We start from the raw sequence: 144179 nt of genomic DNA on the forward strand, positions 1-144179 counted from the left end.
GCTACTTTAGCCCTCTGCTCTATTTACTTTTTACCTGTGGCTGTGAGGCTAAACATAGTTACAATGGCATATCTAAGTTTCCTAATGATACCCTTTTGTTGCCCAAAGCAATGGTGGTGATCAATCAGCATATAGAACAGAGACTGAAGATCTGGCTGAGCAGTGCCACAACAACCTTTCACTCCATATCAGCGAGAACGAGGATCTGATTATTGACTTCAGGAGGAGGAAATTGGAGGTCCAAGAGTCAGTTCTCATTGGACAATCAGTGATGGAGAGGATCAGCAACTTTAAATACCTTGGTGTTATAATTTCAAATAATGTATCCTGGGTCCAGCACATTAAGTGGCATTCCAAAAATATAACATTCCCTCTACTTTCATAAAAGTTTACTAAGATTCAGCCTGTCATCTAAAACTTAGAGAAAATGCCATAGATGTGTGATAGAGATTATATTGACTGATTGCATCACGGCTGCCATGGAAGTACCAATGCCACTGAATGGGCAAAACCTACAAAAAGTAATGGATATAGCTAATGTGTTACGGGTAGAGCCCTTCCCACGATTGAGCTCATCTACGTGGAACACTGTTGCAGGAAAGCAGCATTCATTATTAAGGATCTTCGCCACACAAGCTCTTGAACTAGAAGGGTAAAATTCATTCGTCATCACTCACCCTACCACTGAACTATTCCTGCAACCTTTAGATTCACTTTCAAAGAAGTTTCATATCATGTTCTCTATAAATTGTTCACTTTTTCCCCCTTTTCTATTTGCATAGTTTTTTGGCTTTGGTACACTGTTTGTTTATCCATCTTGTTGTGTATGGCGTTTCATTGTGATTCTTTGTATTTACTGTGAATACCCAAAAGGAAATGAATCTCGGGGTTGTATAGGGTGACATATGTACTGTGATAATAAATTCACTTTGAACTTTGGAATTTGAATTGTCCTATAAAAAACAGACCAGAGCAATGTGTTACAGAGTCTAGGAGACATTTGGTCTGGAGATGAGAGGGTGTGCTGAATCTGCCAAAGTTTGTTTCTCTACACTTCAAAGATATTTGAGACATCAAATAAGTTTTGCTTCAGTTTAAATCACCAAGTGTACAAGTAGTCACTTGTTTTATTTTCTCATAAATAATTCTTGACTGTTTTCTATATTCCCACTAATTCCATTGGTTTTATTCCTCTTGCATAATCTTCAACTTTTTTTGATATTCTAATGCATTTTGGATTAGATCTTGCATTTTTGTTGGCAACCTATCTATCTTCAATTACCATTACCGTAACATTCAGCTGCCAACAACATCAGACTTCTGCGCATACGTAGTTTAGCACAGAAATCTCAGTAATAGCTATTTGGTAAGCCTCCTACAGGAAGCTTTGTTGCCCTCTTAATAGCTGGGAAAAATGTATCAGAGTGAAAATTTTGGAATTTAAGATAATATGCTATAAATCATGATGAAATACGTTATGCACAGTTGCATGAGATTTATGTACATTTCTTATAAACTGTAATCATGGTTAACTGACTGCAGTACTCACTCCTTTATTTGAAAAAAATGGGGACATCAGTTTTGTCCTTTAAAACATTAAATTATTTTTTTTTAAAGTTATGATCTCTATTTTTCGGTTAATCTTGTGTTTGGGATAGAATTTTTATTCAACTCCTAAAAATGTTTAAAATATCAGCTAGAAATATTGCTGAGTCTGCTTTGCAGATTGACAATCCTGTGATGTGTTTGAATGCTCAGCCAGTTTGAAATATTACAGCTTTTGGCTTCGAAAATAATTTCAAAATGAGTCCTACTGGCAACTGGATCAGAAAAGGGAAACGCATAGCACAGGCATCACCTGATTTTTAACAAAAATATATATGATCAATAATAACATGTTGATACAGAATCACAAATTTTCAAAACATTTCATCTACAGACTGTGATATCCTGAATATTGATTTCATCTAAAATCTTCAAAGGCCACTCCACCAGGTGAAATTTTAATAATAATGATTTGCAATCTGTGTGTATGAATCAGACATTATCTATGGGAACCATATTCTATGATGGTCATTGATTAGAGTCAGTACATTTTTTGACATTGCTGTAGTTCTTCTGTTGAAAGAAAATATTGCTCAAGTACATTGCTTGTCTTTTTATGTTCATAGATCAGGCATTGGCACATGTAACAATAAGGACATTTAAGGAAAACAATAATTGATCTAATGGTAAATCTAGTTGAGGTTGGCCATTGCCCTTTATGATTTTGTTAATTGAAAGATGTTTCTCTCCACTACATATAATTAGCTCTTAAAATTAATTCAATTTTTAACTTGCAATTCTGCATTCTAATGCATTCAGTGCATTTTCCTTTGTTTGCACAAATGTATCCTACTATCATCACTCTGTCACTGGTTTGACTTAATTCCTCTTGACTTTTTCAGAGTCTAGTTTTCCCGATGTTTATTTTGAGGCTGGGAGTTCAGTGGGAAAAGTATAGTGCTTTTTGGTGTCTATGGTTCAACACTGCTTGGAAGGTTATCTGCTCTTGATCTCAAATAAAAATGTTTTCATAGGGCCTGGTTCATGTAGGGGAAAAGAGACATATTGTTCCAAACTTCCACCTACTTCCTGTCTAGCATTTAATAAATATTTCAATTCTCGGCCGTATGAAAGTTCTGCTTTACTCTTCAGGATCTGAAGATTCATGTTTTGAAGTCATGTACAGTTTTAAACAACAATGTACGTCCTTATTTTAGATAATTGCTTATAAATTTCAACCTCAACACTGGATCAGTAAGGATTCTTTTATTTTAACCTAACGAAGAGATGAACCAAAAAGCTCACCACATCTGGTTAATCATTTGCTATTTAAAGAATGTCTGTGAAGTTAAATGCTTGTTTTTTCCTCATTATAATCAGTGAAACAAGGTGATATTGGCAGTGTTGCTGACAAGGTCCCGTATTCGCGGCGGCTCGGAGTGGCGACAATCGGCCGGCAAATCTCAGCCGAACATGGAAAACGACAGAAATCTCATCCCAGCTCGGTGTAGCGGCAAAGCGGCCGGCAACACAGCTGGACAAGAAAATGACTGAATTCACTGGGTAGCCACAGGCACCGAAGCAACTTACAATCCACCATTCTTGGTTGCCCCGGGACGAGCATAGCCGCAGAGGCTACGGTGACTAACCAACCACTTGACTCGAAGTAGGAACAGCGGACGACAGCGATTCGACTCGACTCGACTCGACTCATGCTCGGCAGCCCGGAAAGAGCATAGAGCTGAGGTGACGAACCAACAGCCAGTAGATGGAAGCCGGCTCTTATATGCTGAAAAGTTCAAATCAGGATCCGGTTGCCTAATCAAGGAGCCCTGTGGAACACAGGGAAAAGGTATTAAGTGAAACAAGGAGACGACGGACCGGACCGTGACATTTTCTAAAATAAGGAGCCCAAAACCGCATACAATACTCCAAGTGTGGTATCACGAGTGCCTTAGAGTGCCTCAGCATCGCATCACTGCTCTTGTATTCCATAACCCTAGAAATGAATGTTAACATTGCATTTGCCTTCTTCACAACCGACTCAGCCTGGAGGTTAAACTTTAGGCAACACACACAAAATGCTGGTGGAACACAGCTGGCCAGGCAGCATCTATAAGGAGAAGCACTGTCAATGTTTCGGGCCGAGACCCTTCGTCGGGACTGCTTCGTAGATGCTGCCTGGCGTGCTGTGTTCCACCAGTATTTTGTGTGTGTTGCTTGAATTTCCAGCATCTGCAGATGTCCTCGGGTTAACCTTTAGGATAGCTTGCACAATAACTCCCAAGTCCCTTTGAAACTCTGCGTTTTGAATTCTCTACCCGCCTAAATAATAGTCTGCCTGTTTATTTCTTCTACCGAAGTGCATGACCACACACATTTCAACATTGTTGTATTTCGTTTGCCAATTTTTTGCCTATTCCCTTAAACTATCTAAGTCTCTCTATAGGTTCTCTTCCTCAACACTACACGCGCCTCCACCTATATTTGTATCCTCGACATATTTAGCCACAAATCCATTAATATCGTAATTCAAATCGCTGATATACATCGTAAAAGGCAATAGTCCGAAAACCGATCCCTGTGGAACTCCACTGGTAATCGGCAGCCAGCCAGAATAGGATCCCTTTATTTTCACTCTCTGTTTTTGCCGACCAGTCAATGCTCCACCCGTTCTACTTCCCTGTAATTACATGGACTCTTATCTTACTAAGCAACCTCATATGCGGCAGCTTGTCAAAAGCCTTCTGAAAATCCAAGTACGTCACGTCTACTGCATCTCCTTTGCCTACCAATTAGTTAAATATTATACTTTAAGCCAGTACATAATTTTCAAGGCTTTTAGGAGTTTCCAGCTTAAGCCATTTAATTGATCCATTCAACTGAATTGATTTAATGTATATTAACATTGTACTAAAGGTAGCCATATTGTATTCACAATGCTATTACAGTCTGTACTGGTGAACAGTTTAAAAAGAAGGCAGCCATATCCAGCGGGCAGATAAGTGTGAGGCAGTAGAGTGAAAGGGTTTTGGCTCAACGGGCTTCGGCGGTAACGTGACGAGGCGAGGCAGTTGTTGATTGCTAAAGGAAGTAGTATGTGTTTGAGGCCGGTTTTCTGTGGTCGGTGTCAGATGTGGGAGGTCCTGGAGCCTACCGGCGTCACGGACGACCACATCTGCACTCGGTGCATCAAAATGCAACTCCTAACGGACCATGTTAGTGAACTGGAGATGCAGCTCGATGACCTTCGTCTGGTCAGGGAGAGTGAGGAGGTAATAGAGAAGAGTTACAGGCAGGTGGTCACTCCGGAGCCACGGGGGACAGAGAAATGGGTCACAGTTAGGAGAGGGAAGAGGAACCGTCAGGTACTGGAGAGTATCCATGTGGCTGTCTCCCTTGACAATAAGTACTCCTGTTTGAGTACTTTTGGAGGGGACAGCCTACCTGGGGAAAGCAACAGTGGCCGTGCGTTTGGCACAGAGTATAGCCCTGTGGCTCAGAAGGGTAGGGAAATGAAGAGGAACGTAGCAGTGATAGGATACTCTATAGTCAGGGGGTCAGACAGGAGATTCTGTAGATGCAGGAAAGAAACACGGATGGTAGTTTGCCTCCCAGGTGCCAGGGTCCGGGATGTTTCTGATTCGTGTCCAAGATATCCAGCGGTGGGAGGGAGAACAGCCAGAGGTCGTGGTACATATTGGTAATAATGTCATAGGTACGAAAAGGGAAGAGGTCCTGAAAGACTTACAGGGAGTTAGGAAGGAATTGAAAATCATGACATCAAAGGTAGTAATTTTGGGATTACAGCCTATGCCACGTGACAGTGAGAATACGAATAGAATGAGGTGGAGGATAAATGCGTGGATGGGGGAATGGAGCAGGGGGCAGGGATTCGGATTTCAGGATCATCTGGCCCTGTTTTGGAACGGGTGTGACCATAACAAAAAGGACGGGTTGCACTTGAATCCCCGGGGAACCAGTATCCTGGCGGGCAGGTTTGATAGAGCTTTTGGGGAGGGTTTAAACAAGTTTGGCAGGGGGATGGGAATCAGAACATGAGTGCAGGGATTAAGGTAGAAGGACAAGGGCATTATGCTAAGATTTCTGAGTTGATGAGGAAGGACAAGCAGGGGACGAAACATAATTGTAGCCAGTTAAAGGGGTTGAAATGTGTCTATTTCAATGCTAGGAATATCAGGAACAAGGAGGATGAACAGAGCATGGATTAGTACATGCAACTACGATGTTCTGGCTGCTACTGACACTTGGTTAGAGGAAGGGCAGGATTGGATGATGCAGGTCCCGGGGTTCAGGTGTTTTAAAAGGAATTGGGTGGGTGGTAGAACGTGGGGGGGGCATTTCTGGATAAGGATAGCATCACTTCTATATAAAGGGAGAATGCTGCAGAGGGAGTGTCCACTGAGTCGGTCTGGGGGGATGTCAGAAACAGGAAGGGATCACTGTGCTGGGAGTAGTTTATAGGCCCTCAAATAGCCTTCGGGACACCAAGGAGCAGATAAGTAGGCAGATTTTAGAATGGTGCACAAAATACAGGGTAGTTGTCATGGGTGATTTCAACTTCCCTCATATTGATTGGCACCTCCTGAGTGCAAGGTGGATAGATATGGCTGAATTTGTCAGGTGTGTTCAAGAAGGATTCCTGACACAGTATGTGGACCGGTCAACGAGAGGAGAAGCTATACTGGATGTAGTTCTGTATAATGAACCTGGTGAGGTGACAGACCTCTTGGTGGGGGAGCATTTTTGGTGAGAGTGACCCCAGCTCCCTTAGCTTCGGCATAGCTATGGAAAGGGATAAAATCAGACGAAATGGTAAAGTGCTTAACTGGAGAAGGGCTAACTTTGAAGGGATGAGGCAGGAACTAGCGAGAGTAAATTGGAAACAGACGTTCAAAGGGAAAAGCACAGAAGTAATGTGGGATAAGTTTAGGGACCACTTAAGCTGGGTACAGGATAGGTTTGCCAAACTGAGACAAGGAAAAATGGTAGGAAAGTGGAACCGTGACTGACGAAACACGTGACGCAACTCGTCAAGATGAAAAAGGAAGCATATGCTAGATACAAGAAGCAGGAAGTAGGAAGGGCTCATGAGAAATATAGGGTAGCCAGGAAGGAGCTAAAGAAATGACTTAGGAGAGCTGGAAGGGGGCATGAGAAGGACTTGGCATGTAGGATTAAGGAGAACCTCAAGGCGTTCTATGCGTATGTGAAGAACAGGAGGATGATGAGAATAAAGGAGGGACCGCTAAAGGATAAAGAGGGGAACAAGTGCCTGGTGGCGGAGAAGGTTGTGAAGGTCCTAAATTAATACTTTGCTTCAGTATTCACAGGTGAAAATGATCTTGATCAGGGTGAGGTCGAACTAGAGCAGGACTGTGTGCTGGACAATGTGAAGATTATGTTACCAGAAAAGTTGGATCTTCTTTAAAACATAAAGATTCATATATCCCCAGGGCCTGATACGATACACCCCAGGTTATTGTGGGAATTGAGAAAAGTGATCGCTGGAGCATTAGCTATGATCTCTGAATCCTCTTTTGCTACAGGGAAAGTGCTGGAGGACTGGAGAATGGCAAATGTAGTTCCCTTGTTTAAAAAAGGTAATAGGGAGAAACCGGGGAACTATATACCAGTGAGTCTTACGTCGGTGGTCTGGAAACTACTGGAAAGGATTTTTAAGGATAGGTTCTATGAGCATTTGGAGAAGTGAAGTCTACGCATGGATAGCAACATGGCTCTGTGAAGGGAAGATCGAGCCTCACGAGACCTATTGAGTTTTTTGAAGAGGTAACAAAATAAATTGATGATGGTAGGGCGGTGGATGTGGTCTGCATGGACTTTAGCAAGGCATTTGACAAGGTCCCTCACGAAAGACTCATCCAGAAAGTCATGAGGCATGGGATAAATGGAACCTTGGCTGTTTGCATAAAGAATTGGCTTAAAGGAAGAAAGCAGGGGGTAGTTGTGGAAGTAAAGTATTCTACTTGGAGGTCGGTAACTATTGGAGTGCTGCAGGGATCTGTCCTGGGACCCCTTCTATTTGTGATTTATATGAATGTCCTGGATGTAGAGGCGAAAGGATGGATGAGTAAGTTTGCGCATGACACACAGATTGGAGGAGTTGTGGATGGAGCTGCAGTTTGTCGAAGGTTAAAAGAGGATATAGACAGGCTGCAGAGTTGGGCAGAAACATGGCAGATGAAGTTCAATCCGGATATGTGTGAGGTGATGCATTTTGGAAGGACAAACCAGAAGACTGAGTACAGGATTAATCGTCATTTACTTAAGAGTGTGGATGAACAAAAGACCTTGGGGTTCAAATCCATACATCCCCCAAGGTCGCCACACAGGTTGATAGGATAGTTAAGAAGGCCTATGGGATGCTATGCTTTATTAACAGGGGGATTGACTTAGCAGAGATGGGACTTTTCTCTTTGGAGTGTAGAAGAATGAGAGGGGACTTAATAGAGGTCTACAAGATTAAGGGAGGCATAGATAGGGTGGATAGTCAGTACCTGTTTCCCAGAGCACCAGTAGCAAAGACCAGAGGACATATGTAAAATATTAAGGGAGGGAAGTTTAGGGGAGACATCAGGAGTACGTTTTTTTATACACAGAAGGTTGTGAGTACCTAGAATGAATTGCCAGGGATGGTGGTGGAGGCTAAAAGATTAGGGGCATTTAAGAGCCTCTTGGACAGGCACATGGATTTAAAAAAATAGAGGGTTATGTGGTAGTGTGGGTTTAGTACTTTTTTAAAAGTTTATATGGGTGGGCACAACATGGAGAGCTGAAGGGCCTGTACTGTGTTGTAATGTTCTATGGTTCTATGGTGTCGTGTTTATTTAACTCATAACTAGGACTGTAAATTACTGTCAGTTGGACTGGTGGTGCATGCATAAAGTGCTGCCTGATACTTGCCTTTTTCGATGTGTGTAATGTGACACTTGACTTTTGTGCTGAATGTCTTGTTCCATGACATTTAACCCATTTGGACTCAGTTACATGATACTTTACAATTTGGGCCGTTGTAGCATTCCCAAGCAACTGCATGAGTGAATGGGAATAAAATCTCTATGTGAAAAGAAAGGGGTAGCAAAAGTAAACTAAGTTCAACGATAAGCTGACGGAATGTTAAATAAAGCAGAAGGAAATAACATACAACGTATAAATAACAGAAGGGAACATTTCTCTCAGATATTCTTAACAGAGCTGTTTAACTATATGGATGTTAGTGTCACCATAATGAGCAGGATAGAACTGATGAACTAACCCACCAGAAACTTCATAGGGCAATATCATCAGTTTAAAGATTAAGCAAAGTTCAATGATGCTCAGTGGATTTTGGAACAATGAGAGATAATTTATCATTGAAATATGTAAGAACTTAGCTCCTTTGATACCGTAGATGCTGTAAGAATAATTCCATTCAGAGGGGAGTTTAAAACGAGAAGACATTGTCTTAGGATGGGGGAAGAGTGTTTTTCTTTTACATACTTGTTCTTTGAAACTCTCAATCACCAAACTGTGGATACAAAGTGAGTGATTATATCTAATGTCAAGAGAGATTTCTGGTCCATCCTGCAACTGAAAATTATTGGCATCAAATAGAAATATGAAGGTAAAAGATAGAATCATCAACACCTCATTAACATAGCAGATTTGTTGAACTGTTTAGCAGATTTATATTGTAAAATATTTTATTTTTTCTTTTGACCATGGAAAGCTTTGAACGATACAAGATGTATTGCAAGATCTGTAGAAACCTCATAAATACAAATTGCCCTATTGTTCTAATCTTACTTGTAGTTTTTGTAGTGACCTGTATGCCTTCTACCATTGCTTGCTCACTGATAAAAATATTTTTCTTAATTTCTTCATCAAGATCCATCATAACTTTGAAGATCCTCATCACATGGTTGAATATCTATCTCAGCAAAGTAATCCTTTTTTTCTCACCACAACTGAAGCCATTGACACGATATATTTTTTACTTTCATCCTGCTGCTCTTGATTCTCTGAAATAAGGTGCTCAAACCTCAGCAGTGTGATAACTGCAGTTCTAACAAGTTTTACCGACAAAGTAAGATGTTGTTTAAACTTGGAGAAATACGGAATCTTTACAGAGTTAAGTTTTAAAGAGAAACAGTGTAGAACAAACAGGTGAAATGCTTATGGCTGGAGCAGAAAGGCTTTGTGCTTCCTCAAATGTCAACCATATACTGGCAAGCATTTGCAATCGAAAATTTGTTGCTATAAACTTCCCATTGCACTGCACAATCTTACAGTAGAATCTCGGTGATATCTGACTCGACTGTTCATTCATTTGCCACATTCCTGCATTTGGTGAACAGGCTGTTTAGCTTATCACATATTGCATGTGCTGCAGATCTAGGGAACCAAACCTCAAGCATTCTGCTGGTCTCGTGAGATCATCACACAAATGAATAACGTTGGGCTTATTTCTAAAATTTAAAAAATAAGAGTTGAAAGTTTGAATGTCTGAGTTTAATAGTTGTGTGTGAAATTTTTGCAGAAGTTTTCACAATATGTGCTGTTAGCTTAACCACACCAAAATTTTCTGTACTGTGCAGTCAAATTGAAAGGGATATCATACGAGATGAACATTTCCTGAATACCAAAAAAAAAGCAGTGGTTTAACATTCTCATGAAATCTGTTTCTCTGGAACATCATGTTCCCCCCAGAGGATATTAATTTTTGATGTGAGAAGTAATGCACTGGAAATAATGAACTTGTATTTCTGCACAAAAGTCTAGGAGTTCCCATGCGCTTTTTGTAGAAAATACTGTTTGAAGTGTAGTCCCCAGTATAAATTAGGATATATACAAGTCAAGATTTCCCTCCTCCAGTTTCTGGATGATTCAAGGTGTTAGAACATAGATAAGAAAATTCCTGGCTTGCTATATGGACCAGGTCCAATCAATAGTAAAAAAAAAATACTGTGGCCATGCACGTCCTCCTTATTCAACAAATGGTCCAACAGCACTCTTCAAAAATGTTGAGAATATATTCTGATATTGTTGCCATCATTGATTTCAACATAATTAACGCAGATAATGTGAGCATTATCACTTTAGCTTTTGTGGGTACTTGTTGCAAAGTAGTCGTGGTCTGATCTGGATTTCTACAATGCCTACAGTTCAAGAAGATTGAGAGGTTCCTTTGGCTGACCCTTAGATGATGAACTGCACCAGAACCAGAATCTGGGTTGTTATCTGGTCCCAGATTTTACTGCCATGTATTGAATCATGTGGTGCAATTGCCATGGATGGAAATTTCTGTAAATTTTCTTCTGCAGATTCTGAGATTGTGTGCATAGTAAAGCTGACCTTTCCTGCAAAAGAAAAGCTTACAAGCATGAAAATGAATAGAGGGATATAATTTTCATAAAGCCTTTGGAAGCTAAACTTTCACTTCTTCAAGCTTTGATAGCGTGGATGGGGAAAAAATATTCCCTATGGTGGAGCGTCTAAGACCAGAGGACACAGCCTCAGAATAGAGGATCGTCCTTTTAGAATGATGAGGATGAGGTTCTTTAGCCAGAGAGAGCTGAATTTATGGACTGTTTTGTCACAGGCAGCCGTCGAGGCCAATTCTGTATGTATACTTGAAGCAAAGTTGATATATTCTTGTTTCATCAGGGTATGAAGAGATGGGGGTGGTGTGGAGAGTTTGGAGATCGAGACTGACAGGAAGAATGGATCAACCACGATTAAATGGCTGTGCATACTCGATGGGCAAAAAGACCTAATTCTGTTCCTATGTCTTATAGAACACAGTCTATAGAATTGAATATTTCAATTAACAAAATAGAGTGCATAATCAGTATAAGCGAATGTACTGTCCAGGGAATCCTTTGAAGAATATCATTTTACATTCGTATTAGCCTCATGGTATAAACTGGCCATGTTCAGGTCAAAAGGCTTCCTTTTCAACAATGCGTGGCAGTTTACCTCTTCTTTCATAACACTTTATCACCATAGCTGTCATGGTTGATAACTAGCAATGCATTTTTAAATGTTCATTCAGTAGATTTCTTTACTTCCAACTGGATGAAATGAGTTTGATCTTTAACCATACTTATAATTCACTACTTCTTAGCTTATTATCTCCTTTCACAAACCAAGTCTCATTGCTTGCCTTTGAAGCTCATCAACGGCGCATTCGTTTGTAATCAGCTCAACAGGCAAGAACGTCATGTTTTATTGTGTAGCAGCCGGAGTCTCACCATGTTCCCAAAGCAACTTTCAATCCACGCTACGAATTGACTTGTCTCCTCTAGTCTGTTGTGATAGTTGACATTATCTGGCTGAAACACACAAGTGAGCAGATTGGGAAATGCACCCAATGAATGAGTGTACACTGTCGACACAATACAGAAAGTATTCCTGAAATGAAATTAAGAAATAGTCAATTTAGTCAATTTGTACAATAGAATGGGAATGCGCATTCAATGTTATCAAGTACCCGACCACTGGAGTGCAACTCATTAAAGGGGTGGAACGGATTATACGTTTTTTACAAAGAAGCTTGTGGTTAAAGCATTAGGATAATGCATCAAATGGAATTAGATGAATAATCATTGGAGCTGAACTGCAAAGTTGATGTTTGCAGCACCAAGTGAAGTTTCGAGTTTGGTGGTGTTTGCGACTGAATACAAGTGAGCATTCTATAGACTAGAGTATCCACACAGAATAGTAAATGCAATCAAAGAGTAAATGTACACAATCAATGTTATAGAATGCACCATCAATGTATACATATGTATGTATGAATACAGATGTATGTCCAAAATAATATATATTGCTCATTGCAACTTATGGTATTTCTATGTATTGTATGCTGATGCCACAAAAGAGCAACGCTACAACATATACTAGTGATACAAAACTTGATTTTGATTCAGATTGCGATGTAAGTTTCATGAAATTCATGAAAGTAGAGAAGACTATTGATGAAATTTTACGATTTATTCATTGTAAGGAAGTTTCTACATGATGGAATCCCGAACAATGATGTGGAGTGCATACCAGATACATTACATCACAGGTTCAGTTATAATGCTAGTAGGCATGATGCATGTAGAGCTGATCAGAATGTTGTTCATAGCAAATTGAAAAAGGTTCATTGAAGTTAGAGAGCCGGTGGATTGGGTATATTATTGATGCAATTGGTGAGAAATATTAGAATTAATGTTGCACACAAGATACATTGAATGCATACTAAATAGAATGTAACCATGATCTAGGGAGTATGACCACAGAACTGTTGTATTGCGAATCAAATTCAGTTGAATTCTGAACACCAACCAGGAATGACACGATAGAAATTAAGCAGTAAAGCACACAAATGTAGGAATAACATTATATGATAAAAGTGAGACTGTCCGAAGGCCAGAGTATTCAAATCCACATTGTATGTAAGGCGACTGTACACACCGAGTAATAGAAAACTTAGGGAGACAGTAGAATATGGGGAAATTGTCCTCTACTTCTAAAGGGTTAATGTTTCTCACTATCATGGTAAATGGTAGGGCATTGAAGAATGCAGTAGAACAGAGTGATCTTGGAATAATGGTGTATAGTCCCCTGAGGTGGAATATCATGTGGATAGGGTGGTGAAGAAAGCTTTTAATATGTTGGCCTTTATAAATCAGAGCATTGAGTATAGGAGTTGGGATGTAATGTTAAAATTGTACAAGGCATTGGTAAGGCCAAATTTGGAGTATTGTGTATAGTTCTGATCACCAAATTATAGGGAAAATGTCAACAAAATAGAGAGGGTACAGAGGAGATTTACTAGAATGTTAACTGGATTTCAGCACCTAAGTTACAGAGAAAGGTTGAACAAGTTTGGTCTTTGTTCTTTGGAGTGTAGAAGGTTGAAGTACTTAAAATTATGAGGGGGTATATAGAGTTGACGTTGATAAACTTTTTCCATTGAGAGTAGCGGAGATTCAAACGAGAGAACATGAGTTGAGAGTTAGGGGGCAAAATTTTAGGGGTAACAAGAGGGGGAATTTCTTTACTCAGAGAGTGGTAGCTGTGTGGAACGAGCTTCCAGTTGAAGTAGTAGAGGCAAGTTTGATATTGTCATTTAAAGTAAAAGTGGATAGGTATATGGACAGAAAAGGAATGGAGGGTTATGGGTCGAGTGCAGGTCGGTGGGACTAGGTGAGAGTAAGCGTTCGGCACGGACTAGAAGGGCCAAGATGGCCTGTTTCCATGCTGTAGTTGCTACATAGTTATATGGTTATATGGTTACCAGTTTATAGGGGCTACTGATAAGGGTCTAGAAAATATATTATCATATCAGATACAACCAAAGTTTGACTTACCATGAGGGAGTAAAGAGCTGCATGCCTTGTCACTTTTTGTAACTGAAACATTCCATCCCCAGACATCGTACCGTTGAATTGTCTGATCACGTGCTATATTCAGAATATCAAATTTCAGTAGAGAGGAGGGAGAACTTGGTCATTCACTCTGCCACTCCCGGTGCACGTGCCTTAAAATTCCCCAGTCTTTTATAGAGTTAGAGTCATAGAAAAGTACAGCATGGAAGCAGGCAATTTGGCCCATCTACTCTGCACCAAACCATTTAAACCGCCTGCCCTCATCGACCTACACTGTGACTATAGCCCTCCATGCTCTGATTATCCATATACCTCTCCATACTTCACACTTCAGCATTGAGATCGAGCTTGAATGCACCACGTGCTGGAAACTTGTTGAACGCTTTCATGATCTTGTGAATGTAGACATGTTCCCTTGAAAATTTTCACATTTCACACTTACCCCATGACCTCTTTTTGCAGTCCCATTGAACCGCAGTTGAAATAGCCTGCTTGCGTTTACCCTGCCTATGCACTCATAATTTTGCATACATCTGTCAAAATTGTTCCCAATTTTCTATGTTTCAAGGAATAAATTCATAACCGATTCAATCTTTCCATAGAACTCAGATCCTCAGACCCAGCACAAACCATGTAAATTTTCTCTGTCCACCTTCAAACCTATTTACATATATCCTGTGGTAGGTGATCAAAAGCGCACGAAGTATTCCAAATTAGGTATCACCAAGGGGTTATGCAACTTCAACATAACAACCCATCTCCAGTACACCATTACATTAGTTTATGAAGGTCAATGTGCCAATCTCTTTTTAATGACCCTACCTAACTGTGGTGCCGCTTTCAATGGATTATGGATTTGTATACACGGAGTCCTTTGTTCTACCACACTTCTCAAAGCCCTACCATTCACAGAGTAAGTCCTATGCTGATTGGTCCTATCAAAATGCAACAACTCACATTTTTATGCAGTAAATTCCATCTTCCATTTTCCTCCCCATTTTTCCAGTTGATTATCCCTTGTCAGTCCATGTCTGTCCAAATACTCATATATCCTCTCCCTCAGAATACCTTCTAATAATGTTTGCACTACTGATGTCAGGCTCACAAACTCATCGTTTTCTGGTTTATTTTTCGAGCATTTCGTGAACAGTAAAATGGCGACATTACCTATCCTCCAATCCTCTGGCACCTTATCTGTCACGAAGGGTGATGTAAATACGGCTGCGGGGCCTGGTCAATTTCGGCATGTTCCTACCACAATGATGGAAGGAACATCTTGTCAGGCCCTGGGGATTGATTCACCCTAATTTGCCTCAGGACAGCAAATTCCTTCTCCACTGTAATCAGTATAGTATCCTGAAGTTGATGCCACTTTGCAGACTTCTATAGACCCTGTGTTCTTTTTCTAATTAAATACAGATGCAAAGATATTTAATATCGTCCACACTTCTTTTAACTCCACAGATGGATTACCATTCTGATCTTTCAAAGGATCAGTTGCGTCCTTGACAATCATTTAGATATTACCATATCTGTAGAATCTTTAGGATTCCCCTTCACCTCATGCCTTTGTTTATTCTTCCTGATTTCTCTACTCTTACATTTGTTATGTTCCATAAGCATCCCATTTGTTCCTACCTCCCTATACTTGATATGCACCTTTTCAAACACGTGTTCAATATCTCGTGCAAACCAAAGTTCCTTAACCTGTTACTTTCATTTTTATTCTGACATGTTCTTATAAGCTCTGTACTCTCAACCTTTCACTTGTGAACTCCTTCCACTTATGAAGATTTTTCTTTTTGCCAGAAACAGCCTGACCCATTCCACAGTTGCCAGATCCTTTTGATAACATCAAAATTTGCCTTTCTCAAAAGCAAAATCTCACCCAGCGATCCAGACTTATCTTTCTGCATATTTTTTTTGTGATCACTAGGTTCATATTGTTCCTCCGCAGAAACTTTTGCCATTAGTCTTGTCTCATTCCTTGTTAGCTGATGAAGTATTGCACACACCCTCATTGGGAATTCTACATAATTTTGTGTCAATTAATTGCTTACGATTTTGATGCAATATATTTCTCCACTTCACCATCATCACCCACTGTAGTATGTGTCCAGTGTTAGGTGTTTTCATTTGATCGGTTCCTCTGCTGTATCACAAAACAGTTATTTAGCAAATGCGTACTCCTGTACTGCATTTTTATTAGAATTCCATTACACATTTCTTTACAGCTGCTTCTGCCTACGGCCCGCATTTCTGTTCTATGTAAAACAATGGTTAATCTTCTTCAATTTAAAAAAAAGGAATGTGTCTGAGAAAATCAGTAGGTGTTCTGTAAAGAGTGGATCTATGAGCTGACAGCAAAGACACTACTAACAGAATCGCCATCATTTCTTATTGTATGTCACAGACAATATCAATCTGATGGAGCTGTTGGTAGATGTGTAGAAGAGCAAATCAAATCTCTTTCAATGTGAGACTGCCAGAGGTCTGTTGCTATTTCAGTGAAACAGTTGTTAAGAGATATCAGCATGTCAGAACTCCGGTTTCTGGATCAAATATTTCCAGTATAATAATGGGGATGTGGTAAAAATCAACACAACAGGCTTGTTTGGCTCCAGGTGAGAGAGATTTTGCATTGCTTTAGATTTCTGGTCATTATCCTAAACCTCGTTACTGTAGCCAGTTCTTAAACAAAACCATGTGCGTTCTTCTGTCCAGGCTGCAATGAGGCAGACTTTCCTCGTTTTGGGAAATGTTGCAGTAATAACATTTCTATATTCGTCTCAGTGTTTATTCTGTCCTTAAAGATAAAATCCATCAGTCATGCACCCATTCTACATCGAAGTGTTTATTGTTTTTTTTTGGGGTATCCGCTGGGATAAACATAAAATCACATCATGGAAAATAAATCTCCTGAAACCTTCTTCAGCAGCCCTTGATGCTGTGCCTCAGTTCATGACATCAATTCTCTTGCGTTGTGCCATCAATTAGCTCTTTCTGTCAAATCACCACCAGTTCTAATGTCATACATTTTGTGATAACTCCCTTCCTGACCTGTAACATTACCCATCTCTGTAAATTCATCCCCAGTTTTATTGAATTATCATCAGCTTTATGACTTCATTTCTATCTAGTGTGAAACATCAATCATTTACATTTCATTTAATTCTGAGAATGGGTTATATCTACACTCTTTCTTGAAAAAGTAACAACATTTGCAAACTTTCAGACCTCTAGTACTTCTCCCATCCATATTGATAATGCAAAGATCATCGCCAGAGGCTCAGAAATCTCGTCCCTCACTTCGCACAGTATCCTGGTCCGTTCCCGGTCCGGTTGGGTCCGATCCTCTGTCCTGTCTAAATACTCAAGCATTTCAGTCCACTGTAAATCATCCCCACAATTTCCAAGTTGATTTTCCTTGTTAAATGCTGAAGCAAAGTATTCATGAAAAGCCTCAAAAAATGAGGCTAAATGTATCTTTTCTCCATCATCTGGGTATCTTTCCTCTCAAACTCCATGCAAAGTTATCTCTGCTTGTGCATCAACCACCCCATCCTGTTTATTTCGATTCCCACCCGCTTGCAAATCTGGTTTAACCCTCCCCAATAGCATTAGGAAATCTCCTCGCCAGGATATTGGTCCCCCTCAGATTCAAGAGCAACCTATCTTTTTTGTACTGGTCACACCTGCCCCTGAAGAAGTCACAGCGATCATGAAATCAGAATCACTGCCTCCTGCTCCAATGCATCAGCCACACATTTACTGTTCCCCTCATTCTATTCCTACACTTACTTGTGTTGGCGTAGTGTTTCTTTTTAAACTTTGCTCGGTACTGTTCTCACTAAAACTCAGCTATGTTTACTGAGTCTGTCTCTTTCCCTCCGTATTTGGACCATCACTGAACTCCTATCAGAAATATCTGTTTATATTTCAGGGACTGCTTCTCAGAACTGAGAGAAGATTGGAGGAGACAATTTTCAAAATAATGTTGCTGGAAGGAATAGGTTTTCAGACAAATAACAATAAACATCAAGAAAAACCAGTAGAAGATGAGTATGTTAAGTCATATGCCTCATCCTCAGTGCTTACCAAAAAGCTTACCTTATGTTCTGCTCTTCGTTTCCGACATGGGCCTTGTAATTTTCATCTGCTGAATTTTGTAATCAACAAAATCCGTCCCTCCCTCCCTGAACACTCACAACTAATTGGAATGATAAAGTATATCTGACTATCTCCACACATTTTCACTTAGTTTAAGGTTGGTACACCAGATATCCTCTGTCTCTGGTCAAGAAATGTGCAATAAACCAACGTCGAGCACAAGGAGTCAACTGTGCAGGACGTGCCTTCTGATTCAACAACAAAGTCTACGAGCAACCATTCTTAGAGCGATCATTCTTCTGAGTATGCCTGTCAATAGAGTGGCTTTGGCTGATCAAGGTGAGGTGACATCAAGCTTAGGTAAGGTAGATTGTCTCGTAAATTTCTCTTTTTTTTCGTATTTGTTCTTTCCTCATCTGTTAGTGCATAGGATAGTGGACATGGGTCCAGGCACAATGTTTTATACTGTGTGTGGTTTGTGGGAAAACCGGGGGAGGTTTAGTCGACCAGATAAACACAGCAGCACCAGATGCACCGAGCTGCAGCTCCTGCGAGATTGTATTAAGGAAATAGATTACTTTCGACCCATACGGGAAAATGACACAGAAGCTATAGGGAGTTAGTCACCCTAAGCAGGAGACAGGTAACTGAGTGACTGTCAGAAGAAGGAGGGGAAATGCAAAGCCAGTGCATAGTACCCTCAAGCCACAGTGACCGGGTCCCTGTCAGGAGGTCTGGTGCTGTGGCACAGAACAGCAGAGAGGTGAAGAGCACTGCAGTTTGGACAGTTGATTCCCCAGTCATAGGAGCAGAGTTTAAGTACTGTGAACGCAATAGAGACACCAGAATGTGTTGTTGCCCCCCCCCCCGGTGCCTTGTTAAGGGATGTCTCACATCGTACCAATGTCATTCTCAAGGGCAAGGTTGAGCAGCCAGTAGTCATGGTACAAATTGGCAACAATGTCATAGGTACATAAGGCAAAGAGGTCCTGAAGTGAGTTTTCTGTGAGCTAGTTAGAAAGATGAGTCAAAGGACCACCATTGTAGTAATTTCTGGAATGTTGCCTCTGTCACGCACCAGTGAGGGTAGGAATAGAATGAAGGTGTGGCTGAGGAACTGTTGCAGTAGGCATGGTTTCAGAATTATGGATCATTTGGGATCTCTTTTGGGGAAGGTTTGACCGTAAAAGAGGAACGAGGTATACCTCAATCTGAGGGCTTCATTATCCATGTAGGAATGTTAGCAACATTTGTTCGTGAAGATTCAGAGTAATTCGGCAGGGAGATTGGATTTGTAGTGCTGAAGATGAGGTAACTGGTTTACAAACAGAGGTAAAATGTCGTGAGGGTCCTAGCAAGGAGAGGTTGACGATAGGGCAAAATTGCAGTCAGCAGGATGAGTCACAACACAAAAGGTGGACAATAGAGAAAAGTCTGAAAACTAGTACTGAAGGTGTGTATGGATGTCCACGGTATTCGGAACAAGGTCAATGATGTTTAAGACATTTGCAGAGTGGCAAGTATCATGTCATAGACATCACTGAATCATGGCTGAAGGAAGATTACAGCTCGGAGCTTATTGTCCAAGAATACAGATTGGATCGAAGAGACGGACAGGAAGGCGAGAGGAAGGTGGGGTGGTGGTAGTGTGGCTCTGTTGGTAAAAAAAAAATTAGAAACACGTGATATAGGTTTGGAAGGTATTTAATCTTTGTCAACAGTGCTCAGGAACTACAAAGTCCAGAGGACAGAGCCTCAATATAACGGGTCGTCCTTTTCGAAAAGAGATGAGGAGGAATTTCTTTAGCCAGAGAGTGCCGAATCTGTGCAATTCATTGCCGCAGGCAGCTGTAAAAGCTACGCCTTTATGTATATTTAATTCAGGGGGTAATAGATTCTTCAATGGTCAGGGCATGAAGGGATCCGGGGGGCGTGCGGAAACCAAGATATTGGGGGCTGTGAAAAATCGATCAGTCAAGGGTGTAATGGGAGGGGGGACTTGGGAATTCGGCGTTGAAAACATCGTTACCGAGAGACAAGGTAACGAAAAGGGTGATTAATATAGTGGTCTTTATCAGTCAGGGCATTAAGTACAGCATTTACGAGATAATGTTGCAGCTGCATAAGTGGTTTTTGAAACCACACGTGGAGTGTTATGCACAGGAAAGACGTGGTTAAACAGGAAAGAGTTTAGAAGAGTTACAACGATGCTGTTAGTACTAGATAACCTGCGGTTTACTGAGAGATGGCAAGGGTATGTTTATATACCTTACAACATATGAGAATTAGGGTGTATCATAGGAACACGTATACAATTATGAAAGGGGTATATAAAGCACCTTGAGAAGTAAAAACATAGAAACATAGAAGCAGAGAAAATAGGTGCAGGAGTAGGCCATTCGGCCCTTCAAGCCTGCACCGCCATTCGGTATGATCATGGCTGATCATCCAACTCAGAACCCAGTACCTGCTTTCTCTCCATACCCCCTGATCCCTTTAGCCACAAGGGCCATATCTAACTTCCTCTTAAATATAGCCAATGAATCAGCCTCAACTGTTTCTTGTGGCAGAGAATTTCACAAATTAATCACTCTCTGCGTGAAGAAGTTTTTCTTTATCTCGGTCCTAAAAGGCTTCCCCTTTATCCTTAAACTGTGGCCCCTCGTTCTGGACTTCTCCAACATCGGAAACAATCTTCCTGCATCTAGCCTGTCCAATCCCTTTAGAATTGTATATGTTTCAATAAGATCCCCCTCAATCTTCTAAATTCCAGTGAGTATAAGCCTAGTCGATCCAGTCTTTCTTCATATGAAAGTCCTGCCATCCCAGAAATCAAGCTGGTATACCTTCCCTGTACTCCCTCTATGGCAAGAATGTATTTCCTCAGATTAGGGGACCAAAACTGCACACAATATTCTAGGTGCAGTCTCGCCCAGCTTCGTGTCATCTGCAAACTTGGAGATGCTGCATTTAATACTCTCGTCTAAATCATTAATATATATTATAAACAACTGGGGTCCCAGAACCGAGCCTTGTGCTACCCCACTAATCACAGCCTGCCATTCTGAAAAGGTCCCGTTTACGCCCACTCTTTGCTTCCTGTCTGCCAACCAATTCTCTATCCACATCAATACCATTCCGCCAATACCGTGTGCTTTACGTTTGCACACTAATCTCCTGTGTGGGACCTTGTCAAAAACCTTTTGAAAATCTAAATATACCACATCCACTGGCTCTCCCCTATCCAGTCTACTGGTTACATCTTCAAAAAATTCCATAAGATTCGTCAGACATGATTTTCCTTTCACAAATCCATGCTGACTTTGTCTGATGATTTCACCTCTTTCCAAATGTGCTGTTAACACATCTTTGATAACCGACTCTAGCATTTTCCCCACCACCGATGTCAGACTAACAGGTCTATAATTCCCAGGTTTCTCTCTCTCTCTCCTTTTTTAAAAAGTGGGGTTACATTAGCCACCCTCCAATCCTCAGGAACTAATCCAGAACCTACGGAATTTTGAAAAATTATCACTATTGCATACACTATTTCTTGGGCTACTTCCTTAAGCACTCTGGGATGCAGACCATCTGGCCCTGTGGATTTATCTGCCTTTAATCCCATCAATTTATCTAACACCACTTCCCTAATAACATGTATTTCCCTCAGTTCCTCCATCTCACTAGACCCTCGGTCCCTTACTATTTCCGGAAGATTATTTCTGTCCTCCATAGTGAAGACAGAACAAAAATAGTTATTCAATTGATCTGCCATGTCTTTGTTCACTATGATCAATTCACCTGTTTCTGACTGTAAAGGACCTACATTTGTCTTGACCAATCTTTTTCTTTTCACGTATCTATAAAAGCTTTTACAGTCAGTTTTTATGTTCCCTGCCTGCTTTCTCTCATAATCTTTTTCCCTTACCTAATAAAGCCCTTGGTCCTCCTCTGCTGGTCTCTGAATTTCTCCCAGTCCTCAGGTGTGCCGCTTTTTTTTTTGCTAATTTATATGTTTCTTCTTTGGACTTGATACTATCCCTAATTTCCCTTGTCAGCCACGGGTGCACTACCTTCCCTGGTTTATTCTTTTGCCAAACTGGGATGAACAATTGTTGTAGTTCATCCATGCGACCTTTAAATGCTTGCTATTGCATATCCACTGTCAACCCTTTAAGTATCATTTGCCAGTCTATCTTAGCTAATTCACGTCTCATACCTTCAACGGTACCCTTCTTTAAGTTCAGAACCTTTGTTTAGACTTAACTATGTCATTCTCCATCTTAATGAAGAATTCCACCATATTATGGTCACTCTTTCCCAAGGGGCCTCGCACAACAAGATTGCTAACTAACTCCTCCTCATTGTCAATACCCAAACTAGAATGGCCTGCTCTCTGGTTGGTTCCTCGACATGTTGGTTCAGAAAACCAACCCGCATACATTCCAAGAAATCCTCTTCCTCAGCAACCTTACCAATTTTGTTCACCCAATTTTGGCAATTTCACCAATCTGGCAATTTTGTTCACTTCAAAGTAGATTGAAGTTACCCATTATAACTACTGTTCCATTATTGCACACATTTCTAATTTCCTGTTTAATGCCATCCCGTACCTCACTACTACTGTTAGGTGGCCTGTACAGAACTCCCAACAGCGTTTTCTGCCCCTTAGTGTTATGCAGTTCTACCCATATCGATTCCACATCCTCCAGGCTAATGCCCTTCCTTTCTATTTCGTTAATTTCCTCTCTAACCAGCAATGCTACCCCATCTCCTTTTCTTTCCTGTCTATCCCTCCTGAATATTGAATATCCCTGGATGTTGAGCTCCCATCCTTGGTCACCCTGGAGCCATGTCTCTGTGATCCCAACTATATCATTTTCATTAATAACTATCTGCACATTCAGTTCATCCACCCTGTTACGAATGCTCCTCGCATTGACACACAAAGCCTTCAGGCTTGTTTTTACAACTTGCTTAGCTCTTATACAATTATGTTGAAAAGTGGCTCTTTTTGTTTTTTGCCCTGGATTTGCCTGCCTGCCACTTTTCCTTTTCACCTTACTACTTTTTGCTTCTACCCTCATTTTACATCCCTCGTCTCTGCACTTGTTCCCGTCCCCCTGCCACATTAGTTTAAAGCCTTCTGAACAGCAGTAGCAAACGCTGCCCCTAGGACATTGGCTTCAGTCCAGCCCAGGTGCAGACCGTCCTGTTTATACCAGTCCTACATCCCCCAGAACTGGTTCCAATGCCCCAGATTTTTGAATCCCTCCCCCTTGCACCATTTTTCAATCCACGTATTCATCCGAAATATCCTCCTATTTCTATTCTGACTAGCACGTGGCACTGGTAGTAATCCAGAGATTATTACCTTTGTAGTCCTACTTTTTAGTTTATCTCCTAACTCCCTAAATTCACCTTGTAGGACCTCATCCCGTTTTTTACCTATATCGTTGGTACCTATGTGCAGCAGGACCACTGGCTGTTCACCCTCCCATTCCAGAATGTCCTGCAGCCGCTCAGAGACATCCTTGACCCTTGCACCAGGGAGGCAACATACCATCCTGGAGTCTCGTTTGCGGCCGTAGAAACGCCTATCTATTCCCCTTACAATCGAATCCCCTATCACTATAGCTCTCCCACACCTTTTCCTTCCCTCCTGTGCCGCAGAGCTACCCATGGTGCAATGAACTCACCTGCTGCTGCCTTCCCCTAATGAGACATCTCCCCCAACAGTATCCAAAACAGGATATCTATTTAGGAGGGAGATGACCTCAGGGGACTCCTGCACTACCTGCCTACTGCTACGCTGTCTAGTGGCCACCCCTTCTCTTTCTGCCTGTAATTTCACGAAAAATGCAGGAAGCATATTGAATAAACTGCCAGACGAAGTGGAAAGCACAGATACAATAGTATAATTTCTGAAGTAGCTGGATAGGTACATGGAGTGTTCTGGCTGACAGAGTTGTGGGCCGAACGCTGGAAAATAGAAAGAGCTAAATGGACACCCTTGCCGGCTCTGTACCTGCTGTATTTCACCATCACTCTGGCCGTTAGGGATTTTATTCAGGAGCTTGCACCTTCTTATAAGTACTCGCAGTTTTGAGCAACATTGTTCCCCCTTCCCTAGCACAGCAGTTTTTTTCTCGTTATGGGAATAGGAAGTCGAATTAAAGTGGGTGGCCGCTGGGAGGTCCCGTTTATTTTTCGTCAACGGAGAGTAGGCGCTCGGCAAAGCAGTGTGTGAATCTGCGCCGGATCTCACCGATATACATTACGGGAGACCACACAGAAAGTTTCCTTAACTTTACAAGCGAACAAGTGCTACACCTTGCCCGACACCTCCACCCTCACTACCATTCCGGGCCTCAAATAGTCCTTCCAGGTGAGGGGTCGTTTCACCTATCAACTAGCTGGGGTCATATACTGTGTTTGGTGCTCCCAACGTGGCCTCACGTATATTGATGAGACTGGACAGTGAGTGGGAGACCGCCTCACCGAGCAGTACACCAGAAAAAATACCGGGATCTCACAGTGGCAGCCCATTTTAATTCAATTTCCCATTATCATTACGACATGTCAGTCCATGGCCTCCTTTTCTGTCGCGATGAGTCCACACTGAGTTTGGAGGAGCAATACCTTATACAGGAGCGTATCTACGGAAAGTAGTGCCTATGGCAAGCACTGAAATTGCGCCCCTGTCGAAATATCTGACAGCCATCTTTTAGATAACTATCATAATATCAGCTCAAAAATACAAGTCAAGCTCGTTAATCTTTCAATTAACAAATTATGGCACTACATGAAAATTATAACTGCACCTTCCTTGCTTTCACTGATGCAAGTTGTTCTATGAAGTGATCGAAGTCAGGTTTTTTTTCAGTTTCTTCTTTTTCTACACTCAGTAGAAAAAGATCATAGTGTCTCCCTTGACCCATGGAGACTCTCAAATACGGAAATATTAGTTTTAACTCGCTGAATGATCTCTAACAGCTGGCGATGGAAACTGTGATGGTTAGCATTATCTGAATAGCATTGCGAAGATTGGGGAAGACGCTCCATACTGAACAATAAATTCAAGAAGCTCTTCAGGTCTTGATATTTTCATGCTGACCCGCCTTGATAGCAGCATTCTGCAATCCAAAATGTCTTCATATAGCTGCTGTCCATCAACATCAGACCTGTACAATTCGCCCAAATTTTCTCACTTCTTCTTTAGGTCGTTACTGTCGGCGCCGTAACACAATCCCTTAACATCGAGAAGGAACCCAAACTTGGTGACAGTGTCGTGCAAACGAGCGAACCTTCTGTCTATTTCTCTGCGAAGACGGACAAGTATTCCCTTCATGACTCTTCGCTTCTTCCTTAGCTATTAACCGAGCATCTGTCGCGTTCTCACCAGCCATTCGTCTTTTTCGTCTCTGACGTCTTTCAACTTCAATATTCCATTCTTGACAGAGACCGACTCCTTCTTCGAGTGACTCACTGAGCAACACCTCTCTTTCATCATAAACATGATTTTGGAGGGCTTTCAAATCCAAGGCAGCATCGTGGAAGTTCATGCCAGGATCCTGCATCCTCTTTGGAATACGGTCAATGCGAAAGTGTACTTTGTTCCAAAATCCTACCAAATTCAGAAATTCATAACTCAACATGCAGTTGTACAGCTGCCTTGCGCCGCTTCTTGTTTCACTGGTCTCGCTTTCATTGTCTATCATGTCGTGGCGAATTTGACGTATCTCCTCAAGGTACTTCTTGCTGGGCTTCACTGCTTCTGTCTTTGCGCTCTACCTGGTTTCGGAATTCGACATAAAAACCACAAACACGGCGTTTTTTTTGAATTTTTCCCAGCGCTGTGTTGAACGAGAGAAAAACACGTAGAGAGCTTCGATGGTTCCAAAAAAAACGTGACTATCATTGTATCCTACTTGACTGCATGTACACCCACCAAATAGAGTGAGTGATTGTCGCAATTCACAAACACTGCCAGGTTGTTTTTCTCACTTATTCTGTGATGAACGCCACTTCTGTGTCCAGCCATCACTGCAGCGTTGGCACAGCACTGTGACCGATAATCTTGAAGCTCCATTTCGTCCTTCTCTAGCTGTTTCAAGATGTCTTCAACAAAGCTCTGAGCATCCTTCCAGCTTATCTGGATAAAAATAAGGAAGGACTCTCTAACACGGACTGTTTTCTTCTCAAAATCAACATCCACATACCTCATTACTTCTGACATCTACTCACCGTGTGCCTGGGCATGGGTCGAGTCGAACCTGAGGCCATAGTACTTGGATTTACGAATGCTTCTCAGTAAACTCTGGCGAACAATGGATGGCATCATGTGGATGGATTCGTTCTGTACACCCTTACAGATAAGAGCTGGATCTAGGATGACTTTCCAAATGAGTGATGTGTTCTTTTATGACAGAGTCAAAGATGGACAGTAGTTTCAGTAAGCCAAGGAAATTTCCCACATTGGAGATATCATCTAACTGAAGTGACACCATGTGTCCTCGCAAAGCCAGGTTCTGAATCATAAGGAATTTTACGAAGTGAAGGATTCTCGCCAAGATACCACGCCACTTCTGCTTTTCCTTCTCAATCTGTGACTGAAATACCGCGTCAATAACTTCTCTGTTTCCAGTTAAAATTCTTTCCATTACTTTCTACTGTGTGAAGCATTCCCGATGATTCTTGGCCTTTTTATGAACACTAATCCTTTCAGGTACTTTCCACAGGTTGAATCCACTTTCCTGCTCCAATGAGGATTGATCCTCTGACCGGGAATAAAGAAGACAACAGATACAAAATGCAGAATTTTTAGAAGGGGAATAGACAATCATGAGCGAGTCACTTACTCACCATGACTATTTCCCAATTTCTTCTTCAACCCGGTTTTGTTCATTGAGCGGTTATTTGTTGGTAGGAAAGGCTCCTCACTGTTCTGAAAATGCTTCGAACCCAGCTTTATTGTTTCATTCTCAACGCGTCAGGCAGATCCACTTTTCCAACATCCTTGTCGAACTTCAGAAGTTCAATGTCATGCTTTTCAAACTCTTCTGGTATGACAGTTTGAGGGTCTTTGACACCATCCAGTTCACTAGGTTCAGTGTCGTCAGGTTCAATCTCGTCAGGTAAAATCTCGTCAATAAACTCAGCACCAACACCACCATCATCGTCTTCCCTCCAGTTATGTCCACGTTCTCTGTGGCAGCCTCACTCATGATCTCGTTATACTCAAATTTATCTGACTGTAGTTTCTCCTCGGTTTTTGACACTTTCTTACTTGATCCACCTTCAGATTCTCACAAACTTGTAGCAGGTGCAGGTGACTCCATGGAACATGTCGAATTACTCGTTCCAGGCTTTTCAAAGAAGTGGAATGGAGAACCTGCTCAACATCTTGGCTTCCTCGGCCTCCAACTTTCGTTTCTTCCGTCCTGCAGCTCCACTTTTCTTCTTCTTCGTGAAGAAACGTTTCATGGTCTTCTTACACAATGCCTATCACCTCTCTTTAGTGCCATTCCTTCTTTACTTTTTTCCAAGGCATTCTGTCCACTCCTATTAGATTCCACTCTTCACCAATCCAATTCCATGTTCTTTGCTTCAACCCTCCCACACCTGCCGTTTCACCTATCACCTTGTGGTTCTCAACCACCACAATCCACCCCCACCCCCGCCCTTACTCTGACCCTTCATATTTTTTTCTATTCCAGATGAAAGGTTTTGTCCTGATACGTCGACTGTTCTTTCTTTTCCCCCCATGATGCTGCCTGGCCTGCTGAGTTCCTCCAGCATTTTGTGTGTGTTGCATTAATTGTATTTTCTCGACTTCCTGTAAGATAGCGATTAAACCTTCTGCTCCGTTACATTTCTTACCTCCACACTCCTGATCTTTTTTTTTTACTCCAGTTTGCGTTTGTTTGTTTCTTTGTTTGTTTGTTTTGCTTTCTTGCCTGCTTGCAAATTCGCCTATCCTACAATGGCCACAAAGTTGCCGAAATCTGGGAATAAAAAAATAATTCTCTACGTCTGCGACAGTCGAGATTGTCTCCGTTTTGGAACAGCATCGAATAGTATCTGAACACAAGTCTGAAGATAGGTCTTCTTTCTGTACTTTGGAGTCAAAATTGGATCAAATGAACATTAGAGTGGACGACCATGCCGCAAGTCTTTGTCCTGTCGAGTTAACTTCCAAAGATTCAAAACGCCGCGTTCAGAAGCTAGAAGCCGTCTGTTCCAATTTGACTGAGCAAAACACCAAGTTAACTTTCAAGGCAACTGATCTTGAAAGCCGAAGTAGGCGTTAAATTCTACGAATTCTCGGTTTGGCAGAGGCTATCGAAGGGGGATCTCCTGTTGATATTTTTTTCTTCTTTACTCTGTGAGATTTTTGGGAAGGATATTCTTCCGACCCCAACTGAATTAGACAGAGTGCGCCGTGCGTGTTTCGTGAAGCCTGAGTTGGGCAGTAGGCCACGTCCCGTTATTCTCTGCTTTCATCGATATCAGGTGAAAAAAACTTTTGATCATGGAAGCACGCCGGAGGGGAAAACTGGATTTCTGGGGTCATTCCGTACCTATCGTTGAAGATTATGCTCCTCAAGTTTTGAAGATGTACGCCGAGTATAAAGACGTTATAAAAGTGTTTTGCAACCGTGGACTCTGACCCTCGCTGCTTAACCCAGCCCATTTCGAAATATCTCTTAATACTGGGGAGCACAAATTGTTTAAGTCGGTTACAGAGACTCAGAAATTTATTGAAGGTCTCCTAGCCATTTTGATTAAATCACACTCGGTCTGATTCTATTAAAATGGCCGGTAAGTACGTTTTAATTTTTTTTTACTTTATCTGTTTTTTTTAATCTCTGTTTTCTCTTTAAATTACTGAATTTTTTTCATAGTTTCTTGCGAGTAGACTATTCTGGATTAATATTTTGAATTAAGGTAAATTAAGGAAGCACTCGAACGGGGATCTCCCAATGGCAGAGCACCCCAGTGCGTTGTGGGCGTACTCAACCCGCGGGAGATAGTTCCAGGTTGACGGGTGGTTTGCCGTTACACAATGTAACGTCGCCTCCAAGTCTTAGTTGACCCGTTCCATCTGCCCGTTCGTCTGGGGGTGGAAGCCGGACGACAAGCTAACCGTTGCACCTAAGGCTTGACAGAAGGCCTTCCATACCTGTGAGACGAACTGGGGACCTCGATCTGAGATGATGTCCACGGGGTTTCTGTGGAGGCGGAAGACGTGGCGAACGAGAAGATCTGCGGTCTCCTGAGCGGAAGGTAGTTTAGGGAGGGCCACAAGATGCACTGACTTGGAGAAACGACCCACCACAGTGAGCTCGGCAGTGTTTCTATGTGAAGAGGGTATACCGGTGATATGATTTAGGCCTCGGTAATCGATGCAGGGACGGAGAGAGCCATCCTTCTTCCCCACAAAGTAGAATCCAGCGCCCACCGGGGAGGATGAGGGTCGAATAATGCCCGCCGCGGGAGACTCACTGATATATTTCTCTATGGCTTCTTTCTCAGACCGGGACCAGTTATGCAGGCGACTGGTAGGTAACGAGGCCCCGAGGAGAAGGACGATAGCGCAGTCATACGGCGGTGTGGAGGCAGGGAAAAGACACGTTATTTGCTAAATACCTGTCCCAGGTCGTGGTATTCTGTGGGAACTCTGGACAAGTCGAGGGTTTCAAAGACAGGCGAGGTCGCGGTCTCCTCCCTAAAAGATTGGGCCGACTGCAGACAGGTGGCGTGGCAAAGCGGGCTCCAGCTGGCTCTCCTCCCGGTAGACCAATCAATGCAAGGATTATGGCGGCGTAACCAGGGGTATCCAAGTACTGTCGGGGCCTGAGAAGAGGAGATTAGGTTAAATTGTGCCTGATCCCGATGATTCCCAGAAAGGATCAAAGACAGTGGTGGAGTATGGTGAGTGACTCGAGCCAGAAGTCTTCCGTCAAGTGCCCCGGCTTCCAGAGGGGTAGACAACGGCTCCTGAGGAATTCTGGCCTGGGCAGCTATGTCTTCATCCATCAGATACCCCTCAGCACCGGAGTCTATCAACGTAGACAAGGATAGGGACTGTTGGTTGTAGGTTACAGTAGCTTCGATCTGCATCCGGGTTTGGGGAACTGAAGGGAGTGTCGTCTGATTCACCAGAACAGTTGGAGCGGGGGGCTATACTATGAGCGGACGGGGAAGAGAGGTTGGCCGAAGATGGTAAGGTGGGCCGTAGGATGACCCGAGGAGCGGGGTGACCGGTATTTTCTCTCAGACATTCTCGAAGTTGATTATCTACCCTGGTGGCTAGAGAGACCAAACAGTCCAGGCTGTTCACGTCTTCCCTGGCCGCTAATTCATCTTTTATCTTGTCAGTGAGACCCCGTCGAAACACTTCCTGTAGTGCTTCGTCATTCCACCCAGAGACGGCCGCTAATGTTCGGAACTCTACGGAGTACTTTGCTACGCTTCGCGAGCCCTGACAGAGAGTCAGAAGGCGCCTAGCGGGCTCTTTCCCGTGAATGAGCTGTTTAAAAATCTTCCTCATTTCGGAGACGAAGGTGGAGAAGGAGTAACAGTCCTCTGGCCGGTTGTCCCAGGTCGCGGTGGCACATGATAAGGCATCCCTTCATAACAGCCCCATGATGTACGCAATTCTTGATCTGTCCGAGCTGTACGTACGTGGCTGTTGCTCAAAAAACCAGAGAGCACTGCAGTAAGAAAGCCCGGCACTTCCCTAGGTCTATAGCGTAGGGTTCTGGTTCGGATACGTCAGTCTCTCGAGGCGATTGTGTTGCCAAGCCAAGGGGCGTAGCCATCCCAGGCTGTGCAGTTTGGTCAGACTGGGTTCTTGGAAGGAACGGAGTAAGGGGAGCGGATACCCGCTCAACCTGATCACTGACCTTTACATCCTCGGATAGGGCACGAAGATCTTTCATGACTTCTCTGAGTACTTGCTCATGTATGCCCAGTAGGGAGCCCTGGCTAACGAGGGCCTGTTGCACCCGGTCCGTGTCCGCTGGGTTCATTCTTGCCAGTTCGTTCTGTTACACGGGGGCGACGGAGGAGAACCCAAGTGCAGGACACAGACACGTCGACTCTGTTGGGAAGGCTGGCGTAGACCTGAACGTAGAGCAGGAAACCAGAGGAATCTTGACAAGGAGACGGCATTAAAAGGGACTCTTTAGAAACTAACTAGAGCGGAACTTAGAACTACCAGTTCTAATCAGAACCAGGAACAAAGTATCACACGAGAATTGACCAACGAACTGGCAACCTGTGATAGAGTCGCCATCGTATTTATTTCCCAGTCTCTGATGAAGTCCAGATGTACGGTAATTGGTTAACTATGAGCAATTGACCGAAATTGGGGCATGATCACGGAGAAAGAAGTGTTAAAGGGGAACGGCCAACCGGAACCATGACAGTTTTGGGATTCGAAGGAGGGATGGGTTCTCTTGTGCCAACATTATTCATTGATTTTTTTTTTGTTATTCAGGGCATTTTCCTGTCCTGATTTTTTTAAATACTTTTGCTCCAGAACTGTTATTTGAATGTTTGATCCTGTTTATGCCTACTACTCTCTATGTTCTCCTAAATCACAATGGTTTGTTCGTTGAATTTTATAAGCTGGGTGTAAAGGTATTGAATCATCTTGTTAAAAGAATAAAGGTGTTTTCGCATCTTAAGCAACTCAAAGCTAACATTGCTTTTTTTCAAGAAACTCATATTCAAAGTTTTGACAATTCTCGCCTTGTGTCAAGGTGGGTGGGTCAGCACTTCCATTCTTCCTTCCCCAAATGTGTTTCTATCCTTATTAATCAAAATGTTCCTTTCGAGCTCCACAATAAGGTATCTGAGTCAATTGGTCGCTTTATTATAGTCTCTGAGAAATTGCATAATACAAGGGTAGTATTGGCTAACCTGTCTTCTCCTTATTCAGATGATGTGGACGTTTTTGAAAGTTTTTTCTCTTTATTGCTGATTTGAATTTATATTCTCTTATACTGGGCGGTGACTTCAGTTACTGATTAGATCCAGTTTTGGATCGATTGTCCACTGTTCCTAGATTACTCAGTAAATCTGTTTATTCATTTTTTCCTTTCTAACTATGGTATCTCCGATATGTGCCTTTTTCCCCATCCTACTGACAGAAATTAATCTTTTTATCATATGTTCACTATACTTCTACCAGAATTGATTATTTTTAATGAATAACCAGCTGATTCCATCTTTTCATTCTTGTGATTATCAGAGTATATTGATTTCGGATCATGCTCCAATTACCTTGTCTATAAATTTCCATAGTCTTCCTCAAAATGAAGAAACATTGCCGTTTTAATCCGGCTTTGTTATCGGCTAATGACTTTGCAAAGTTTATGAAGGACCAGAAAAACTTTTTTTTAAACACTAACACATCGTCTGAAATCTCATCCCAGATTGTCTGGGATGCTATGAAAGCATGTTTGAGGGGTCAAATAATTTCATATACAGTGAATCTCTAAACAAAGACCCATTTAGAGCGATTAGACTTGATCAGTGAAATTAAAGTAATGGACCAACTATATGTCCAGACTAAAAATCCTGAACTGTACAAGAAGCGAGTAGAACTTCAAACTAAGTTTGACCTTATCTCTACTCAACCAGTTGAACGTCAACTTCTTGAAAGCAAGATAAATCTGGTAAGTTTGTAGTTAACCAATTGAGATGCGCTAAAGCTAAACAACATATTACAAAAACTCGAATGGGAAATGGGAATATTACTTCGAATCATTCTGAAATTAATGATACTTTTAAGAATTATTATTCTCGATTTTATACCTCCGAATCTTTACATGTTAATATTTCTGTTGACCATTTTTAAATAGTTTGAATATTCCTTCGATCTCCTCTGACTATAAAGCAAAACTTAATGAACCATTATCACTAGAAGAAATATCCTCTGCTATTTCTGCACTGCAGTTGGGTAAATCTCCTGGACCTGATGGGTTTTCTGCAGGATTTTATAAATAATTTTCGTCACAACTTTCAGTTAATTTTAGTTCTATCTGATTCGTTCAAACATGGTAAATTGCCACCATCATTTAATGAGGCATGTATTATTCTTTTTAGCTTAAAAAAGGTAAAGATCTAACAGAGTGTTCGTCGTAGAGCCCAATTTCTTTGTTAAACGTTGATGTTAAAATTGTGGCTAAAGTTTTGGCTCATAGATTGGAGAACTTTGACCGTTACTGTTTCTGAAGATCAAAGCGGTTTTATTAAAAATCGTCTTCCTTTTTTAAAAAAAATATACGGCGTTTATTTAATATCTTACATTCACCCTCAACTTGTACTCCTGAATGTGTTATTTCTCTTGATGCAGGGAAAGTGTTTGATTGCGTGGAGTGGAATTACCTTTTTGCGGTTTTAGAAAAATGTAATCTCGACATTTTTTTTAATTTCATGGATTAAATTGTTATACTTATGACCCACCACTTCTGTTTTGACTAACCTTCAGCAATCCCAGTCATTTAGCCTTAAACAAGGAACCCTTTAAGTTCTGTACTTTTTGATATGGCTATAGAGCTACTGTCGATTGGGTTTTGAAGTTGTTCTGAATTGACGGGGATTTGGAGGGGAGATGTTGAGCATAAAATCTCTCTTTATGCTGACAATATTTTGCATTTTGTATCAAATCTATCCACTCTCTTACCCCCAATGTTTTTACTTCCTGATCAATTCAGCCAGCTTTCTGGTTATAAACTTAATTTACATAAGAGTGAACTCTTCCCATTTAATAGAGAAGCACAAGCATTAGTATTTCATGACCTCCCTTTTAAAGCAATCAATTTACTTACCTTGGTATTACAAGAATTTCAAGAATCTTTTTGGTGAAAATTTAGCTAAACTTTTAAATTCTACGAAACAGAGTTTGACAAAATGGTCATCGTTATCTATGTCTCTGGTAGGTCAAATTAATGTTATTAATGTGTATATCATTCCTAAATTTTTATACTTATTTCTGTCTATACCAATTTTCATTTCTAAAGCTTTTTTGACTCGTTAGATTCTATCATTTTGTCCTATCCATAGAAGGTCAAACGTTCTAGACTTAATGAAGCTTACCTTCAAAAATCTAAAAAAAAGGTGGTATGACTTTACCTAACTTAGTTTATGTTCTCGGGCAGCTAATATTTGCTGTCTTACTTTTTGGTCCTTTTTTATGATTTTGATTGTCCAAAATGGGTGGCAATGGAGATGAACTCTACTAAGGATATCTCTATTTCTGCACTTTTTGGATCAACACTTCCTTGTTGCTTGCCTAGACTAATTGTTAACCATCTTATTAGATATACTCTGAGAATATGGGCTCAGGTTAGAAAATGTAATGGCCTTAATGGTGTCTCTCTCTCACTCTCTCTCTCTCAGGTCCTACTTACATAATCATCTTATCCTACCTCCTAGGCAAGACTCAACATTTCATGATTGGTATAGCAAGGGCATTAGGCTCTTTGAGGATCTTTTCATAAATAATCGTTTTGCAACTTTTCAGCAACTGTCAGCAAAGTTTAATCTACCTATACCCATTTCTTTAGATACCTTCAAATTAGATATTTCATTAACACTTTATTATCTAATTTTCCTGATATGCCCGGGAAAAAAGATGTGGACCTGTTTCTTTGTATTAATTCATTGGGTACAGCCTTAATATCTCTTATTCGTGATAAATTAGTGACCTTGAGACGTGCCCCCCTTGATAAAATTAGAACTGCTACGGAACATTATTTAAATATTTCTTTATCTGATGCGGTCTGGGATTCGATTCTTAAGTCAGTTACTTTAACCTCTTTATGTGCTCGCCACTGTTTTTACAGTTTAAGGTTGTACGTAGAGCTCACATATCTAAAACTAAATTGTCGCGGTTTTATCCTGACATTAGTCCTGTTTGTAACAAGTTTAAAGATGGCGAGGCTTCTCTTATCCATATGTACTGGTCTTGTATTAGTCTAGAGAAATTCTGGAGAGAATTTTATTTTTTGTCTTTATCCCATATTGTTAATAGTTATTTAGAACCTAATCCTGTGATTGTCCTTTATGGTACCCTGGGTGAGGCAGGCATGCATTTGAATCCGATTAAATGTCGAACATTATCTTTTGCCTCTCTTTTGGCTAGACCTTTAGTTCTCCTTAGGTGGAGAGATGTTGCCCACCCACTCATGCTCAATAGCCTAATGTCCTGTTTAGAACTTGAAAAAAATTCTTACTCACTTCGCAATTCGGAAATGTACTTTCAAAAGGTGTGGGGACTTTTTCTTCACTACTTTCATAACTCCTCTATAGATTAAGTATATTCTTTTTAATCCCTTACTTTCAGCTTTTTTTTCTCTCTGTAAGTTTTATGGTTTCTTTTTGATGGAAATTACATTATAGTTTTGGTACTGGCCATTATTTTTCTTTATTTTAATTATATGAACAGTTTTGTGTGGTCGAAAGCTTCGATTATTTTTTTACATATTTTAATGGTTGGCCTCGAGGTTCATAGCGAGATGGAGGGGAGGATAGTAACTTTATATGATTTTATTCTGGGTTCTGTTTCCATATTGGTATGGATTATATAATTGATATGTATATTTTGCATTGTATTAATCTTCACTTTGTTGTTTTTTTTTGTTTGTAGTTGGTTTGTAGAAATGCAAAAAAATAATTTTTAAAAATTGTATTTCCTCATTGGTTTTAGGAAAGAGAAGAGGACCTGTTCCGGACAGTGAAGGGAATGCCGCCGACTTATGCCAACGTTAAGATGTTTTTCATGGTAGAGATGGCTGTGCCCATAATAGAGTTCGCTGACTCTACAATGCTCTGCTGCGTCTTCCAATCTTCTGCATGGGGCCACAATAGATTGTTCCTCGTTTTTTGATGTATCGTTATTTCTTCAGCGGTTTGATCGGGGCACGACTGCGCAATCGCATGGACCTCAGCCATGTAGAAGAGGGAGAAGAGTTATAAAGGGAGAAAAGTTTAAAAAGAGACGGTTATTCTTCAGCAGTTTAATCCCGGCATGACAGTGCAAACGCGTGGACGTCAGCCAGGCAGAACAGAGAGAAGAGTTTAAAAGGGACAAAAGTTTGAAAGGAGACAATTATTCATCAGTGGTTTGACCGAGGCACTATTGATCAGAGTTAGTGCCACGGCTGCAGAAAAGGAGGAAATCTTGGAAGGATTGTCTACGGGGTCTCTGTGGGTGGAAGTTAGGAACAGGAAGGGATTAATAACTCTACTGGGCGTTTTTTTATAGACCACTCAATAGCAACAGGACATCGAGGATCAGATAGGAGACAGATTTTGGAAAGGTGAGAAAATAAAGGGTTGTCATGGTGTGAGTTTTCCAAATATCGATTGGTATGTCCCTAGAGCGAGGGGTTTAGACACAAAATCTAGATAAGCCTACAAGAGCCTCCAAGCCTGTTCTTGATCTGATATTGGGAAACGAACCTGGTCAGGTATCAGATCTTTCAGTTAGACAGCATTTTCGACATCGTGATCACAATTCTATTTCCTTTACCATAGCATTGGAGAGGAATAGGGACAGACAAGTTAGGAAAGCGTTTTTTGGGTGTAAGGGGGAGCATGAGTCTATCAGGCAGGAACTTGGAAGTATTAAATGGAAACAGATGTTCTCAGGGAATTGTAAGGAGGAAATATGGCAATTGTTCAGAGGATATTGCGTGGAGTTCTGCATAGATACGTTCCAGTGAAACAGGGAAAGGATGGTAGGGTACAGGAACGGTGGTGTACAAAGGCTGTTGTAAATATAGATAAGAAAATGACGTTCCAGTAGCAATAGATCACACATTGAATCAGATCTTGATATTAAAACCACTATCTTTATTAGTATCTCTTCAAAATATATAAAATTAAACGGAAATAAACAGAAGTTACCGGTGTTAAGCGTGTGTGTGTGTCCCACACAGTCAAGCTTAGGGACAGCTCTTAAAGTCTTCAGATTAAGATGGCAAAGTAGAAAAGATCCAGTAATTCACAGAATAAATAAAGGGAGAGATTTGTAAATTCACGTTAAAATGTAGAGAGGAGGCAATAACAAAGAACTCCTCAGATTCCACGCTGGGCTAAACGAAGTAACAGTCGCCAAAGATCTTATCCATCGAGTCATTCAGAAATCTATGTAAAAATATCACAAGTCTCAGAGTATCCCTTTGCACAAGTGATTACCACATAGCACACCCGAATTCAGGTAAGGTTTAACAAAAGTGGTTGCCGCGGGATGCTCCAAGAAAATTCACATATGGATCGTACAAAATGACAGTCAGATATCCAATGTGCACTGTGTTCCATTATTCGACCCAATCTTGTGCATGGGAAAGTATCAGACCTCACCCATTGTTACAGAAACCTACTGCCAGCAGTTTATAGTCCAAACTCCCCCCAACTCTCTCTCTCTCTCTCTCTCTCTCTCTCTCTCTCTCTCTCTCTCTCTCTCTCTCTCTCTCTCTCTCTCTCTCTCTCTCTCTCTCTCTCTCTCTCTCTCTCTCTCTCTCTCCCTCTCTCTCTCTCTCTCTCTCTCGTCTGTCGCAACTTGTTCTACTGACGTCATAGTCCCGCCTCATCCAAACGTTTTAAAGTGACACCAACAGTAAACGAAACAGTGGTCGCATAACAAAGAAAAGAAGAGCTCATGAAAGGTTCGAAAAACTAGGTGATGATAGAGATCTAGAAGATTTTAAGGCTAGCAGTACGGGCCTTAAGAATGAAATTTTGAGAGCCAGAAGGGGCAATGCGAAGGCCTTGACCATCAGGATTAAGGAAAACCACAAGGTATTCTACGAATATGTGAAGGGCAAGAGGATAAGATGTGAGAGAATAGGACCAATCAAGTGTGACAGTGGAAAAGTGTGTATGGAACCGGAGGAGATAGCGGATGTACTGAATGAATACTTTGCTTCACTATTCACTACGGAAAAGAATCTTGGCGATTGTAGGAATGACTTACAGCGGACTGAAAAGCTTGAGCATGTAGATATTAAGGAAGGGGATGTGCTGGAGTTTTTGTAAATCATTGTTGGATAAGTCACCGGGACCAGACGGGGTGTACCCCAGGCAACTGTGGGAAGCGAGGGAGGAGATTACTGAGACCGTAGCGATGACTATTGCATCAGCAATAAGGACGGCAGAGGTTCCAGAACATTGGAGGGTTGCTGATGTTGTTCTCTTATTCAAAAAAGGGAGTAGAGATAGCCCAGGGAGTTATAGACCATTAAGTCTTACCTCTGTGGTTGGTAAGTTGATATAGAAGATCCTGAGAGGCAGGATTTATGAACATTTGGAGAGGCAAAATATGATTATGAATAGTCAGCATGGCAGGTCGTGCCTTATGAGCCTGATTGAATGTTTTGAAAATGTGACTAAACACATGGATGAAGATAGAGCAGAAGATGTAGTGTATATGGCAGGGTTCTCCAGTTAGTTTTCCACAAGGGCCAAGGCCTGTTTATTTTTCATTGCACTAGTAAGTTGTTTTCTGGCCGGATGTTGTTGTTGCTGCTATTGCTATTATTATTATTATTATTATTATTATTATTATTATTATTATTATTATTATTATTAGTAGTAGTAGTAGTAGTAGTAGTAGTAGTAGTAGTAGTAGTAGTAGTAGTAGTCGTAGTAGTAGTAGTAGTAGTAGTAGTAGTAGTAGTAGTAGTGGTAGTAACAATTTAGACCTGGAATTCTCGAAACCTGTGTTGTGGGTCACACAAGAAAACATGCACTCTTGAAACAAAATAACTCATAAACCAACCATTTAATTCCGACTCTAGCTATCACAACAGTTAGCTGTCACATTGAGAACTCATCTGGGACTTAAAATACACACACACACACACACACACACACACACACACACACACACACACACACACACACACACACACACACACACACACACACACACACACACACACACACACACACACACACACACACACAAAGTCTTCACCACTTCTCCCCACACAAAGAGTTTTAGTAGTACTGCCTTTCCTACTGTTTCTGTTCTCGTATTTAATCTATTTGTTTTTTAATTAAGTTATGTAGCATTCGAAGTGTGAAGTGTAGCTATAAATGACATTATCAGTATTATTGTTGTGGTAATATTATTATACCACAATAAGATTGACGACTGGACAAACATAATTGATTTACTCACCAGTCAGTGAGAGAAGTGTTAGCCGACAATGGCGCCGTCTTTAATAGCTCCACAAGCGTTTTTTGGGGTTTCCCATCATGACTTAAAACTTGGCCAACCATATCAATTGCACACGTTTTAATCAACTCGACAGCAGGCGAATGGCTTCTTAGCATTGGCAAGATTCCAGGACACATGGAATGATACAGCAATTGTGCTTTCTTATGCAGTTGTTGACGTACAGAGTGTAGAAACGGAGTGCTTATATGTTGTTATCATATTTACAATTTTTTGTTTGCGTTGATCTTATTTAGCAGGGTAGTTGGCATTAATACTGACAGCATGCAGAGTGTTGAAGTACCGCTTTAGATTTTCTGATTTGTAGGTAGTTACGGACTGCATGCATATTAAACATATTGGTTTAGCATTGGCATGGTCCGGTGAAATAAAACAAAACTGAGCAGTCCAGTCAGATTTGAACTGTCGGTTTTCCTGGTCAACTTTGCGCTTTTTCGCGCAGGCCATGTTCTTGGTGTGGGGTCCGTAAATTACTGCTGGTAACAATAGCTTAGCTGACAGATTCGCTTCTTAGATGACTGGCGGGTAGCTGGTGCATGCCACTGTCTAGTCGTGGACCGTAGAGAGTGCGCAGTAGGTCGCGCGCTCTACGGGAGCGTAGGTCAAGTGTATTGTGCGGGATGAGGTTAAAATAAATTAGAGCAGTTTACATGTTATGACAGGTGCGTTCACGAAAGTGCCAATGGGTCAGCGCTGTTCAGACATTTGGTTCTCGCGGTCCGCCTATTAGGGTTGTCTGGTATGCGGATTTCAAAAAGGGATATGACAAGGTAGCCCATGCAAGGCTTATTGAGGAAGTAAGGAGGCATGGAATCCAAGGGAACTTTGCTTTGTGGATCCAGAGCTAGCTTGCCCACAGTAGGCAAACTGTTGTTGCAGACGGGTCATATTGTGTATGGTGGTCGGTGTCCAGTGGTGTGTCTCAGGAATTTGCTCTGGGACCCCTACTCTTCTGATTTTTATTAATAACCTGGATGAGGAAATGGTGGGATGGTTGGTATATTTGCTGACAACACAAAGGATGGGTGTGTTGTGGATTGTATGGAGGGCTGTCAAAGGTCACAACGGGACTTTGATTGGATGCAAAACTGGGCTAAGAATTGGCAGATGGAGTTCAATCCAGGTAAGTGCGAGGTTGATCATTTTGGTATGTCAAATATCATGGCAGAATATAGTATTGATGGTAAGACTCTTGGCAGTATGGAGGATCAGAAGGATTTTTGGTCCAAGTCCACAAGGCATTGAAAGCTGCTGCAAAGGTTGGCTCTGTGGTTCAAAAAGCATACGGTGTATCGACCTTTTATCAGGTTTGCGATTCAGTTTAGGAGCCGAGGGTTAACGTTGCAGCTATATCGGACCCTGGTCAGACCCCACTTGGAGTATTGTGTTCTGCTCTCGTCACCTCACTACAGGTAGGATGTAGAAAACATAGAAAGGATGCAGAGGAGATTTACAAGGACGTTGCCTGGATTGGGGAGCATGCCTTATAAAAATAGTTTGAATTAACTCGGTCTTTTCTCCTTCGAGTGACGGAGGATAAGAGGTGATATGATAGTGATATATAAGATAATGAGAGGCATTGAACGTGTGGATAGCCAGAAGCTTTTTTTCCCCAGGGCTAACATAGCTAGTAGGAGAGGGCACAGTTTTAAGGTGCTTGGAAGTAGGTACAGATGCGATGTCAGGGCTAAGATTTTTTTCTATGCAGAGAGTAGTGAGTGCGTGGAATGGGCTGCCGGCGACTGTGGTGGAGGTGGATATGATAGGGTCATTTAAGAGAGTCCTGGATAGGTACATGAAGCTTACAAAAGTCGAGGGCGATAGGTAACCCTGCGTAATTTCTAAGGTAAGGACATGTTCATCACAGCTTTATGGGCCGATGGGACTGTATTGTGCTGTAGGTTTTCCATATTTCTACCACATCAGCAGTTGTTTTCAGTGCAGTGTCCTTCATTAGCAGTGGAAATGGAACAAACGATTGAATTGAGGATGGCGGCAAATTGGAAGGAAAGCTATAATATCATGAGCAGGGTTGGATAATTACTTTGGTGGAATTCCGGGACAGATCAATCAGCAATTGCGGAGAGAGAAACAAAATTAAATCTTCAGATCTATGACCTTTCTTCAATAAAGGAATTTCGGTGGGGCGTCTTTCTTTGTTTGTAGAGAGCAAGACAGAGAATAACGTACTAGTGTGTGGCTGCTGAAAAAGTAACAATGTTTCAGCTATTTAGCGCCTAGCTGAATAGCCTTAACTAGGTTCGGCATTTCTGAGGATTTTGCGAGAGGGTTGTGTAAATGTGAGGGGAGAGTTGAGAGATGCCGCGCATGACGTCATGATGACCTGGTTAAAAGTTATAAATTTCAGACGGTAGGGAGAAGGAAGTACTGGAAATTTGAATGTCTGAGTAAGAGTGATTCCTAGTGATCATTTTTTTTTGCTTTAAAAAAATCAATATCGTGAAATTCATGGCTGTCCAGTTTAAGTAGAGGGAGAAGGAAAATCATCCAGACAACTTCGCGTATTGGTGAGAAACGGGGATATTTGCCCCTTTGATGGAAATAAGAACTAATTACAATAATTTGTACAATTTGAAATTCAGCCGACATGACTTTGTGGTTTGAAGGTGGAAGTTGTTTCTTAGTCTCGCGTTGCAAAAAAAGCAGCATGAAATATCAGATGTCTGTTTTAATCTGCAGAACGTTTCACGCCGTTCCAAAACGAGACGCATGTGATTCAGGTGCAGTTAGCGAGGTGTTACTAACATTTGCAATGGTGCTGGGAAGCAGATAGTGATGACTGAAAGTTGATTTCCCTGCCTGAAGCCTCCGTCATGTCGGGTTCCCTAATGGTCCGTGTTGGGTTCATTATTTGTACAAACAATTTATTTTATATGGAAAGCAAAGCAGATTTATTTTGATCAGCTGGTGGTACAAGCGCTTTACAACCAATGCTTAAAGAATATCTATCTCCACTGGCTTTGCGCACTCTTAGACTTTTGCCTTCAAAATGTAGTGTTGTCATCTTAGTAATAGCAAGTATCGTAAAGAATTTCACTTCCCTTTTGTCTCACAGGTTGTTAAAAGACAAGAAGCCATGAGAGCTGAAAACATTGAGTCTTATGAAAATTGCAGATAACTTATTGAATGACAAAGTAGAAGAGCGGGAGGCAAAGAAGAATCTTTGAAGCCAGGTAAATGCCATTGCCACCTATTTTGCGTGTTATTTTTGAATTACTCAGCAATAATTGAGTAAATATTTCCGATCGAAGAAAGGAAGTGAAAAGGGCATTCGGGAGTATATGTTGTCAATAAACCCCTCAAAAGGCTGAGCTGATTTTAATTGTAAAAGAGAAATGAAACGTGATGGTGCTTCAGCCTCAGATCTTCCCCTACGGCGAAAGGTACGTGGAGAGGTTGAAGTAAAAATGTTAAATGCGAAATTGACAGAAGTGACACATTGAAGTACGAATGATATGAGACGGCAGAATGCCGTTTATTTTTGTATCAGTCAAGTCTGAGAAAATGCAGGTACTATCCATAGCTTCCAGTATCTGCATTCCTGCTCAGGGGAGATTTGTCATCTTCTGCAACATTCTCAATCAGAAGATGAATCGGAGGTTAACAAATGATAATCCTCTGAATACATTATGAAAAAGGTGAAACAGTGAACAAAGGATTACTCGGCTTAAAGCTTTACTCGTAGAAAAATTATAGAAACGTTGAGATTTTTCAGGAACACAGCTTAAGAAGAATTTGGTCAATCTGTCTATCGAATCTGCTTCACTTCTCATTGCCATTCTCCTGCTACCTACCATAACGTTAACTGCCCTTATTGCTCAAGATCCAATCAACCTCTGTTTTAAATATATCCAAGGATTGGCCTCCACAGCTGTCTGTAGCAATTAATTATAGAGGTGGACCATCTCTGGCTGAAGAAATTTCCCCTCGTCACTACTCTAAAGGGATGCTTAGATTTTTCGGTTGTGTCCTTTGGTATTAGACCCTCCCACTGTCTAAAACATGCTTTTTCGTAAATACAGTATGCAGAACATGCACCCGCTCTGTTCCCTTTAGAATTATATGTCTAACAAACAATGAGGAATGACTTTTACACTGTGGAGTTAGTTGTTGAACAATCATACTTCGGCTCTTCCCGTATCTAAATCAGGAAATCTTACTGTCGGTGATGATTTTCACTTTAATTTGCAGAGTGGCTTATCTGCCAAATGGAGCCTGCCCGAAGAAATCTCTCTCTCAGGATGATCTATGCGCTCCTGGGTGTCTGCATCTTGCTGCTCGTTGTGGCTATCTTCACCGCATTTATACTGAGTAAGTTGTGCTATGATGCAGTAAACTTAGACTTTAGCTCCACAATGCAAATTATCAAAACTATCTTATGGCATGCAATATCCAGGGGATATTAGCAAAATGATTTATGTTACTTCAGTAGTTAGTAAGACGTAGCATCATTGTTAGAAATCGAGGTTGCTTTATGAAGGAAAACCTCGAATTACGTTCCAGGCATCAATCAGATACTTTTCCCCCAGCTGTCAGTTATTTGTGCATCTTTTTGCACTTTTTTTTGTTGGGTTTTCAGCGGAGTAGTAGAAGAGGACTGATGTAATGTCATTGCAATTCCGGTAGTTAAAGGCCCAATCCATCCACATAAATGTGGAAGACCTGAGTTTGTTAAAGCAGAAAATCGTGAGAACTTTCATAATTTGCAAGATCAGCCCATGCTCTTTTCAGTAGTGTGCAGTTAGAGTATGTCGAAAACCTAATGTGCTTTGAAATAAATCCCTATAGTCAGGAGAGGATATATTGCCTTAAAAAAAAGTAAGTGGTCTGACAGGATCAGAGAAGATGCATAGCTGGAGGCCCCACACAGGCAATGTAGAAAAAGCATCGTGGACTCAGGATAGGTGAGTACTGATACATAGCCCCCACATCCTGCATCTCTCTATCTCTCTATATGTCTGTCTTTCTGTCCATCTATCTATCTATGTTACTATGCAAAAGCCACAGGCAACCGAGATTATTTTACCTTTTTTTTTTGCGTTCTTGTGTCATTTGAAATGGCCCAATTTCAGAGCTTCAAACATCCTTTTCCAAAAAGAAATTAAAAGCTACAGAGAAGGTTTATTTGTATTTCGTTAAAGTAAGTAATATAATGCTTAAGGCTCCAGTTTTCAAATAAACACTTTGTCGGCATCCAGTACAGAGCAAGATTGAACAAAGATAACAATCGTGATAATGATTAATGGCATGATGCGTTGCATGAAGTAAACTTCTTAACCGAAACAGAAACCGGTGTAGAAGGAAACAAACTAGGAGAAGGACAACAAAACTAAAGGCAAACGGTGCGGCAGATGCAAAAACTTAATCTGAAAATAATCAATTCTTACCCCAATGCAAGAATGAGCATAGAAACAAGGCAAAAGGTAGTCATCTTGCATCAGCAACTTTTCTCCAAAGCTTAAATTTCGCGGTAGAGAGATTTTCAAGATGTGCTGTCCAATTTGTCTGAATAAGCCCAAAGTGACAGACAATGTTCAGGAACAGAAAAGGAATAGTTAAACCGACAGGTATGTCTAACTGTATGAGTTCTGGATTAGACATGCTTGCTGGCGGAGAAATGAATACAATTTGGTATGTTAATTACTTTCTGTGGATACTACTAATGGAGCTAAAAAAGTATAAAATCCTGCGAACATCAGATCTAGTACCGCGCGTGCATAGAGTAGGCCCTCATGATGTACGCAGTGCAGTATCACTCAGTTTACATTTTAGAAATGCAGGGAAATATTTTTATTATTTGTGCAATTCAGCTTCAAAGCCTTAGACTACAAATTTAAAAGTGAATGAAAAAGAGCATTTTGATTTATTGTACATCTGACAAAGAAGAATAATGCAGGAGAAGGAGTGACCTAGATGGGCAGAAAGCTGTCTATCGGCGCTCTACATTTCTATAACTCTATTTTTCCTTATTTATTTTACCTTATTTACTCACAACCTCTGATCTCCTTGTGACGATATATGTTATCATCCGTCCCACCCAAGGACATAACACAACACACCAATGCTGCGCAGTCCTGATTATTTCACTCTATTGCTTTCCATCATAGCCTCCACATTTTACTATTTGTTGGCCACTTCTCTCGGAACGATGTCCCGCTTTTCCACTTTTTGAAAGATTTCAAATTGCTTGATGATATCCTGCTGGTGTGTTATTTAATTCCTACATCACAGATCTGACATTAAGCTGCGGACAGCATCATGGCCTCACTTTCATTTCACTGACTGTAATTTGTTGCCATTCCCACCTACCGTGTGACCATTTTACCGCGCATCAAACGTGGGAAATATCTATCTCCCGATATTGCGATTAATCCCCTCACATCCTGCACTCTATGCGGTCTGATTCTTCAGTGGTGGGAAACCTTCAGGAATATGTTTTAGAACATTGAACATAGAACATAGAAATTCACAGCACCTTAGAGGCCTAATGTTGTGCCCGTCATGTACACTACTCTAGAAACTGCTTAGAATTTCTCTTCCGCATAGCCCTCTATACTTGTAAGCTCCATTTACCTCTCTAAGAGTCTCGTCAAAAATCCCTAGACCGCTACCACTGTTGCCGGCAGTGCATTCCGCGCACGCACCACTCTCTGTGAAAAACTTACCTCTGACTTCTTCCTTCTACCTACTTCCAAGCACGTTAAAACTATGCCCCCTCATGTTCGCTATTTCAGCCTGAGAAAAAGTCTCTGGCTATCCATACGATCAATGCCTCTTATCATCTTATAGTGCTCTGTCAGTTCATCTCTCATGCTCTGTCGCTCCAGGAGAAAATGCCAAGTTGACTCAACCTATTCTCATAAGGTATTCTCTCCAGTCCAAGAGACATCGTTTTAAATTCCCGCTGCACTATTTCTATATTATCCACATCCTTCCTGTAGAGAGGAGACCAGAACTAAACACAGAACTCCAACTGGAGTCCAACCAAGGTGTTACATAGCCTTAACATTACTTCACCACTCCTGAACTCAATTCCACGGTTGATGAAGGGCAACACACTATAAGCATTCCTAACAATACTGTCAAACTACGCAGCTCCGTGTGTCCAATGGACATGGAGTCCAAGAGCTCGCTAATCTTCAACACTGCTAAGATTCTTACCATTAATAGTATATTCAGTCTTGAATTTGACCTACCAAAAATGACCACTTCACACTAATCTAGGTTGAACTCCATCTGCAACTTCACAAGCAAATTCTGGATCCATAAAGCAAGGTCTGCCTGGATCTCATGCCACATTGCTTTTTGAATGGCCCATGCATAGGCAGGACATTCCTTACGAACCCTTTAATATGGCCTTACTGAAATCCATAAATCCACTGGTCTACTGTCACCAATGTGTTTTGTTACCTCCTCAAAGAATTCCATCTGGTTCGTAAGGAATGTCCTGCCCTTGACAAACCCATGCTGCCTTTCCCTAATCAGATTATTTCTCTCCAACTGCTTATACATCGTGCTTCTCAGGATATTCTCCAACAACGTGCAGTGCGACTATATAGAGGACTATACTGTAGGGAAATTCTAGGCAGTGAAGTAAGATTCACTGATCTATAATTTCCTGTATTATTTCTGCACCCTTTCTTGAACAAGGGAACAACATTTGCAACATTCTAGCCCTCTGGTACTTCTCCGGTCCCTACTGGTGATGCAAAGATCATCGCCAGAGGATCAGTCATCTCCTTCCCGCTCCCACAGTAGCCTGTGGTATATCTCATCTGGCCCTAGAAACTTATCTAGTTTAAAAGCTTTCAAAAGCTCCAGCACATACTCTTTCTTAATGTCTATACATTCAAGCATTTCATTCCGCTGTATGTCATTCGCACAAATACGAAAGTGCTTTCCACTGGTGAAATCTGATGCAAAATATTAATTAGCTCCGGTACCTCCTCCATCTCCACGCACACGTTTCCACTATTCCAGCTGTATAGTCCTATTCTGACACGGCTCATCCTTTTTCTCTTCAGATTCTTGTATAATGTGTTCGGGTTTTTCTTAACCCTGCTCAACAAGACGTTCTCGTTGCCCTTTCTAGCTCTCCTAAATTCATTCTTGAGCTCCTTCCTGGCAAGCTTGAAAATTTCTGGAGCACTAAAAGTACCTGGTTTCATGAATTTTCTCGTAAGCTTTTCATTTCTTCTTATCTAGATTATCTACATCCGTTGTACGCCATGGTCTCTTTACTCTACCATCCTGTCCCTGCCTCAACGGAACACAATGCCACATTTCTTCCGTGCATTTCCCTGAGAATACCTGCTCCCTATTTATGTTCCTCAACTCCTGCCTAAAAGTATCATATGCTCCATTGAAATGTTTTCCCTAATTCTCTGCTCCTATCCTTCTCCAGTGCTATGGTAAAGGAAACGGAGTTGTGATCACTCCCTCAAAATAAGCTCTCCCACCGGGAGATATGATCTGACCAGGTTCATTTCCCAATACCAGATCAAGTACAACTTATCTTGCAGTTGGCCTTTTGACATATTGCATCCGGAAACCTCCCTAAACACACTTAACAAACTCCACCTCACTGAAACCCCTTGCTCTGAGGTGATGCCAGCCAATATTACGGCAGTTAAAATCTCCCTCACAACAACCCTATTATTATTGCACCATTACAAAATATGCCCCTTATATGCTCCTGAATGACTCTGTAACATTTGTGTTCTGTACAATACACCCAGTAAAGATATTGCCTACTTCATCTTCCTGTCTTCCACCCACAATGACTCAGTGGACAATCCCTCCATGATGTCCTCCTTTACTGCAGCTTTGATGTTATTCATGATTAGCAAAGCCCCTCCCCCCACCTCATTTGACTCCCTGTACCAATACCTCTGGCTTCTCACCTACCCAACAAGAATATTCTGCAACCACTCAAAGACATCCTGGTGCCAAACACCCGGGAGGCAGTACGTTATCCTGATGTCTCCTTTGCGGACGCAGAATACCGTATCTGTTCCATAACTATCGAGTTCCCTTTGACTATTGCTTCACCGTACTTGACCCTCACCTTTTGAGGCTCAGAGCCGACCACAGTGCTGTTGGTCTGGCTGTAGCTGCCTTGCCCAGATAGGGCATCCCAATCAGCACTATTTTTTGTTGATGAGAATGGCCACAGGGGGACCCTGTATTGACTTCTTTCTCCCAGTACCCCTCCCGGCGCTGTGCACTTGGGTGTAATCACCTGCTCAGCAGTCATATCTCTCAATTGCACTGCCTTCCAGATGATCCTACGTTATCATTCTCCAGCTCCAGCACCTTAACGCGGCCCTTCATGAGCTGGAATTGGCAGCACAACCCGCAGGTGTGGTCATCAGAGAGTCTTCAACTTCTATGAATTCCCAGATCCTACAGGTGGAGTTTTCTGCTGCAATATCTGCCATCCTGCCTGCACTGTACAATGGGTAACCAAGACCAAATTCTACCCCCCCCCACCTTTTCTTTGGCCAAAGCCTCTTCCACTCGAAGCCTGTTGAGTCAAAGGCTGACGCTCCAACTCTCACCGTTGGCCAACTCCTAACACTGGCTGCTTCGTTTTCCCCTTCTGTACTTTTATTTACTTCGCGATGCTCTGCTGTCGCCTCTGATTGGGCCTCTGAAAGGTCCAAACTCCACAAAACCTTCGACGTCAAATTTTCGATTGACATGTAATACTGTAATTCCCGGGAAATAGCAAAATGGATGTGCTGTTTACGGTCTAGCGATGTAAATTTTCTCTCCTCAGTCAATAATTTTGCACATTCAGATAACTCATGTGATTGGGGTGGTCGGAGATCTGATGATTTATCGTACAACAAAATTTGGTGTGATTACTGTCTGTGATTAATTTTGATTCTAGAATGGGCCTAGAAGCCATCACCCTATATTGGACAGGACTTCTTGTTTGTAATGCTGAAACCGACTTTACAGACTGTGAGCCAATTTCAGCTGGTGGACAGTGGTATTGCATTTAGTGTTATAAACTTGAATCAGTTCTTGTCTTTAAATTAGCTAAACAGAATGAGAGAACTAAAATCTGCTTCCTCTGACATCGTACTGGGAAAAATGAACGTTAGACTGTGAGAAAAGAGAATAAAGATTCTTTAATTTGTGGTATCAGAATAATGTTAGAAGTGTCTCCGAGCTGACCGAATATAATTTGCTGTGCCCTCTACATGACATAATTTCCCTTCCTAGAATGGATCCCACATCCACCATTCTTTATCAAAATACTGCCTTCTAATGATGTGAACAATTCCGGCAGCAGCTGAGCTCTCAATCTGTTTAATGTTGTGCATTGTAATACATTGGGTATGTCCTCATGATGTATGGAGTGCAGTAAAAAATCAATTTAATTTGCTTCGAAATGCAAGGAATTGTTTTTTTTTATTATTTTGTGCTCTGCAACTTCAAAGCTTTAACAGACTTCAAATTTAAAAGTGAATCAGCATGAATGTGTTGATGTTTTGTATGTCTCAGAAAGGAGAATAGTGCAGGTGGAGGTCAGTAGGCAAATCCGGGCGACTCCCATCGGAAATGCACCAGCCAATCGAGTTGCAATTACAAGATACACGCCATACCACTCGCAAAAACATATCAGAGCATTGGATAAGTGAATTCCATGCCCCTGCCACTCCAAAAATTTTAAATGGCGAGTTCGAGGTCAAACCTCCAAATCTAACATTTACCCCCCACTAAATGCATTAAACTCACCCACACGGTTTGTTAAAATGAGTCCAATATGCTCTTCTAAGACTCCTCATGAATTTCTACACTCGGGTAACTTTCTACTCTGTATTTCCTACTCCACACAACAGCCTACCTAAGCCTCAGAGAGATTTCTTTGCAGGACTTGCAATAGTCAAGTGCATCCACTCTGAACTATTTTCATTTCTACATATGTTGCAGAAATTAGTGATCTGCGATATACACAAATCCAAAGCAGTGCCAGCTTAATGCTTTCAATCTAGGACAACTTTCATATTCTTATAGACATTATCCGTCTCTAATAAGGCCAGAAGGTTTTGGCGTGATCAATACAAATGACGGTTATATTTGTAGATACTGCGGGTGTCTTCAAGAAGTACTTATGGTATTATTTGGAGAGAACAAATAAATCTTATTGTCGTTGAATAGCCTGTGATGCACAGTAATGAAGCTGGTCGACAGATAATTTTTTTTGGAAGGTATTTTATTTTCTAAATTTACATGCAAATATGCATATGTGGAGCTTCAGCAACCCCAACAAGCTATTTAAGAGTATGCATATGAAGATGTAATTTTTTTTCAAGCAACATAATTTTAAATTATCAGGCAGTATTTGCAATGCAGCCCAATTATGCCTACAACTTTGCAGATTAGTCTTCATATATAAAAGAATTGAATATAGAGAGCTGCTTGTTATGTCGAACTTCTGTAAGACATGACTGACACCTAAATTGGAGCATTGTGTGGAATTTGGGTTATTTACCTACAGAAAAGGTATAAATAAATTTGAAAGAGAAAGGAGAAAATTAATAAAGAATTTGCGTGTCTGCAGGACCCGAGTTGTGTGGAAAGATTGAATAGGATAGGACCTTACGTCTTGTAATGTAAAAGATCGAGGAGAGGTTTGCAAAAGGCTCACAAAATCATGAGAGTTGTAGATATGGTAAATATAAGCAGACTCTTTCTATTGTGGTTGAGTGGACTACAACTAGGTGTCACTGTTTAAGCGTGAAAGGTGAAACGATTAAAATGAGCATGAGGGGAAATTTGTACTCTCAGAGCTTCATAAGACCAGAGGACATATGAGCAGAATTGGGTCATTTAGTCCATCGAGTTTGCTCCACCATTCCATCATGGATGGTCCCGGATCCCACTTACTACCATACACCTGCCTGCTTGTCAGATCCTCTGATGTCCTGACTGATCAGGAAAAGAGCAACTTCTGCCTTAAGTATACAGACTAGGCCTCCGCTGCAGTCTGCGGCAGGGCATTCCACAGATTTATTAAACGCTGTCTAAAATAAACCCTTTTTACCTCTGTTCTAAAGGGTCGTTCCTAATTTTGAGGTTGTGCTCTCTAGTCTGGGTACCACCACCACAGGGAAAACCCTCTCCACATCCACCCTATCTAGTCCTTTCAAAATTTGGTAGGTTTCAATGAGATTACCCTGCATTCTTCAATTTTAGAGAGAGTACAGGCCCAAGGCTGCCAAATGTTCCCCATGTTAATCCCTTAATTCCCGGAATCATCCTCGTGAACCTCCCCTGGAGTCGCTCTATTGACAACACATCTTTTCAGAGATATGGGATACCTGAAACTTTCAGTATCTCAGTATCTTTCAGTATCAGGAAAGATACTTAAATCTTACAGGAAAATATCATAGGATCTTTAAGCTACCGCATGTGTGACTCGCTATCTAGCAGCTGAAACTCCAAGTAAATGACATTCTCTGCCTATCCATTTCTACCCTTCTTGTTATTTTCTCGAAGAACTCGATCTGATTTGGCAAGCAAGATTTCCCTTTATAGAAACCATTCTCTCCAAGTCTACATAAATGATCGTTGACCTCCGTAAGGTCTGGTTGACCGCTCGCCATGAACAGAGCCAGGAACCCCAAGTTTCTTGGCGTATACTTTACTGACCATCTCACCTAGTCCCTCAACACCACTTCTTTAGCCAAGAGAACACAATGGCGTTTCCACTTTTTGTAGACGCTGTGGCATGCGAAGATCCCCCTGCCCCATTTTCACCACGTTTATCGTTGCGCCATCGAGAGTGCACTGAGCAGCTGTAGCATGGTCTCTATGGGAATAGCATGCATTTGTTGCAAGATCTCACACTGGATAGTGAGGACTGCTGAAGCGATCATCGCATTGTTCAGTGTACATATCTGAACCGTAGCATGTGCATTGTATCCAGCTGTGTGAAAGGCAACTTACATCCTTCCCACAATCTTTTTGACACCCGCAATCAGGCAGAAGATACGATAGAATAAGAATGATAACTGCCAGATTGTTGGAAGTCTTAGCACCCTGCTACCACCAGCACACTTGTACATCCTGTCTGAATGCCTTATCATTACACCCCCTACTCCCCTCCCTCCACACTCCCAGATTCATAGACACACTCTCATCACACTGGTCACATTTATCTTTAATTGCTGTTGTTTAACATATTTTACTACTGCTTGTTTTTATTATAATAATATCAGTAACATTATACTGACGTACATAAACATATACCTTGCACTGCATGGCAACCTGTTAATCTTCATGCAGCGCCACTCTAGAATGCTTAGAATATTATTTTGTGACTGTATTACTGTGTCGTTACTAAATATGCAATGTGTGACTATACGGGTCGTCATATATTTGTACCTTGTCTCTAGCAGAATTACGTTTCCTTGAGCTGTACACATGTGTATGATTGTCTGCAAATTAGGAACTTGAACTTGAAGGATGAATCCTGTCTCAAACTTGGGTCATTGGTAGTGTTTTCTGATATTCTGCTGTTGTTGTAGTGTGCATTTCAAGGGGTATTATTAAACCTTCGGTTTTCTTTTACAGTGGTTATGATCCTTGTCTAGTAAAATTCTAGTTGAGATTTTGCGAGGTAACCAAAGCCATAAGACCATAAGACATAGGAGCAGAAGTAGGTCATTCGGCCTATCGAGTCTGCTCCGCCTCTCAGCCGTGGCCTGATCCAATTTTTCCAGTCATCTCCACTCCCCTGCCTTCTTCTCATACCCTTTGATGCCTAGGCTAATCAAGAGACTATCTATCTTGGCCTTAAATGCACACACTGATTTGGCCTCGGCAGGTGACTAGTGGCAACAAATTCCATAGATTTACCACCATCTGACAAAAGTAATTTCTCTGCATCTCTGTTCTAAATAGATGTCCTTCAACCCTGAAGTCGTGCACTCTTGTCCTAGGTTCCCCTAGATGGCGAATAACTTTTCTATATCTAATCTGTTCAGATTTTTTAACATTCTGAATGGTTCTATAAGATTCCCCCTCATTTTCCTGAACTCCAGGAAATACAGCACAAGAGCTGCCAAACGTTCCTCATACGGTAAGACTTTCATTCCTGGAATCATTCTCGTGAATCTTCTCTGAACCCTCTTCCATGTCAACATATCCTTTCTAAAATAAGGAGCACAAGTCTACATACAATTCGGAGATGTAGCGTGACACGTCCTGTCCTTTTTCGTTGTAGCACATCTGGATTGGACTATGATATGAACGTATTTTACATTGAATCGGTCAGTTTAATTCTACTGTCATTGTTGTGAAAAAGAAATCCCGTGAGATGCCTTCAAACTTTTTGACGCATAATGAGGGAAAAGCATATTTGGCCGAATATTTTCTAACGTCTTGCTTTAATTCTGAATGAAACAGGGTAATGTGTTGACAGCATCTTACGCTAACCAACTTATGTAGATGTGCTCAACACTCATTTCATCTTTACCATTATTTTCAATTACATTAATGAAGAATATCATCATTCATCAAATCATTCGAGACTGAAGACAGGATGCACTAGCAGGGAAATAAAACCACACTGTCTAATGTGATACCCTCATTTAGTTGCAGGAATCAATAAGACCCCTAGCGCCATCGCTGGATTTCGGGACGAGATTTTGCAGCTGAATAACAGTAAGTTTAACAGTGATCAAATAAAATATCTGTCCTATTTTTTAATTTGAAACGATATGAATGTTGATGATGTTCAGTGTGACGTAGATAGCTAAAATTGCTGCAGATAATCCTACTTATGCCCCAAACTCCATTGTCAAACCCAATCCTGCTCATTAGCTTATCACCTGGAAATTTTTCTTACTGTATACCTTAATGTATCATTCCACAAGGACAAAGATCTTGAGTTAAAATTGTGTGAAAATAATAAATAAAAACAGAAATTTTAGAAATAGTGACGTGTTAAACATTTCCGTCAAAATAGAAGAATAAATGTGCAAGATCTTAAATCAGAACTGTGAAAGAGAAAGGAGAATAAACAAACTCTTTCAAAGTTTCAGAGAAACCCGGGGAATTTGCACCAGAGGAATAGTGTTTCATTGAGCTGTATACATGGGCATAATTGACTGACAATTAAGAACTTGAACTTGAACTTGAAGGATGACTCCTGTCTCAAGCTTGGGTCTTTGGTAGTGTTTTCTGATATTTTTGTTGCTGTGCATTTTTGAATTCTTTACGTTTTATTTAAGGATAATCATCATGTATGATAGCACTTTAGATGTCTTCATGTATTGTTGTTCGGTCCTCTCTAATTTACGTTTAAGTTCCAACTGTCCATAGATAATTCCAATTGATTCTACTGGGAGCCTTGCAGCTGTCCAATTAAGTATCTTTGGACGGTTTTCTATTATCAGAATGGTTACCTGTAAGCTAGTTAAGAGTCCGGGTTTTCGGTAGCTGTGCACGAACTCCTTCATTCCCTGCAGTGTATTTAATGGTGCAGTACCAATCCCTCGGTTTTTGCGATGGTCCCGCTTTTTGCACCGTGAAATTTTGGCCGAGATATTCCTAGTTACTGAGAATTAACCAATGCATTGTACGTTTTACTATTTTGTTTTGTCTATTTTGTGAATCAAATGCGTAGTCTTACTTAACCCTCTCGTAGTCTCTGTATAACCCTGCGCTTGGGTCTGAAGATACAGCGTGACAGTATTTCTGAGTCATTCCTTGCACCAGCAGGATTTGACATTTAGTCAATTTTGATACAGCAATGTGCTGCAGGTAACCGGCACGAACAGATGTTGCTAGAGCTGGCTGCGTCCTTCAAGACCTTCCCAGATATCAAGGAACCAAGCAGTCAGGTGCATCCCTGACTGGGCTAGGCGGTGTTGAAAGATCGTCGAATCTGCCTAGTCTCGAACGCTTTGTTGGGAACCCAGGTCTTGCGCTGGGTACCTAACATAGTGGTCGCTGGTCTTCCAGCTGCTGCCTTTCAAGTTGGCCACTGGACGGACTAAAGATGCATACATAAACTCCCTCCTGTCGGGTAAGGCTCCGGTGTTCCCTAAGGCATTGTGGGAGAGAGATCCTTCAGAATATTCGAACATTGGCATGTTCGTGAGAGCTATGAGGTGGGTCTGCTTATTGTCCCTCGATGGGTATTAGGCGACTGGTAGACTTCACAGTATGTGACAGGTACTTGTGAGTGGGAGGTATAGAGAAACCATCATCGCTGTGTTCTACAGCTATCTGAATGAAACGCTCAGGGACGAATTGATGGCCCGTGAACCAGTCCAGGAACTGGTCGGACTGATTAACTTAGCTATCCAACACGATATTCTAATGTCAGAGTTGCCAGAGGAGGCGTCGCCTTGAGTTCCCCAGATATGTCATAAGGTCTGCCTCCCAGAAGCATTCCGAGTTTCCGAGTTACCCGTGGTTTCCAGTCTGCCTCTCATATCCCGAATTTGCGACCGTTGATGATCACAGATGGCGCCGCACCACCGCTCTATCGGCGCTATGATTGTGCCATAGAGCTATGGAAAGGGACCTACCCGGAGGAAGACGACTTCCCTACTAGCAGCCAAAGGCTGGCCATGTACAAGTAGATTAGAAAGGCACTCTCCTCAAGGTTTATCAGGCCATATTATCCGGCGGCAGCAGGGTTCAGTTTTACGACCAAAAGAACGTGAAACCAAGCCTGCATGGATTATAGAGACTTAAACAAATTAACAGTGAGTAATCGGTACCCCTTGCACCTAATTAACACAGCATTTCGATTGTTTGAAGGAGCAGCGATTTGAATAAAACTGTATCTGACGAACGCCTATAATTTAATTTATATTCGTGAAGGGGAGGAATGGAAGACTGATTTGATAACCCGAAAAGTCAGTACGAATCATGGCTATGCCCTTTTGGCTGACGAATGTTCGAGTTGTGGTCGAAACATGCATTCATGACTTTCTGAGGAAAATGCTTAAAAATTCATGTATGTGTACTCGATGACCGTTTAATGAAGGTGGTGTTCGCCCATAGGATGCTTCAATATTCATCATTGGGTATGACCCCTTTCGAATATCCTTTTGGGTTTCCGTATCCCCTCATCCTGATCAGGAGGCTGATGTCGGGGTCCACACGACAGAGCAACTGTTTAGATGTGCAAACAAATTTGGTTCAAGGCCTCAGAGACTCTTAAACAGAGTTAGACCCGACAGCAGGATATGCCCAATAGAAAGAATTTGGGTCTCTCTTTCTATTTTGGTCAGCAGGTCGATTTTTCAAATGAGGATTTTCTGCTCAAACTAGAATGGCAGACATTAACTCCCCCACTATATCGTTCTCTTTAGAGTCTGGGGAACATTATCCTGGTAACATACAAGTTAGAAATTTCCCGTCCTATGAGAACTCATCCCGCCCTTCATTAATCCAAACTGAAACTTTAACTTTGTGGTCCCTTAGCTCCGAGCACTCCCACCCCTACCCCGAATGTTCATAGGCGGTGAAATGGTCTACCCAATCTGTAGAGACTGCTGCTGAATTCATGAAATTAACAGGACACTTGCAATATTGGGTAGACAGGGAGGGATATAGTACTGTGTTACGGTGTTGGGTAACTTCCAGGGATATTTTTAATCCAGATTTAATTTCAGAATTGCATCGTTTACACCTCGATATTACTGGTCCTTTAGGAGCCGGCTGTAGGGGGAGGACTTCTGTCACAATTTCGGGTAGTACGAAAGTTTGTATTCTCCATTTTGTTTTGTAATATCTTCGTTTTATTAATTATACTCATCACGTATGATTGCGCTTCGGACTTTTATGATGTGTTATAGTTAGATCTTCTTGGTTTATATCTAAGTTGCAATTGTCTTTTGATAATTCTCCTCAAGACTTTTTTGGTGTATAATTAAGTATCCTTGAAAAGCTTACCTAAAACTTGTCAGTAGACTGGGGTCTAATTAGGTGTACAGAGATTCTTCCATGCCCTGGAGTGTATTCCAAGAGGTAGTGCTAAACCCTCGGTTTTCTTATTGAATGGTCCTGATCCTTGTCGAGTAAAGATCAGACCGAGTTTTTGCGAGTTATCCAGGAGACCAGAAAATATAGCAGCAGGGTTAGGCCATTCGGCCCATCGAATCTTTTCTGCCATTCTATCATGGGCTGGTCCAATTGTTCCAGTCATCATCACTCGCCTGCTCTCTCCCCAAACCCTTGGATACCCTGGCTAACCAAGAACCTATCTGTCTCAGCCTATAATACACACAATGACTTGGACTCCACAGCCGCTCGTGGCAACAAATTCTGACTAATCTGTCTGGATCTCTTTGTTAAATGGATGTCCTTCAAGCTTGAATTGCGCCCTCTTATCCTAAACTCCCCTACCATGAGAAATAACTTCGCCATATCTAATCTGTTCAGACATTTTAACATTCGGAATACTTTTATGAGATCCCCTTCATTCTCCTGATCCGCAGGGAATACAGCCCAAGAGCTGCCAGATTTTCCACACACGGTAACTCTTTCATTCCCAGAATAATCCTCGTGAATCTTTTCTGAACCCTCCCTAATGTCAGTAATCCTTTAAAAATAACGAGCCCAAAACTGCACACAATACTCCAAATGTGGTCTCACGTGTGCCTTATGGAGCTTAATAATCTCATCCCGGCTCTTGTATTCTATACCAACAGAAATGAATGCCGACATTGCATTCGCCTTCTTCATCACCGATTCAACTTAGGGGTTAACCTTCAGCGTATCCTGCACAAGGGCTCCCAATTGCCTTAGCCACTCTGCATTTTGAATTCTCTCCCCATCTGACTAAATGTCTGCTCGTTTATTTGTTCCACCAAAATAGTTCACTTGCCACTTCTTTGCCCAATCCCCCAAACTAGTCTCTAAAGTCTCTCGGTTTCCTCAACACCACCCACTACTCCAGCCATTTTGTATCATGGGCAAATTTAGCTACAAATCCAATAATCCCATAGTCCAAATAATTGACACACTTCGTAAAAAGCAGCCGTCCCAACACCAACCCCTGTGGAACTCCACTAGTAGCTGGCAGCCAGCAAGAACAGAATTCTTTATTCCCACTCATTATTTTCTGCCGATCAGCCAATGCTCCACCCATGCTGGTAAATTCCCTATAATGTCATGAGTTCTTATCTTGCTAAGCAGCCTCATGTGCGACACCTTGTCAAAGGCCTTCTGAAAATCCAAGCACACTACATCCCATCCACTGCATCTCCTTTCTCTACCCTGCTTGTAATTTCCTCAAAAAATTGCAGTCGGTTAGTCAATCAGGATTTTCCTTTCAGGAAACCATGCTGGCTCTCTTGTCATGTGCCTCCAGGTATTCCGTAATCTCATTCCTAAAGATTAATTCCAACTACTTCATCAACCACTGATGTTAGGCTAACAGGTCTATAATTTATTTCCTACTGCCTCCCTCACTTCTTGAATAGTAAAGTAACATTTGCAATTTTCCAGTCATTGGGTATCATTCCAGAAAATATCGCTTCCTGACAGACCATTGTCAATGCCTCTACAATCTCTCTAGATACTTCCTTTTAAACCCGAGGGCACATTCCATCAGGTTCATGCGTTTTATCCACCTTGTAAGTTCCACTGTTTTCTTTGTCTTTTTAGTTCATTAAATACCTAAGACTGTTTAACACTTCCGAATATCTTTGTGATCCTTCATTTGAATTCGCAGATATAGCGCGTCATTTCCTAGCCTTTTACATGATAGGACATCTGACTTGGACTGTGATATGGATGTATTTTACATTGACTCTGTCAGTTTTATCCTATTTTCACTCTTGTGAAAGGAAGTTTCGTGAGATTCTTTCAAACTTTCTGATGCGAAATAAGGGAAACGGGTATTTGGTCAAATATTTCCTTATGTTTTACTTTAATTCTGAATGGAACAGGGTAATGACTTAACGACCTCTCACGCTGACTGATTCAATATCTGACGTATGCAGGTGTGCTCCATATACATTTCAGGTTTATCATTATTTTCAATCACATTGATGATGATTATCATCAGTTGTCAAATCATTCGAGACTGAAGACATGATGAGCTAGCTGACAAATAAAACCACACGATCTAACCTGATATCCTTATTTAGTTGCAGGAAACCACGAGAAGGCACTTAGCGCCTTGGCTAAACATCAGGACGAGATTTCGCAGCTGAATATGAGTAAGTTTAATAATTATCATACAAAATATCGTGTCCTTTTTTAATTTGGAAGCGATATGAATGTTGATAAGGGGCAGAGTGGCATAGATTGCTAAAATTGTTTCAGCTAATCCTATTTATGTCCCAAACTCCAAAGTCAAATCTAATCCTACTCATTTGCTTGCCTCCTGGAAAATTTTCTTACTTTATGCCCCCAGCAGTTGGTAATTCACATCACACCACAAGGACACTGACCTTGAATTAAAATCGTGTGAAAACAATAAATGAAAACAGAAATGTTTGAAATTGTGAAGTGTTCAACATTTCCGGTCGAAATAGAAGAATAACTGTGGTAGATCATTCGTCAGAATTGTGAAAGAGAGAGGAGAATAAACAGATTATTTCGAAGTTCCAGAGAAACAGGAGGAGCGACGTCAAGGCCGAAAGTACTGCCTCCATGCCCAGGAAATCGGGAAGTTGTGCCATTAATATGTTTGTCTATATCTTAATCTAGAAAAATAGCTTTGTCCAGCGACAGAACCGGATATCGAAAGTTTTGAAAGGAGGGAATTTCTCTCCGGTCCACTGACCAAACAGAGATGTCAGCAGAGGATTGACAAAGCGAAAACGAGTTTTGACTAACGTACAATCGGCGGTTAGGATTGATTATCAAGACCAAAATAAAGGAAGGCAGGGACAAGTTCATTGTCACATCAGCCGTTATCTGAGTGGACAGAGTCAGAATGGTTTGATTGCAGCTTTAGCTATTCGAGGCGAAAACAAGCTTGAGTCAGAGAAAGCAAAGTACTAAAAACTAAAGATTAAGTTTCATTTCCTTCACTTCTTTATATGTGCTTAGCTAGGATAATAGAGGTGTCAGACAAGTCAGTGGAATGCTCTTCTTGCAGGATGTAGGGAGACATAGTGTCCTCCAGAATCCTTTCCGACCACATCCAACTTCAGCTTCCACACAATCCGCGTTAAGGAATTGTATGATGAACTAGACGAACTCCGGATCATTTGGGAGGCTGAAGAGATGACAGATAGAGCATGTAGAGAGGTAGTTACTCCCTAGGTGCAGAACACAGGAGATTGTATGACAATCGGGAGGGGTAAGGGGTTAAGGAACCAGTGCAGTGTGTCGTTGTGGTCATTTCCGTCAACAACATATATCAGCTTTCACACTGGCGGGGTTAGGGGCTGACCTACTAGCCAAAAGTCACAGTGGTCCAGTGTCTGTGACTGAGTCTGGTTCTGCGAGTCAGCTTTGAAGGGGAGAGAATAGGCATGTTATGGTGATGGGTGATTTGTTAGTTAGGGGAACAATCAAGAGCTTCTGTGGGCGTGAGCGAGTTTCGCGTATGGTATTTTGTCTGCCAGGTGCGAGTGTCCACGCTATCTCCGATCGAGTCCTTGGGATTCTTAAGTGGAAAGGTGAACAGCCAAAAACCCTGGTCCATGTTGATACGAATGCCATGGGTAAGATTAGTAACGACTGTATAGGTTTTTCACGGAATTAGGTGTTAAGTTAAAGGGTAGGACCTTCAGGGTTGTGACCACAGGATTGCTATCTGTGCCTCGTGGTAGGAAGTAGGAAGATTATACAGTTTACTATGTGGTTAAGGAGTTGGTGTAGGAGGGAGGGTGTAAGAGATTCAAATCGTTGTTCTCTCTTCCAGGGCATGTAGGATATGTACAGGTGGGACGGTTTGCACTTGAACTGGAGCGGAACAAATATCCTAGCGGAAAGCATTGTTAATGCTGTATGACAGGATTTAAACCAGAGCTGCAGGGGCATGGGAACCAGAGTGTCAGAACAGTTTGTGGAGAGCATGCAGAGGCAAATGTTGGTAAGAACTCAAGCAAAGCTAGCGAACAAAATGTTGAGCGTGGTGTGACTAGTTTCCTGAAATGCACGTTAGAACCATAGAACATTACTGCACAGAAACAGGCGTTTTGGACCTTCTTGGCTGTGCCGAACCATTTTTCTGCTTAGTCACACTGACCTGCACCTGGGCCATTATCTCATTGCAAAAAGTATCTCAGGAAGGACAGATGATAGTGCTGAAGATGAGATAGCTGGTTTACAAACAGAGGCTCTGTGTTGTGAGTGGAGGCTCTTGATAGGGTAAAAATTCAGTAAACAGGATGAGCTGCAATGTTAAAGGTGGGCAAGATCGAAAAGGGTGAATACAGGACAGAACGTGTTATGTTTGAATGTGCTCAGTATATAAAGGGCGGTAGTTGAACTTGCAGCAATGTTGTAGATTGGCAGGTATGATGTTCTAGGCATCTCTGAATCACAGGTGAAAGGTGATTACAGCTGAGAGCATAATGTTCAAGAATACACATTGTATCCCAAAGACAGGTAGGAAGGCGTTGCTCTGTTGGTTTAAAAAAATGAAATCAAATCATTACAAAGAGGGGACATATGGTTAGGTGGTGTTGCATATTTGTGGGAAGAGCTAAATAACTGCAGGGATAAAAAGACCCCGATGGGAAATGTATACAGTCGCCCAAACAGTACTAAAGTCATGGCTCCGGTTCGCCGTTCCACTTTAACACTTCTTTCTCCCTGATCATGCCCCAATTTCAGTCAATTGTTGCTAGTTACCCAATAATCGTGCAGCTGGCTTTCATTAGAGACTGGGAAATAAATACGAGGACGACTCTATCACAGGTTGCCAGTTCGTTGGTCAATTCTCGTGTGATACTTCGTTCCCTGTTCCGATTAGAACCGTTAGTTCTAAGTTCCGCTCTAGGTTCTAGTGAGTCCCTGTGAATCACGACTCCTTGTCAAGATCCCTCTGTTTCCTGCTCTACGTTCAGGTCTAAGCCAGCCTCCCGAACTGAGTAGACGTGCCAGTGTCCTGCACTTGGGTTCTCCTCCATCGTCCCCGTGTAACAGAACGAACTGGCCAGAATGAACCCAGCGGACATTGACCCGGTGCAACAGGCCCTCGTTAGGCAGGGCTCCCTACTGGGCATACATGAACAATTACTCAGAGAAGTCATGAAAGATCTTCGTGCCCTATCCGAGGATGTAAAGGTCAGTGAGCAGGTTGAGCGGGTATCCGCTCCCCCTACTCTGTCCCTTCCAAGAACCCAGTCTGACCAAACCACACAGCCTGGGATGGGTACGCCCCTGGGCTCGGCAACACAATCACCTCGAGAGCCTTATGTACCCGGACCGGATCCTACGCTGGGGACCTAGGGAAGTGCCCGGCTTTCTTACTGCAGCGCTCTCTGGTTTTTGACCAACAGCCACGTACGTACAGCTCAGACAGATAAAAAATTGCGTACATCATGGAGCTGTTACGAGGGGATGCCTTATCATGGGACACCGGGATCTGGGACAACCGGCCAGAGGTCTGTTCGTTCTTCTCCACCTTCGTCTCCGAAATGAAGAAGGTTTTTGAACAGCCCATTCGCGGGAAAGACGCCACTAGGCGCCTTCTGACTCTCTGTCAGGGCTCGCGAAGTGTAGCGAAATACTCCGTAGAGTTCCGAATATAAGCGGCCGACTCTGGGTAGAATGACGAAGCACTACAGGAAGTGTATGGACGGGGTCTCTCTGACAAGATAGAAGATGAATTAGCGGCCAGGGAAGACGTGAACAGCCTGGACTGTTTGATCTCTCGAGCCACCAGGGTAGATAATCGACTTCGAGAACGTCTGAGAGAAATGACCGGTCACCCCGCTCCTCGGGTCATCCTACGGCCCCCCTTACCATCTTCGGCAAGCCTCTCTTCCCCGTCCGCTCCTAGTGCAGTCCACGCTCCAACTGCTCTGGTGAATCAGACGACACTCCCTTCAGTATCCCATGCCCAGATGCAGATCCAAGCTACTGTAACCTGCAACCAACAGTCTCTGCCCTTGTCTACCTTGATAGACTCCGGTGCTGAGGGGGATCTGTTGAAGTAAGACATAGCTGCCCAGGCAGGAATTCCTCGGGAGCCGTTGTCTACCCCTCTGGAAGCCCGGGCACTGGACAGAAGACATCTGGCTCAAGTCACTCACCGTACTCCACCACTGAAGTTGATCCTCTCTGGGAATCATCGGGAGCAGATACAATTTAACCTAATCTCCTCTCCTCAAGCTCCGATAGTACTTGGATACCCCTGGTTGCGCAGCCATAATCCTTGCATTGATTGGTCTACCGGGAGGATAGCCAGCTGGAGCCCGCTTTGCCACGCCGCCTGTCTGCAGTCGGCCCTATCCCCTAGGAAGGATACAGCGACCTCGCCCGTCTTTGAAACCCTCGACTTGTCCAGAGTTTCCACAGAATACCACGACCTGGGACAGGTATTCAGCAAGCAACGTCCTCTTTCCCCGCCTCCACACCACTCGTATGACTGCGCTATCGACCTTCTCCCCGGGGCCTCGTTACCTACCAGTCGCCTGTATAACTTGTCCCGGCCTGAGAAAGAAGCCATGGAGAAATATATTAGTGAGTCTCTCGCGGCGGGCATTATTCGACCCTCATACTCCCCGGTGGGCGCTGGATTATTCTTTGTGGGGAAGCTTTATGGCTCTCTCCGTCCCTGCATCGATTACCGAGGCCTAAATCATATGACCATTAAGAACAAGTACCCACTGCCTCTTATAAGTTCTGCGTTCGAGCCAATTCATGGAGCCGCCATCTTCTCGAAGTTGGAGCTCTGAAACGCCTACCATTTGGTCCGGATAAGGGAGGGGGACGAGTGGAAGAGGGCTTTCAATACCCCGTTAGGCCACTTCGAGTACTTAGTCATGCCTTTCGGCCTCACCAATGCCCCTGCAGTTTTTCAAGCATTGATTAAAGATGTACTAAGAGACTTCATTAACCGCTTTGTGTTTGTCTATCAGGATGACATCCTGATCTTTTCCAGCAGTCCCCAGCAACACGTGCATCAAGTCCGTCAAGTCCTGTAGAGGTTGGGGAGAATAAATTATTCGTAAAGGTGGAGAAATGCGAATTTCACGACCCCTCGGTCAGCTTCCTAGGTTGTATCATCGAAAGGGGACAGGTGAGAGCTGATCCCGAGAAGATCCGGGCTGGGGCGGAGTGGCCAAAACTCACGGACCGCAAGCAACTCCAACGGTTCCTGGGGTCTGCGAACTTCTATCTTCGGTTCATCAGATACAACAGTCAGGTGGCGGCTCCCCTTACCCGACTTAACTCACCTGCCACCTCTTTCCTATGGAACTCCGAGGCGGACTCAGCATTGGCCGAACTGAAGAGGCGTTTCACGTCTGCTCCCGTTCTTATTCAACCGGACCCCTCCTGTCAGTTCATTGTGGAGGCTGACGCCTCTGACTCCGGGGTGGGAGCGGTACTGTCCCAGCGTTCGAGCCCGGATCAGAAACTACATCCCTGTGCTTTCTCTCGCCGACTGTCTCCCGCTAAACGAAACTACGACGTGGGGAAACGGGACCTACTAGCGGTCAATCTGGCGTTGGAAGTGTGGAGGCATTGGTTGGAGGGGGCAGAACACCCATTTATCGTCTGGACAGACCATAAGAACCTTTAATATATTCAGACCGCCAAACGCCTGAATTCCCGCCAGGCCCGTTGGGCATTATTTTTTGGCCGGTTCAGGTTCTTCCTCACCTTTCGTCCGGGATCCAAGAATGGGAAGCCCGATGCCCTCTCCCGCCAATACGTTTCCGAGGAGGATCTTTCCAACCTCGAGATCATTGTAACGTTCTCGGTCGGGTGTGACGGAACCCGAATTAAACGTCGAGGTAAACCGTAGTCAATGAAAACAAGGTCGCAGTAAGATTAACCATTTACTGTTCACTCTTCACATTAACGTATGGTGAAAACTGTTGATAAAACAATACAAGATTGGTACAGTATTTGTTTCCTTCTAGATATCACATTTACTTCATGAATACTTGCAAAGGTAAAACTACAATAACTACATTACATTAAAGTGCAGCATACAGTCAGAATCTACCTACTCCATTGACTGCTTTAAATACACTTCAACACAAACTATCCCGACTCTTTAACTAACGAAAACATAAACCTTATCGACCGTCGTTACTTTCAACATAATCAGCGTTAACATTTTAATTCAACATATCGATTATCTCATGACTGACAGCATTGCTTTCACTGTGTTTCTGGTGCGTAGAAAGAAAACTCTGCTTGCGCTGAACTGGCACATGTCTGGCCCCCACCCTTGCTTTTATCCCAAACCGGTATTTTCCCACAAGACGCGGCGAAACCGGATGTGACGGCATCGCATGCCGCGATATATTACAAATGAATTTTACTTAAACAATCCTACCTTTAACTAAAAAATGCTAACAAACGAATTACTAAGCGAAAATATTATAAACTAAATAACTGCCATAAAGGCAGCGCAACCATTCTTCCACCATCCTGTGCACTGGCTGCGCTCACCTAGGAGGTCGAGTCCAAAGTCAAAGAGGCCCAAAGGACGCAACCAGACCCAGGCACCGGACCTGCCAATACACTCTTTGTACCCGATGCTGTTCGATCACAGGTTCTACAGAGAGGGCACACTTCTCGCTTCGCCTTCCATCCGAAGTCGATCGGACCGTGGCCCTCCATGGACGCTGACACCCGTTCCTATTTTCCGCATATTCAGTCTGCGCCCGTGGAAAAGCCTCCCATCGGCCACCTGCGGGATTACTCCGCCCCCTACCTGCACCTGGGCGTCTGGTCCCACGTCGCTTTAGACTTCCTCACCGGTCTAACTCCTTTCCGCGGAAACAGAACTGTCCTCACCGTGGTAGACCGATTGACCAAGGCGGTGCATTTTGTGGCCCTCCCTAAACTCCCATCCTCGCAAGAAACCGCAGATTTTCTAGTCCGCCACGTCTTCCACCTCCACGGAATCCCCGCGGACATCCTCTCCGATCGGGGTCCCCAGTACGTCTCGCAGATATGGAGAGCTTTCTGTCGAGCCCTAGGAGCAACGGCCAGCCTGTCATCCGGTTTCCACCCCCCAGACGAACGGGCAGACAAAACGAGTCAACCAAGACCTGGAGGCGACGTTACGTTGCGTAAGGGCAAACCACCCGTCAACCTCGAGTGACCATCTCCCGTGGATTGAGTACGCCCATAACTCCCTAGTGAGCTCTGCCATTGGGAGATCCCCGTTCGAGTGCTCCCTTAGGTACAAACCCCCGCTGTTCCTCGATCAGGAAGAAAAGATCGCGGTACCATGGGTTCGGGACCATGTTGATCGTTGCCGGAAGGTTTGGGTGGAGACTCGCAAGGCCCTACCCCGATCGACAAACCGAAATAAGAAAACGGCCGACCGACACCGCACTCCAGCACCAGAGTAGCAACCGGAGCAGATGGAGTGGCTTTCCGCCAAGGACATCCCGCTCAAATGCGAACCTAGGAAACTCGTCCCCCGCTTCCTGGGACCATTCAAGGTCGAATGGATTATCAACCCCACAGCGGTCCGCCTCACCATGCGTATTCACCCAACCTTTCATGTGTCTCTCATAAAACCAGTCTCCGTCAGCCCTTTGTGACCCCAGCTGTGACTCCTCCCGCTGCCCGGCTCATCGACAACCATCCGGCATACACTGTCCAACGATTGCTAGACGTGCGCCGTCGGGGCAAGGGCCTCCAATACCTGGTGGACTGGGAAGGGTACGGTCCTGAAGATCGTACCTGGGTCCCCCGCTCCTTTATCCTAGACTCTTCCGTCATCCAGGACTTCCATCGGGACCATCCAGACAGGCCTGGAGGAAAGCCCGGAGGCTCCAATTGAGGGGGGTGGGTACTGTCATGGTTACGGTTTGCCATTCCCCTTTAACACTTCTTTCTCCTTGATCATGCCTCAATTTCAGTCAATTGTTGCGAGTTACCGAATAATCGTACACCTGGCTTTCATCAGAGTCTGGGAAATAAATACGAGGACGACTCTATCACAAGTTACCAGTTCGTTGGTCAGTTCTCGTGTGATACTTCGTTCCCTGTTCCGATTAGAACCGGTAGTTCTAAGTTTCGCTGTAGTTCTAACGATTCCCTGTGAATCCCGTCTCCTTGTCAAGATCATTCTGGTTTCCTGCTCTGCGTTCAGGTCTACGCCAGCGTCCCAAACTGAGACGACGTGCCAGTGTCCTGCAGTTGGGTTCTCCTCCGTCTTCCGCATGTAACAACTAAAGTTGTGGTCTACAAATTACTCTGGAAGATAGACGATGCGCGCCAAAAGAGCAATGTTACAAAAGTCTAAGGGATTTCAAAATGCAGGTAAATTGCAAAAATCAGGTTCGTGCTTCATTCCAGGAGGGGGAAATTTCCTGTGAGCTTCCATGATGGGGTTTAAACTGGCTCGTGATTAACACCACTAGGGAATGGACTATGCTCGATTGGGTGTTATGCAAAAACCAGAATTGATTAATGAGTTTAACTTGAAATAACATAGAGCATATAGAACATAGAATAGTATAGCACATTACAGGCCCTTCGCCCCACAATGTTGTGCCGACCCTCAAACCCCGCCTCCCATATAACCCCCCACCTTAAATTCGTCCATTTACCTGTCTAGTAGTCTCTTAAAGTTCACTACTATATCTGTCTCCACCACTGACTCAGGCAGTGCATTCAACGCACCAACCACTCACTAAGTGAAAAACCTTCCTCTAATATCCCTCTTGAACTTCCCTCCCCTTAACTTAAAGGCATGTCCTCTTCTACTGAGCAGTGGTGCACTGGGGATGAGGCGCTGGCTGTCCACTATGTCTACTCATCTTAATATCTTGTACACCTCTATCATGTCTCCTCTCATCCTCCTTCTCTCCAAAGTGTAAAGCCCTAGCTCCCTTAATCTCTGATCATAATCCATACTCACTAAACCACGCAGAATCCTGGTAAATCTCCTCTGTACCCTTTCCAATGCTTCCACATCCTTCCTATACTAAGGTGACCAAAATTGGACACAGTACTCCATTGTGGCATAACTAGTTTTATAGAGCTGCATCATTACATCGTGACTCTTAAACTCTTTCCCTCGACTGAGAAAGCAAACACCACATAAGCTTTCAACTACCCTATTTACCTGTGAGGCAACTTTCCGGGATCTGAGGGCATGTACCCCCAGATCCCTCTGCTCGTCCACACTACCAAGTATCCTGCCATTTACTTTGTTCTCTGCCTTGGAGTTTGTTCTTCCAAGGTGTACCACCTCACACTTATCCGGGTTGAACTCTATCTGCCACTTCTCAGCCCACTTCTGCATCCTATTAATGTCTCTCTGCAATCTCCGACAATCTTCTACACTATCTACAACACCACCAACTTTTGTGTCGTCTGTAAACTTGCCAACCCACCCTTCTGCCCCCTCATCCAGGTCGTTAATAAAAATCACAAAAAGTAGATGTCTCAGAACAGATCCTTGTGGGACACCACTATTCACGATTCTCCAATTTGAATGTACTCCCTGCACCACGACACATACCTTCTTCAGGGAAGCCAATTCTGAATCCACCTGGCCAAACTTCCCTGCATCCCATGCCTTCTGACTTTCTGAATAAGACTACCGTGTGGAACCTTGTTAAATGCCTTACTAAAATCCATGCAGATCACATCCACTGCACTACCGTCATCTATATGCCTGCTCACCTCCTCAAAGAACTCTATCAGGCTTGTTAGGCACGATCTGCCCTTCACAAAGCCATACTGACAGTCCCTGATCAGACCATGATTCTCTAAATGCCCATATATCCTATCTCTAAGAATCTTTTCAAACAGCTTTTCCACCACAGACGTAAGGCTCACTGGTCTATAAGTACCTGGACTATCCCTACTACCTTTTTTGAACAAGGGGACAACATTCGCCTCCCTCCAGTCATCCGGTACCATTCCCGTGGTCAACGAGGGCATAGAAATCCTAGCCAGAGGTTCAGCATTCTCTTCCGCCGCCTCGTGGAACATCCTGGGGAATATTCCGTCTGTCCCGGGGACTTACCCGCCCTAATGTATTTCAACAACTCCAACACTTCCTCTCCCTTAATATCAACATGCTCCAGATCATCAACCTCACTCATATTGTCCTCACCGTCATCAAGTTCCTTTTCAGTGGTGTATACCGAAGAGAAGTATTCATCGAGGACCTCGCTCACTTCCACAGCCGCCAGGCACATCTGCCCACTTTCATCTCCAATCTTTCCTACCTTCACTCCATGTCATCCTTTTGTTCTTCACATAATTGAAGAATGCCTTGGGGTTTTACTTTACCCTACTCGCCACGGCCTTCTCATGCCCCCTTGCTCTTCTCAGCCCCTTCTTAAGCTCCTTTCTTGATACCCTATATTCCTCGGTAGACCCATCTGATCCTTGCTTCCTAAACCTCAGGTATGCTGCCTTCTTCCGCCTGACAAGATTTGCCACTTCACTTGTCACCCATGGTTCCTTCACCCTACAATTATTTATCTTCCTCACCGGGACAAATTTATCCAAAACATCCTGCAAGAGATCCTTAAACATCGACCACATGTCCATTGTACATTTCCCTGCAAAAACATAATCCCAATTCACACCCGCAAGTTCCAGCCTTATAGCCTCATAATTTGCCCTTCCCTAATTAAAATTTTTCCTGTCCTCGTGATCACTGCCTCCCAGATGTTCACCCACTGACAGATCTGTGACCTGACCCGGTTCGTTATCTAATACTGGATCTAGTGTGGCATTGCCCCTAGTCGGCCTGTCAACATACTGTGACAGGAATCCATCCTGGACACACTTAGCAAACTCTGTCCCATCTAAAACCTCGAACTAATCAAGTGCCAATCGATATTAGGGAAGTTAGAGTCACCCATGATAACAACCCTGTTATTTTTGCAACTTTCCAAAATCTGCCTCCCAATCTGCTCCTCGTTATCTCTGCTGCTGCCAAGGGACCTATAGAATGCCCCCAGTAGAGTAACTGCTCCCTTCCTGCTCCGCACTTCCACCCATACTGACTCAAAAGAGGATCCTGCTACGTTACCCAAAGTTTTTGCAGCTGTAATAATATCCTTGGCCAGTAATGCCACCCCTCCTCACCTTCCCCCCCCCCCCCCCCCGCCATCCATTTTAAAGCACTGAAACCAAGGAATATTGAGAATCCGTTCCTGCCCTGGTGCCAGTCAAGTCTCCGTAACGGCCATTACATGATAATTCCATATATGTATCCAAGCTCTCAGTTCATCACCTTTGTTCCTGATGCTTCTTGCATTGAAGTACACACACTTTAGCCCTTCTACCTTACTACCTTTATACCTTTTATTCTGCTGCTCTTTCCTCAAAGCCTCTCTATATGTTAGATCTGGCTTTACTCCATGCACTTCTTTCACTGCTCTATCGCTCCGCGCCCCATCCCCCTTGCAAATTAGATTAAACCCTCCCGATCCATGCTAGCAAACCTACCAACAAGGATATTGCTCCCCTTCGACTTCAGGTGCAACCCATCCAATCTGTATAGGTTCCACCTTCCCCAGAAGAGATCCCAATGGTCCAAAAATCTAAAACCCTGCCCCCTGCACCAACTCCTCAGCCACGCATTCAACTGTCATCTCCTCCAATTCTTACCATCACTATCACGTAGTACTTGCCGCAATCCTGAGAACGCCACCCTTGAGGTCCTGTTCCTCAGCCTTCTGCCTAGTTCCCGAAACTCACACTTCAGGACCTCGTCCCTCTTCCTGCCTATGTCATTGGTCCCAACATGTATCACGACTTCTGGTTGCTTTCCCTCTCGTACCAGGATGTCATTCACCCGGTCAGAGACATCCCGGACCCTGGCAGCCGGGAGGCAACAAACCATGCGGGTTTCCTTCTCATGTCCGCAAAATATTCTGTCTGCTCCCCTGAGTATATAACCCTTAGGGGAAAGTAATTATGATACGATCGATTTCACACTTGAATTTGAGAAGAGGCTAAAATCGGATATATCAGTGGAGTAAAGGGAATTACAAAGGCCTGGGAACTGGGATGGCCAGAATTGCTTGGAAAATAACACTGGTGGGGATGATGGTAGTGAGCCAAAGTTTGTAGTTTCTAGAAGCAAACTGGAAAGCACAGGACATATGCATTTGCAAAGAGGAAGAAGTATTCTAAGGGCAAGATGACACAACCGAGGCTAAAAGAGAAGTCAAAGCCAATAAAAAAGCCAACAAGTGGGCACATAATAGAATAAAAATTAGTGGACAGTTGGGGGATTCGGAAGCTTTTAATTCATCAGAAGGTAACAAAAATAATTAAGAGGGTAAGTAAAGACGGAACATGAAAATAAGGTAGCCAGTCAAAAAATTATTCAGGTACGTAAAGTATAAAAGGGAAGGGAGCGTGGAGATCTGCTTAATAGAAAACGATACTAGAGGCAGTTCAGGTGCTGAACGTGATGGTTAACGAGGCATTAGTAATGAGCTTTCAAAAATCACTAGATTCTAAAATCGATGCAGAAGAATGGATAATTGCTAATGTCAATCCAGTGTTCTACAAGGGAGAGAGACAGAAGGTAGGACACTTTAGGTCAGTTAGTCTGAACAGTGTTTGGGAAGATGTTGGAGTCAATTATTAATTAGAGTTCTTGCGGTACTTGGAGGCGCATCATGCAGTAGACTGTAGTTAGCATGGCTTCCTCAAGGGAATATTTTGTCTGAGAAATCCGTTGGAATTGTTTGAAGAAATAATTAGCAGGATAAACAAAGGAGAATTGGTTGATGTCGTGTACCTGGATTCTCAGAAGGCCTTTGACATGTTGTATCAAGAAAGATTAAAGCAGTGGCTGATTGTAAGGAGGCAAAGGGTGGGAATAGAGCGAGCCATTTTTGGTCAGCTACCGGTGACTAATGGTGTTCCACAGAGTTGGGACCGATTCTCTTTCTGTTATATGTTAATAATTTGGACAATGGAATTCATGGCTTCGTTGCAAAGTTTGCAGATGAATTGAAGATAAGTGGAGGGCCAGTTAGTTTTGAAGAAGTTGAAAGCCTACAGAAGAATACAACCCGATTAGAAGAATGGGTTGCGAATTGGCAGATGGAATACAGTACCGAGAAGTTTACGGTCATGCACTGTCATAAGGAGTTCGTTGGGAGTGGACCCAAAAGCAAAACACAGACACTGAACTACCTGGAACTGGACTAGGCGTGAGAAGGAAGCAAGGAAAGTGGGGAAGAAAGGACACTGCACATGACACCGGCCCCGGATGAGACAAGAACTTTGGGCCTGGGCTAGGACCTGACGAGAATAGGGAACCAGGACATGGAACAAAGGACTAGGAGCCTGGGCTTGGACTCCGAGCAAGAGACTGGACAAAGACCCAGAACCTGGGTCTTGACTCGAGCTCGGACTCCAGAACCCGGCGAGGACAAGACGTGGCTACAGGACGAGGAGAGGCACAGGGCTTGACGTGAGACTCCTGGACCGGACAAGGGAACCTCAACACAGGTCGAGGGAACTCCAGCACCGGGGTTGGCAAGGTACTCCTGTGCTTGGCGAGGCATATGGACAAGACGAAAACACAGAGCCTAGGTCGAGGAAGAGACAACTGGACTGGACGTGAGTCTCCTGGACCGGACAAGGGAACCTCAGCACAGGTCGAGGGAACCCCAGCACCCGGGCTGGGCAAGGTACTCCTGTGCTGGGCGAGGCATATGGTCAAGACGAAAACACAGAGCCTAGGTCGAGGAAGAGACAACTGGACTGGACGTGAGACTCCAGGACAAGGGAATCCCAGCACAGGACGAGGGAATCCCAGCACCGGGCTGCGCAAGTTACTCCTGTGCTGGGCAAGGCACATGGACGTGACGAGAACCCAGAAGCGACAGGAACATGGAACACCGAGCCGGGACCCTTCTTTGGGTACAGGACGTAGGGCCGGGATTCATTACACAGAACGCTGAGCACGACGAGACAGATCACAACGCTGGGTGGCGGGAAAACGGCCACACCTACCTAGCGAAGGCATGGACACGGAGAGATAGTTCCCAACGCTAGGTAGCGGCAAAACGGCGGGACCTACCTTGCGAAGGCGTGGACACCGACAGACAGTTCCAAACCGCGCAAGGCTACAGACACAGGCAAGACGAGGCAAGGCTCCAGGCAGAGTGAAGGCGAGGCGAGGCAAGGCTCCAGGCAGAGGTGAGGCGACGATCTGGGTGGAAGTGAAGGGAAGGGATACAGACAGGGGGTTAGGACAGGAACAATCCAGCAGCCCAAGGCTTAATCCTGAAGCTATTTACGAGGCCAGCCCAAACAAGAATGAGCTGCCTCAACATAGCTGGGGAAACCCGGAAAACCTGGAATAAGGACTTGGACCGGACTGCGAACCAGATTGCGGATTTCATGGACCAGACCATGACATGCACTTTGGTAGAGGAAATGAACTTCTTGATACTTTCGCCTCCAAATCCGCTCTAGCAATGGCCATACATTGGCTTGTTGCCCGCTCAGGAGTCTGTGCTCTGCCGTCTTGATTCGGCGCGTGTCCACCACATGCTTGAATTCACACCGCAAAAATACAGGTTGTTCAAAAGCTGTAATAGTAAAACGAAGTTGCAGGATATTCATTGCAGTGATTATTTTTGATTGTTTGATTCATAACTTAGTAGTTTGGTTTGCTGAAGCTATGTTAATTCTGTACTTCACCAGCGCTATCTAAAAACGGAAGACAAGTTAGCCAGCCTGTAAAATGGAGACAGAAGGACTGAGCTAAATTCACAGATGGAGGTAGTGCCGATAATTAAGTTAAATAGAGAACATGTTTGCGGCCGGCCATCGTAAAATATGCAATTGAATCTTAAAGGTTACATTTTCCCATACAGCGTATGGTCCTGTTATCTTGTTAGGACTTTTTAATATTTCTGATCTTTCAGGAGGTGCGAAACGGGTGAGTCAGAATGGACGGAGCACGTCGAACCTCTCCAGCGCATGGTCATGTCATATATCTGCAGCAAATTGCTTCTAAGTTTCTTCAGCCTATCCGATCTTCAGAAGTACTACTTCCCAGTCCTTGCAAATGTTGGTGAATCTCGGTTGCAGTCATTATTGCTCTACAGACTGTGTCAGTAATGTCGTGAGCAGAAGCAGATACAAAGCTTAAACAATGTTTTAACTGGAGTCATATACAATACTAGCAGAATCGCCACCTTCCACATACTTTGCCAAGCTGATAACGTTCTGGAGTACTTAAGGAATGGCTGAGGCAAACCACTTTAATATTGCCTTTTTGAGTCACAAGTTCTTCTTTCAATTTCAGTGTCACTGGTGGAAGAGCAGCTCTATTAGCAGTGCGTAGAGAATGAGAGCTTGCAGAATCACCGTGTTGCGTCATTTAACAGTAGATATAATACAGAAAAAGAGCAATCAGTTCATCATATCAAGAATATCTGTGCTGTCTTCGCTGTTAAAATAGTTGCACATACTGCTGTTGTGATGTGCAGTTTTGGAGAATAATTAAAACACCACTCGCATGATGTGTAAGACGGGAAAATAGTTAGGAATGGAAACAATGGGAAATCCTCCAGGATCATAAACAAAATCTGAAGCTGTTAGAAAACAGATTTCAATGACTGCATCTCGGGCTTCTATTTCTCCTTTTCGTTGTTTATATTGGCTCTACATCGGCAGAGATTCTACGTCTTTATTTTTAAACGGCAGGAACTATCTGTCACTGTTTCTTCATAAATGGACACCGCATGCTGAGCTATCGGGTTAGAGAGAAGGATGTTTTCTAATTGGAGAAGAACCGAAGGAAACTTATGGAAAGAGAGTTTCTTGAATCAACCTCGAGGTATTGTAGTGCCTTAAGAAAGAGCCACAGAAATCCGAAACGGGGAGGAGAAGGATAGTTTAACATCCCAGCGACATTAAGTCGCGCAGCCATCGAATATCGCTATAGAAAAAGAGGCACAGGGCAATCGTATCAATGACGATAAAAAAATTTCCAACATAGCAAACCTAAATTTGCAACATAGCCCCACTTCACTTGGAACATGTTCCAGCGGGCTGTAATAATTGGCTGAACTTTTGTGGCTGTTCCATCAATTTTGAATATAGATTCAACACCGCACTATAGTATGCACAAGAAGCCAGCCTCCTCAAATCCCCCAAATTGCTTGATATATATTCCTCTTAATTGATTTTCGCCCTATTCCATTCCAGCTGGTGTGGCAGTCGCTCAATGTTTTTCTCCAGTACCCGTCACAGTTCTTATACTCCCCGTGAAAATGTCTTGTTAATCTTCCTTTTATTGCAAAAAGCAGCCTTTCCGACCTTCAAAAATGTTATTTCCATATCCGAGCAATAGCCTTCAGAATCAGCGGCCCATCGTTTTCAATTACTATCATATTACGTATAATGCAGTGAATAATGTTTTGTATGCAACCACGAATGATCGAACTTGTGTGATCTGGATCCGTCGCAAGATGCCTGTTGTTGAAAATGTCCTACTGCCTAATAATGATGAAGAAGTATTTTGGATAGCAGACCATCTCCCTCTAAGACCAGATGATTATTTGCGGGTGAACATTTGTTTTACATTTCAGATACATCAACATCAATCGCTGGTGTGAAGAATGAGCTTTCTCAGTGGAAGAGTAATGGTGAGTGTAAAACTACAATTTGTTGATTTGCTGTACATACAGATGGTTCATATCCTTCATTTGTTCTCCTGAGTCCCGCCGTCAGTAAGGGTTCGAACTGATTTCTAGGCTGGAGGACATTGTCTCTACCTGTGGATAATGGAAGAAAAGAGAGATAATTTGAAAGTGTCAGTGTCACTACAATGCGTACTCTATCATGTCCCACCTCACTGAGCCCCATCTATCCATCCTGTAGAAATAGCAGCTGCCTTGCCCCAGCCCTATTCAGGACGTTACTTGAAATCATTGTGTAAAAATTTTGTCTGCAATTGGCTCTCAGTCATATCCCACGTGTGAATCTGCTGCGAGTCACTAACGTTGTGTCGCGTATTATCCGCCATCAACATTGCTCGCAGCCGTATTTCTTCCATTTCGGGTACTTCTGTCTCACCCCATCCTCCCGCCAACCCACCAGGCAGAGGGTTCTCCGTGTCATCACTTACCACCCACTTGTCTGCGTGTCCAGCACATAATTCTCTGTAACTACCGAATCTCCTATGGGTTCCCACCGCCAAGCACATCCTTCCCTGACACTTCTTGGCCCACTGTCCATTCTCCGTTGGTATAGTCCCTACGCGGCTCCCTTGTTCACACGTCTTACTCTATTTATCCCCCTCCTGGAACTTACCCTTCCAACCGGAACAAGTGCCACACCTGCCTCTAACCCACTTTCCACACTACCATTCCGAGCTGCAAGCAGTCCTTCCAGTTGGTGTGACACTTCAGCTGTGAATCTGTTGCGATCATCTACTTGATCAGATGCTCGCGCTGCAGACTCCTGTATATTGGTATAGACCGACATAGTTTGGGAGACCGCTTAGCCAAGCACCTTTGCTCAGTCCACCAAAAAAAGTCGAATCTCCCTGGAGCCACTCATTATAAATCTCCTTCCAATTCCCACTCAGACATGTCAGTCCATGCCCCCCTCTACTTCCAGGATGCAGCCACACTCACATTATAGGTAGCCTCCAACCTGATGGCATAAACATCAATTTCTCAAACATTCGGCAATTGCACAGCCACCCTCTTCATCATTCCCCATTCTTGTTTCACTCTCTTCACCTTTTTCTTACCTCTCCATTGCCCCCTTCTGGTGCCCCTCTTTCTTCTGTTTCTTTTATGGACTACTTCTTCTATGCCATTCTCTGATCAGAGTCCCGCTTCTCTTGCCCTTTATCTCTTTCACCAATCAACTTCCCAGTCTTTTACTAACTCCCCCCCCAATCCGCTGGTTTCACCCATCACCTCCCACCTTGTACAACTTTCTTCCCTCTCTGTACCTATGTGACTTCAGGACGTTTATTCCAGTTTTGATGAAGGGCCTCGGTCCGAAACGTTCACTGTTTATTCCTTTCCACTGACCAACCTGATACTGTCTGACCAGCCCTGTTCCTCCACCATATTGTGTGTGTTTCCAGGGAAACACATATCTGGCGCAATTTTGGTTTATGACTCCACTTTCATTGAAAACGAAAGAATGTAATGAGCCTGACTGTCTTTCTCGCTGACTGATTCAATACCAAACATAATTGTGTGCAACATTGTTATACCTTTTATTATATTATCAGTGATATTGATGACAATTGTCTTCGTTCTTTAAGACATAGACTTGGGCAGGATGGGAACGAAAACAACAGAATCTGATGTGTTGTCCTCATTCAGTTGCAGCGAACTACGGCAAGATGGAGGGCACCATCGCCAAACTTCAGAAAGATATTTTGCAGCGGAGTGACAGTAAGTTAAAACATTATCAGCTAGAAATATATCCCCAATTTTTAAGCTTCAACCTACACGAATGTTAATACAGTGCAGAGGGGCGTTGTTTGCTAAAATTGCTTCAGCTACCCAGACCTATACAACAAATCATCATACTCTAACCCTCTTCCTCTTAAATGTTTCCTGTTACTGCATTTCTCTTCTCTTCCGACACCCATTCTCCATCCATCCTGCTCCGACACTTTCCCATAACCACCAGATGCAACGTCCATTTTGGGAAAAAAAATCACTTCGGCTTCAAACTCCTTTGCCGAAACAACTCCGTTGGATCAACCCCCAAGGCAACAGTACTGGGATCCTGATACGACAGGACGATAAATTAAGTTGTAACACAAAAGAGGGGGGGTTGCTGTTGAAGTGCTCGTGCGTTTATTGGCTGTTCAGATGGCCGAGTGCGCTAAACTGTTCCTGAAACAATAAGTGTGTGTCGTCAGGCTTCTGCTCCTCCTCCTTGATGGTAGCAAGGAGTAAGGGACATGTTTTGGGTGATATGGGTCCTGAATGATGGATGCCACCTTTCTGTGGCATTATCCATTCAGTGATGTCGTCCTTACACTCCGCAACCTAGTATCCCTGAAATATGTCCATCCATGTATAAGAATCAGAATCAGAATCTGGTTTTATATAATGTCACGTGTGATATTTGCTTTTTATGTTAGCGATACAATGCAACATATGGTAATAAAGCGATAAATTAAAAAGCATATATTTATAACAAAAATAAATAAGTAGTGCAAAACTCTAGGGAGATTTGCTCAGGAAGTATTCGTAGGTTCATTGTCTATTCAGAAATATAATGACGGAGGGAAACAAGCTGTTTCTAAAACGTTGAGTTTGTGTCTTTAGGCTACTTTTCCTCTTCCTTGATAGTAGCAATGAGAAGTGGACATGTTCTCGGTGATGGGGGTCCTTAATGTTGAATGCCACCTTTTTGAGGCTTCATCCATCCAGGGATTTCCCCCATATGCTCCGCATTCAAATATCCCTGAAATATGTCAATTCAAAACAGCACACTGCCTTCGACATTAACAGTACTTCAATTTCTTCACAGATCAGTCACGATGTCCCACGCAATGGACTCTGTTCAGGAATAGCTGTTATCGTTTTTCTTTAAGTACAAAAACCTGGGTAGAGGCTCAGAGACAGTGTGCATCGGTAGATGCCCATCTTGTTGTCATTAACAATGCCGAAGAACAGGTAGGAGTTTCTTTTTCAACAGTCAAGGTGACCAGCATCTTTTAATTGCTCCTCACTTCGTGATGGTGTTGAGTCACAAAAGCAGAGCGAAGCCATAAATAACTGAGTGCTGGGCTGTTTCTAGTCACTGTCTGGATAAATCTTTGTTCCCGATCAATGCCAGCTCTTTTTCATTTATTTATTTATACACTTTTATTTAAACATGTTGCTATTCATTGTTATATTATAACCTCTGAAAATCGAGTTTACAGTATTACGAACTGTAACGTTTTAGAAATCAACTGGCAGCAGTAGATTACACATGGAGTCTGGGTTTGATGTTAAGATCACTATCTTTATAAGTATCTACTTATAATATTTGTAACTCAAGGTGAAACGTAGTGAAAAGGTAAGTACGAAGAATTCCACAGGTTCCACGTTGGTAAAACGAGACAAATGTCGCCTTAGCTCTTGTCCGACATGTCGTTCCAAATCCACAGACAAATTATTATCGGAAGTTACCTGCAACAGGGATACCGTCTTCTAGTAATTCTACACATCATACACAGGCAAGGGTTAACAGATGAGTGGATGAGTGGTCCCACAGGATATCCCAAAATCCACTTCTACGGATTTGTATTCCCTCCCCTTCCCCCTCCCCCACCCTCCCACCCCCCCCCCCCCCACGTGTGTTGCTCTGTATTTTAATCTGTACAGACCGCGGAAGCCTGTGACTGACCGCCTTACTTAGGTGCTCTTCCAGCGACTGACCACAGTAAACGAAACCTGCGAGTTCTTAACAACTGGCATTCCAAGCCAGGATCTTCCCTCAGTTTTACTTAACATTAAACGCAGTAATGCACGAGCATTCACAGACTGAAATATGGCTGGGAACGGACACAGACTCTTTGTTTAGTTCCACCAACAATCAACATCCTGGGAGTCATCTCCGACTTGGAAAACGTACAAAAGGCATATTTGTCTCATGGTTGTAAGGTGTCTCTCTGAGGCTTTGTATTCTATTCTTATTCTTCTCTTCGGTTGTCCATCAGAATCAGATAAAGACGTCCACACCAAAACGATGAGAGATTTGATGACAATATAGTCCTTTCCTGTACCCGTAAGTCTATTGCCAGTGCGACGTGTATATGTGGTAGTGGTAGTGATAGTGGGGGTAGTGACGGCAACCATGGCTGCATTTCTCCTGGCTCTCTTCTGCTGTCTGATGTTTGCTCTTTCCATCTCCAGAATACAAACCCCATCCCTACACAGCTCCTGCCAAGTGTTATCGTCAGCACCAACAACATCCAGGTCCTCAGGTCTGATTTTGCACTTCCTTAAAACATTCTTCATTTGATCCTTATAGCGCTTATTCTGCCCTCCAGCTGAGCGTCGACCATGATGTAGCTGGCCGTATAACACTCTGCGGAGTAGACAACATGGGGATATGCTTATCACGTGCCCCAGCCACTGCAACTAACGCTGGGTGATCCTGGCCTCAATACTTCTACAGTTGGTCTTTACAAATATTTCAGTGTGAGGCACCCGCTCACGCCAAGTAATTCCCAGGATGCGCTGAAGGCAGATTATGTGGAAGCGCTCCAAGGACTTGATGTATCGGCTGTAGGTTACCCAAGCTTCACAGTCATAAAGGAGGGTGGTGACACAGACCGCTAGGTCTACAGCTAAATTTGTGGAGGGATGAAGTCTCCTGTTCTGAAAGACTCTACGCCGAAGTCTCCGAAAGTCAGCTGATTCCTGTTTAATGCGGCTGTGGATGTCGTGAATACCACTATTCTCAGAGAGAATGTTCGCCAGATATTTGAAAGATGCCACTTCTGACAGCTTTTCATCACCAACAGTGAAGGCAGGTAGGGTGGGTGGGACACCAGCACTTCATTGGCAAATCACTTCTGTCTTGGTGGTATTGACGGTCAGCCCCATCCTGCTGTACGCTCTCACCACCACAGCAAAGATAGTCTGAAGATCCTCTGGTGTATGGGCCACAAGAGCACAGTCATCTGCATACTGCAGCTCCAGAACCCGTTCTCTATGGAGTTTGGTGTTTGCGTGGAGCCTCCTGATGTTAAAGAGGTTGCCATCTAATCTGACGTCCACTGCCACACCGCTGCTATCCTCAATCTCGTTGTGGAGAAGCTTGATAACACACAAGGGGAAGATGTTAAAGAGCACTGGCGCTAGCATGCACACCTGCCTCACCCCTGTGCGTGAAAGGAAAGGCTCGGACACTTGTCCTCCTATGATCGCCCGAGCAGTCATCCCATCATAGAACTGGCGGAGTATGTTAAAAATTTATTGTGACAGCCAAACCTGAGGAGGACATCGCATAAGAGCTCTCTTTGCACAGTGTCGAATCCTTTGGAGTGGTCGATAAAGCCATAACCAGGTCTTGATGTTGCTCCTGGCACTTTTCCTGAAGCTGCTGGTCTTTGAAGATCATGTCGATCGTGCTCCTGTTCTTTGTAATTCCACACTGTGATTCAGGCAGCATTGACTCGGTGATGTTGCTGATGAGCTTCTGAAGCATCACCTTAGTCAGGACTTTTCCAGCAAGAGGAAGGAGTGAAATGCTCCTACTATTTGTCGCAGATGGCCTTGTCAACCTTATTATTATAAATTACAACGATGTTTGCATTTCTCCATTGCTGTAGAATGTTCTCGTCAGTCCAGTTCTTGGTGATGTACTGGTAGAGGGTACGCATACACATGTACCCTCCGTTCTTCAGTAACTCGACAGGGATATTGTCAGCGCCAAGGGACTTATTGTTCTTAAGGGAATGGACAGCTGATAGAAGCTTCTGGAAGGTTGCTGGTAGACTGAGGTCGCCGATAGGAGGAAGATCAGGCAGTTCGTCCAGGGTGCTGGGGTCTGCGTCAGAATCCTGATTAAGCAGGGTGTTAAAAATGCACAACCCACCTCAGCAGAATGGTATTCCGACTTTTCAGAAGTGTTTGACCATCTGCTGTTTTCAGGGGTTTATTTACACACTGATTTATTGGACCGTGGATGGTTTGGACAGCATTGTAAAACTTATGCTTGTTCTTCTAAGCCATCATGCAAAGACACAAAGCAGGTCTGTGTTAAAATGATGCTCTCTTACTTTGCAGCTCCAAAACTACACAAAACATTCAACAACAGAGCATAAAGCATATTCCTTAATCAACTGTTTATCGGTCGCTCTGATACATTCATTTATTTAAACAGCTTCAAAGGAACATTTCTAATTTGTATGTTCCTGGTAAAACTATAGGGAGAAAACCAGCAGACGTAGGGGACACGAGGGGCTTCAAAAACACTCCGAATTTCTCAAAGCTATAACTTCAAAGGTAGCATTTTAGTACTTCTGTTTTTCTACATTGAGGCGCTCAAAGGACGGTCAGCCAATAGCATCTGTGAAAAAGTAAATTCGGGAAAGGTTCAGGACAGAAACTCTTCCACAGAAGTCAGAAAAAGTAGAGATTCTTAGTTGCCAAAGCAAAGCTGGCGGAATGGTTGGAGATGTAAGACAAGTGAACGCCTGGAGTCCGTTTAAGTCAATGTCGGTGTCTTAGCACAGCTACGAAAGTCTAGCTAAAGTATCCCTTCTTCTCATGCCATTGCCGCTGCAATTTTGAGCTGTTGATCATGCCAACTACGCACCCACGGAGAAAGTATTAAAAAAGACGATCCAGTGTCATTCTCACGCACTTTCATTGGACCATTTATCTGCTTCGAAGTGAAATTGGGCTTTGTTTATTAGTATATCAACTACGGAGTTGATCAATACCATTAAATTAATTATTGGTAGGTACTACATACAATGAGGTATTTCCGTTTCCATGGCAGGACTTTTTGGGAGAGAACCTTCAAAATCGTTACTGGATTGGCCTCAGTGATGCTGCGTCTGAAGGTGATTGGCGCTGGGTGGACGGAACTGATTATTCTTCCTCTTCAACGTGAGTTTATTTCTAGTTTGTTCCACCTCTCTGACTTTGAATGATAAAGAGAAAACAAAATACCTCAGCACTTCATGTTCCGGGAATTATTTACAACATAATGATATAACCAGATTTTCCAATGTCAGCTAGACCTTACTGTCTGTAGTAATGGTTTACGCAGCTTGTGATTCAGCAGTTGTTCTCCCATATTTGTTCTATTTGCCATACCCTCTCTAGCCCCTTTTCCCTCCCTTACATCACCCGCCCACCTACTTCCACCCACCTACAAACCACATAGTTCACTAGATTCCATCCTCCCGCTGCCCTCCACTTATCTACCTTAATGGGCCGTTTTCACGTCCTTCGTCCATATCGCACTCGCGCACTTTTAGTCCATGTGTCTTGGCTTGTCACTATACAAACCCTGTGCCTAAGTATACAGCTCTCCCTCACTCACCTGGTTCTTTCTGCCCATTATACTAAGTGGTCTACCTGTCTCACCTGACATTCACTCCTCTTTATAAAGTTCGCACATCCCTCTAATCTTATTCCAGATACAGCTTCTGGACCCTAATTGTCGATAATTTCTTTTGCTCTATTGGGGCATCCTAAAATCCAAAGTTTTGCAGCATTTTGAATTCCCAGCAAATTCCAGCATCAGTAATTTTTTTTCTCTAACGCCCTGCAGCACCAGGCTGGATTTTGAGCTTAAACTTCAAATGTAGCTGACAGAATTGTATTGTATTTTTAACTTGAAGCTTTGGCCTCCCTAATGCTCATGCGTATGAACAAGAATTCGATGGCAATGTCCTCACATTTGCTATTTAAAGCACACATCATCTACTCACAGCTCAGCTACTCGACAATTTATAAATACTGCCGTTCTGCTTCTGTTTTTTTTTAATGCTTTAAGCTTACGTCTCCTTCTGTGGTGTGACTGGTGAATCAAGGCCTTCTTAACTGGCACAAAAAACTCGCCTTACAACAGATCCAGGAATGGATCTGCAGATGCTTATCCGATCGGTGGTTAAAACAAAGATTTAAGGCTAGAAGAAAGATTTGGAGCTACCCAAAGTGAAACGTGGATCTGTGGTCCCTGAGTATATTGAAAAGATTGCATTAACTCTGTATTCCAGAGAGCGTTGATTGTATTGGACATCGGCTGTGTACAGCGGCCCGAAGAATCAACGGGGGCTATACAGTATGTATATGGATTTAATGCCTGGTCATAAAATTGAATTTTGTAGAAAGTTGTGGGTCTGGTGTCGCGGAATCACTAGGTCTGTGAAAACAAAGACTTCTGACCTCCTGATCATGTTGAATTTTTTTGAAGCGGTTGCGAGGAAAGTTGACGAGGTAGAGCAGTAGATGTTGTCTATATGGACTTCAGTGAGGCCTTTGAAAAGGTTCCGCACGGAAGGTTGGTTAGGAAGGTTGAATCGTTAGGTATGAATATTGACATAGTAAAATGGATTCAACAGTGGCTGGATGGAAGATGACAGAGATTATTGGTGGACAATTGTTTGTCAGGTTGGAGGCCGGTGACTAGTGGTGTGCTTCAGGGATCTGTACTGGGCTCAGTGTTGCTTGTCATATACATTATTGATCTGGATGATGAGGTGCTAAATTGGATTAGGAATTATGCAGATGATACTAAAGTAGTTGGTGTTGTGGATAATGAAGGGTTTTCAAAGTTTGCAAAGAGATTTAGGCTAGTTAGAAGAGTGAGCTGAACGATGGCAGATGGAGTTTAATGCTGATAAGTTTGAGTTGCTACATTTTGGTCGGAATAATCCAAACAGGACATTCATGATAAATAGTAGGGCAATGAAGAATGCAGTAGAACAGAGTGATCTAGGAATAATGGTGCATTAGTTCCCTAAAGGTGGAATCTCATGTGGATTGGGTGGTGAAGAAAGCTTTTGGTATGTTGGCCTTTATAAATCAGAGCATTAAGTATAGGAGTTGGGATGTAATGTTAGAATTGTACAAGGCATTGGTAAGGTCGAATTTGGAGTATTGTGTACAGTTCTAGTCACCGAATTATAAGAAAGATGTCAACAAAATAGAGAGAGTACAGAGAAGATTGACTAGAATGTTACCTGGGTTTCAGCACCTAAGTTACAGGGAAAGGTTGAACAAGTTAGGTTTTTATTCTTTGGAGCATAGAAGGTTGAGGGGGGACTTGATAGAGGTATTTAAAATTATGAGGGGGATAGATAGAGTTAACGTGGATAGGCTTCTCTCCATTCAGAGTTGGGGAGATTCAAGCAAGAGGACATGAGTTGAGAGTTAGGGGGCAAAAGTTTAAGGGTAACGCGAGGGAGAATTTCTTTACTCAGATAGTGGCAGCTGTGTGGAATGAGCTTCCAGTAGAAGTGGTAGAAGCAGGTTCGGTATTGTCATTTAAAGTAAAATTGGATAGGTTTATGTACAGGAAAGGAATGGACTGTTATGGGCTGAGTGCGGGTCAGTGGTGACAAGGTGAGTAAGCGTTCGACACGGACTAGAAGGGCCGAAATGGCTTGTTTCCATGTTGTAATTCATATCTGGTTATATATAATGTTGGAGGTATTAGGCAAAAAACAGCAGTTGAAAGGGCATTGGCGAACATGTAACAGTTTCACACATAGAACGAGCCTCAGGAGCAGGCAGTGAGTGTTCCTGTAGAGGGAATAACCTGCGCCTTCGACCTATGTTGCCGTCGCGAGCCGATTTCACAGGGAAATCTTGAATGCATGAAGTAGGAAAGAGGCACGTGGGTAGAAGAATATTAAGTCCTGAGATGAGAATCATGGAAGCCAACCCGCTCATAAAAAAACATAGAATATAACCGAAGATTCTATTACCCCATTTTAGGGGCTCATTTTTTAGCAGCGGCCATTCGGAGATCCGAAACGTGAGAAGACTTAGCTCACTCAGCTTCGCTGGTTGAGCACAATAATGCATCGACTGGCAACAGCTTGCTGTTTTAGAGCAGCGGCCATTCAGAATCAGGATTGATTGGCAAGAACAAACTAAAATAAGGCGGGGAAAGCGGACCGACCAATGTTAGGGCGGGCAGTGTTAGAGTGGGGATTTTAAGACTTTCGCTCTTTGAGACTTCAACGAGGAGAGGCTTCAGTCAGAAAAAGTGAATATATGAATGTAGAATTTTCCACATGTGTGTTTATTGTTTTTCTTTCTTTATATTTGCTAAGTTAGAACAGTGGGGATAGCAGGAACTCTAGCTGAATGCTCCTGGGCGGGATATGGGAAAACAGGGAGAACTCCGTACGAGACATGCACCCGACTACAGCTTCTGTCACCACCTGTTAAGGATATGGAGTTGGTAATTAAGAAGTCCGGATCATTTGGGAAGCTGAAGGGTGATATTTAGGACATATGGAGCGGTAGGTACCACCAAGGTGAAGGACACAGGAAATGAGGTAACAGGCAGTAAGGAGAAAGGGTTTAAATAGCCATTAGAATACACCTGGGGCCTTCTGCCTGAATAACACTTTGGTGAGTGTTGAGGGGGATGGCCGAGTAGATGAAAGTCACAGAGGTCAGGTGACTGGAACTGAAACGAAGGAGCAGAGAGATGCGGCGTCCTATTGGTGATAAGGGAATTGTTAGTTAGGGGAACTGAAAGATTCTGTTTACGAGAACGAGATTCCCGGTGGCATTGTAACTCCCTAGTTCCAGCATCCCGGATATCTCGGATGTAGTCCTCAGCACCTCACAATGTGAGCATCCCGAGTTGGTGATCCAGGTAGGTACCAATGGCATAGGTAGGAGGAGTGAAGAGGTTATGCAAAGTGAGTTCAGTATATTAGGTGCTAGGTTATAGTGCAGGACCCCCAGACAGCCCTTTAGTATGCCATAGCCTTATCTGAGATAACAATGAGCCGAGCACCTGCGAGACAATATATTATCAGGGTGGCTCTATCGTTTCCACAGAACCTTATCTTTATTTCTCTAATTATCCCTCTGTTCTGATCACTACTGCTGACTTTTTCACCTTCCTTCTCTTCAGAAACACAGTGCCAAACTCAACGCCATGGATCTGGTCGCTGAGGCTTCTCCTAATAGGCATTCCCCGTCAAGAATATCCAAAATGGTACACTAATTATTGAGGGGAACGGCCACAGGTGAACGATACACATGCTGCCCAATTCCGTTTATTCTTCTGGCATTCACCCAGTAACCTGCCTCTTGAAACCTAGGGGTGATTACAGCCCTATAGCTCATGCCTTTAACTTACTCATTCACCAATATGAGCAGAACATCATAGAACTGCGGCTCCAGTACCTCAACGTTCTGTGAGAAGTTCGAGATCGAAGTACCTGGTGCAGATATCATTATCTGGCAGTATAAATATCTCCGGAAATTCTTGCATCCGAAACACAAGAGAAAACATAGTTCCTATCACGATTCTCCTAGCACTGACTGTGGCATAGGAAATGAAGAATCAAAAATAACGTAGACGCTTATCAGATACTTGCTTCTCTGAAATCTGATGAACCAAAGCCACACTAACACTGGTCCAGTCACACAATTCCTGCTCCGCCTGCCCTTGCCTTATCCCTTTTCTCTTTTTTTTAATGAAGCCTCTTCAGCGATTGGACTCAGTGCTGCTCCGTAAACTGCCGCGAAGGATTGCCATTGATAATCATATATCCATTTAACAATTACAGCATGGAAACAGGCCATCTCGGCCCTTCTAGTCCGTGCCGAACGCTTACTCTCACCTAGTCTTACTGGCCCGCACTCAGCCCATAACCCTCCATTCCGTTCCTGTCCATATACCTATCCAATTTTACTTGAAATGACAATACCTAACCTGCCTCTACCACTTCTACTGGAAGCTCGTTCCACACAGCTACCACTCTCTGAGAGAAGAAGTTCCCCCTCGTGTTACTCTTAAACTTTTGTCCCCTAACTCTCAACTCATGTCCTCTTGCTTGAATCTCCCCAACTCTCAATGAAAAAAGCCTATCCACGTCAACTCCATCTATCTCCCTTATAATTTTAAATACCTCTATCATGCCCCCATCAACCTTCTATGCTCCAAAGAATAAAGACCTAACTTGTTCAACCTCTCCCTGTAACTTTAATCCAGGTAATCCAGCTGTAATCCAGGTAACATTTTAGTAAATCCTCTCTGTACTCTCTCTATTTTGTTGACATCTTTCCTATAATTCGGTGACCAGAATTGTACACAAAACTCCAAATTCGGCCTTACCAATGCCTTGTACAATTATTACATTACATCCCAACTCCTATGCTCAATGCTCTGATTTATAAAGGCCGACATACCAAAATCATTCTTCACCACCCTATCCATTTGAGATTCCACCTTCAGTGAACTATGCACCATTATTCCTAGATCATTCTGTTCCACTGCATTCTTCAATGCCCTACCATTTACCATTTACCAAATGTCCTATTTGGATTATTGCTACCAAAATGTAGCACCTCACATTTATCAGCATTAAACTCCATCTGCCAACGTTCAGCCGACTCTTCTAACTGGCCTAAATCGCTCTGCAAACTTTGAAAAACGACTTCATTATCGAGAACGCCACCTACCTCGGTATCATCTGCATACCTACTAATCTAATTTACCACCCCATCATCCAGATCATTAATGTATATGACAGACATCATTGGAACCAGCACAGATCCCTGAGGCACACCACTAGTCACTGGCCTCCAACCTGAGAAACCGTTATCCACCACTACTCTCTGGCATTTCCCATCCAGCCACTGTTGATTCCATTTTATTACTTCAATATTAATACCTAACGATTGAAACTTCCATGCGGAACCTTGTCAAAGACCTTGCTGAAGTCCATATAGACAACATCCACTGCTTTACTTTCGTCAACTTTCCTCGTAAACTCTTCAGAAAATTCAATAAGGTTTGTCAAACATTACCTTCCACGCACAAATCCATGTTGACTGTTCCTAGTCAGACCCTGTCTATCCAGATAATTATATATACCATCTCTAAGAATACTTTCCATATAATTACCTACCACTGACGTCAAACTTACAGGCCTATAATTGCTAGGTTTACTCTTAGAACGCTTTTGAAACAATGGAACCACATGAGCAATGCACCAATCCTCCGGCACCTTCACGGTTTCTAATGACATTTGAAATGTTTCTGTCAGAGCCACAGCTAATTCTACACTAACCTCCCTCAAGGCCCTAGGGAATATCCTGTCAGGATACAGAGATTTATCCACTTTTATATTCCTTAATAGGGCCAGTACTTCCTCCTCTTTAATCATCATAGTTTCCATAACTTCCTTACGTGTTTCCCATACCTTACACAATTCAATACTCTACTCCTTAGTGCATTCCAAAGAAAAGATATTGTTCAAAATCTCCCCCATCTCTTTTGGCTCCACAGATAGCTGTCCACTCTGATTCTGTAAGGGACCAATTTTATCCCTCACTATCCTTTTGCTATTAATATAACTATAGAAACCCTTCGGATTTATTTTCACCTTACTTGCCAAAGCAACCTTGAAACTTCTTTTAGCTTTTCTAATTTCTTTCTTAAGATTATTCTTATATTCTTTATATTCCTGGTGCACCTCATTTACTCTTTGCTGCCCACATTTATTGTAGATATCTCTTTTTTTCTTAACTAAGTTTCCAATATCCCTTGAAAACGTTGGCACTCTCAAACTTTTAACCTTTCCTTTCAACCTAACAGGAATATAAAGGTTCTGTACCCTTAAAATTTCACTTTTAAATGACCTCCATTTCTCTATTACATCTTTCCCATAAAACAAATTGCCCAATCCACTCCTTCTAAATCCTTTCGCATATCTTCAAAGTTAGCCTTTCTCCAATCAAAATCTCAACCCTGGCTCCAGTACTATCTTTCTTCATAATTATATTGTATCTAATGGCAATTGTGATCATTTGACCCGATGTATTCCCCAACACTTACCTCCTTCACCTGACCTCTTTCATTTCTAACATAATATCCAACTCTGCCCCTTCTCTAGTTGGTGCCTCTATGTATTGCTGCAAAAAAAAATCCTGCACACATTTTATAAACTCTAAACCATCCATCCCTTTTACAGTATGGTCTTTCCAGTCTATGTGTGGAAAATTAAAATCTCCCACAATCACAACCCTGTGCTTACTACAGATATCTGCTATCCCCTTGCAAATTTGCTCCTCCAATTCTCGCTCCCCATTAGGTGGTCTATAATACACCCCTATAAGTTTTACTACACCTTCCCATTCCTCAGTTCCAGCCAAATAGCCTCCTTAGACGAGCCCTCTAATCTATCTTACTACAAACTTTATACTTTAAATGGCTTAGTACGTTTGCGAATGGCAGCAAGATGGGGGGGGGGTGTAGTGGACAACTAGGAAGACTATCAGAGCTTTCTGTGGGATCTGAACCTGCTGAAAAATGGGCTAAAAATGCTACATGGAACGTATTGCAAACAAGTGCGAGGTGCTGTACTTGGTTAAGATAAGCTAGGGTAGGACCTCCACAGTGAACGCTCGTGCACTGAGATGAGTTGTAGAACAACGATATATGGGACTACAGGTCCATAATTTATTGAAACTGGCCTTACAAGCAGATACGGTCGGAAAGAAATCTTTTGTCACATTGGTCTACATAAATCAAAATATTGCATACAGCAGATGGAGTATTATGTGAAGTTGTATAAGACGTTGGTGAGTTCGAATTTGGAGTATTGAGTGCAATCTTGGTTACCTACCTACAGGAAAGATATCGCTAAGGTTGAATGAGTACAGAGAAAATTTACAAGGATGGTGTCAGACTGGAGCACCTGAGTTAGAGGAAATTTGAATAGGAATATATTCGATAGAAGTTAAATGTCGGAGTAGAAATTTCATAAAGACGTGCTAAACTATGAGAGGTATAGGTAAGGTAAATGCCAGCAGGGTTTTTCCAATCAGTTTGGGTGGGTGTACAACTAATGGTCATTGGTTAAGGATGAAAAGTGAAATGCTGAGCGAAAAATTAGGAAAATTCTTCACTCAGAGTGGCGTGAGCATATGGGAGGTGCTGCTAGCGCAGGTGGTGCATGCGAGCTCGGCTTAAACATTTAAAGGACGTTTGAATAGGCACCTGTATGGTAGGAGTATACAGAGCTATAGTCCCTATACAGTTGGATGGTTCTACACGGATTAGCTCGGCGAAGGGCTTGTTCCTGTGCTGTACTCTATGACTCTATTACAGGAGTGCTGGTTTCAGAGCCATAGATCGATTGTTGAGATCGGTTGCTCGACACACCCTTCGGCTCAAAAAATGAAGATTGCTGGCAAAATAACAGCCAGTGGTAACATGCAGTCAAGAGTGGAGGCTGATAAGTCGATCATCAAGTCACTTAGTCAAAGCATATGCCGCTTTGATGCAGGAGGGAGAGTTAGTCCTGAAGACGGATGGAACAGTTTGGAGGTGTTTGATGTACAGATATTTACTGAAATGTAACTTGGAAAATGATAATGTTCGAATAAACTGATGTGAATTTATGTACAGGTCATTGAAAGCCAAATACATGTCCACCAAGTTATTGAGAAAGGAAAAGGTATCCTTGTTTCTATTCTGAAGGAGTTTGAATGCAGCAGTAAGTAGTTGTTACATTAGCTGGAGTATTGTGAACAGTCTTGTTCTATTAAAATATGAAATTACTTACCACAGAATGAGACAATGAAGGTTCAAATCAACTGCTGCAGAGTAGCGGATTTGCTGAAAGAGGCGACTGTGAACATCATCCTCAAATTTAGAAGAATGAAAGATCTTGATGAAAACTGGTGAAGTTGCATGCAATAGACAGAGAGAAATGGCTCTGAAACAAATGCATTTGATTATTATTATATAGCCGCCACACATCAACTTATAAGTAATGATAAATAGTATTTACTAAACGAAGAGCGGCATTTCGATTCTGTGCACTTACCAAGAAAGAGCTGTATGCCAAAGTCATGATTGGAGCAGTCATCGCCATCTCCACTTGGAAGGGTCAAATGCCAGATGCCAGGCCATGCCTTTCTACGTGAAAGTAACAAACGCATCAGATCACAAAAGGGAGAAGCAACGGAAAGTCTATCAGACCGAGTGGATATTTCTGTTGTAGTGATGATAATAAGTGCTACAGACATAGCATTGCGTGGGCATAAATTTCATACACCATTTCACCATTCAGTGGCCTCTGCTGAGTATATTCCCAGTACTATCTAGAGATTCTGTGAAAACAAAACAGATCCTGCCTGCATATGCTGGTCTTCTAGCTGCACCATGGACTGAAGCATGAATATGGAACTAAAGCAGAGATTGAATTCGGCGCCCTATTAATAATACTGTTTTTCTTGTTCTTTTATTTAGAAATTGGATGGAAGGGGAACCAAATGATGAAAAGAACGCCGAGGACTGTGTGGAGACACTTGCCAGTGGAAAATGGAATGATATGCCATGTGATAACAACCAGCATTGGATCTGTGAGAGATCTGCATTGATTGCCTCTCAAATATAGCAATTGGCATCAAGAGAGCAATGACCCCGTTTGTCAATATTGAATATGATATACAGATGTAATGTCGTATAAGCACACATTTTACTCTATCCGAATAGTGCTAATGCTTAAAAAGTATTCCAGTCACTCATTCGTTTCCTTTACTATAGAGTCTTCATTTCGAATTTCCATGTTCGTCACTTGTTTTACTCCAGCTGTAATGAATTTAAATCATGACTATCTTCAAAGTATAAAAGTATTCATCGCCTTTCAAAAACCAATTGGAAACTGTCTCCAGGGTTTAAATTTTCTAATAACTGGAGGTGCTCCAGCTTCCTCAGTGAACCCTTTCAGCTTGAAAATGTGCTTTACAGAAAAAGTGGCTGCGTTTACACGGGAAGGAGATACGCATCCCTGATTAATTGAGAGGGAAACAGACAAATATGCATAATGAAAGAATACTGACGGAATGCATTTGGGACAAGTGACAGGGCAGAAAAATTTGCAGTCAACTAGAAACTTTTTTTTATTATCAGTGACATACGACGTGATTATTTCCGTTTTGAGCCCGAAGTCAGTACAAGACATAAAAGTCTGTAAATTACCCAATTAAATTCTGCAATAAAAGTATAAGGAGGAAATGTTCAGGTGCAATGATTTAAATGTTCAAAGGTTCATTTATTATCCAAACTTGTATAAACATTTGTAAATATGTACAACTCTGAAACTTGTCAGGTTTTCGTATCTGCTCAGATGTCTGATGGTAGAGGGTAAGAACCTGTTACTACATCGCTAAGTATACGTCTTCAGCCTCCTGTAATCCTCTGGATGATAATAACGAGAAGATGACATATAAACATAACATATACCCATATAACAAATACAGCACGGAAACAGGCCATCTCGTTCCTTCTAGTCCGTGCCGAACGCTTACTTTCACCTTGTCCCCCCTACCTGCATTCAGCCCATAACCCTCCATTACTTGCTTGTCCATATAACTATCCATTTTTTTTTTATGACAAAATCGAACCGGCCTCTACCACCTCTACTGGAAGCTCGTTCCACACAGCTACCACACTCGAAGTAAAGAAATTCCCCTCGTGATACCCCTAAACTTTTGCCCCGTAACTCTCAACCCATGTCCTCTTGTTTGAATCTCCCCTACTCTCAATGGAAAAACCTATCCGCTTCAACTCTATCTATCCCCCTCATAATGTTAAATACCTCTATCAAGTCCCACCCCCGCTTCAACCTTCTGCGCTCTAAAGAATAAAGACCTGACTTGTTCAACCTTTCTCTGTAATTTAGGTGCTGAAACCCAGTTAACATTCTAGTAAATCTCCTCTGCACTCTCTCTATTTTGTTCACATCTTTCCTATAATTCGGTGACCAGAACTGCACACAATGCTCCAAATTTGGCCTCACCAATGCCTTGTACAATTTTAACATTACATCCCAACTCCTATACTCAATGCTCAGATTTATAAAGGCCAGCATACCAAAAGATTCCTTCACCACCCTATCCACATGAGACTCCACCTTCAGGAAACTATGCACCATTATTCCTTGATCACTCGGTTCTACTGCATTCCCCAATACCTTACCATTTACCATGTATGTCCTATTTTGATTAGTCCTACCAAAATGTAGAACCTCACACTTATCAGCATTAAACTTCGTTTGACATTGTGCAGCCCTGTCTTCTAAGTGGCCTAAATATCTCTGCAATCTTTGAAAACCTACATCACTATCCACAACGCCACCAGTCTTAGTATCATCTGCACACTTACTAATCCAATTTACCACCCCATCATCCAGACCATTAATGTATATGACAAAGAGCATTGGACCCAGTACAGATACCTAGAGGCACACCACTAGTCATCGGCCTCCAACATGACAAACAGTTATTCACCAGTACTCTCTGGCATCTTCCATCCAGTCACTATTGAATCCCTTTTACTACTTCAATATTAATACCTAAAGATTGAACCTTCCTAACTAACCTTCCGTGTGTAACCTTGTCAAAGGCCTTACTGAAGTCCATATAGACAACATCAACTGCTTTACCCTCGTCAACTTTCCTCATAGCCTCTTCAAAAATTCAATAAATTTGTTAAACAGGACCTTCCACGCACAAATCCATGTTGACTGTTCTTAATTAGACGCTGTCTATCCAGGTAATTATATATACCATCTCAAAGAATACTTCCCATTAATTTACCCACCACTGGTCAAACATATTGGCCGATAATTGCTAGGTTTACTCTTAGAACACTTTTTAAACAATGGGACCACATGACCAATACTCCAATCGTCCGGCACCATCGCCGTTTCTAATAACATTTGTAATATTATTGTCAGAGCCCCTGCTATTTCTACACTAACTTTCCTCAAGGTCCTTGGGAATATACTCTCAGGATCCGGAGACTTTTATATTCTTTAAAATCGCCAGTACTTCTTCTCCTTTAATCATCATAGTTTCCATAACTACCCAACTTGTTTCCCGTACCATGTCTTGTCCTGGATGTGAAGGCTATTAATAATGAATGTGACCTTCTTGAGCACCAAACTCTAAAACATATCCGCGGCAGTGCAAATGGTTGCACCCTGATACAGCAGGGTAAATTTGTATTCCATCTCATCTTCTTGCGATCCCATTTATAGATGGCCCCATACCATTCAGATTACTCGCTGCCTTACACCTAGACGAATTTGTAATTCTTTGGCCATAGAGCAAAACTGCTCAAACTTTGAAAGTTTTGGAGGAAGGATATGTTCATATATCTCCAATCAATGTAAGTCAAATTAAACAGTGGTTAAAATAATCGGACTGGTTGTGTTTATCTACTATCCAAGAATAACAAGGAATGCAAGATGCACTGAAAATTGCAATATGTACTTGCCTCTCCGTTTGAGCGTTGCTTGCAATTTCGATCCCGGGCATAAAAGTTCTGATTCGATTGGAGAGTTTTAGTGGAAGTAAGCACGGATATTGTTAGGACTCGAAGTATAGCTATGTGGACTATTTGAAAAAAAAAATGAGGATTGCCTTGGGCCAGAAGTGGCTGATTGGATGCGTAACTGAGTAAATTAGGAAATATGTTGAAGCTGTTATTAGATAGGAACAACTTCCCTTTGCAAACAGACGAAGAACCAGATGATATGTTTCAAATAGAAAACACTTCTTTTTCAACCAAATGTGCTGTGGAATATGTTGCCACGATGCAGAAACCTTTATAGCATTTGAACAACAGAAGGCGTGTTCATGAGTAACCGTGGCATTTATGAATAGATATCTAGCGTTAACACGTTGCATTAAACTGGGCTATATTTTATTTCAACCAGCCGAAACAACTTGGACTGGATGCCAGACCAATGCATCTTCACTGGTCCTTCCAGCTCCAGAATATTTCAAAATACTTTTGATTTCTGATGCATTGAGAATCCCAAACCTCCAGTGCTATTTGGAAACCACCTCTTCTTTCTTTAAGAATTGGGATAGTTCTTAAACAGTTTTTAATCCCGTACACCTTAGGTAGAAAGTAAACTGAAATTGGGGTGTGTGACTCCGAGTGCCGGAGAAACCGGCTTCTCTCGACCCGTTTGCCCCATCCGCCATACGCTGTTTTTTTTTTTCTGACGGGAAATAATGACAAAAATCTGTCGATGTAAGCTACAAATAAAGCATATCCTACAGATTCTCAGCTTTAATGAACTTCTGTGTGTATGCTGTACTATAATATTGTTTCCCAACACTGGAATACGTTGATAATTAGGCACATATAAAATCTCGAAATGGATCATCTTCCACTGAAAATTAATGACATTCCCAATGCCATCTTTACAACATAACGCTCTTTTCCCTCTGATATTCTCCCACTTTTGTGCGACCATTTTATAATCAACTGAAACTTTATGTTCCTTTTTTACTGCTGACCGTATTCTTCATAAAGGATCAATGATATCTCCTGTTTCTGAATCTCGGGTCTCGATGTGTTTCTTTAAACCATTCAGGAATATACAGTGAAACATTTGCTGTATCTATTGACTATTTGCAGTGTACTACTTATATCTGTTTATGCTGAATCCAGCCACCCTGCATTAATTCGTGCTACAGGCAGCGGCTCATTTCTATAGCCAGTATTCAGTTTAACACACAACTCCGTTTAACAAGTAGCATCATGCACTTGTACAATAAGGTTCTTAAAGTCCAGTTCTACAAAGGAATATAAATAGATTTTTTTCTCGTTATTGAAATGACAAGTTAATGACACGAAAGTCCAAGGAGATCCCAAAATCTTCTCATTTTGTTACAAGCACAAAATATTCTACATATACTGCAAATTCAGTGTAACACACCCAAAATCCTATAGAAATTCATCACTCAGGCAGTGTCTATAGAAAGGAATAAATATCTGATGTTTTACAATGAGGTCTTACATCGGCGCTGGAAATAAAGGGGAAAGGTCTATAAAGCATACAGACCTTTCTATAGGTGGTAGGCGAGGGGAAAGGTCTATAAAGCATACAGATGATAAGTGAAACCAGATGAAAGGGGAACAGTAGGTTTGGGGAGTGTGGGCAGCAATTGAGAAGCTGGGACTAGATAGATACAACATATAAAAGGGCTTAAGAAGGAGTCAGATAGGAAAGGAGAGTTGTTCATAGGGCGAAAAGAAAGAGGAGGGGCATTAGGGGAATGTGATATGCAGTTGAGAAGAAGATAATGGGTAAAAGGGGTGTCAGAATGCGGAATGCTCAAAGAAACGTTAGGAGTGAGATAAAAGTACAAGAATTTAGAGGCATCGGTGTTCATGCCATCATGTTGGAGGCTACTAAGACGGAATATGAGGTGTTGTTTCTTCATTGTGAGAGTGGCCTCATAGTGCCAGTAGAAGAAGCCTTTGACCTACATTGTAATAATGGCAATGTGCAGTGGTATAAAAATGGTTAAACATAGAGAATCCCTGCTGTTTGCGAATGGAGCAAAGGTGCCTTCCTTTACATTTCTGATGAAGGATCCCAGTCCGAAATTTCTTTCAATAAATACTTTCTGTCCTGTTAAGTTGTTGCGGCACTTTCTGCGTGTCGTTCCACTTAGAACTGTGTGTCGTTCCAATTACAATTCGTTCCTTAAAACCGTCCGCACAAACCTCAACGTCAATCTCTCCCCACAGGGTGTCCGTCTCTGCTTGCCGTCAACGGCGTTGTTTGGGGGGAGGAGGAAGGATAGTGACATTCTCCTCTTTTTCACCATTCTCTTCTTTATTTGAGAAGCTTCCGTTTGGATCCTCAGCGGGACCATGCATGGAGAACCAGGTGTATTGATTGAACTCCAATCATACAGATATATAAAATGACTTGGGACTAGTACAGATGTTATTCATAGCATTAATTTCTACTTTGAACAGATAACGTGTGCCGATGAATTAAGACTACACCATTATGACTTGGGTTGGGAAGAACAAGATGTGAAAACACTGCGACAAACGAATGTAGTGGGGATTCGAGTGGAGGCTGTTGTGAAGCTCTTTCCTTCGGTAAAAATCACCCGGCCTGAGGAATCTAGTCCAGTCGTAGAGTTCTCTGGTTAATATTACGCTCTCGCTTGTTCGGCCTGAATCTCTCAATTACCAAATGTGCACTCAGATTCAGCGACTGATTCTGGATTTCCCTCCAGTTAGCATAAATTTCTATCCCTTATTTATAAAAAAATGACATACACCGGAAAATTCTTCAGTGGGTCAAGATGGAATTCCGTTCAATAACACCTATTGTCGCGTTGACTATTTCGATATGTAAACTTAGCAAACTAAGTATTTCTTCTTTGAAATGGATCCGTGCAATGGGATGTGTGCGACAATATTTGTCGAGCAGTTATAAGAAATATGTTGAACATTGTTTAAGGTTAGTTTCTGTTCAACATTTGAGTTCCTTAAGCGAAGGATATAAGGTTGAGTGGCGGGAATGAAGACAGAAAATAATTTTTTTCTTCTAATGTTGAAACGCTTCGGACTCAACACGCAGAGAAGAATGTTCAAAATACCATGTTGTTCGTTGGAGAGCATCAACAGTTTGTCGTTGTAGTTTTTTTTTCCAATAATCCCAGTGACTCTATAAGTGTAAAAATAATGCTCATCATTTTTGCCTCTTTAGCGGTGTTTAAACGCATAAAGTCGGTTAATCTGGCTGCACATAGTCTGAAATCTTGATCTTGCCAAAGAAGAGGGCAGAGTAAAAAGGTACAGTATACTGAAACAAAGCAAACTTCAGAAATCAAATTACTTTTGGTCAGGTTGGTTTGTTTCAGTTACTTGTCTGGGTTTCATTAAAACCTCCAGATCGATGAAAAATACCCCAGAGAAAGCATTACCAGGAAATCCTGTTCTATCGGTAGGTAAGGATCTGACGGTAAGAGCTGCCACACGTCTACAATTTTAGTTGTTAATACTAAACCACTGTGGAACAAAGTAATAAGGCAGGAAGTGATCTTGTCCGATTGTGAACGCCATGATTTTTATGTAAAATAAAGGAGTTGTGTGAAAGGACGGTTGAATCTATATTTCTAGCTGTACCTTGATATTAAGCAACACCCGGCATTTCCAGCATCTGCAGACTCCCTCGTGTTTATGAACATTGGTCCTTCCTGGGGAAGTGATTAGAAAATCTCGTAAAGTCTAACCACCTCCAAATTGCTGCGTGGGAATATTGTCAGAATAACAGTTAAGTGTTTTATGGGTACAGTGGACGACCAGCTGCAACAGAAATATAAGCTAGCACAATCTTTCATCCGCGGACATACTGTATCCCTGACTCCATTGTTACAATCAACCCAAATGAACACAGGTCAGTCAACAGAGAACATTGAAAGGTATCATACATGCGCTAGGCATTCAGCCAACTGTATCTGTGCCGACCACCATGCTAATTTCAATTGCAAATCTGTCTGCAAGCAGTCTTTGTACAGAATATCACCTGCTTGTCCATGTGCTTCTTGACTTCACCATCATGTTAGTTTTCACCAGCTTCTCGTGGATAGCCTTCCAAGTAACGACTACTCTGTTTAAAAGTTCCTTCTAAACATACTATGGTCTCGCTTGAGAAACTTATATTGTTTTTTTTTTCGAAATTAAAACAGCTTCAGTCGTCATTGCTCACCTGGCCTTCGATAGTCCGCTGTTCGGAAGAGTCAAGATCAACAAATAGCGCAGATGTAAGTGCCTAGAGCATTTCCCTCGTTATCAATACTGTGGTGCCAACACAGCGAAAATAGCTTTGGTGAGGATGAGGGAATGGGTGGGGACAACGAAATATATGACAGTAAAGTAACTTAAGGCAGAGAGAAAAAAAACAGATCTCGACCGTGCCCATATTTGGAAACAACAAACAGTGGACAAATACAGGATGAGCAGTGGGAAGACACCATAGTTTCCCATATGATTCCGTCGAACTTTTCACCTTTTACCCTTAACCCATAACCTTCAGTTGTGGTATCACCTGAAGTCAGTGGAAAAAAATTCTATTGCATTAAACCTATCAATAGGAAAGCGGCCAGTGAGTGAGTGGGCCAATGCAGGAGTGGAGATTTGAGGCTTTGACTCGAGAGATTCTGGCAGTTTTAGCGATTGGACTGTGCAATCAAGTCAATCATGATTTGAATAGCTCAGCAGAAAGCCGTTGATTAGACAATCAATATTTGAATAGTTCAGACTCAGCAGAAAGCAGCTGACTGGGCAATCGTGGTAGGGTGACCAAGCAGTTTGAATATCTCAAACAAAAAAAATAGAGGAGTAGCTCAAGCAGAGCGGCTTGTGGAAAGCGGCCAGTGAGTCAGTTGGCCAATGAAGGAGTGGAGATTTGAGGCTTTGATAACAAGAGGCGGTGGACGAGCTTGTTCCCATTAGTGTTTACAATGCCTCATGAAACGGTGATGTGCCTCTCCTGTGAGATGTGGCAGTATTGGGGGAACTCCACTCTCCCGCAGAATCACATCTGCCCGAAGTGCTTGCGTCTGGGCGATCGGGAAGACCGTGTGAGGAATCTGGTGCAGCAACTGTATGACCTTCGACTCATAAGGGAGAATGAGGCAGTCATAAATGAGAGCTACAGGGAGGTAGTCACACCTTGGCTGCCGGAATAAGGTCGTTGGATGACATTCCGAGGGAGGAAAGCGAAGGAGAGTATACGTGTAGTGCAGAGCATCCCTGTAACCATTCCCGTGAATAATAAGTTTACCATGCTAGATGATGTTGGCGAGGACGACCGACCAGGTGTGAGGGACGGTGGCAAGGCCTCTGGCATTGAGTCTGACCCTGTGGTGCAGAAAGATGGGACAGAGGAGAGGAGACTCTATAGTCAGGGGAGCAGGCAGAAGATTTTGTGGACATGAGAAGGAAAACGGCATCGTTTGCTGCCTCCCGGGTGCCAGGGTCCGGGATGTCTCTGACTAGGTGCATGAAATCCTGGTACGAGAAGGAAAGCAACCAGAAGTCGTGATACATTTTGGGGCCAACGACATAGGCAAGAAGAGGGATGAGGTCCTTAAGTGTGAGTTTCGGGAACTAGGCAGAAGGCTGACGAACAGGACCTCAAGGGTGGCGTTCACAGGATTGCTGCCAGTGCTACGTGATAGAAATGGGAGGATTGGAGGAGATGACAGTTGAATGCGTGGCAGAAGAGTTGGTGCAGGGGGCAGGATTTTAGATTTTTGGATCATTGGGATATCTTCTGGGGGAGGTGGGACCTGTACAGATTGGACGGGTTGCACGTGAACTCGAGGGGGAGCAATATCCTTGCAGGTAGGTTTGCTAGCATGGTTTGGGAGGGTTTAAATTAATTTGCAAGGGGAATGGGAGCGGTGCGATAGAACAGTGAAAGAAGTGCATGCAGTAAAGCCAGATCTAACATATAGAGAGGTTTTGAGGAAAGTGAAACAGGAGAAAGCGTGTGAAGGTAGTAAGGTAGAAGGGCTAAAGTGTGTGTACTTCAATACAAGAAGCAACAGGAACAAAGGTGATGAACTGAGAGCTTGGATGCATACATGGAATTATGATGTAGTGGCCAATACGGAGTCTTGGCTCGCACCAGGACAGGAATGGATTCTCAATATTCTTGGATTTCAGTGCTTTAAAAGGATAGAGAGGGGATAAAAAGGAGAGAAGGGGTGGTATTACTGGTCAGGGATATTATTACACCTGCAGAAGGTGTGGATAATGAAGCAGGATCCACTTTTGAGTCAGTATGGGTGTCAGTCAGGAACAGGAGGGGAGCAGTTACTCTACTGGGGGTATTCTACAGGCCTCCTGGTAGCAGCAGCGATACCGAGCAGATTGGGAGGCAGATTTTGGAAAGGTGCAAAAATAACAGGGTTGTTATCATGGGTGACTTTAACTTCCCTAACATTGATGGCACTTGATTAGTTCCAAAGGTTTAGATGGGACAGAGCTTGTTAAGTGTGTCCAGAATGGATTACTGTCACAGTATGTTGAAAGGCAAACTAGTGGGAATCCGATATTAGATCTAGTATTAGGTAACGAACCGGGTCAGGTCACAGATCTGTCAGTGGGTGAGTATCTGGGGGACAGTGATCACCGCTCCCTGGTCTTTAGCATTATCATGGAAAAGGATAGTGTTACGTACCCGTGACACGTGACAGTGGTGTACTTGTCACGTGAGTGGTGTTGAAGCTATACTGGACTTGAGGTAATGGCCTTGTGATGGTGGAGTGATGTCATTTCCCGCCAATAGAGGTCATGTGACAGGTTTGTTTTTACAGGGTATAAAAGGAGGACCCCTCCCTGTGAGGAGGGGCAGTTCGTGGCTGGATTTGCCATTTTGACTTCATGCCACTGCGTGATCTAATATTATGACGCAGTTTAGTTGAAAGATGGAGTTTTATTCAATGCCTAAAGTTTAAAAGGTCATTGCCAGCAGTTTCTTTATAATACTGCTAGTTAAAAATCAGTGGAGAGTGAAGATCGGAGTTCGGGAGTTAAAAGATCGAGGAAAGTCGATTTTGACGGTGAGACAGGTTCGAACTTGTTTGACCCTCATTCAGAAGGAATTCGTTGGCTGTCTGCGTGTTAATCCCTGTGAATAGCAGAAAGGATTGGGGTACAGTTTTGTAAAGGAAAGGTCAGTGCCTTTAAGCCGTTTCATTTTCCATCTTCGTAAATTCTTCGTGGGAAAAGTAGTTTGACTGGGAACCGCAACAACACGACGTGAAAGAGAATTTAAATCGTCTTAAAAAAGTCTCTCCCTTAACTGGACTGTAAGCATTTTGAACTTCTGCAATACTACTTTGAAGAACTGTTTTTGCAACATCGCTTTAAGAACTGTTTAAGCTTCATTGCTTTAAGAACTGTTTAAGCTGCCGCACAGCAGCTGACTTCCGGTTACGTGAGTGGTTTGTTTACTTTTGGGGGTTTGTTCTTCAGTGTTTAATAAATGTTTTATTTGTTATAAAAGCCCCTGACTCATTCATATATTTATTGTTGCTGAATCCGTAACAATAGAATCAGAGAGGACAGGAAAATTTTTAATTGGGGAAGGGGTAATTAAGAGGCTATAAGGCTAGAACTTGCGGGTGTGAATTGGGATGAATTTTTTGCAGAGAAATATACTATGGACATGTGGTCGATGTTTAAGGATCTCTTGCAAGATGTTAGGGATAAATTTATCCCGGTGAGGAAGATAAAGAATGGTAGGGAGAAGGAAACATGGATGACAAGTGAAATGGAAAATTTAGTCAGGTGGAAGAAGGCAGCATACATGAGTTTTAGGAAGCAAGGATCAGATGGGTCTTTTGAACAATATAGGGTAGCAAGAAAGGAGCTTAGGAAGGGGCATGAGAAGGCCCTGCCGAGTAGGGTAAAGGAAAACACCAAGGCATTCTTCAATTATGTGAAAAACAAAAGGATGACAGGAGTAAAGATAGGACAGATTAGAGATAAAAGTGGGAAGATGTGCCTGGAGGTTGTGGAAGTGAGCGAGTTCCTCAATGTACACTTCTCTTCGGTATTCACCACTGGCAGGGAACTTGATGATGATGAGGACAATATGAGTGAGGTTGATGTTCTGGAGCATGTTGATATTAAGGGAGAGGAGGTGTTGGAGTTGTTAAAATACATTAGGACTGATAAGTCCCCGGGGCCTGATGTTATATTCCCCAGGGTGCTCCACGAGGCGACGGAAGAGATTGCTGAACCTCTGGCTAGGATTTTTATGTCCACGTTGTCCATGGGAATGGTACCGGATGATTGGAGGGTGGCGAATGTTGTCCCCTTGTTCCAAAAAGGTAGTAGGGATAGTCCGGGTAATAATAGAACAGTGAGCCTTACGTCTGGTGGTGGGAAAGCTGTGGGAAAAGATTCTTAGAGATAGGATCTATGGGCATTTAGAGAATTATGGTCTGATCAGGGACAGTCAGAATGGTTTTGTGATGGGCGGATCGTGCCTAACAAGGCTGACAGAATTCTTTGAGGAGGTGATCAGGCATATAGAGGAGAGTAATGCTGTAGATGTGATCTACATGGAGTTTGGTAAGGCATTTGACAAGGTTCTACACGGTAGATTATTCAGAAAGACAGAAGGCATGGGATCCAGGGAGCTTTGGCCAGGTGGATTCAGTATTGGCTTGCCTGAAAAAGGCAGAGGGTTGTGGTGGAGGGAGTACATTCAGATTGGAGATTTAGTGGTGTCCCGCAAGGATCTGTTCTGGGACCTCTACTTTTCTTGATTTTACTAATGACCTGGATGTGGGGGTAGAAGGGTGGATTTGGTAAGTTTGCAGACGACACAAAGGTTGGTAGTGTTGCAGATAGTGTCGAGGATTGTCGAAGATTGCAGAGAGGCATTGATAGGATGCAGAAGTGGGCTGAGAAGTGGCATATGGAGTTCAACCTGGAGAAGTGTGAGGTGGTACACTTTGGAAGGACAAACTCCAAGGCAGAATACAAAGTAAATGGCAGCATACTTGGTAGTCTGGAGGAGCAGAGGGATCTGGGGGTACATGTCCACAGATCCCTGAAAGTTGCCTCACAGGTAGATAGGCTAGTTAAGAAAGCTTATGGGTTGTTTCCTTTCATAAGTCGAGAGATAGAGTTTAAGAGAAGCGATGTAATGATAAAGCTCTATAAAACTCAAGTTAGGCCGCACTTGGAGTACTGTGTCCAGTTCTGGTCACCTCACTATATGAAGGATGTGGAAGCATTGGAAAGGGTACCGAGGAGATTTACCAGGATGCTGCCTGGTTTAGGGAGTATGGATTATGATCAGTGATTAATGGAGCTAGGGCTTTACTCTTTGGAGAGAAGGAGGATGAGAGGAGACATGATAGAGGTGCACAAGATATTAAGAGGTATAGACAGGCAAATACAGCCTAATTTGCCTCAAGACAGAAACACTTCCTCTTCTGTAATCTGCATTGAGCCCATAACCTCCTTGCTTCTTTGCCTCACTTCTATAGAGTCTGTGTCCGTTTCCCGAGTAAATGCAGATGAAACAATTTATTTATGATCTCCTGCATCTACTTTGGATCCACGCATAGATTACCATTCTGAACTTCCACAGGACCAGTTCTGTCGCTGGCATTCCTTTTGCTTTCAGCATCTATCTATAATTCCTCAGGTTTCTCCATTATATTGCCTGTTAGGGCAACTTAATTTTTCTCAACTAGGGCCTCAATATCTCTTACTTCTTAAACCTGATTACACCTTTATCAGAAAACAGCCCCTCCCAATCCAGATCTGCTGGATCTTTTCTGATACCATCATAACCTGTTATCTTTACCTTTTGTTCTCATAGACACCTAAAAGCTTTATGCTCTCTTAATTTCACTTTGAAGGCCTTCCACTTACCACATACGCCTTTGTCGAAAAAATCGCCTGCTCCAATCCACACTTACCAGATCATTTCTGATGCCGTCAGAATTGACCTTTCTCCAATTTAGAATCATATCCAACGAAACAAACCCATCTTCCTCCATTTTTACTTTGAATCTAATGTCAATATGATCATTCGATACAAACTGTTCCCCTACTCAAACTTTTGTCAACTGTCCTGTGTCATTCCCTACTAGGAGGTCAAGTATCGCACAGTCTCTCGTACGTACGCAGCAAGGTAAATATCCGGAACACATTTGAAAAACTCTATCGCATATATTAATAATACTAATATAAGAGTCAGAGGCAACCTGCGGAACGTTAAAATAACCCACTATAACTACCTTTCAGTAGTTTGAAATCTCTCTGCAAACTGGTCCTTATATATCCTGCCGACTGTTGGATGGTCTATAATTACGTATTTACTGCGTTATCGCGGTTGGCGTTTAGGGCTGCAATAAAATGTACCATTCTGGTGATGTTCAGAGCTTCTTCCATCAAGTCAGCAACTTGCCTCTGTTTTTCATTTTTGCCATTCCTACAGTCGCGGGTGGAGATTCAGGAGTACCATTGCAATCAGATGTAGAAGCAATCTCCATAGCTGTTTCCGCAACAATTTTGTTTTACCAGACTGGGTTGTTAGCCTGGGTTGAACTCCCGAACCTGGAGGACCGACATTCCACTATTAGTCTTACCTCTACCCTTTAACTGCTTGGAATGGATGCCCCTACCAAGAGCCCTGACTCCAGCAACATAGCTCACCGCGTCATTGAGGCTTGCAAGCCTCCAAATCCATGGAAAAATTTGTGGTCGTCCTAGGTGGTGGTCTACAATATCGCCCTATGACGTGGCCATACTTTTCATATTCTTAGTTCCAACTATAATGCCTAATTAAAGCACTTCTTATGTCCTGTCTACGCACTGGCGTGACATTTACCCTGAACAGTAACGCCACTCCGTGCATAACCAAGGAATACTGGGCTGCCAGTCCCGCTCCTCCTGCAGCCGCCTTACTACTGGCTACAAAATTCTACTTTTGTATGCTGATCTTTGCTGTGAGACCATCTGCCGTTCCTACAATACGTACTGCATTGAAATATATACAGCTCAGGACGTTATTCGGAATATGTTACACCTTTTGATTCTTGACTGCGTTTGACCTATTAGCAACAGCCGTCTCCACAACTCCTGCAGTATCTGCTCTGGCACTCTGGTTCCCATCGCTCTACATATCTAGTTTAATGCCCAACCCTGTGCAACACTGGCAAACATTTGTCATCGACTTATACTGCTAACCATCTCTTCTGTACCCATACTACCTTCCGTGTAAAAGAGCCCAAATGACCAAATATCTCACGCTTTCTCTCATACACCAAATTCTTAGCCATGTGTTGAACACTATAATCTTCCTTTTTCTGGCCTCACTAGCACATAGCACGGGTAGCAATCCAAGATCTCCACCCTGCCCCAAAGGTCCAGCCCTTTATTAGCACCTAACTCACTGAACTCACTTGGCCTGCCTGCCTACGTCATTGGTAGGAAATGGACCACAACCTTTGGATGTTTACCCTGCCACTCAAGAATACTGTGGTTTGAAATAAGATTTTCCAGAGCTTTGGCACCCTGGAGGCAACATACCATCTTGCAATCTCGTTTTCGTTCACAGAAATTCCTTTCTGTTCCTCTAACTAACGAATCTCCGATCACCAAAGCCCCCACTTACCAGTTACAGAGCCAGACTTAGTACCAAAGACCTCTCATACAAGCCTCTCCTCGTTGAAGCTTCGAAGAGTTAAAGCCTCAAAATCTCCACTCTAGCATTGTTTACTCACAATATGGGAACGATAATGATGGCCTCTGTCTTATTTTAATTTGTTTTGCCAATTAATCATAATCGCAGCTTGGACGCTGCTCGAAAACACCAAACTGCCGCGAATCGATGATTTCTGTACCCAATCGGCAAACCTGAGGGAGCTGCGTCTTCGGACGTTCCGAATAACTGATTGTCCATCGATCAAAAATCTGAGGTCAAGTACTTGAAAGAACGAAAAGCTGAAAATGGAACAGAAGACCAAAAATAACGGCTACAATAATTGTGGGGGAGTGGCTTTCATTAAAGATTATTTGAAATAAAATGACGTAAGGGTAAGTGCAACGTCCTCAGGCCAGTCAGTTTATTCCCGGTGTCAGGATGGAATTTAGAAATATTTATTTGGGACAAAATTAAGCTGGAAAAATACATCGATTTATGCAAAGCTACATGTATATATGTAAATAAAAATGTAAATATCGTTTAACAAATGCCAAAAGAAATTTGATCGGGTAAAGAAAGGCCTAGCCAGGAGCGTCTAGTCAATATAGTGTAGTGCCTTCCACTCCTCTTCTTCATCGATACGAATCACATTGTAAGCAGTGCGCACACATAACTTAGCGTGTAAGATTGCTACTCAAATGCAGAGGCAAGCATGGGAAGAGGGCTGTTTTTCTCCACAAGTTATTGTTGAGAGGTCGATCATCACTGCAAGATGGAGTATGCCATCCTTCTAGCTCACAAAACAGGAAACCCGTTCCTGCAGGTGAGGTAGGTGGTTGAGTCAACCTAAGACCGATGCGTTTTCCATGGTCACCATTTCTGAAAAAAAGAGGGAAAGGTGCCGGCTGTGGGAGTGCTAGACCAAGGTAGGAATTCGACGGTGGAGTTGTGTGAACAGTGTGGAGACAGAACGGCGACCTTCTTCATAATGAAGAATTCAAGAATTTCATCATGTTTAGCTGGAAAAGCAGACATTTGCAGTTGACCTAGGAGATGACACGCTGACAGCGCTTGAGCTGGACCGAGACAGGTACACAGGCATGCCGGCGTCCAATTCCAGCGCCCAAAGCGATAAATAAATCCACGGGTTGTGCCAAGAAACTCAGGAAGTCCAAGCATCAAGGGCATTTCAGGTGAATTAAAAAGATGGAAAGAGATCTGTACCTTATGGTGGCCCTCTAGGACAGGCTGGAGGAATACTGTGGAAAAGTAAATCTTGCTGGTACCGTGAGACAGACCATCCATTGATATCACCATTCGTTCTCAGTTGTTGATTGGAACTCCTCATTTTTCAGCTTTAGAGATATGCGCGAGAATCCTGGTTGACCCGAAGGCAATAGATAACCAGCGCTGATGGGTCTGAGAACTCTCTTAACATCAAACGCGGTACAATTCCGTGATTTGTGGAAGATGCCTGCAGTAATATTGACCAGTCAAAATTCTTCTTCTAATTGACGGGTCTCTCTTTTACTGGGCGCTTGCGTTATGACGGCCGGTAATAATTTGGAAGGGCACAGCGTTCTCGCATCGAACCTTTCTGCTTAGCATACGCATGAAAGCAGTGATGAGGTAGCTCTCGTTCCACAAGTCTCAAAGACAAGTGTGAAAAACTTTACAAGAGAGCTGAACATCTCCCTCGGCTCGTGTGCTGCAGTCGTTTTTGAGCTATTTGATCCCCGTACTAGGAGATCAAGCACTCTTTCTAAGTCGACGACAAATTGCTAGAATCACTGAAGTGCAGAGGAACCTTGCTCCTGTAGGGCGTTCAACAGGATAAAGTGGGGGAAGGGGTTCTTGCCTGAGAGGCTCGCCGTTGTACGTGCATTATCACTGACCCTATCTGACTGAGCTTGGAAAGGCATCTCACACTCAGCAATAAAGTTTCTGCAGTCGTCGGGGTCACTAGCTAGCCATCAGACGAACGCACGTTTCAGGTCCAGAAGCAGCCAAAGGACTCGGGAATTATAGGTTGCGATTGGTGAGATAGCAATAGATGATACGGAGGGGGTGCTGGTGATTGGAACTAGGACTGCTCTGGTGGAGAGCTATTGAACAGTGTCTATGAGACTGCAGTTGCTGCCACCTGTTTCTGGTGTTTGTTGTGTGTTGCTGAAACACCATTTCAATTGTAGACTGTAGTGTTCTTCAGTTTGGACTTTGCTTGCGACTCTGTGAGTAGTTGTGTCTCTGCGAGAGATACTTTTGCCAACTCAACCACCTCTCAAATTAAATTCTCCTTCACCTGATTAACGAAAGCTTGCCACTCTGAGTAGTTGTCAAACTGCAAGAGCTAATTCTGACACTTTCTCACTGGTATCAATTTCTCCACCACCTGACCAACGAAGTTCAAGGCTGACTATATGTGTATTTTTCCGCTGGGTCCTCTTGGATGGTAATGTCGACCCAAGTATAGATGGAGAAACACAGGCCAAGAATGAACAGTTCTCTGACTTTCAACAAACTCTGCAGAACAAAGGAAAATGCCAAATGTTCAGGTCAACAAGGCCGCTAACTAAAACCTCTCAAACTAACTAGAAAACTAATGCTATAACAGTGTACTCAAAGTTTAAACCAAGTGCTAAATTAATACCGTTCTTTTGACAGCATCTGTCTAAAACCCTGACCTTTCTTTTCCCTCAGCGTGGTCTACGTTAAGCAGGGAGCGTTGACGTCGCTGTGCTTCCGTCAAAACTTCATAAGTCCGAAGCAACATGAAGAAAATTACAGCAAATACAATTACAAAGAACCCCTATTTGGTTAGAATGAGAGCATCGTTAACTTACATATTGGCGCTATCTTTCAGCAGACTGTCTGCGAGAGCCCCCATCTCCGCGGCAGTGTCCGTGGTTGTGACATACACTGCATAAATAGTAAGTTTGTGGTTGAAACCTAAATCGATGGTATTGAAGTCAATGAAGAATGTTCTTAAAACTGCAGGAAGATCTGATCATAATTGACCCGAAGGTTGGCCAATGGCTTTCAATTTGGATAAGGGCGAGGTGTTGCAGTTTGGAAACTCAAACCAGGATAGGATTAATACAGTAAATGGTCGGAACCCATGGTGTATTCTGAAGAAGTGCTTGTGCATGGCTCCCTGAAATGACTGTGAAAGGGGGGATACACAATGCGTGGCATACTGGCTTTCATCAATCATGGAATAGAGAAGAGTAGTTGAGACGTTGCATGGTATTCGAACAAGACTTTGGTGAGATAGCATTTGGGATATTGTGCAGACGTTTGGCTGCCCTGGCAAAGTGCAGATAACTATTAGCTGGAGAGAATGTAAAATAAAATTTAGGAGGATATGAAAGATTCAAGGATTGGAGTTATACAGAGAGATCAGACAAGTGGGGTCATTATTTCTGGTAGTGAAGGAGAATGAGGGGTGGTCTTTCAGAGGGGAAATAAATCAGGAGGGGTGTAAGTGGGGAGAATGTGGGTATTATTTTCCGCATTACTGAAACATTAAGAAAAAAGGCCATACATTTAAGATGGCAGTGGCGAGATGTAATAGGATTCCAAACAGGAACTTTTTTTTTCAGTAGAAATCTGATCAATACATGTAAAGACCAGCCAAAGGACATAGTTGGGATGGAACATTGACAATATTGGAAAGATAAATGGACAGTTACATGGATAGGGAAGGGGTAGAAAGGTCTGTGACAAAAACTGGTAAGTACGAAAAGCTGGTATCACCATTTGATCAACTGTATGAATCTGTAAGACCATAAGATCATAAGACATAGGAGCAGAATTAGGCCCTTTGGCCCATCGAGTCTGCTCCGCAATTTAATGATGCCTGATCCTTATTATCCCCTCTTCAGCACCACTTCCCAGCCTTGTCATTCTCATCGTAATCAAGAACCGATCGATCTCTGCTTGAAATATACCCAACTACTTGGCTTCTACAGCTGCCTGTGGTATCAAGTCAAAAAATCACTTCCCTTTGCCGAAAGAAATTTCTCTGCTTCACTGTTTTAAATGGACGCCCCTCTATCCTAGACTTCCTCACAATGTGAAACATCATTTCCAACTCTATTCTATGTAGGCCATTCAACATTGGAAAGGTTTCAATTAGACCTCTCTCCACCCCATTTTTCTCACTTTCAACACTCATAGTTACCAAACGTTCGTTATATGATAACCTTTTAATTTTTGGAAAAGTCCTGCTGAAACTGCTCAAATTCTCTCCAATATCAGCACATCTTTTCTTAGATGAGAGACCCAAAGCTGTTCACAATACCCAAGGTGAGGCCTCGCCAGTGCTTTAAAAATCCGTAGATTTATTTCACTGTTCTTGTATTCTAGACATCTTGAAATGAATGCTTACATTGCATTTGCATTCCTCACTATTGACGGTACATTGCAAGTTAATCGTTTGTGTGTTCTGCTCAAGGACTGCCAAGTCTCTTTGCATCTTATATCTTTGGATTTTCTCTACATTAGGAAAATCCGCACAGTTATTCCTACTACGAAAGTGCATGACCATGCACTTCCCAATGTTGTATTTCCTTTGCTACTCTCTTGCCTATTCTCCTAATCTGCCTATGTCCTTCTACAGCCTATCTGTTTCCTCAACACTAACAGACCCTCCACCAGTCTTCGTATCATCTGCAAGCTTGGCAACAAGGCCATCTATTCTATACTCTAAAACATTGATATACAGTATAAAAAGAAGCGGTGGCAGCAACACCCCTGAGGAACACCACTAGTCATTGTCAGCCAAACAGAAAAGAATCATTTTGTTCCCACTCACTGCCTCCGACCAATCAGCCAGTGATTAACCGTGGCAGAAACTTTCCTGTAATGCCACGTGCTCTAACTTGGTAAGCAGTGTCATGTGTGACATCTTGTCAAAGGCCTTCTGAAAGTCTAATTATGTAACATCCACTGCACCCCCTTTATATATCATATGTGTAAGTTTCTCAAAGAATTCCAACAGGTTTGTCAGACTACATATTCCTTTAAGGAAACCATACTGACTTTACCTATCTTTTCCTGTGTCACATAGTACTCCATAAGCTCATCCTTGACAATTGACTCCAAATTTTTCCAATCACTGAAGCCAGGCTAACTGGTTCATAATTTCCTTTCTGCTGCCATCTTTCTTTCTGCAAGTGGAGTGGCATTCTAATTTTTCAGTCCTCTGGCACCATGCCAGGATCCCATTATTTCTGAAAGATCATTACTAATGCCTGCGCAATCTCTACCGCTACCACTTTCAGTTCATCTGGTCCAGGTGACTTAAATACCCTTAGGTCTTTCAGTTTCTTGCGCACCCTCTCTCTTGTATTAGTAACAGCACTCACTTCTCTTCCTTCACACCCTTTAACTTCTAGCACACTAACAGTCTGTTCACTGTTCCGTAGTCACAACTGACGCAAAATACTCAACTTAGTTCATCTGCACTTTCCATTGCCCCGTTGTTATTTCTCCTGCCTCATTTTCTAGCGGTTGTATATGCACCCTCGTACTTGAAATGCTTTTACAGACCACATTGGTATTATTTGCTAACTTGCGCTCATATTTCATCTTTTCCCTCCTAATGGTTTTTTGTTGCATTCTGCGGGCTTTTAAAAGTTTTCCAATCCTCTGTTCTCCCACTAGTGCTTGCTTTGTTGTATAGCCCCTATTTTGCTTTGATATTAGCTTTGACTTTCCTTTCTGCCGTTGTTGTACTATTCTGATATTTCAGTATATATTTCCCTGTGGTATACATTTATCCTGCATCTTTTTCATTTGTTTCTGAGTATCTGTTGCTCTGGTATAGTTCCTGCTAGCATCTCCTTCCAATTTACTTTGGCCAACTCCTCTCTCATATTTCTGTAATTCCCTTTACTCCACTGAAATACTGCTCCGTCATACTTTTTCTTTCCCCCTACCAAATTTCAAGTTGAGCTCAAACGTAAGTGATAACTGTCTCCGAAAGTTTTTTTTTTAACCTTAAGCTCCCTAATTAGCTCCGTTTCATTCCCGTATAGCTGATCCCCTGGTTGGCTCAACGACAAACTGCTCCTAGAATCCATCTAATTGGTATTCAATAAACTCACTCTCCTGGTATCCATTTCCAGCCTGTTTTTCCGAATCGACCTGCATGTTGAAATCTTAGTTTTTCTATTTTTCCAGTTGTAATGTGTGGTTCATATCCCCGCTACAGTTCGGACGCCTGTATATAATTGACTCAGGGTCCTATTACCGCTGTGTTTCTAAACTCAACCTACAAGTCTTCAACAACTTCCGATCCTATATCACTTCTTTTTACTGATTTAATGCCATATTTTCACCAGCAGAGCCACGCCACCCTTGTGCCTTTCTTCCTCTCCCCCCCACCCCCCGATACAACCTGTAACCTTGGTCATTCTGCGCCGAAATACAACCACTTTTCAGTTGTGATTTAGTGATGGCTGAAAATCTGTAAAAGGGCAACTGAATCATCTACCTTATTTAATACATTCCGTGCATTGAGATATAACATTTTGAGTGCTGTATTTGCTACCCTTTTTTGATCCTGCATCCCTAATATTCTGATACTTACCTTGCTGGCGGCAATTATTTCCTGCCATCCGCCTGCCCTTTCTGACAGTCTGGCTGCTCGCTATCTTTGTTTATTTACCATTCGTCCTATCCTGGGTCCTTCGCTTCGGTTCTCGACCCGTGCCAAATTAGATTAAGTACTCCCCAACAACTTTAACAAACCTGCCCGCAAAAATACTGGTTACCCCTCGGGTTCATGTGCATCCCGTCATTTTGAACAGGTGATATCTTCCCCAGAAGAGACCTCAAAAATCCAAGAACCTGAAGCCTTGTTTTTTGCAACAGGTTCTCAGCCACACATTAATTTGCCCTCTCATCCTTGTTCTACACTCGCTGGTGCGTGGCACGGGCAGCTATTCAGAAATTATTACCCGTGAGGTCCTGCTACTCTGCTTTTTACCTAGCTCTCTAAATTCTCCTTTCAGGACTTTTTTTTTTTGCTTTTCCTTCCTGAGCCATTCATACCAAGGCTGCTCTCCTTCCGTCTTCAAAATGTTGACTTGTTAGAAGCGTTGAAATAATTTTAATGACTTATATCAATTCTTTGGGTATAGACACATAATGTTGTAGTATTACATATTTGCTTTGGCAGCGTATCTGATCTGCTAGGATGCCTCCGAATATTTAAAGTATCGGTGGCTAGTCCTAAGGTATCTGACTGTTAGGGATAATTATAAAGTTATGCAATTCTATCAATAAAACATATTCCATTTAAAAACTGACACATCTTCAAGAAATACTTTTTAACTTGCGTTAATAATATTAGACTATTAAAACCAATCAATGTGAGTGGGCCCTTCACGTTGAAGTTCAATTTTAATTGTAATGTAACTAAACATGAATACAGCCGACTGAAAGCGGTTTACTCCGGGGCAAAGGTTCAACACACAGTACAACCAGTCGCACACAGCACAAGGCAGATATAGCACATGTAAGACAATAAGCAACTATAATATATCAGTAAAATATAGTCACAAAAAATAGTCCACGAACCTGAGTCCATGAGTGTTGCAGCGGAGTACAGTCGAACACTATACAGCTTGTCTTCAGTCGGGCAAACACGCGGTGGGACCGTGGTAGAAATGCAGCAGCGACTCCAGCTTGAAGGTCTTCGATGCAGCACAGTGACTTCAACGGCAGTGAACAAGCGACACATCAGCTACAGACACTTCTCTCGCTATGAGCGTGGTCACGCAATCCTCTGCCGTCATCCTGGAAATCAGTGAATTGGACATGAAGTAGTCCACATTAACAATGTCCAAGAAGATTTTGCGATCACAAGAAAACTCAGAATTCAGAATTGTTAGCTGGCACATGACATGAACTTTGTTGTTTAATAGCAGTAGAAGATGCAAGACAAAATCGACAGGTAATAAAGGTACATAGAGAGGCAAATGAAACGAATAACAAGGCATTATTCTCGGGTTCATGGATTGATAATTGAGAGGAAGTAGTTTTTAAATGGTGTAGGGTATGTCTTTCTCCTCGGCAATAGATACAACCAGGTTGTTTGTCCTAAATGATGTATTTTTACAATGGATGCTGCTTTCGTGGAGCATTGCCTCTTGAAGATGTTCCTGATGCTGAGGAAGATAGTGCCTATGATTCTGTAAGACTGTAGTTACTCGGGGGACGTTAATAAATGAATATACATGTGAATTGGTTCTTCCTGAAAACTTCAAGATGAGATCATGGAATCCATTATGTAACCATCTCCTATATTAATACATTCCTCTCACTATGAAGATACAGTTCAGGGCAGATCTGTTTGGTCACATAACGTTGTCGATGTTTGCATATTCAGATAACCTCCCTGAACAGAAGAAGTTCAGTTTAGGTGTCTGGAATTTCTGCTTAGTAGCTCTCTGACCAGGCATCAGTACCTGAACACCTGAAGGGGTTGGGTTAGTTAAGATGTGCTACGGGCGCTGGTGTCTGGGGGTAGGGAGACTTCGGGGGTGCCGTGGGCGGAAGAAGAGAGGCACCCCGGAGTGATGCAGATGTGGACGGAGCGATGTATATGGCGTTGGGGAGCGATTTTGGGGTGATTGGGTGGGGAGTTTTAGAATACGGACCATGGGGTTGGTGGAAGGGCATCACTGGATTGGGGCAGTGAGGTGGATGACAGCGGATAGAGCTGAGAGGGTTGCTGAATGGAGGTTGCACGGTGGGCGACGGTCAGGGTACAGAGATCATGGGTGGGGGAGGTTTATATCTGTATATAAGGGTAGTTATAGCCGATGTTTGGTAGTAGGGACGACGTCCCAGTGCTAAACAAATGCTCTTCATGGCGTGCGTCTCAAACAGCCTCTGACAACCAAGTCCAACTCCTGGCCTTCAAGTGTAGCATAGCTTTTATGGCCGGCGGATCTGTTCTCACTGACAGGAGAGGGTGCAAAGGCGGACCACTGGTGCCTTAAACCAGTAGTTCTGGGCAGATGCGGCTCGTTAGCTCATCGAGGAGAGGGAAAACTCATTTTTCAAACTTCCGCTGCCTTGCGTCTATACCGGCTCACGGGAAAACTTTGGGAGTAAACCCCAAGGGTATATCCGGAGTCGAAGTGCCGACTGCTGTACCCAGCACCGGCACAGCAACTCCTGCGATGCTGCTGGCACCAAACTGTATCGACTTCCGTCGTTCATTTGGACCTGTCATCAGCATGGAGAGGAAGTCCCACTGCATAGGCAACAGACGGATCTCCATATTAACTCTGCCCTGGCTTGCGCCCTGCAGAAGCAACTCCCAGTGACTACCAGAGGCGCAGTACCCATGGTCGACCACGACCGACTGAGACCACCACACACACACACACACACACACACACACACACACAATTGGAACGAACGAATTGTTCTGGGGCAGCTTGTGTGGAAACGATAGGCCAGATAGTTTTTATACGTTTTATTTCCATATGGGAAGAGACAAACTGGTCACACTGTAGGCTGTGGTAGAGCAATTGATCGGACGGAAAATCCAGGCAATTCGGACTATGTTTGCATGCCAACTTGGCTGAACACAGGAGTAATTTTATTTATAGACGACAAGGAGCACCATATGAGGTTATTCTTACCCTCGGGCATTAGGCTCTATAATGAGTCAACCTACATCAAGGGAGCCGACTATTTGTGATAGCTTGGTTTTTTTTAAAATTCTTTTTCATTTCTCTTCTATTATTCGTATATTTGGATATCTGTGCATTTGTAAGGCTGCTGTGACACAGTAATTTTGCTGGAATCAAAAATGTACTTAAGCTATTCGTGCTACTGCAGCAATGGATAACACAGAAAAAAATGAATCGTATACCTGTTAAGCCAAAACAGCGGGGGAGGGGGGGCGAGGAGAGGTAAGTAACAGTCCCGATGATTGTACTCATCAGCAGACGTTCAAACAACATGAAGGAATCGGAGATTTTGCTATCGAAGAGCATATGTAAATCAGAAAAGATGTTCCTTAGGCAGTTGCTGGCACGACGTGGCTCTAGGCCTCATCACAGTTTTCGTTGAACTGTGTATCACAAACCTAACATGCAGTGGTGAGAGTGATTTCCTGTGATATCAAGACAGAATTATGCAGGGTCAAAGGTGTGCCAGTCAATTGGCATTAAAGACAAATACTCCAAACACATTTACATCAAAATAAAAGAATATAGCTGCAGTTGGAGCAATATACAGCATAATTACAAAAATATATCAACGAAATGCCGAAAATCCAGCTGTATTGAAGCTTCAATGCAATTGCTCTTTTACAAATTTGTCAAATGCAGATATTTTTGCTGAAAATTTTATCAGCAAGTATTCCTTCGCGCCTAACTGACGAAGGTTAATAGCAGGTCAGAAGATAAATATCTTGTGTCGAGTGACAACGCTCCCAATATCCTAAAACCATCTCAATTCCTCTTGACGTCAAACACAAGTTTGATGCAGTAAATTCCTGCTATTTATATGAACGGAGCCACTAACAAAAGAAGATTGATTTGTTAAACAAATAATAGTATTGAATCAGATAACCTGATTATGTAGCTATACATTGTACATTGAAAGAAAGATAGCACGCGGCCGACAGAATGGAAGGCAAAATATATTGGAACGTGGAGATCGACTGTTGACATAAGTTGGACTGGACTTCACATCTCATGAGCTTGGTTCGGTGCTCCTGAAGAAGAAAATCACAATGGTTAATACCGTGAGGCGGAACAAGCCTGTGCTGCCACCTGCTCTGATTGCAACAAGGGAGAGAAACGACCTGTCTTCTAAGTTTGCTTTCACCCATGACACCACAGTTGTCTCGATTATGCAAAATAAGAAAAAGAATGTTATCCTTATGAGCACATTACATAAGGTTGCAGAGGTCAGCGCTCAGGAGGACAGAAAACCAGCCATCATACTTGAATACAATGCCAACAAAGGAGCAGTGGACAACCTTGACAAAGTAACAGGCACATACAGATGCACGAGAAGGTCAGCTCGCTGGCTTCTCGCCATATTCCATAACATCATTGGCATATCGACCTACAATGCCTTTGTCATATGGAGTGAGCTGACCCCTACCTGGGGGGCCCTTGTGACTCATTTTATGCAAGACAACACCACCTTCCCTGCACAACAGCCTCGTCAGCACTGGTAAGGGCAGTGCAGCGATCTGAACCTGGCCCTGATCAACAACAAGCCCCACAATTACAAGTAGGGTAGACAAAGGAGGTGTAGTAGATGTGGTGTACTCGGATCTTCAGAAGACCTTTGACAAGGTGCCGCACATGAGGCTGCTTAGCCTGTTAACAGCCCATGGAACTAAAAGGAAGTTGAAGTCATGGTGGCGGGGGGGAGCATCGGCTGATCGGCAGAAAACAGATTAGTGAGAATAAGGGGATCCTATTCTGTCTGGCTGCCGATTACCAGTGGAATTCCACAAGGCTGGTATTGGGACCGCTGCTTTTTACTATGTATGTCAATGATGTAGAATAAGGGATTAATGGACTGTGGCGAAATTTGCCGATGATACAAAGATAGGTGGAGAAGCGGGTAGTTTTGAGGAAACAGAGAGACTTAGAGAGTTTTGCGAGCGTGCAAAAGAAGTGGCAAATGAAATACAATGTTGGAAAGTGCATGATCATGCACTTTGGCGGAAAAAAAGTAAACGGGCAGACTATTATTTAGATGTGGAAAGAAATGGGAACGCAGAAATTCAAACGGGCTTGGGAGTCTTTATGCAGGATACACTAAAGTTTCAGTTGAGTCGGAGGTGAAGCAGGCGAATGCAATGATGACATTGCTTTACAGGGGAATAGAACAGAACCTGGGATGTCATGTTCAGGCTCAGTAGGACAGTCTTGAGACCACACTTGGATTATTCTGTGCAATTTTATGTCTCCTTCTTTTAGAAAGGATATACCGATATTGAAGAGGGTTCAGAGAATAATCACGCAGCTGATTCTAGGAATGAAAGGGTTACCTTATGAGGAACGTCTGGCAGCTATTGGGCTGTATTCCCTCGAGTTCAGGAGAATGAGAAGGGATTTCATAGAAACATTCCGAATGTTAAAAGGCTTGAACACATTAGATATGGCAAAGTTATTTCCCATGATAGGAGAGTCTAGGACAAGAAGGCACGACTTCAGGATTGAAGAACGTACATTTAGAATAGAGATGCGGAGAAATTACTTCATTAAGAGGGTGGTACATCTGTGGAATTCGTTGCCAAGCCATTGGGTGCATGTAAGGCAGAGATACATAGATTTTTTTTTATAATTATTGCCAAGGGCATCAAAGTGAATGTAGTGGATGAAAATGCACGAACACGATAGTACATTGAATGTAGAGAAATGCCTATAAAGAACATAATTCCTCTTTATACTATAAAGAGGAAAACATACTTTTGAAGTAAAATCAGAAACAAAAGGTCTCGGCCCGAAATGTCGGCTGTACTCTTCCATAAATGATGCGCAATCTGCTGAGTTCCCCCAGCAGTTGCGTATGTTTTTGAAGTAAAATATTGGAGTTCGATGAAAATGCTTGTGTCAACAAAAATATCCAGCTACTTGGTGAAATTCTAAATGATCGCCAGGGATGTAAGATGTACACCGTAGGCCACGGAATGGACTGCACAGAGACCAGTGAAGTATTCTGTTAGTAAGTTTCTAGATGAGGACATTGAATATGGCGTATTTACAGTCTTCGCAGAAAATTCACTCATGGAATCGCCACACTCTCTTCAGCACCCTCCATATCACCACGGATAACAAACTTCCCACCTTTCTATTATCTTACACACCTTCATGCCTTTCTGCTACAATCACCGTTTCTCCCTTACACCCATCTTATTCTACTTTCCCATACCTGCATTTCTCGTCGCCGAAGTCAATCAAAGCAAACTCCGGAACCTCATCCGGACTGAAAAATTCACCAGTCTCATCATACTTGCTTTGTCTGTGGATTCCAACTTTGTGGAGTCATGTAATATCACAAAACGGAAGTATAATGTCATTAATCTGGGGAGTGATACCGATGGCTTGAAATGATGCGATACAACAGGGAATGGTAGAGCGGGGGGTGGGAGCGGGTTATCGTCCCATCACGCGATCAATTACGCCCTGAGAACACTGCTTGCTTTCCCTGAGCATAATACTTCACCATGGGTTCCGGTAAGGTAACGGCAGCAATTAAACTTAAGTGTCTCACTCTTACTGAATAGAATTTAACATTCCAAGTGAAATGGAGCACAGTAGTGCAGGGTACTAAATTTCTACGCAAGTGGGCTCTTAGCAGTGAATTATGCTGCGATAGTGGTAGCTCACTGGAGGATATTATCTTAACTTCTGGAATGATGAAACACGGGGTTGCTTAACGGTTTTTTAATAACGGGGTAGTGCTGTCTTTAACAACAACAACCGTTGGTCATCCTGTAAGTACAGCGATTGAAATATCACAAGGTTTAGAGTATGCAAAAGGGGGCACTCGTAGCCAGGTACGGAAGTTGAATAAGCAAACGGGGGAAGGGTGTGAAGAGTCGAGAACGGGGTTTATGCTGCATATGCCGTATATAAATGGTTTTGGGTGCTACAGAAATCCCGGAGGAACAGGGGAAATGGAATTACCATCCCTACCCTTTATACATTGTGGAGAAAGTACTGTCTGCGGAACAAGGAAGGAAGGCTGTTGAGGAAGAAGGGTTCAAGCCCTCTGCTATTAAGCCTTCCTTTTTTAATCTACCTCATTACTCGCATTCCACTCAGGATTCGCATCAAAGGACCGTTGCTAATGAACCCCAGCAGTTGAAATCGGGAGGTGTTTAGCGCCTTGTTGTTGGAGGGAGGGGGTCATTCGACTTGTATCCGTCTTGTCTGTAAATAGAGTGTGTATGATTTGAATGCGAAGAAATATGAGACCTGGCACACGCGTCAGTTTGCATTTGTGTGTCTGCCTGTGTGTGGGGTTCGTCTTTAAGGGACTCAGTGAATGTGTTTGCCCCAGCCCAGTTGACCTTTCCTTCTTATAAATCTGCTTTTCCGTTTGAGAAGTTAACTGTCTTTGTTGAGTTTTTGCAGTTCCATACGAAATTTTCAATATCACAGCCGGCCTTAATTTGTGCTTTTATCTGTAACTTTGTTTCTTGTTTCTTGTGTTTGTTTAGTCAACTACTTTGTTTCTTGTTCTCTTTTTGTTAATCTATCCCTTACCTGAACCGGTTACTTTGTTGCTTGTTTCCACAGATAATTGCTTTTTCCTGACGATTTATTTCATACTGTCTATATGAACTTTGAGTTGATGGAATAGAAATTTTGGCAACTTTATTCCCGATTTTGAGATACCCACATCTCGGAGGGAATGAAGCATGTGGGCACAAATTCATCCAGTTCTGCATTTTGGTGTTGCTAAGTATCCAGTGAATAATCAGAGATGCGTACCTTTGGATCTCTCTGCATTACAGAATGGTAAAGCAGTGGAAGTTGACTTGGGGTGGGATATCCTGAGATACATTCCTGGGAATGTCGCTTGAATTAGCATACTGACCACCCGGTTAGATTGTTGAATTTGTATGAGGAATCCGTATTACATCCCGGAAGGGATGCCACTGATATTGATCCCTTTCACATGTACAATACTGTTGGGGAAAATTATCTGACTTTGGCATTCTGTTTTTGGCGAGTTGGGAGTGAGTAGTCTATTCCAGTCAAACTCAACACTGGGTATAATAATAGCCTTTAGGGACTTGAGCTCTGGTGGAGTAAGTGCTTTAAGCGCTGGCATTGCCTACGTACTATCTGTTGAATTGGAAGTTCCTGATTCTTAAAAATGATTTCCCCACCTGACTGAGTGTTGGTGGTCTGTTGTGTAAAGGTACAAGGTGTAATCTGCATGGCAAGTGTTAGCAGGAACAGTATCCTGGGATGGCTGTGCCTATGCCAAATGTCAATGTGAAGCTGAGCACTTGTTGGACGCTGAATGGCACTTACTGGATTTGCAGTTCTTAACCCTGCCCATGTTTCTCAGAGGGTACTGCGGTTGCTAAGCTGTACCATATGTATATCACCCCTATGCCATGGATGAGAACCTTGTTCAGGCTGGTTGGTAAAAGGGCAATAACAAAGGAGGAAGGCTTTGAATGGTAGCCTTTCTCACCATGGTGTGACGAGACTGTCCCAGGAACAGGTTTTGATTAACTTAGATTACCTGCTCAACAAAGAAGGTGGGTCTTGTACTGTTATTTGTCAAGAATGCGGAACCTACTACCCTGAGGGGTCGGGTGACTTCGCTCACCTGGTTGAACATATCTCAGGGAATCAGCTTAAGTTGCAAAGCCAAGTCATTGTCCCTTACACTCCAGAGTGGGACTGGTAGCCTTTTGGGGTACAAGGATGTTAGTAGACCACTGTAGCACACTGGGAGGTAACAAATGGATGTGCAGTATTGCGTATTTTACTAAGGTGTTTCATCTGTAACCTAAGAGTTCGCAAGGGTCATACTAGAGTGCGGCTTGGATCATCAAGTTCGCAACTTTCGCGGGATGCGTGTGTCCTGAGGAAGGCGTGGCTTATTCCGGTTGTCAAAGATCGCTTCCGTTGTGATTGGTTATTTTAGAAACGGCAGCTGCGCTTCCCATTGTTTAGCCGCCTGGTGTCCAGTTTCAAATATTATGGGTATACAGAGAGTACATGTATGCGGTTATTTCTCTTTTTCTTTGTTTAAGGCAAGTGGGAAAGTTTGCTTTGCTCGCGCTTTTTATTAAGTACGTTTGGTGAATGCATCATTGCTGAATATTCAGCTTTGCGGTTTCTGGAACATCAAGAACATGAAAGTTTGATCGAATTTTTACTGTTTGTGAAACAATATGGAATTCATTGTGCTTTTATTTTGAAGAAGCGACGGGACCGGACTTTAGGGATCGAATATGTGGCTTATAATTCTTTGACTATAATCCATGTATTTCCTCTCTAAAAAGAACTCCAATGATTCAATTTCTGTAATATGCGGAAGATGTTATGAGTTGTTTGTCATCCTCTGCCAGATTTTACTGCACCATGATTAAACGACCACTCTAATGTAGTAGCCTATAAGTGTTCCTTTTTTGCAATCCAGCTGTTTGTAATATATCACGATATGGTGATTTCTACGTACAACCATTAAGCTAAATGTTTCCTTCTTCGTGATGTTAGCTAGTGGAATGAGTTCGTCATCTATCTAACATGCCCTCTCAGGATCACCCGTCAGTAATCTGATTAAACGAATCTGATATATCCGATTTATCAATTCATGACAGAAATTCATTATTACAGGGACGACCCTAATCCATCTCCACTGACTGCTTTCAAAGTCACTGCAAACCACCAAACCACCTGCAATAAAGACCAATGAAGCACGACCTGTTGTTCTCTGTTAAATATTCACAGTCAATACAAAACATCGTCCTTTCCCTTACTTGCACTCTTTCACCAGATATTAACCCTCTACCTTGAGTTATCCTTTCGTGGTGCATAAACTCACATATTACATTTTTAATTCTGTTGTTCAGATTTCTATGACTTAATCTCTCTCTCTGTATCGTCTGCATACTTTAAATATAGATATTCGAATGTGAACTCCCACATTTTGATGTTGCGTTGGGAATCAGTACGTTAACCAAAAATTATCCTAAGAACGATATAAAAGCAGAAGTTACTGGAACCGTCTAATCTGCCTGCCTTGATCAGCCAAGCTGTTCAGATTCCCTCAGCTAATGTCGGAGTATGATGTCTTTAATATTCGGTCAAAGGAAGAACAGAATATAATAAACCATTTTGATCCGATTAGTTCGCACCCCACTATCACTGACGGAGTGTACTTGAGAATTCAGTGAAATGTCAACGCGTTGTCGGGAAATGCATGAAATCGGGATACAGACCAATGCACAATTACAAAATGTAATAACTTTGCATTCGAATGTGGGCTTCCCAAAACCCAAAACTCCTTGCGCAGTGAACTGGCTACAGTAAGAAAAGAATGGAAAAGCAGCAAGGCGCCGAAATACGGTGTAGTCAACTCAAAATTTCGGAGTCTAGATTCTGACTGCTAGAGAAGACCACTGTCCGGTAGAGTGCCGGTCCAATTTTCAAACACGTGCCTCTGAAAATTACAGCTGAGCATCGATTCAGAAGGAGGTAGGAATGGCACCAAACCCGCTGGAAAAAAAAATATGCCCCGATCTGATAGTACAATGAATGAAGGGCAATACTTATCACGGCAATGTTTCCTCAGTATGCTATGGGAATGAAAACATACTTTCGAAGTAGAAGTATCGAGTTAGATTACAATGGCTAGGTCAACAAATATGGATATCCAGTTACTTGGGGGAGCTGCTAAAGGATCGATAGGGATGCAAAATGTAAACGTGAGGCAATGGAGTAGACTGCACAGAGGCCAGTGAAATATTTTTGCTAAGTATCTAGATGAGGACATTGAAAGTGGCGTGCTTAAGTCATGGACATGCATCTTACTTAGATAAAAGCTATGCTCTCTTCACTGACATTCACAACCCACTTTCCCGCTCTACAACACCACCACCGATAACAAAATCCAACCCTGTCTCCCAACTCTGACAGCTATTGGTCTCTCCCACAAATGCCAGCTGAGCAAGTGTCACCGTTCTTCTTTATGAACTCCAGTTATTGACTTCCACTAACCACCCAATCTCCTATCCTCACTCAGATCTCTTCTTCTTAACCCTTCTATTGCCTCGTACGACTTCATGCCCCTCTGCTACAATTACCATATCTCTCTTCCGCCCATGTTATTCTACTCTCTTATATCTCCAGTATCCTCTGCCCGACGTCAAAGCAAAACAAACTGCGAAACCACAAAGCATCTCCAAATTTCACCAATCTCACTATATATCTTTGCCTTCGAATTCCACTGAGGTGATACCATATAATACCAGAAAACAGCAGCATAATGTCACTCATCTAGGGAGAAATATCAATGAGCTGGACTGCTGCGCTACTGCAGGAAAATAATTCAATGCCCTGAAATTCTTTTTGGGTGGCCTCAGGAAAAAGGTCTGGAGAATACTTGGAGGTCTAGAGCAATGACGAATCCCACTGAACAGAAGAACCAGGGTCCATCAGATTCGAGTTCCCAGTCACCATTATAATTCCACCCGGGAATTTAAATCTGGGTACCAGTGATTACAGACTTGAATTCTCTTGCCATCTTGTTCACTGAAATAGAATGAGGCCCTGAAACGCACATGTTTGCTTATGCTGAGAGTACAACATCAAAGCACGTAATTCAGAGCATAAATTATCAGTGTAACTGGATCTACCACAACCTTTGTAACCATATTACAAGACGGTTGTGAAAGCACTGGTAGCAGAGAGGATTCACAAGGATGGGGTCAAAATCCATTACTTATATATTAGGCAAATACGGGAGAGATTGGGATTTTTACCTTTGCCATAGGCAGAATGGGGAGGGGAGGTAAAAGAAATTTAGTGGAGATATATCAACTGTAGAATGCGATTGTGGATTTAAAACAGAATTATCCGATCTCTGTTTTCATTTCTCTTTACAAATTTAGTCACGATTAATTGAATTTCCAGCTCCTGCATTGTGACTTCACTGTTGAGAACATAGCTCGCTGTTGTTATTATAAGCTATTCTCATCTATGTCACACGCTCTCGCAGACGGTGTTGGCATCGTTGAAACATCAGTCTTAACACAGAACCGGAAAGTGGAAATGGAGATTTACAGCAACATTACATTTCGAAATCCTAGTAAACGAATCACCAAGATTTCCCCCTGTATGCCGCAGAAACCATTAATCCAAACAGCCCAGAATCCGCAGAGAACACTCAAGATCCTACCTCACGAACTACAGAATCCCGTCGCTGTATAGTGCCCAAATTTACACATCAGAGACAAGCGAGTCTTGGGAACACAAGTAACCTTAAGCTGCCTAAATCCTGTCTGCCCCAAACTCCGGCGCCTGACTCGCACTTCTTGCTCCAGATACACCACCTCATTCTCTTAGCCACAATCACAGTGTTACAATTAAACGGATTGATGAAATGGGTAACATAAAATAATTCATGTTTCAAGGCATATAGATGGATGGGCGCGTAATAGTCTTGGATGGGCATCAGCGAACTGATAATTCATAAGGCTGGGATGGAGTAGGGACGTCATAGATTAATTGAAAGTCATTTCAACTTGTTGACAATGTCACAAAAAGAGGGGAAAACTTCACGAGAGACACCATATGTCATTCTGTTGATATACATCATTTGATCATGGGGAAGGGGAAAGTTAATGAAGCTAAGCGGTGAGCAGGACGGACACCAGCAGCAACAAGTGATGTGAAGTCATGGATAATTTTTCCCAAAGCTCCAGTGATAAACAATATTAATATGGGAAATGTAACGTTATCAACACAGGGTGAATGCTGTCAAAATTGTATTTGGCCGATGTCACAAAAGGAAGCGATGATGGTGTACGTTGGAGTCGGAGGATGGAATCATGAAACCGTGGCGAGCCATTATTTTGAAGACACCGTTATCCTGGACTGTTGCAGCAGCGTTCAGGGTACTTAACATAGCTTCCCTCCGACATAGTAGATAGAGTATGAGTCCAATTAACCTGCATCTTCCACCTCTGCTCAAGCATAAAGTTCTCAAATTTTATCGCAGAAACAATTATATTTAGTAAACGTCCTTCACAATTTCTTCCACTTTCAGCAACCTGTCACGATCAGAAAAATATTCTCTGTTCGCGTTTCCGAATTGTGATCGGACAGTTGCATTTGCGATTGACAGGTCTGCTGTTATGTCTCAAAAAAAGACAACCCTTCTTTCAACACGTTCTGATGCAACCATTGAATATTCAACGACAAAACCTTTACCTCTTCCCTTCCCAAGATCCAGCAAAGCACGGAGACCTCCGTGGAGGAGCCACGACTGAGATGCAATTCTTAGCACTTGAACTGCAGTTACTTAATTTGGAGTACAACGAGTGGGCTTAATTGTACTGGAGAATGGAAATGTATATTAGGTGAGTGCTTTGCGGGACAGAATAACTCAGTTTACAGAAGCACTCCTTCCCAGACCCATTTGTCATTGGCCTCCTAAGTTGTTATAACATTGCCCAAAGCAAGCAAAAGGAACAATCCCTCGTCTCCTGTCTGTACACACTGTAGCCTCCCGCACTCAATATTGATTTGTACAATGCCCAGTAAAACTTTTCTTCACCTTTATATGGAATGTTTACAATCATATATTTTTGATTTTGAATTTGTCATTCTCATCATTTGCAGATTCACTACTGGGATACTCGATTAGTTTTGCATTTCGCAATGATTTATACCCTTTCGGGCATTTCATTGCTATCCTGTGGCTGCAATGAATCATCAGAGTCCATGGAATACTCGGGTGAAAGCTGGACTTGCCCTATCACAGAGATTTCATATTTTTCGCACCTTATCTGAAACTTGATCGTGATTTCCCCATTTCCCAGTGAGGATGAATAGTCTTCAGGAAGGAACATCAAATATGTTTCTGCTTCCCCGAATGCAAGCTGAACCAGTAACCGTTTCGAGCATTTTTCTGCTTTTACTTAGGATTTTCAGATTCTAATGGTGCTTTAATCCCAAGGTTCAGTGTCTCACTGGAGCAGGGTGTTGCAACAGCTTGACCAGACAGGCAAAGCGATCATGCTGTGCAGCTCGAATCCAGGCTCCAGTAATATGCCATCCTGGATCCGCTAACATCAATTGTTTTGGGGTCTTTCCACTACTGCAACTTTGATATCCCTCCGGCTTTTCACATCCCACAACAGTACGTCACAGGGCACGGGAGAAAACCTGGAGGAATATTCAATATTCTTAGGATGTGTCACTTCTACAATGCCAACTAATCAAAATAACATCGATGCACTGTAACATTAAATACATGATTTATGGTTGCATCACTTAGGCTGTCCACCACTGACTAGCTGAAAAATCAATAAAAATGCAAAAGAAAGTGTCGTTGAGTTGACAATTCACTGACCATCGTTAATGCTGAATTCTAATTTTCTGAGCATATTCTATCGCCTTCTACGCAGGAATTCCAAATGAATGTAAAAGCTGCTCTCACTCAGCCACCTTTGAATTTATCCAGCTACATCGCTAACATCTAGTAGATTGTGCATACCCTAAATTAGTTCACATTTTTAGTGTCAACATCCCTTATTCAAGTAATCTTACCCCATAATACGGCAGTGCCAAGCGTCACTATGGATAGTATGATAGAGATGGCCATAAGAGTGTAGACGATTCGGGGAGATTGATTTCTTAGCATATTCCTCAATTTCTGAACACGGCACTCTGCAAAATGCCAGTTACAATCAATACCTGAAATACAAGAAGAAACCCAACTTTGAAGTAGACTGCAAACTTTAAACACGAAAGGCTGATTGTCCAGCAAACACGCCTCAGTCTTTAAAACCTAATAGAAAGCCCAGAAATCCTAATTGTGCAGGTGAAAACAAAGCTTCGCTTCTAGATGAGCTCAATGCCTCCTGTGCTCACTTTGACCGTCAAACCATTGCGGTCCATCATCAGGTATCTCCATAGACAGGGCATTCTTACTTCTCGTTGCTGCCAACAGGAAGAATGTACAGTCGCCCCTTGGTTCAAACCACTAGGCTCTCGGAAGGTTATTATCCTTCAGCTATCAGGCTCCTGAACCGAAGAGGATAATTGCACTCAACTTCACTTGTGTCATCACTGAAATGTTTCTACAACCTATCGACTCACTTTCAACCACTCGCCATCCCATGCATTTCAGGTTCGCAACAATTATTGTTTACTTATTATTATTTCTTTCTTTTTTATATTTGAATATATTCTTGTCTTACAGTCTGTTTGAAAGCCAAAGATGGCGCGACCATGCATTGAAACTATTATGGTTATTATTCTACTGTGGATTTATTAGGTATGTTTGCATGAACATGAAACTCGGGATTATATTGTGATATATATTTACGCTGATAAGACAAAGTTCCTGGAAGTTTTCCGCAGTTGCACAAAACAAGCACAACCTTTCGTTTTCTCAATTAAGCCAAAAGTCTAAGAAAGTTCACCAATTTTCTTTATTAAATCCATATATCGCTCTCGAATTCTTCACTTGCAATGACTGTAGTACTTTAAGAATTCTAAGTTACTCACTGGAGTTGAAAAGATTGCAATAACTATTTTCCCATTGATGTTTACCGAGGTTAACTGACATTTGTCTCCAGTTTGTTCCAGAAGAGTAATTACGTACATCGATTTCATCCCTAACAACATAAAAAAACATGCTATTGAATTGATTTCAGAGAACTTATGTCAGCAAATCTTTGTTATCAGTCGAAATAGCTGATACCTTTTCGTGGGATAACAAGCCCAGTTGAAGGCGCTTGTGGCAATAACTGCCTCCTACGTCTCTCGGTGTTTGATAGCCTTCATAGTTTTGTTTTTTTTTTGTCCTTGTGACTTTTAATTCTGGCACACATCAAAATTTCTGTAATCTTTCCCATCACCGAGATTAAACTAACAGCTCTGTGATCCCGGGGTTTATACTTCGTGCATTTTCTTTTGAGCCAGGGAGGATTATTTGCTCGAGGCTCGAGTCATCGCTGCAGCTGCAGCTGGGATTTTCGGCTCAGTCAATTTTCGCTCTATTCAGTACTCCCAGGTAGACAGATAGGGCACAATTCTGCAGATGCCATGATCCAAAAAGTACAATCACCGACAGCAGATCGAAGATCTCTTCTCGACAAGGAAATCAGGTATTGCAAATCATGGGCAATCTACCATTGCTCCGGTTAACCGAGGTAAAAAGAATAAAGAAATGTGTCTGTTCTACTTCACTTTCCTCTCTTTTTTTTCACCATGCTCCAAATCTCACTGAGGCCTTTAATTTTAAACTGCCAGAACATTGATGGCGAGTCTTAGGCAATTCCCATCTAATCGATTGCTGACCGCTTAAGTTGTTTCGCAGTGTATTACTCTCAACAGCAATTAAAGCACAGTTATAGCGCAGTTTTGACTCCATTTTCTTAACTTCGGTTAGTTCTGTCATCAATTTAAAGGATTAGAATTTTATGACAGCGCATGCTTCAGCCAATCGGAAATACTACTTGTACTGTGATTAATCTACCCGAAGATGTTGCTGATTTTCACGTCAAGAATTGAAATAAAATTAATTGTGAAGCGGTGGTTAGATCGCTGATACTTACCAGGCTTCAAAGTTTCTCCTGCACGTTGACTACTGAGAAGATTTTCGATGTTCTGATAAGTGTCTTCAGCCTCCATGTTTTCAAGTTGAACAATTTCTTGTCCTGAACCTATCAGGCACAATAACAAAAGTCTAAATTTGTACTGCATCCTTCAAAGTGAACTTTCAATACATATTGCAAAAGAAAAGAAAACCTCTCAACTGAGACGGATATATTTTGAACATTGCTTTTTGAAAGGTTCCAATATTATTGTCCTCTGTTTAGCATTGCTGAGGTAGAATATAACGTTGATGAATTTTGTCACCCGGACGGTGTTGGTGGTGGAGCTGTTGCACTAATCCAGATTCTGAGTCATATATTGTTCTGAACAATGGAAGCAGTGTCCGTAGGAGAAGGATTTTATGCTGTTAAGATTACTTATTCTGTCAGACGATCCCATGCATGATATTAGGTTGAGTTTGGATGCACTGATTTCGTCTCAGTACTGAACTTAAAAGAATGCAGAAGCTAGAAATACAAACTAAAGGCAAGGAATGTTGCAAATTCTCTGCAGCTCGGGCATCTTCTGCGACGCGAAACACAAAGGTAATAATTCATATGTAATTGTCTGAGCTTCCGTTTTGACAGAAGAAGGCTACTGTGTCTCATCAAATACTTTATATAATTTCAACTGAGCACAGTTGCAGTTATTGCCTACTGTGCCGTGGTGAGCTGGGTGAATGGGATCAACAGGGCTGATGCCAACCGGTTCAATAAACTGATTAAAAAGGCTGGCTCTGTTACAGGAGTCAAGATGGACACACTGAGGTTTGTGATAAAGGAGCCTGCGGAAAATCCCGGCAGCTCTGGACAATAATTCTCACCCTCTGCATGCCATCTTGGCTGAGTAGTGGAGTAACATCAGTTGCAAAGAGAACTGAGCCCTTCTACAGAGCGGTGTACAGTGGAATGAAAATGTTTGGGCACCTTGCAACGTCAATACTTAGTAGCACCCCTTTGGCAAGAATCACAGCTTGTAAACGCTTTCTGTAGCCAGAACAGCGTCTTTCAATTCTTGTGTTCTAGTTCTGTGAGATTCTTAGGCCTTCTTGCATGCACTGCTCTTTTGAGGTTTACCAGAGACTTTCGATGATGGTTAGGTCAGGGGACTGTGAGGGCCATGGCAAAACCTTCAGCTTGCACCTCTTGAGGTAGTCCATTGTGGATTTGGAGGTGTGGTTAGGATCATAATCCTGTTGTAGAAGCCATCCTCTTTTCATCTTTCAGTTTTATTTTTACAGACGATGTGATGCTTGCTTCCAAAATTTGTTGGTATTTAATTGTTATTTTTCCCTCTACCAGTAAAATGTTCCCCGAGCCACTGTCTGCAACACAAGTCCAAAGCATGATCGATCGACCCCCGTGCTTAACATTTGGAGAAGGGTTCTGTTCATAAAATTCTGCACACTTTTTTCACAAAAAAAACATACCTTTGCTCATTGCGGCCAATAAGTGCTATTTTAACTTCATCAGTCCACATGGCTTGTTTACAAAATGCATTAGGCTTATTTAGATGTTCTTTTGAAAACTCCTGACGCTGAGCCTTGTGGTGAGGCCGCAGGAGTGGTTTAAATCTGATGACTCTTCCATGAAGGTCATATTTTGCTGCTTTTGCTGCACAGTAGAACAGTGCACCAACACTCCAGAATCTGCTAAATCTTCCTGAAGTTCTTTTGCAGTCAACTGGGGGTTTTGATTTGCCTTTGCAGCAATCCTACGAGCAGTTCTCTCGGAAAGTTTTCTTGGTCTTCCGAACCTCAGCTTGATTTCCACTGCTCCTGTTAACTGCTATTTCTTCATCACATTACAAACCGAGGAAACGGCTACATGAAAACGCTTTGCTATCTTCTGATAGCCTTCTCCTGCTTTGGGGACTTCATTTATTTTAATTTTCAGTGTGCTCGGCAGTTGCTTAGAGAAGCCCATGGCTGCTGATTTTTGGGACAACGTTTGATGAGTCAGGGTATTTATAATGCTTTGAGATTTACATCACCTGGCTTTTGCTGACGATGACAGTGAATAAGCCAGAACACTAACAATCTATTCAAGGTCTGAGACCTTAAATGTTGCATCCTTAACTTTATGACTTTTGGAGATCAGTTCATCGTCTACTCATTTAACTATTCATAGTAACAGAAATTTTGACCAGGGTGCCCAAACTTTTGCAAGCCACTGTATTTCTTTTATCCCTTACCCCGCCTCTCCAATTTCTGCAATGATCGCTCCCTCTGGGATCTTCTGGTCCATTCATTCCGGACTAATCTCCTTCTCCATGTTAACGGAAATAGAGCTGCACCTTCTCTTTCAGCTCCAGCCTAAGCTCCAAACAGTCCTCCCAGATGACACAACACTTAACTGCAAATTTGCTGGGTTCATCTAATATTTGAGGAGATTGAACTTTAATAAGAACTGTACAGGGCTGTAAACTAAAGTTCTCAAGCTGAGCTGTCGCTGACACTGCGGTTTGGAAGCAGTAGCAACAGTAAATAAATTAAATAAGTTTCAATTTCTTTTCTTTCCCAGAACAAAGGCTAAGCTAAGCAGAGACGTTCTCGTCGCTTTTCTTTGGTTAAGATCCAGTGGCAGAGTCCATGGTTGTGACAGGGACCCCCGCCCTAGGCGCAGATCCCGAGACACTGAAGACCTGTGCCCCGAAGTCCCAGAGCAGAAGCTTGTCCAGGATGTAATCAGTGGGAACCCAAGTACGTCCCGTCCGACTCCAGGAGATTCTGGACAAGGCCCATCAGCCGGAAAAATGCCAGATGGCACACCATAGCACAGCGACAAATAAACCAAGCTGGAAGAAAGAGGAGATTGTGAATGGAGCGAGAAGGGATGAAGTCACTGGATTAAGCTGGGAAACTTGAAACACTGGGTGAAGCTTCATTGATGGTGGTAGGCGCAATCAATATGATGATAGCATTCTCCACAACGAATGGCTCCACCTTGAGTGAGACCAAGTTGTGGTTCTTAAATATCAAAGTAAGATCCTCGATGTTATTATTTTAGTGACACTGTTTGGGCTCAGCACGTAAGAGCATTCCATTAATGTTTGTGAAGATTTGGCGTGATTTGGTTATTTAATTTGGTATTTCGTCGGCACGGTCTACAAGGGCCGATATGGCCTGTTTCCATGCTGTAATAGTTATGTGGTTATATCTAAAATTTTGAAAAAAAACTTCGATACAAGTGGTTGTATAACAGCTTGGAATGGAATTGCCAATGGCCTTGTACAGAGAAGCCTACTAAAAATAGTACATATGGTGCAGTCCATTACAGGTAACACCGTCCCCACTATTGAGTACATAAACAAGATGGCGACGCGACGCAGCTTGCAGCGGCCACTCCAGTGCTGATTATCTGTTATTTGTGTAGTGAGGTGCCGTGCGCAATCATAATCGATTGAAAAAGGACATGGGAGTACGGAGGAACATCGGGAACAACACCAGGAAGACCTACTTCGTTGCTGCCTCTGCTGTGAGGTCCAGGACTCTGCTGTGAAGAACACACCCCCAGTCCTCGGGGTCGCGTTGCTGACGGCCGTTGGTGGGGCCGTCTTAATACGCTCGGCAGAAGATAGTGCTTGGAGCACCTGTGCCGGAGGGGATGGTCTTCAGCGCTGAGGTTCGACGGACTCGGAGTTCGCTGCCGTCAGGTCGCTTTCGGTGTGTGCTGCGTCTGCGAGGTTGGGTTCGACGGAGCTTTCATTGTTTGCTGCGTCTGTGAGGCTGAGTCGGGCGGCGCCGTGGAAGTCCATAGCGGGGGTATTCCTTTCTGCCGCCGGCGTGGGATGGCGAGTCTATCGGGACCCTGGGGACTTGTGGAAACTGTGTGGTGATTTCTTTTGAACTTATAGTCCTTTGACATCTTTGGACTATTTTTACTGTGCCCATGGTCTGTTTTTTAATCAATTATGCTATTGTTTGCACTGTTGTAACTATATGTTGTAACTATCTGGTTTTGTGCAGGTCTTGTAGCTTTAGTTTTTGGTCTTGTGGATTTGGAGATCCTTTCTGGGGGACGCGCTAAGACGGTAGCGTAATATTAATACGCAGCAGCCTCTCCAGACTCTGGATTGGGGATTGTCAAACGTTATGTGGATTTTCTGGTGTAGTCTGTTTTGTCATATGCTTTTGTGATATCATTCTGGAGGAACGTTGCCTCATTTTTAACTGCATTGCATTTGTGGTTTCTAAATGATAATATACTGAATCTAAATCTGAATCTGCATGAAACACTCCCGCAGGAAAGCAACAGCATCGTCGCGGAGAACCCTCCAACCAGGACATACTTTGTTCTAGACGCTGCCATCAGGAAGAAGATACAGGAGATGCAGACTCACACCACCAGGTTCAGAAACCGACATTACCCCTCAACCATCAGGCTCTTGAACGAAAGGGTATTACTTCACTCACCTTGACTAACACCATTAATGAACTGTGTCTCACAGACTACAAAAACACTTTCAAGAGGTATTTATGTCATGTTCTCCATATTTTTGCTTATTTTTTTCATTTTTCTTCTCAGCTCATACTGAGATATGGACATAGCCAAGAACAGTCATTTGTCAATTGCCTGGAGCTTTCGGACTTTCCTCGTAGTTTTTAGTATTGTAGCTTTCTGGAGACTTACATAAGTATTGTTGTGTGCATTTCGTTGCGTAATGCTGTTGTGCAGTGAAGTTGAGATGATACCAGTTGTAAGTATTACTATTGCGACAATGTGTTCCTGTTAATGTTCCATCGTCTTTCAATTTCCTCCTATAATCGGAATATTACTGGCTATTTTCACTTATTGATTTCTGTTGTTATCTGTTTGGAATGGCTACATCTATTAAGTCAATTCTTCCTGCTTCTTTGTCCTTTAATGCTATATCCTACCATTTGTAATGAATTGTCCTATCTGTAATAGTGAATCGTTCATCCTATAACTTGTCGGACTCTGATTCCAGAACTTGATCAAGCTTATAAACTCTGAGTCGAGCGTCCGAAGCTTCCTTGCCGACATCTAATCTGATTAGATAGAGGGAATGTCTTCCATGGCGGATCAAGCTTTCTGATTGGTTATTTTTTTCTTCAATATAGACAATTTCTTCATTTCTTAATTATCATAATTTTAATTGTGTTTTCTCTGCTCAAGCTGGTAAAACCTGTGGTACAGGTATAGCCAAGCACTCTCATTCGGACTATTCGGGTGGTGTTCAATATTGTTGCTTTCTGAAGATTTACTTAAACATTGCTGTGTAGGTCATATTGTTAATATGGCCTACACAGCAACGTTTAAGTAAATCTTCAGTAGGGGCTTTAGGAAGGCACCAGTTGTAGATATCACGATTGGACAATGTTTACCCTATCAATGTTCCATTGTATTTTAATTTCCTCTTTTACTTCAGCATATTTCAGATCTTTTCATTTATTGATTTCTGTGTGTTGTGTATGCGTTTCAAATGGCTATATCCATTAAGTAAGTTGTTGCTTGTCTATCATTTAATATAATACCCGGGCAGTTATTTTGGATTCTCCTATCTGTATATAATGGCTCAGTCATAAAATAATTTGTAGAAACCTGACTCTAACACTGGAGCAGGTATGTGTATTTGCTAAGGTATGATGTATTTTATGACTTTGTATTTTAAAGCAACCTTTTGGTAAGTAATGTTTGCCTGTTGATTGTGCGCGTGTAAGTACTCAGATTGAGTTAATCCTTTGCAGGAATGTAATGTGTTGGAATGTTTCTGGCTTCTCTTAACATCTTCTGCATCCAGCATCTTGAATTTGGTGGTCTTTTATCGTCTAGCTTGGAGTGAGTGAGTGTGAGTGTGAGTGTGTGTGTGTGTGTGTGTGTGTGTGTGTGTGTGTGTGTGTGTGTGTGTGTGTGTGTGTGTGTGTAATCAGTTCCTGTATTGCCGGGGGATGGGATGCACAGACAGCGAGTAAAGTGGACCAGTAGGACCCTGATGTGATATCATGTTCTGGACACAACTGAGATAGGCAGAGACGAATTTGTGGACATCCTGGGACGTGCACACCCACCAAAACCGTCTCTTTATAAATTCAAGGGTTCATTGAATTCCCGGATCGCCAGCCAGACCAGAAGAATTATCCATGCCAGAACTCTGGGGCAGACAGTTACAGGAAGAACCAAACTGTTCGGATGATCCTGAGCTCGGCCTGGATCCAATTATCAGACCACCCTCACCTCTACTTCTATTCCCCAGATCAGCGGGGCAGCCATTCCCGAGCAAGGAAGGATGGGCATCGGAGTAACGTTTTCCTCAAAATTGCCAAACTGGTGGAGGGAGCAACGGCGCTTGTATTTTTGCTGTCAGAATGGTAGGTAAGGTGAAATTGAACTGGATATGAACCAGATGTACATTCTACGTATCTGTCTTTGAAGATTTTCAGCCTTCCCTGGAGATGTTCAAACGCAGAGGCAAGCGGAACAAGAGAGTTGCAGTTCTTCACAATGTCCTTGTTGAGGAGTCGTTATTCAATGCAGGGACGGGGCTGGACATCCTTCCTGTTCAAGGAAAAAGAAGCCCACTCCTGCTGGGGAGGTTGACGGACGGATATATTATAAGACCAATGCATCCATGGTTTATTATTCCTTGGCCACTGTCTCAGGACGAGAGAAAGGAAATAATCGGCCCCAAGGTGCATTAATATGGGGTAGGAGGTCATGAGTCACGATATGGCAGATGTGGAGGCAGGAAAGTGGAATTCTTCTCACTGAAGTTATCAGGAATGTCAGCATATTCAACTGTAACACCAGATCGGTCCATACAAGCAGTTGGTACATGAGGCGATACGCTGACAGGGGCTTGGTTTAGACCGAGACCGGTAGACAGGAATGCCGGTACCCGATCTTGAAACGCCCATCGATCCGTTGGTTATGTCAAGAATAGCAGAAAGCCCAAGCACTATCGGTAACTGAATCCAGTCAACAAGATAGAAGGAAAGATGTCCCCTATAGTTCTCTTCTAGCACAAGCTGCGGAGATGCTGTGGAAAGTGTATCTTGCCTGTGCCCCAGACGCCGACCATCCAGAGCCTTGACATCAATATACTCTCTCAATTGTCGGTTGGAAGCTCCCCACCTTTGAGACAGAGAGGTATCCATGAGGATTCCTGCTGCCACGGAGTCAATATATCTTTAATGAAAAAATGGTCTGAGAACCCCATGACAACAAAGCTGGGAGCATTACCGATTAGGAGAAGATACTTGCAGGTAAAATTGATCCTTCATAATTTCACTTCCTGCCCATGGGTATTCTCTTTTAGCGAGCGCTTGGGACATGATGCCCGGGTGTCCTGGAGCGCCATAGGAGAGGCAGTAACCTGTTCTCTGATGCTGATTTCGTTTCTGCTGTGATAGGGGCATGCCTCACCTCCAGTCCGCACATGCTTAGACGCCTCCATGAACTGCGTACTAGGAAATGAAAGTGTACACAGATAGTGAGCTAAAGAGGAGGCTCGGGGCATTAGGTTTCCCGGTAATCGATTCAAATAGTCAAATGTATCAGGGCATCCCAGCCGTCTTGTTCATCACGCACTCCGACCTCATGCCGAAGCACTGCGCTCAGCTCACGCTGGAAATCAGTGATGAAGGATCGCTCATTTAATTTCATCTCAGATACAAGCGATTGGAACTTTACTGCATAGCCTTCCACTGTCCCAGTCGCTTGCTGCAGGTCTAGAAGTCGATGGGTTGTCACATAATCCCGTACACGAAGATTACACTCAAATTTGAACTCAATCCCCAATTGTTGTATACTATGCTTCAGAGGAACTTTATTTCCATTGAGCATTGAACAGTCTAAGATATTTAAGGCTCTTGTATATATGTAAGCCAATTTACGTGCATCATTGCTGAATTGATCTGGCTGGGCTTGGAATGTCAGCTCACCTGGGTAATGAAATTACTGCAGCCGGCGGAAGATCCGAAGGAACTGGTTGGTGTAGCAATATTCGGTTCTCATCCAGAAATTCCCGGGGGATTTAGGGTATTAGAGGCTGAGGCTGATGACACTGTTAAGCTGGAGGATGCTGAAGCTTTGCCCCAACAAGGACAAGGACGAGGAGTGGGAGAGTGTACCTGCACTGGGTTGAAAGTCATGTGTCAGTTTGCCACCATGGTGAAAGCAGACGGAAAACCAGGGGCATGATCGAGCGGTGGATCAATTGGGAGCAACTGATACGCCATTCCACGGTTTACTGCAACTTGACTGCTCCGAAGACAAATCATTTGCCGGATTTGAGTTCTGGGGAAGTGGCAGCTGCTCAGCGAGGTGACATGGGCATCGGTTCCATTTGGTCAGCGGTCGAAAGGGGAGAGATTGTTCAGGCGGAGAATACGAAATATGCTGCGGTGCCCCCTTTACTGAGAGAATGGTCTCGGATGGAGTTGCAAAATCATATCCTAAACCTGGTCACATCACCTCTGGACCGACTTGGCGTTCCCAGCTGGTTCTGCTGGAGAAGTGTTGGGGGATTGTGTTGAAGTCACATCATGATGATTCTGGATATTTGGGGGTTGAAAAGACCTATGGATTTCTCAGAGACTGGTTTTGCTAGCCCCGAATTAAGCTGGAGGTCGAAGAACACTGTAAGTCGAGCGTTCGTTGCATACGGCGGAAGATGCTGCTTAGACGGGCAGCTCCCTTGTCTCATTTTCAGAGTGCAGGCATCTGGACCTGGTGTGTATGGATTTGCTTTCAACCTGATGCCAGAAACACAGCGAATGTCTTAGTCATCGCGGATCACTGCACAAGAAAGGCGCAGGCTTTTCCTACCAAGGACCAGAGGTCGCCCCCGATGGTGAAAGTGTTATTGGAGAAGTATTTCATTTAATATGGCTTTCCCAGGCGGATACATAGTGATCAGTGTCGGGATTTTTGACGTCAGGCTAATCCGTGAGATACTGGGCATGCTTGGACTGAAGAAGGCGAGGACCACTCCCCGTCAACAGTAGGGTGTTCTTCAGCCTGAGAGGTTTAAATGGGCCTGGCTAGACATTCCTGGGACCTTGGTGATCAGCAAGAAGAGAAGGTGGAATCAACGTATTGGACATCTGCTCCACGGTTGCAAATGTACCCGAAACGAAGTTACCAGGCACTCGCCATACTGTCTGATGGTTGGGCGCAAGATCTTTGTTTTGGGACTGACGAAGCAACTTCTCTAAAGTATGTGTCTGATTTGAGAAGGGAGCTGAAACGGGCTTATGAATTAGTTGTGGTCACGGCTACCAAGCTGAATCAAGGAAATAAGAGGAGGTATGATCAAAAGGTGAGGTTCTCCCAACTCCTGCCGGGAGACCGAGTCCAAAAGACTCTGATGGGCAAAGGCACCCTCTACACTTGTCTACATTTTTCCACTTCCTTTCTTCCCCAAGGGAGTGTAACCGCTCAAAAACTAATTCAACAGATCACTCACTTTCATGTAGCCCTTCACGAACCTCCCATAGTAACCACAGAACCTGAGGAACGAGTGCAGAGGGCTCACAGTCTGGAGACTTGGCCAGGTGGTCACCGACTCCAGTTACCCAGATTTATAGCTACTCCATCACCTGAGACTATGTGCCCAACATAGCTAACAGACATTTTGCAAAACTGGCACTTGTCCAGTGGAAAGTTTTCACCCTTCCAATTTTAGGCAGCCTAGCACCTTCAGTAGATACACTTCATGTTCGTTCCTGGTGGACCCAACCACTTTGAGTCACCCCAATACACTATACCTCAAGCAAGTTCATATCCCCCAAATACTTCTTCATCACTCGCTGGAAGTTTACAGGGGCTCCCGATATGTGCTGGGGCATCCTTTCAAACTTGAAGAATCCCAGGGAACATGTAAGTGCCGTCTTCTCTTTGTCAGCCTCCTTCATGGGGATCTGCTAGTAAGCAGTCCTCAAGTCCAGCTGACTGAACCACTTCGGACCTCTCAGACGGGCCAGCGCGTCTTCGATCCTCAGGACAGTATACCTGTTAAGGACCATACGCCTGTTCAGAGTTCTATATTCCTCACACATCCATACCTTGCCATTTTTCTCTCTGGCTACTACAATTGGGGATGCATAGGGGCTTGGGGACTCGGTGATGATCCTAGCTTCCTTCAATTTACACAAATGCTGCCGAGCGTCTTCTATCTCTGCAACGGCCAATCTCCGCAACTTCTCTCTGAACGGGATGTCCTCGGTCACTCAACTAGTATAACGACTGTTATTGCAGCAACCCACATCAAACTCGTCAGTGGAAAGCCACCTTCCAGCTTCAACATCTTATCTACCAACCTCCTCTTCCAACTTGCAGGAACCAGGGTGTCCTCGAAGTCGAATGACTCAACGGTCAACATACCTCCTTTTTCATTAGTTTCTCCCCGGCCTGTCTCACAGGGACACTAGACATTACCGTCACCAGGAACAGATGCGTCAGCGGCAACCCCAGCCTGAAGGTGATCTCCCTCTTCGTAATGTTCCGGACAATCACTGCCATCCTGCTTGCCTGTACAACCAAGGGCTTCTGCAGCCTGGGCCTCATCAGTACCTCAGCAAGAAATCCTGACTCCACCTCGTAGTCTTCCAGAGCGTCCATTAAGAGGGCCTCACCCTCAGGCACTCCAGGAAATTTGGGGAACCCCATCACTCACACTACTTCCCCGGGCCATAACACAATCGGCTTCGACTGGGTGAACCACACAATCCCTCATCTAAATTCAGTATCTGGCCCAATGCAGCCACACTCTTCTTCAAAAGCAGCTCGAAATACCCCGTGCACGGACAATGCTCCCAGAACACTCTCCTCAACCTTATCCTTACAGGCCCCCATGAGCCTCTCACAAGAGGGGTGTTGATCCCCACCAGAATTGAAACACCGCCCTTCTCAATGAGGTCTGGAAAAACCAGCACTACTGTATCAAGAACCTCAGCCACTCCCACTTCGGCCTCCGAAAATCTAACTTCACTGATAAATAATCATCGCATGGCTAATCACCAGTACTAGGAACCCAGTTCTCCAGTGCACTGAATGGTGTCCATGGTAAATGCTTCAGAAAATGCTTGCAAAAAAGTGGTACAACAATATGACCTGGGACCCGGTGTCGAGTATGGTTTTAGCATAAATACCCTCTATCTGTAGCGATGCACTGCCACTCTCCTTATTCATTTAGAATGGTTCGTTTGGTTTGTAAAGAATCACGCGGGTTTTACTCTCATACTCATGACAAACTGTATACACAACTTGGCAGTCATATTCAACGGGGATTGGTCAAACGTGCTGATACAAAGCATTACTTGGTAATAAATGCTGAGGTTGCTACCTTGAGTATATTGCCACGTACGTACAGAATGTACTGTATATTGGGTATAATATTTGTGTTTGTTCCCACAACAATTCAATACAGAGAAGGAAAAATATAAGCTGAATGATTATAGTAATGGCACGGGTATCAATCATTATGTATCTTATGTACCAAACGTTTTTGATAAACTCATTCATCTGAATGATTTTAGGATACGTCTACCTCCTGGTAGCTTCTTTGTTTGTATTGGGTACATGACATCAAACATTCTGATTCCAAAGTCAAGTCTATGGCTCCATTTCTTTAATAATATTGACTCTCTGTTCTTCACAAATGACAACTAAAGAACATGGATCTCCTGTTCAATCCCAAATGAAATACTATTCACTGGCTCAGATGATTCATGTTTCACTATGATCATTATAATTTACTTATCTATTATCATAGGCTCCAATATCTACTTGGACTTCAGTGCTCAGTGCAAAATCCAAACAGTTTATTAATTCTCTCATAATTGACTCCCTCATGTTTCCCTTCAAAATATGTTCTCTGCTTTTTAATGCCCTCCACTATTCAATGTCACTTGGAGTTCTAATGCTGTTGCCCACATTATCTTCTGCAGCATCAATCCTCAATTCATTCACAGTCTTAGTTAAAAGCACCCACAATATAATTATTACAGTTAAGGAATAGATCCCAATTATTCTCAATGGAGACAACATTGTGGTTACAGGAATAGTAAAGTGATTATCATTTTAGAAGGATTGTATTAGAAGACTTGAAAGACTCCATGGGAATTACAGCAGTATATACTGTGCGTGGGGAAATCGTAGATATTTGTAGTAGTGACAGGGGTATAAGTGTAGGTAATTCCGACCTCCCTGGAATTAACTGGGCCTACCACAGTGTAAAATGCTTGGATGGGGAATAAATTATTAAATATTTTCAGTAAGATTCTCATAAACAAAATACTGTCGGCCCTCCCCAAGCATAGGCAGAACTCCACTTCAGGTTAGGAAAAGAGGCAGAGCATGTGATTGAGCTGTTAATGGGAGTCATATCATGACCAGTGCTACTATTACAATTCTGAACTGTGGCAAGGAAAATTCTAAAGTCACAGGGCAGCAAACTGAATGCATTTTTATCGTAGTTAAAGTGAACACTGAAAGCTTTGAGAAGTGAGACAAAGGGAGCAATGGGGCAGGATGTTCTGTTAAACTGAAAGGGGAAATTAGCAAACATAGTTTGGCAAGGAATGGTGAGGCTCTGATCAGGAGAAAAGAAGGATGCGTGTGACAGATATAAGCACCTATTATCAGGCAAATCACTTGAGGGGTATGAAAAATGCAGGAGTACAGGTAATAAGGATGTCATGAGAGCTAAATAAAGAAAAAAGGTAGTCGTGCAGATCAGGAAAAGGAAAATTCTAAGAGATTCTAAAAGTATTTTACATGTGAAAGGGGGAAACGGGATGTGTATCTTCTTTTAAGGATCATTGTAGTCATCTATGCATGAAGCTGTGTAAAATGGGAGATATCTTAACTGGTCTATTTAATGGAAGCTGGCAAATAAACAAAAACAAACAGTGAATTCTTAGCAGATATCCTTATTAGAAAAGTTGTTGGTGGCCTTAAAGCATAATACGTTGGAGGAAATCCATGCTAACTCAAAAAGTACTGTATACTCTAGAATCTAGAAGAAAGCTAAGGAATAGATTTCCCAAGCACTGACGGAGATCTTTGCAGCATATTTAGGCAAGGGGGTGATTGAAGGTTAGGTAATGTTTTGGAGATGTATGAATGTAGAAAGGCGGGGCATTGGGAGTGACTTCGGAAAAGCTTTTGAGGAAGTGTCATGTAATAGAGTAAACTGAAAGAGTAGATCACATGAGAGCCAGGATGGTTTAACCAATTGTATTAGTGCTGTTTGTAATCATCACTTTTATTCAATTTGGGATTATATAATTAGCACTGTATCTTCAATATCTTGCATTGTAGTTGTTGTATTTGTGGATTATTGCCTCATCTGGACACCTGGGATGTCTGATCCTTAATGTACATGCTAGAAGGTATTTATTTGAGGCGTGGTTTTCTTGCCGACCTCTCTTTACTCAGTCGCTGTGGTTCATTGTCAGGTGCATCGGGAGGGATTATCGTTTCCCTAAATTCCTGAGAGTTTTGGTGGTTAATTTCTGTAATAAATCTGCTGTATTATTTGAACTGCAGAAGTTTCTGTGATACCTGCATTTCAGTTTGCAAGTGACCCTTATGGAATTATTGCACTTCCTAAGTTCAAAATGGCAGGGCCTGATAGGGTCCTGAGACTGCTTTTGCCATTCATGATGTTGGGCTTCACTTTGTACGAAATACTAGCCTGCAAACCCT

The 144179-nt window shown here is 42.8% G+C and overlaps 1 protein-coding gene across 1 annotated transcript; it reads left to right on the top strand.

The window, feature by feature from the left end:
- Window positions 1-37726: 37726 nt before the first annotated feature.
- On the top strand, window positions 37727-93077 carry LOC140740194 (CD209 antigen-like protein C). The gene is made up of 10 exons (XM_073069209.1): window positions 37727-37877; window positions 42395-42512; window positions 43531-43650; window positions 53953-54021; window positions 59472-59543; window positions 76026-76082; window positions 77784-77855; window positions 78949-79094; window positions 82921-83030; window positions 92386-93077. The coding sequence occupies exons 3-10, from the start codon at window positions 43548-43550 to the stop codon at window positions 92531-92533; spliced, it is 777 nt and encodes a 258-aa protein (XP_072925310.1). The 5' UTR covers window positions 37727-37877; window positions 42395-42512; window positions 43531-43547; the 3' UTR covers window positions 92534-93077.
- Window positions 93078-144179: the final 51102 nt, after the last annotated feature.

The sequence above is a fragment of the Hemitrygon akajei genome, chromosome 16, assembly GCF_048418815.1.
Source record: "Hemitrygon akajei chromosome 16, sHemAka1.3, whole genome shotgun sequence".
Lineage (NCBI taxonomy): Eukaryota > Metazoa > Chordata > Chondrichthyes > Myliobatiformes > Dasyatidae > Hemitrygon > Hemitrygon akajei.

Bases quoted from the DNA above. Each gene is read 5' to 3' on its own strand.
- LOC140740194 (XM_073069209.1), top strand. From the start codon at position 43,548: ATGGAGCCTGCCCGAAGAAATCTCTCTCTCAGGATGATCTATGCGCTC. The intron at 54,022-59,471 runs GTAAGTTTAACA...ATCCTTATTTAG, and splicing joins GATTTTGCAGCTGAATAACA to TTGCAGGAAACCACGAGAAG. The intron at 79,095-82,920 runs GTAGGAGTTTCT...TTTCCATGGCAG, and splicing joins TTAACAATGCCGAAGAACAG to GACTTTTTGGGAGAGAACCT.